This window comes from Brassica napus, chromosome C3 (assembly GCF_020379485.1).
Source record: "Brassica napus cultivar Da-Ae chromosome C3, Da-Ae, whole genome shotgun sequence".
NCBI classification, from domain to species: domain Eukaryota; kingdom Viridiplantae; phylum Streptophyta; class Magnoliopsida; order Brassicales; family Brassicaceae; genus Brassica; species Brassica napus.
Genome location: NC_063446.1, coordinates 18,117,283 through 18,233,446, shown reverse-complemented (window position 1 = coordinate 18,233,446; position 116,164 = coordinate 18,117,283). Strand labels below are relative to the sequence as shown.

Sequence of the window (116,164 nt, the reverse complement as noted above, 5' to 3'; positions counted from 1 at the left end):
TGTTGGCTAATCATAATAGCTTATTTCTTAAACATGACATTGATAAGCATGTCATAACATTGATAAACTATTATGCAGTACGAACACTACAAATAAAAGACGTATACAAACATTCGTTTTTGACTAAAGGCTTATATACAAAACATTATTGGGAAGAAAATGTGTTGCAAAATTTAGTTTATAGAGTAAATGCATATGAACATATTAAAAGTAAGACTGAAATGAAAAATGTGTCGAATACATTGGTTTGATTAATCGACATGTAAATATATTTTTTTTTAATAAAAAAATCGACATGTAACTTTTTTTTTTTATAAGCTTCGGGAGGAACGAATTTAGTGCTACAGAGTGAACTTGGCTATCACACTGCTTAACCTGAGTTTGGAATACCTTCCAACTAATGTCAAATGGTGAACCGATCATCTGTTACAATCCACCATCTAAACCAGTTGTGCCGAAGCCCAAGTCCAGACTGACCAATTGAGACATTAGATTTGTTTTTAAAGTGACTAAATTAGCTGCAAAACGTTTATGATAAAATCGTATACGTATAACACAAATAGTGATGATTTATTTATGTTCGAATGTATAGCAATGTTTTTTGTGGTTTTTTTTTTAACGCTGGATAATTATACTATTACAAATATGAAAAATATTACAGACGATTCTGCAGCCGACAGCTCTACCTGCCGTATGAGGATTCACGTCTGACTGCATCACCTGACTGCCCTATGGGATCCACACTTGACGGTACTCATTGCACCATGCTGCAAATCTCTTGTAAGCCTTTTTCTCCTTTAATTCGCATAATTCCATTTTCTCCGGGAATTAAAACTCAGACCTCCTGGTGTAGAAGCATTAATGAACCTTTGGTCAAACCACTGGACCAAATGGACTTCCATGTAGATCTTCATAAGGCATATAGATCTTCATAAGTGATGTAGTATTGTCGGTTGTTGAATCGTGTATGTTTTTTGTGGTTATAACACGAAAATATGGCTATAGCCGAAATTTCTATAAATGGTAGCTGTGGTAAATCCAATATTATCGAGAGGTGGATGTCGTGGAATTTAAAGATCTAGTGGCTCATAGATTTGCAATGACGGTGGAAAATTGAAAAGATAAACGGGGATTTGAGATCTTTGTCTAACCAACACCAGAATCTAAAAAGAAAGAGAAAAAAAAAAGAACACCAGAACCTTATCATTTTGGTTTTATTTGTTGTCAAAGTTAAATGAAATAGATAGAAGTGCTTACGTTCGTTTTATTCAATTTTGTTGCGGAATTTTTCGAATACAACCGTCTCTTTCTTTCACAAAAAATGAACCACCAAAAACTGTAGTACCTTTGTTCGCTTCTTCTCCACCAAGCACAGAAGTTTAAGGATAACCGTAGGTCGGTGGCTACCTAAGGAAACTCCGATTCGATCCCCCCCCGGCTGTTTTATTGGAGACAACAAACACATTTTAACTGAGTTTTTTAGCTTCGGATAAGAGACGGTTCTTATCTTTTCTTAATTGTCTTTTAACTAAGAGATATATAAGAGTGTCTTTTAACCAAAAATTGTAAAAAAAAAAAAAGTGTCAAAACATGAGTTAAGAATCTCAGACCGGGGTTAATTATGCCTAACACTTCTATGTATTAAACGAACTACATTTTGAAAAGAAGGATGACTCCTAAAGTTACTGATAAACACAATAAGAAAAAGTAAAACATGCTATCTTAACTATTATAGCGGAGGATGTATCAACCAGAGCATCGAAACAATCAAACATACTGTGGATTAGATTCTTAGAATAAGACTGAGGATAGTTATTTATCTCCCCTCTCGTTAATTCCACTAAGAACGATTTCCCCTTCCGCGCTACAACACGTACTGTGAGGTTAACAGTATCAAGATCCTCGTCTGTGATCCCATCAGGAAGTATGACTGTATAATCCTCTTCAGGCGGAGTCATAAGCTGAGCCAAAGGGTCGGGTTGTGCACCTGTAGCAGCATCGTCATTAGCTTCGACTCCATGTTGATTTTCTGAGCTTGATATTCATAAAGTTTGCGTTTGTAAAAGGCATGATAAGGATCTGAGCTGCTTAAAAACTTGAATCTAGCATTCTTGACGTTGGAAGCTATAATCCTGTTCTCAATCTCTAACCCGTGTTTGCAAACAAACTTAGCCGTTTTCTCGATAATACACCTAACATATGGAGGTGGTATCTGCGTAGCTCCCAACATTTTCTGCAACCCGAAGGAAACAAACTATTAAAATCATATTCGTTGGTTGTATTCTACCCTAAAAACTATCTACTCCCACTGCGGTAATAAATTCTGAAAACGAAGAATCTTGCCACTGTAGAAGGCAAAAATCCTGAGACTATTCTTATGATAGTTTCTTTGTAGCCTTTGTAATCGGTTCGGAATCTTATTCTATTAATTGTTAAAAGCAAATAAAGGCATTAGTCCTGACATCAATATTCAAGAGGAAGAGATCGAAAGGAAGAAAATAAAGATGAATAAACAACGCAAGGACTACGTTAGGGTTTTGGCGAGAGAAAAGAAAGAATACCTCACCCGGCCAGGAAAAGCTACCAACTCAAGATTAAAATCTTATGAGATGATTTGATTGAAATCGATAGAACCGTCATTATATTATAAAGGAACGAATTAGACCTCCGGAGCCCTAGAGTTTTATGAACGAACCCTATATTTAACTTTGCAAATGGGCTTTTAATTTGAGCCTAAAAATCACGAATAACTAAAGTGGGCTTATTATCAATGAGCCTGCTGTTAGTCGGAGAGGATGATTTGGTTCACTCATCGTAGGTAATACTGCTGTAATAGCACGTTTACGGATTCCAAAGAATTTATGGTCGATATCATTAACGGATTTGAACATTGAATCTCAAAGATTTGTAGATCCTTTCAAATATCATGCAAGTAATTCCTTCTTATGTTGGTTTTTCGTTATTTCTTTCTTTCGGTTTTAAGTTTGGATTTGGCTTTTTCATGGATCAAGATTCTTCAAAATGGATGTGTATCTTGAATCTTACGCTTATTAAGTCCAAATCATGTTCATGCGTCAATTTCTTTATGTTTTGTTTTCTTAGGTCCTTTTGTTAGTAGTAAGATTTGAGTCACGGGTGTCACCGGTGTATGAGTGAGTGAAAGTGAGGCAGCACCTATTATAGAGGTTGTTGAAACCTCAATGCAGGGGCGTCCCTGAGGAGAGCCATTTGAAACATGGGCTTGGGGCTCCCATTATTAAAAGGCCCCCGTTTTTCAAAATTATTTATATGTTTTTTTTAATGATTAAAAAAATATTTATATGTATAAGTAATAAAAATCGAATAACAGACAGATATTTAGTGGAACCTACATAAAATAAACCTTCTCTCTTCCCACGTTTACGGTTCTTTTAGCTTTTTTTTTTGTTTGATGATTAGTTTTTCTTCTTCTATTTTGTTAAAAAAAAAAGGGAAAACTGTTTTTTTAAAGCAAAAAATAGTAACTATGTTCCTTTAGACTAATCTATATTTTGTGTCATATTTTCCTATAATACCCTTTAATATTTATGAAAATAATTTTAATAAATAGTTTTATAAACAAAAAAATTTTGGAAAAATAGTAACATTTGTTAAAATACCTATATGAACTTAAAGGTATATTTTTCAGTTATAAAAAAGTTAAAATTATAAATTTCAGATTATGTTCTAAAAAAAGTAGAAATGACATTCTACGAAGTTGAAAACGAAATCTACTTTTTTCATTGAATCTACAATGTTTAGAATACGCGATCTACGTAAATAGGAGTATTCTACAAATATGTAGAATACACATTCCGCGCTTAACCTACCATTCTAAAATTCTTAGAAATCGAAATCTACACATTAATCTAATTCTAAAACATGTAGAAGTCGATTCTAAAACATGTAGAAGCCGACTTCTACAGATTTACTATAAATCTAAAACATGTAGAAATCAAATTCTAAACATTACTATAATTCTAAAAAACTGTAGAAACTGATTTCTACATATTAGTTGTATTCTACGGATAAGAAATCAGTTCCTAAAAATATGGAAACAAAATATTTGAGAATTTTCACTTTTATATTTTTTTAAAAAAATCGATTTAAAAAAAAAAAAAAACGAAAAAGGAACAAAAAAAAGCGACAAAAAAAACCTTGGTAACCTTCTTCGCCGTCTTCTATATTCCATTGATTGTTCACAAAATTTTCACAAAATTTTCACATTATTTCTACCATGATTCATGTCTATGCTTCATGTGGTGTTTGGGAATTGGTTGTATCTTCAAGTTGGAGTTTTAATGTTGATAAAAAGAAAGGGAGAAGGTTACTTGCTTTGGGTGAAATAATCGTCCAAATCAGAGTGAAATTGAGTGAGTTAGGGTTAATGAACTTGGGTGAGAATTTGATTTTGTCTCCCTTTATTCGTGAATGGGAAATTATGGGTTTCATCCCAGAGAAATCGAGTTTAAAGAGTTGAATTCATGCTTGGTCGGTTCAAATCAAGTGGGAATCAATCCGGATATAATCATAAAAAACCAAAAAATCGATTTGGGATTCTTTCCTCGGCACGGGATCGATCGATCTATTCTTACAGATCGGTCGATCTGTGTAAATCGACCTTCGCCGATCGAGTGAAATTGACCAGGTCGATCAGTATATATTTCGCGTTTTTTTTGTTCTGAATAATGATCGGGATCGATCGATCCACTATAACTTGTAAAGTGGGATCGATCGATCTCCCTTGTCGAACTCAATATATATCTTTTTAAAAAAATTACAATTTTAAGGGCATTACTGCCATTTTGGAAAAAATCAGTCTGATAAGACATAAAGTAGTATAAATTAGTTTAAAGGGACATAGTTACCATTTTTTTGCTCTAAAAAAACAGATTTCCCAAAAAAAAAAATTCTTGCTCATCAATTTTAAATTTTCAGATATTTTAGAAGGGCCCCCATTTTTTTCATTTGTTTAGAGTCCCACTTTTTTCAGGACCGCCCCTGCCTCAATCACAAGTAAGAAGTACTGTAAGCAAAGAGAAGAAGATGACACATAGCAACTTAACCAGTTTAGAGCCTCGATATGAGTTATACGTCTGGGCCAAAAGATTCTGGCAATCCACTATATGTTCAACTTTTAAATGATGAAGGAAAAGAGAATACATTACAGAGAGTATTCAAGTCAAATCACAATTTCAAGCTTATATAATGCCCAAGGATATCTCCTAATCCTAATAGAATCTTATCTCTGTCTTTTATTCACTAGGAATTAAACATTTTATGTTTATAACTTAATTCCTAATGTGTTTCAGTTTTGGGCCAAACATATCCAACAAAATCCACCTTGAGTCAACAACTGAAAACATCTTCATAGTGATTGCACTTCCACAACAAAAGAAAAACACGTCTGAGGGACATTTAAGAGAGAAAATTTATCGCAAATTTGCAACAGAATTGCAAAAAAAAAATATGATCTTTACAAATCTCTCGCAATTTGCGAGGAAACATTTCTCTCAAAAATTTGCAAGGGATTTACAATAACTTTTTAAGTCTATCTTGTTTCCTCACAACTCCCTCGCAAATTTGCAATAGTTTTGCAAAGAACATGCATGATATGTACACATTCTTCTTTCAAATTCAAAGGACTAATTTCATGTTTACCATTTTCATGGTACCATTATTCATATTTACTATCACTAAATGGACATTTTCAAAAATACCTTATTCATTAAGTGACAAAAGACTTTTATACCTTTGTTCTCTCTATATATATTATAAATAATTATTTAAACAAATAAAAATAAAATAAAACAAAATAAAATAAAGATTTTTTTTTTTATGTTTCGAATTATACTTTTTCAAATTTGATTTTTTTATAATTTTTTTTTGAATTACTACAAGAAAATATGTATGTTGCAAGGAAAGAAACCCTTGCAATTCCCTTGCAAATCGCAATTTGCAAGAGAATTGCGAGGGAAACCTTTTCGTCGCAAATCAATTCTTGCAATTCTCTTGCAAACTTGCAAATAAACAGCGTTTTGTATTTGCGAGAAATGGTTTGCGACGAAAAAGAAATTTTGAAAAAAAAATCAATTTTTTAAAAAAAATTCGAATTTGAAAAAGTATAATTCGAAAACATAAAAAAAACCTGGTCCAATTCACATTCCCTACCTATCCGGAGAAAGTCCTACGTGGAGAAAGTTCTTCCCCAGCCATCGATAGAACACTTCAGAAACGGGAAGCACTAATTGACATGATGAAGTTCCATCTCCTGCGGGCTCAAAACCGTATTAAACAATACGCCGATTCATGTCGTTCTGATCGTGAATTCACAGATGGCGACTACGTATATTTGAAGCTCCAGCCATATCGTCAACACTTTTTGAAAGGACGTCACATGCCTCATAAGCTCTCCCCTTCGTTACTACGGACCTTTTCACATCACAGACCGTACGGTTCGCGTGCTTAAAATCTTGAGTTACCCCCGACGTCTGCAATCCATAATGTGTTTCACGTAAGTCAACTAAAGTTGTGTCCTAATCCGCCTAGTTCTACTTCTACACTTCTGCAGTACCTCAATGATGTCGAAATCGACAGAGAACCCGAGCTTATTTTGGAGAAGAAAATGATCAATCGTTTCTTGTTTTTACGCGTGGTTCTATGTTCAGATTTTTCGAAAGGTATATAAGTTTCATGTATGGAATTAATGGTCGCTTTTACTTTCCTGAAACCTCCCGTAGACAAGTAAATCAAAGATGAGATGATACAAAAAAATTTCAACTACCATTAAGTTTGTACCAAAAAGAAAGGTACCATAACCAAGAACAAATCACAAAACATATTTAGGGCTATGCTAAAAATGTTGATCATCCAAACAAAGTAAACATGAAATCATTAATTGCATCAAAACTATAAAGTTTTGAATATTACAAAATTTTATAAATATTCATCCCGCGGTGTAGCGCGTAATTATCTAGTTCAGGACAAGGCGGAGATTTGAAGTATGTGTTTGTGTACTTTCTAAGTAATATAATCTCTTCCTCTTCTGTTTTTTTTTTAATTGAGCAACTCGGTTAGACAGTCGATGATTTAAACCGGAATACCGTACACACATGATTGGTACAACTGAAACAATTTATTTTATTTTTTATTTTTAGTTATTCCACAGACTGTTATACGATTGACTTTGCAGATTCTGCACTAGTTTTTGGTTTTTGATTTTGTAAAAATTATTTTTTTACCAATCAAGATTTAAAAAAAAATAGATTCCCTAAGAAATAGAAAAACCAGATTTTGTGTTAACTATCTATTTTCAAGCAAAAACCAAAAATCATATTTTGTTGCTTTTCTAAACTATGTACCTTAGTACGTGGGTTTTGTATACCTTTTTATTTCTTACTAAAATATTTCTATATTTATATATTAATACAAGAAAATATTAATAAGAAAGGATTAAAGTGATAAAAAAGTAATTATTCCAAATCACTAAAGTTAAATAAAATATTTTACATTTAGAGTCTAATATGAAAAATATTAAATAATTGTATACAAAGGAATAAATTAACATAATTATTTATTTTTAATTTCAAAATAAACCAATGTAAATATTTTTACTGATAATGTGTGGATATTTATTTTTCATTTATTAAACTAAAAGATTCCCTATATTTATTAAACAACACTTTAAAATCAAACTATTGATATTTATTTATATATTTGAATTTCCTAAATTTATATACTTCTACCAAAAATTTTAAAATGTAATTAATTTTTAGGGGTTTTTGCCAAAACTAACCCACAACTTGATTTTAACCCCAAACCTATACCCAAACTTGAATCAAATGCAAAACTAACCTAAAAGCCTAGTGAAATTACAGCTCAGCCCCTTGTGACCAAACAAAAAAACAGAAGCCATTTTTACGAATATAGCCCTAGTAAATCGTCTGAGTCGTCTGAGATGTTGGAAGTCGTCTGGACGACTGAAGTGTAAGTCGTCTGGTATCGGTTTATTTTAAAAATAATTTATAAATCTTGTAAAAAAATATTTTGATGCGTGAAAAATAAAAATCAAGTAATTATAAACAGTTTTAAGTGATATAAATTAAGATATGATAAAATTGATTTGTTTTGAAGATAGATGAGTGGAAGTAGTGAATCATGAAATACTTTGGTTTAGGAGTTTGGCAAACATATGTTGTAGTATTGTATGTATTGTTAGGGTTAGATTTTGGAAAACTGAAATGTTTTTTTCAAAAATTAGTTTTCACCTATATGTGTTTATTTATGTGTATAGTAAACACTTTTCAAGTTTGATTTGATTTTATGAAGTCTTTAATTAGATAATTAAGTTTAGGGGTTATGTTTAGGGTGTGGACGACTTATATTTCAGTCGTCTGTTGAATAATTTACTCGGACGACGTATATTTCAGTCGTCCACATCGTACCGAACCTTTAATTTTACCAATGTACGTTTTAACCTAACCTGATCATTTTACTCGGACGACTTACATTTCAGTCGTCTGGTGAAGAAATTAAAACATACGACTTACATGTAAGTCGTCCAAATATTCCCGCCTAAATTTTTTTTTAAAAATTATTTTCCCGCTTAAAAATTATTTAATTTCTTCACCAGACGACTGAAATGTAAGTCGTCCAGGAAGTCGTCTGAGTCAAATATTTAACCTAATTGGATTTTTTGTCTCCCTATATAAAGAAAAATTTACACATTCTCTCTCCTCCTCTCAAATGGCTGCAACAAAAATGTAATGTTCATCATTCTAAAACTCTCCAACCTCTCTCTAATCTCTTTGACTTGAAAACACCAAACTTTATATGAATTTTTCAGTTTTGTCTCATGTATTTCTTACTAATCTATCTCTTTTGCAGGTTTTTAATCAAATGGTACTCATCTTCCACTAATTTAAAGGTAAATCTATTAATTTTAGATATGTATTTTTGTGTGTTCTATAAATGTAGATTTATCTAATCTTCCACTCATTTTCTCTATTTTTAAGTCATTTGAACGTTTTTGGATATGCAGGTTTTTCAGATCTGGATTTGATATGCAGGTTTTTCAGATCTGGAAGACTTCTTGGACGACTTACATGTTAGTCGTCTGGAAGTCGTCTGGAAGTCGTCTGGACTTCTTGGAAGTCTTCTGACAAAGTCGTCTGGACTTCCAGGAAGTCGCCTCGACTTCCAGGAAGTCGTCTGGACTTCCAGGAAGTCGTCTGGACTTCCAGGAAGTCGTCTGGACTTCCAGGAAGTCGTCTGGACTTCCAGGAAGTCGTCTGGACTTCCAGGAAGTCGTCTGGACTTCCAGGAAGTCGTCTGGACTTCATGGAAGTCTTCTGACGAAGTCTCCCTTTCATAATAGATCTGAGCGTTTTGGTAAGTTCTTATGTCTGATTTTTCTTCATTTGGTAACTTCTTGTTGTGTAAAGTTCTTACTTTTTTCCCAAACTAAAACTCTCCAAACCCACTATAATCTCTTTGACTTGAAAACACCAAACTTTATATGAATTTTCTAGTTTTGTCTCATGTCTTTCTTACTAATCTATCTTTTTTGCAGGTTTTTAATTAGATGGTACTCATCTTCCACTAATTTAAAGGTAGATCTATTATTTTTAGATATGTATTTTTGTGTGTTCTGTAAAGGTAGATTTATCTAATCTTTCACTCATTTTTTCTGTTTTTAAGCCATTTGAACGTTTTTGGATATGCAGGTTTTTCAGATCTGGATTTAATATGCAGGTTTTTCAGATCTGGAAGACTTCTGGGACGACTTACCTGTTAGTCGTCTGGAAGTCGTCTGGACTTCTTGGAAGTCTTCTGACTAAGTCGTCTGGACTTCCTGTAAAGTCGTCTGGACTTCCTGTAAAGTCGTCTGGAAGTCGTCTGAACTTCCTAAAAGTCTTCTGACAAAGTCGTCTGAACTTCCTGGAAGTCGTCTGGACTTCTTAAAAGTCGTGTGGTCTTGTCTACTCAAGTGGAATCCAAGCTTGTCTTTGTAGAGGAATGATCTATAATAGTTTTGTTTGTGGTCTGTTTTGTGAATTGCATGTCTACTCTTTTAGTTGTGAATTTTTTGTAAAATCAGTAATAATGTTTTCCAAGATGTATTAAATGTGCTAACAATGTGTTTACACATTTACAAATCAATGAAATAATAGACTTCAGTAACCTTTTTCTTATCTTTGGATCTCTCATATGCAATAATAAACTCCAATGGCCTTTTTTTCATCTTAATAAACAAGAATGTTGGTAGCTTTATATTGATACAACATTTTAAGAAGCATTTTAACCCTTCTTCCAACTCATAACAATAGTCATCATTATTGTCTATAACAATAATACTTAAGAGATGGAAACAAACAATAGTAAATAGTCAAAGCATATCATATTTTATTATAAGTTTGTGTTGAAAAACTTAGTCAAATTTAGTAAAACTAAGGGAGAGAACATATTTTGTAAATATGTGTTTTACATATCTTGAAGTTACTTATCACTCTTAAAAATACAAGTTATTCAAAAACTAACGTAGAAGACTTAAAAACTAGCGGAGAAGACGCGGACGACTTCAATCTAAGTTGTCCAGACGACTAAACTATACGTCGTCTGGTCAACGCAGAGGTTATTTTTGCAATTGACTTTGAAATCTGTTATTTCGGACGACTGAAAAATAAGTCGTCTACTATTGTTTGGCTAAAAAAAAACTCCAAAAAAGCTAGACGACTTACATTTCAGTCGTCATAGATTAGTTTTGCATTTGACTGGATTATTTCAGAAGTTTGACTTTTCTGGACGACTTACATTTCAGTCGTCTAGTGAAAATTAAAATAATAATATTTTTTAAAAAGTAGACGACTTACAGTTAAGTCTTCATAGGTTAGTTTTGCAATTGAAAAAAAAAACTTCAAGATTTATTTATATACATACGACTTATAATTCAGTAAGTTGTCCAGAATTTACAAGGTTTGACCAGAATCTCGGAAAAAAATCCTGGACGACTTACAAGTAAGTCGTCTCGTGGACGACTGAATTATAAGTCGTCTGTGTATAATTAAAGTTTGAAGTTTTTTTTTTCAATTTCAAAACTAACCTATGACGACTTAACTGTAAGTCGTCTACTTTTAAAAAAATATTATTATTTTAATTTTCGCCAGACGACTGAAATGTAAGTCGTCTGGGGAAGTCAAACTTCTGAAATTATCCAGTCAAATGCAAAACTAACCTATGACGACTGAAATGTAAGCGTCTAGGTTCTTTGGAAATTTTTTTGAAACCAAACAAAAACAGACGACTTAACTTTCAGTCGTCTCAGGTTACAGATTTCAAAGTCAATTGCAAAAATAACCTCTGCGTTGACCAGACGACTTCCAGGTAAGTTGTCTAGAGCCAGACGACTTCTCAAGTAAGTCTTCTGACAAACAGATCTGGAAAAAAACTCGATGTCATACCTTAAATTGGTGAGATAAGTTCCTTAGCATACATAAGGCTTCTCCAAGCACACAGAATCACAAACGAAAGTAACCCACCCAGAATCGTTAGCTTCTATGACTCTATGAACCATAAAAAATTTAGAATCAGAATCTTGGGTTTTTTTAGCTCATTGTGGAGAGAAAGTGAGAGATATGTTGTGTTTAGTTCACAAGAATGGAAAAAGAAGAAGGGTAAATCGATTTTGGGAGCATTAAGAGCTTCAAATTGGTTGTTCATGGTGGTTGTGGTATTGATGACAATGACAATCTTGTAATTACTTGAAGATGATGAGGGTGAGAGAGTAAAAATGTCATTTTCGAAAAAAAAAAAAAAAAAAAATTGATGGCATTTTCGTAAATTATATGAACTTGTGGGGTGAATAGGGCAAAACCAATTTTCAAAAAAAAAAGGAGGTTAGTTTTGCGTTTGACTTTAAGTTATAGGTCAATTCTGCAAAAATCCCTAATTTTTATGTAGTTTGTTTACAAAAATAATTATTAATTGTGTATTGTCATATAATATATACGAATGTAGGTTCATTTATTTATATCCGGTCAAGACAAGCAATAAAATTATTTTATTATTTTAAAAATTTTCTAAGATAAATAAATTTATCTTAATGTGGTAAAGTATGTAATATTTATTATTTTTATAGTAAGTAGAATTTGATTATTAGTATTTAATAAATTTCAGCTTCAAACAAAAATAATAAATCACTATACTTTAAACAAAAAAATAAAACAAATATTTATTATTTTTAGTTTTAGAAAAATAAAAAATTTACAGAAAAAATAACGATAAAAATCGATGAATAAAAATTATTTTAGCATTTAATAACAGTTTTTGTTTTAAAATAACTTTATTAAACAAATTTATGTGTGCTTTGATAACAGTATTTTATATTTTACTATTTTCAGAATAAATATTTTACTATGAATAATATTTTCATTCTATTAGTTTTAAAAGCAATATTAAAAACTAAAAACCAAAATTTAAAACAACCATTCATGTTTTTCAAAAAACCAAAATCTATTGCAAAATCAAAAAACCAAAAACCAAAAACTAAAATCAAAAAACCAAAAACTAAAATCCAAAAACTAGAAACTAAAATCTAAAAACTAGGAAAACAATCAGCACCTAAATTCAGCCAATTCAGTCAATTTGTAGTTACTATTTCGGCCTACAAACCGGCGTGTGTTCTCATGGTCCCTATATGCTATAGGGAAAGAGCTTCAGTGGCTCCAACGGCAATAACAATAAGCTTATTCATCATCAGTGTCATCTTCATGATAGTATTTGAAGCCACGTCGCTATTTTTCCCGACCAAGTTCTTCACCATCGTGGTTTGGTCCGTACAAACCATGACATCATAGTTTGAAGTTTCCGGTGATTCTTTGAGCTCCCCGGCAGCACTCCTGAGAGACAGTATAATCCTAAGGTAGGCATCTTGACAATCCATGAATTGGTCCTTCGGTTTTGGATTCTCTTTTGCAGTTTTTTCGGTGAATTTTCTACACTTCTCGGCATAGGACTTGGCAATGTGGATAGCGGCCCTCACCGCTTGGAACTACACATTGAAATAATGATAGTAATAATTAATACTTTTCTTCAAAAAAAGATAGTAAGAATTAATATATCCATGACTGAGAATGAGACATGAACAAAATACCATTTACAACTTCAATACACCTTTATTTACAGAGCATATATCTAAATTTAAACACAACTTCAAAACTCCAATCCATAATTAAGAAAATAGGGTCAACTAAAACCGTCTACGAGTAACAAATAATCTACCTAACCGTTCAGAAAATTAAAATAGAATGGTACCGTGTTGGTGGCGGAAGCCGCCGGAGGATAGGCACTCAAAGTTTTGAGGCAGAAGCGTTTGTCGGTGACATGATGGCATATGGCGTCGATAGACTTTGTTGAAGCAGAGACTAAGAGAAACTGTAACAAAATTGCCACAAAAAAAGCAGCAAGACAGGAAAAGGAAGAAGCCATCATCCACTACTCGTCCGAGTTCGGATTTTGGTATTGTGTGTTTGTCAATTGTGGTTGTCGTTTATATAATAACTAGAATGCATATTAGGAGGGCCGTCTGAGCAGGGGATAAGCGGTGCGACCGTCCCGGACCTAAGCATGTGTCCCGTATATTAATAGCTAAAATGCCCAATTTTTTTTATAAATTTATATAAAAATCTATAAATATAATTCATAAATTTGAAAAGGGTCCAAAATTATTTAATATGTATATAGTTTTATTTTCACAAAATATATAAAATATTATTGATTAAATTTTAAAAATATTTTAAACGCTATCTGAATATAAATTTTAGAAGTAAAAAAAAACTGTTTTTGTCCTAAGACCCATAATAGTATTAAACCGGCCCTGCATATTAGATACACCTCCTTACCCATATATTCAAGTTTGGTATATCCATTAGAATTGAAAGAAAAAACTTTCTCTTTGCAGTATAGATTTTAATTCTCTGAATGTAAACTAAATGCAGATGGCCGTGGACTGTTCACAACTTTTTGGGGACATAATTTGGTGATTAACCATACAATAACCTAATATTTGGCCAGTGGCACTAAAAATCTCTCACGGGATTGTGGCATTAAAAATTTAGGGAGTGTTATTCAATCAAAACTTAAAATCAATTGTCAATGTTCTGTAACCAATTTAATTAAAAAAACTTAAAAGATCATTTTAGTTGGTGAATTCTAAAATCTCTATCCTTGGATTTTGATCTCAGTCATTTGTTTGAGACTCCAGATCAAATGATTTGAAATTTGTTTCAATACAAAATTTTTTACAATGCATTGAAATTGAATAATTGTAGAATTTGAAAACTCGATTGAATTTTTTTTAGAAGTATTATGTGTCGTACTTACTTTTGGCATTATTATAGCGGAATTTTTTATTGGTCAATATTATAAGATTTTGAAATACTATATGCTGAAAATAAATTAACCAATGGAAAAAGTGGTCTACACGTAAGAAAGAATCTCTTAATGCCTATTGGACAAAAATAATCTTTTGCATACAAGATAATAGAAATCTTCTATTATATAAGCTACTAGATTTTGAGTTGCGCTTTCAAAACGCGAAAAAAATTGGTTTATATTTTTATGTAATAATCGTATATGTTTATTAAAAGTGAGAGATCAGATTCATACTTAAACATTTGTGTTTTAATGATTATAATTGAGAGTTTATATATTCCAAGTGTCTTATTACAGATTAATAATTTTTTATTTTGTATTAATGTTTCAAAGCCAAATTATGATCCGCAATTTAGATTTAAACATTTGAGCTTTGATGTCAACAATTGAAAGTTTAGATAGTAAAAAATATTTTAATACAAATTGATAAATTTTATAATGCAGTTTGTTTTGTAACGTACTTTGAAATAAGTATAATTTGTAACCCGCAACTTTTACGCCACCAACATTATGTTTATGTTATAATAGTATAGGTTATTAAATATATCCACATATTATAAACCACCAATCTTTTACAGTAGGATCAAATTTTTTTGAATTTTATTTTGTTTAGATATTTTTGTTTATATATGGTATAAATAATTGTTGTAAATTAGATAATATTTTATCAGAGATTTACTATTTTCGTTATAAATAGTTTCCTTAGCTATGGACCAGATAGTCTTATAATGTCTCGTTAATTGGATACCAATTAATTGAGATAAGCATTAATTTAGATACAATTATAGAATTTATTTAAGTTAAAAAAATCTGTTTAAATAGTTTTTAAATATTTATAAAGCAAGAATATCTCGCCTGTGACCAAATTTTTGTTGGTTTTCGAAAAATCCAAACAAAAAATGGGTTAAAAAGAGAAGATATTTTTTACTTCTCCGGTTAAACTATACTATTAACATGATTTTTGAACATATATCCTATTGAAATTTTTAGCATATATTATATAAATGTTATGGGAGCCTTTATATTTTATATGAGAACTATATTATACCTATTACATAATTGTATAACTATAACAATATTAAAGAATGCCAATAGTACAACATTTATAATGTAAAAACTCTTAACATATTAACCATATGTGGTCGAGTGGTAAAGCGGGTTTAGAAAGATCCTAAACACTTTGGTCTTGAACCTATTACATAATTGTATAACTATAACAATATTAAAGAATGCCAATAGTACAACATTTATAATGTAAAAACTCTTAACATATTAACCATATGTGGTCGAGTGGTAAAGCGGGTTTAGAAAGATCCTAAACACTTTGGTCTTGAACCTACCAAACTCAGACTTATCTGTTTGTGTGGCCAGTCGACATGAATATATAATTTTTATTGTGAACAACAGCTATTTTTGGCGCCGGTGAACAGACCTCCTAAAGATTTTGACGGTTAGGCCTTGCCCTGTTGAATACCCCCAGTTATAAACAAAACTCTTCTCAACAAAAAGCCATAAATTTTTGTTCTTGGAAGCAGGACGGGAAGTAAACATGACGGAAAATAAGCAGGATGGGAAGTAAACACGACGAGAAAATCAAAGTTGGGAAAAACCCTTATTTTGATATTATGGAATATTTTTCAGTGAAACCAAAGGATCAGAAATAATTAATTTCAAAGTTAGAATTGAGTCTGGAATTTATTAAAAATATTCAGTGCATCAGAACGGGAGCGGAAAAATATTCGGGAATGATTGCGGGCCGAAAATATCTGGAATGGTCGAAATCAGACGAAAGGACCGAGAAGTACGAGGTGGCTCGATGCATGGGATCAAAACATGGTGTCAACTTTCTAGCAACCTATCTGTCTACACAAGCACAACCTGAAACAGTATATGCGGCTTGACATTTCGGTGCACGAGGTGTTGCCACGCATGCAACCAGCTGACATGTGGGAGCGGTGTGTCATCCACCGTGATCAGCGTTCCAAAGATGATAGATGATTAAAAATGATAAAACAAAGCAACTAAAGATAAACCTAATTGGATCATCTACCGTGATCAGCATTCCACTGACGGCATATATGAAAAAGTATTTACCTTCCCAATCCGGAATCTTCATGGGAGGCATACTAACAATCTGAGGATTTCTAGCGAGGTAATATATGCCTTCTTTAGATCCGAAATCCATCACGAACCAAACCAAGATTCATCTTTCTATTTAAAAATAGATTAAGGTAACACATGTTCGTACTAGGCTAGTGGCAGAAGAGGTAAGTGATAGGTGGTTAATGTATTATTGCAGAGGGAAGTTTTTTGACTCGTCGGCTGTTGGCATCGATGTAGTCTCTGTTGATCAAGGCCGATGGTGGGGCTAGGTGAAATTGTGACAAGGTTACCATAGTTTAGACGATGAAAAAATCAGAGGAAGAAGCCATTTCGTCGCCAGAAAAAAAAATTATTCCTTTCGACAATTTTGTTGGGAATCAGATTTTGGTTTTAGCTTTTGTAACTGTGGCTTATAAATACAACAATGGCAGTATAACTTGAGAACGTTGATCTGGTTTCAAATTTTGTCTATTTATTAATTTAGCTTGTGTTTTTTCCAATTTGGAACAAGTTTCTACAAAATACAAATACTCAAATGGTTTGTCCCAAAAAACATCTATAAAAAAGATAAGCCGAGAGAGTAACCTATTTTACTTAGTATTGAGCTCTACCCAAGCTTACTTAAACTTACTCAACTGATACGCGGCAAGCCCTTGAAAACAATAACTGGCCGATAAACGGAGTACAGACCAAACGGAATCATTCACAGTTGCCCAAACCACCATCAAGTTCACAACTCTCAAACCAAACCACGAGGGCCTAAACCCGTAATATAATGAAAAACTAAAACAATAAAGTTCAGTAAGAAAGAGAAAACCTCTTTTACTCCCATTGTTCACCCATCACCGTCCTTCCTCTGCAGCTGCATAGCTTCTACTCTCCCTGATGACCGAAGAACCACTAACCACATCCTCTTGTGCGCTACTTCTTGCTCCCAAGTTTCCGTGCCTCACTTCAGATCGAATAGTTGGTGCTCTCTCACAACACCCAACTCTCATTTGGTCAACCTCGACCATGTGATGCGCTGGATCGCTGCTTTCTTCTGCATTAGAACGCTGCTGTAGTTTCATAACATCTTCGTCGATGTAAAGATCGTCTTCCACTTTCTGACGCTGTTCCTCCAAGTCCGAACATTCTTCCTCTTCTTCTCCTGGTCTTTCCCATGTGGTAGCCATTGTGATATTCCTCGGAGGTTCTTCTCTCATGAACGCTCTGAAGTCGTTCCTTGAGGGCTTCACTTTCGAGCAAAATGTCTCAAGGAAATTGTTAGAACACCCGCGGTCATAAACGTTGATTCTATTATCTGATCTGTAACGGAAATTCTCATAGGTTGTCTGAACAGAATCACAATGTTAGCTATCAGATGAGACATTTATAAAACCCCCTATTAAAGCAAAAAAAAAAAAAACTAACCTGGTTTGTGCTAATGAGATATAAGTGGAAACCAGTAAGCCCTCCAACAAACCACAGGGATATAAAGGAATATATCATCAGCATAACAGACCAAGGGGATTCTCGCATTGCTCTCCACACAGTACTTTGATTGTTATTCATGAGAAACTTTATGTATAAAGCCGACATGGAGAACACGTAAATGCAGAGAAGAGTTGCAGAGGAAACAAACATAAAGAAAAACCTATAGTTTCTCTGCAATTACAACACACACAAAAACAAAATGTCAAGATGGGTCAACAGTTTGGTCAACACGCATAGAAAATTATGAACTTTATATAGAACCATATCTCCAGAGAGAATCAAAAGTATATCTCCCAAGTTTAATGTGCTTTTAAATCAGCTTACCACTCCAATGCATTGGCCTACCCAAGGACAATGGTGATCAAAACGCTCAACACAGTTGTTGCAAATGGAGCAATGGGAACAACGAGGAGGTCGATAAAGCATGCATGTATCGCAATATTTAACTCTAACAGGAACGCCATAAACCATGACTTCTTTCGTCCTCGGAATTTGAACAGTGGGTGCTTGTCTTCCATCAGCTGACACAGTAGCCTCATAGCATAGTTCTTCCTCTGGCGGATGCAAGTTTCTTGGAACGATTCCAGGATCTCGCGCAGAAGTGAGGAAGAGGAGGATCAATACCTATCAAAACAAGTGATGTGCCAAGGACGAACATTAAACCTACCCACTAGAAAGCCACACAAAGAAGGAAGTGAGAACTTTCAACGTTTAGCTTGTTAAACATAATACCTCTAACTTCACCTCTAAGTTAGAAGAAAGAAGACAACAAATCACAAGATACATGTTGTTGTGGTGTGACTAATTTCATTCTTTTTTTTTTTGGTTAGATTCTTAAGTTAATGTGGTATGAATTTAAGTAAACCAGCAATTATATAAGCAACACTCAAAAGAGATGATTAATATCCCAAGTTAACAGGAAACACATGTGTAAACAAGACAACATATATGGAATATAAAATGGGCGACTTACAAAAAGAGTAAACAGAATGGCTACTACTAGGATGGCATCTCCTGCAGTGTTTGAGAAGAACTCGTGGCGGAGATGTGTTGCAACAAAAACAGAGAACAAAGTAACTGGAGTTATGATGAGCAACAAGGTAAATGGAAGAGACCAAGCATCTGGCCCAAATATCAATCTCCCACCAAATAAAAACTTCTGCAAAAGAGGCATTGAAAGAGGAGCTGATGATGATACAATATGATTTTATTTAAAATTCATGTCCATGCTTTGGATAGTGAAATAGAAAGCAAATGATAACAAGAAGTTAAAAGTATATTTATAAAACTGAAAGTTATTAGGGAATTAAAGGCAATAAAAGGTGGCAAACCCTAAATTCATATTTCTGGAGAAAGGCAGATAATTCGAATAATGCAGATTCCAGAAAAGTGAAGATAGAGACTATATAAATATCAAAACCTTACATTGCTTCCCTTCCAGGCTTCGTAGACCCGTCCCGCCATGAGAATCAGCGATGGGATCAGACACTCTTCGCTACTCTCTGTCGAATTGGACGATCCTCTACATTTCTTGGTCGATTCATTTCATTTCAGGCTAAGTACGATGCAAATCCAGGTGGAGGAGTGAATGGTGATCTCTCTCCCCCTCTCTGTCTCACAAAATGCGTTTCGTTTCTGGAGTGTGTCTCCCTAGAAGAGCATTATAGTTTTGTTTACCTTTTTATTATGTCATCATTATAGGATTACTATAAATGTCTTAATACAACGGTAGATTAATGAAGTGCTAAGAGTATCTTTGATTTATAGAGTAGATTCATATATTACACAAATAGATAGCACTAGAAAAGTTATTATCACAAAACTAACCCACACAAACATAATCTTAAAAATAACATTTACTAACCAAAGAAAAAAAATAAATCATAATCTAGTTATATTAAATAGTAAAATCTAAACTATAATAACTAAAATCTAAACATATATATAATATATTTAGGGAATTTCAATTTTATCACAAGTTCGATACCATTTTTCAAGTTTACCTTCAAAAATAATTATTTTCATAAATACCTTAAATTTGTGATTAAAAAATAAAACTCTTTTAAATAATTTATAAATGTTTTTGAACACTTTATAAAATATTTACAAAATTTTATAAACCTAACCCAGCCCCATAAATACTAAACCCTAAACAATAATCATTAAACCCTAAATTCAAATATTAGAGTATTTTTGATTGAGTGTATTTTTAAAAAAATGGTAGCCAATTTTGAGTATTTTAAGCAATTTATATACATATTTAATATATAGTTTATCAGTTACATTTCTTTCAAAAACTATTTTTATATTAATTAATCATACAGTTATAAATATAGGTATCTTTGTTTTTTACCTTTTAATAAATACTAATTTGGAAAAAAAAATCCTTGTGTTATTCTGTGACAAATAATAGTTTTAAATATTATTTGAAGGTATTTCTTTAATTTATTTATTGTATATTTATAATAAATATGATAAAAGAATCATAGAACTAGAATCACCAGTGTGTTGAATCTAATAGTACAAAATAGTGGGTTAAATATTATGATTACCAAAAGTCAAGATACATAATTTAGTGAAGTTTATCAAAATTTGATTGATTAATATACATCTAATTTTTCCTAATCAGAAAAAATCGAGTCTGTTGATTTATAAATTATAGAGATTAGTGCCATGCCTCAGTATGAGGAAGAGATCAAGGGATTGATGCTGAGTGAATTTCAGATGGAAGATGAGCTAGTTTGGCTAAAGGAAAGGACGGGTACCTATTCTACCAAGACAGCGTATGCACTGAGCAAGCTAAATGGAGGAGTTGAGGACCCTGAGTTCAACTGGAAACTCTGTATATGGCAGGTTAAGACCTCCCCCAAGTTTAAACACTTCCTCTGGAATCTCAATAACTACGCCATGGAGGTGGAAGGAAGATGCAAGAGGTGTGGGATTGTGGAAACAGAACGTCACATTTTGCTCCAATGCCCCTTTACTGCTCGGGTCTGGGAGTTAGTTCCAGCAGTTTACAAACCGGACCCAAACACTATTACTACACTGGCTGCACTGTTGCAGGCTTGTGGGCGTTTGGTTAATCTCCCTCCGACAGATTTAAATGAGACTGCTTTGTTCCCCTGGATTTTTTGGTACTTGTGGACATGCAGGAGTAAGCTTCTTTTTGAGAACAGAGGAATGGCGGAACATGAGGTGGTTTCGCTAGCACTAAAAGAAGCAAGAATTTGGCAGGTAGCACAAAAGGAGAAGGCAAAACCTCTGCCGATCAAAAAGTTACAGGTACCACGGGAGTGTGGTTCAAACTCGGAGATTCAATGTTTTGTAGATGCAGCGTGGAATGCTGGCACAAGATGCGGAGGATTTGGCTGCATCTTTAAATACATCAACAATCGAACTCTTCATCAATGTTCATCAAGCCGCAGCAATGTCGGCTCTACCTTGGTTGCAGAAGCTCTTGCTGTTAAAGCTGGCCTTAAGGCAGCACGGTTGTTGGGTTTGCGCAAACTGACTGTTAGGTCAGATTCCAAGTCCCTTGTCATGGCCATCTCTAACAATGAGAAGATTGTGGAGGCTCAAGGAGTTCTCTTTGATATTTGCTAATCTTCATAGCTCTTTCTTATCTATTTCTTTTGTCTATGTACCGAGACTAAACAATGTGGACGCTGACGCCTTAGCTAAGCAGCTCTCCTAAGACTATCTATCTCTGGATAAGTTTAAAGTTTCTAAATTAATGAAGGTTTGTTCAAAAGAAAAGAGATTAGTGCCATGTTAGTGGAAAGATTGTAAAAATCATATAATGTGTTGTACACCATTAACATATAATATCTTTTTATATGTTTCGTGCGATTATCCTGAAAATCTAACATTTTCTTTTATTTTTTCCAATTTAATTTTTGCAGTTTTTTCTTGATTGAAATTTTTATGTTTTGCAAGGTTGCTGTACAATTTTTCTTTAATTGAAATTTATGTCTGTTATGTGACCGTACAATTTCCAAATGATTGATAACTTTGTCTATACTAATGTTTGTAATACGCTATATCCAGTTGGGTAAAAGCTCACACCACATTAGCACATATGGTAGAAATTCCATTTGCACTTGGTTGGCCCTCATGAGAGAGGTGTTTGCATCATACTTAAAAAGTCTGCCACATATACCACTTATCGTCGTAATTACTTATTTCCTTGTGCTCAATATTGCCCCACAAAATATTAAATTCCTAATGTTGAAAAAGAGAAAAACTTCTTAAACTACAAAATACTAGGGGCATTGCCCCCGCGCAAGCGCGGAGTTATGGACAGAGTTCTTGTTTCATCTCAATACTTGTTAGGGTTATTGTAGTTGTGAATTTTGCGTTTTGAGTTGTTTTTCAAGTTTTTTAATTGTTATACGGTTAGAGTTGTGATGATGAACTGTGTATGCATTGTTCTCTACTTATGAAGGACTAAATTGTGTTAATAATGTAATTGATATAGTTCATAGTGTCGTTTGCTATGTCACTGGGACTTATTGTTTGTTTGTCTTTTTCATTTGTTTCTTGTACTGTTGAGAGTACATAAATTATATTAAAGTTGTTGAGAATACCTTTTGTTTCTAGATATTTTTTTCTCTAGTTTAGTTGTGTAAGTTGTGTGTAAGTAATAATTTTTATTATCCGTATTATCCTTATTATGTTTGTTATATGTTTTTATTTTATTTTTAAACTTGTTGCTCTTACCGGATCTTTAAAACAAATACATGAACACTTGTAGAAATAACTATAAAATGAGTGATAGTTCTGAGTATTTGGGCCTTAATGAGTTTTAAACGAATTTATGCATTTTTCGTAAGAAGACAATAGCATTGGCATGTTGATATTGGGCATGTAAGCTATTTTTATAAGACAAGAGTAGGGAGCAGGTGGAGATGTTGTTGTTGCCTTTGTGTCTGTCAGGATTGTCTCTTGTATCTCCTCGTGTAGATGTGTTTGTTTATCTTTTATTTGACGGGTAATATGTAAACAAAAATAATTGTTAGCAGTACTTATCAGAGTTCATAATTTACTTTGTTTTTTTGTTTAGGTAATTTTACTGATTTTGGTTATCGTCTTCGTCTTCTTCATTGCGAAAGTAAGTTTGTAAATTGTTAAATAGCTGGCCGTGTAGTTTGTATTTGTTTAGTTGACTCGATGTATGTGTCGTTGAGTTTTAGTTGAAGTGATTGGATTGGTATATTTGTTTTGAAGTTTACTTCTAAGATTAGACAAAAAAAAGAGGTAATCATTAATGATTCGTCTTTTTTGGAATTCTAGTTTTTGGTGTTTTGATTGTTTGGGTTATTGTGGTTTCTTTTAAGGTGTAAAATAAAGGTTCGTGTAAAATAATTATGATAAGTAAGGGAGATAAATAGACGACCACAGAATAGAAAATATTTTTGATTATTAATGTTAGCACAATATAAATAATAATATAAAGAGAATTGTGTGTTGATTGTTTCTTACGGATCAATGAGGAGACAGATAAGGACTCGAGTTGTTTCTTTGGTAAGGCCAGAGCCCTGGACAGAACGGATTTGCTCAACCACATCTGCGAGTTTAAATATCAGTTATGATATCGAAACATAATATAAACCCAGATGCAATATGATAATATACATGGGAGTTCTAGGTTTGTGTTCGCAATCACTTGGAAATTATCGAACAGTTTAGTTATGACTGGAAATTGATCTCAGGAGCACCCGTGATGACTTCATCGTTAATAGTTGGTGAGATGAAACGAATGAGGAATGGATGACATGTAATGATTAGCACGTCCGGCGGGAAGAAACCCATGAATCACAGAATCTGCAAATAATATTATTCAACAAAGAATCAGGAAATCAATTAAAAACAATTATATTAAATAAGTGTGATAAATCGAAGATTAACTTACCTTTTCATTAAGGAAGAGAACCGTGATTCCCATAAATTCACTGTCTTTCTTGAAATTCAGGGAATCCCAAAAGCGAGGAGGTTAGAGGCTATGCTCTGACTACTACGACCAAGATGGAGAGACTCGAAGGTTGAGTGACGGATGCCGGAGATGCCGATTTGAGGAACTGGAGTGGCAGAAAGAGACATTTTCTAGAAGCTGGTTAAAGCTAAGAGGAATCAATGAGTTTTGTGGAGATGCAAATTGGGTTCATCAAAGTTGAGAATCATATATATAGGGTTTCGAGAAGGACTACAAATCAGGAACATTTATGATCAAACGATTTAAGATTGGGAGATGAAGAGTTCACCGGTGAAAAAATAGATTACGAACAGACACACACCGCAACTCTGTAACTCAGACTTGTCTAAGACAATGATGAAAAGAACCCTAACTCATGTTAAACAAAGACAGTTTACAATATGGGAAAACTATAATTGTTTTTTTTTCATATAACGTGATGAATCTCATTTAAAAATAAAACTCATAATACACTTGTAGGCCCGGCCCACAGAAAAAACCGAAGAAGCAAGGATTTCCGACCTTCATAAATATATATTAGTTTCAGCCATCAATGTACAAAGTATCATTTAGTTTAGTGGTATAAATGATGGTGTTTATATCTCAATAACCCGGGTTCGAACCATGTGCTTAACACTTTTTTTACTCTTTTTAAAAGTAGGGCCCACAAAACGCTGACGTGGCGCGCTGAGGAGAGAGCAAAAACCGAATCCCCTATATATTATTTGTGAAACATTACAACTTCTTTTTGTAGCCACATGTCATCAATAGGATGATTCTTAGAATTATTAGAAAAATAGGTTGGTCCATCTAATTATATAATAAGTTTTTTATTAAACTAACCATAAATTGTTTATTAATGTCTTTTATTATTTCATTAAATAAAGATTACGGAATTGCCTAATGTGGGTAAAGTATATATGACAATTAATGAATTTGAAAACATTACAACTTCTTTTTGTAACCACATGTCATCAATAAGATAATTCTTAGAATTATTAGAAAAATAGGTTGGTCCATCTAATTATATAATAAGCTTTTTATTAAACTAACCATAAATTCATTATTAATTATTATTTCCTTAAATAAAGATTACGGAATTGCCTAATGTGGGTAAAGTATATATGACAATTAACGATTTTGAATAATAAAGATCTGATAAAAAAATGTATCTTCTATTAATTTAAAACTATTAAAATAATTTTTAAAAAAACACAATAACCATATTATAAAAATTTAGATTTTTCTGTATATTTTATATTTTGAATTAAAAAAAATGACTATAAATTACTAAAACTATTAAAAGTCTCACATTCAAATTTTGCGATTCATGGTTTAAAATTTTTGTTATGACAAAATACAAATGATTACAAAATCATATAAATAAAAGTCTAATTTAATTAATCATTAAGATTTAAAATATATATGTATATTTATCATTCTAAATTAAACTATAAACCATATTGAATAAATAATAGACATTAATATTAAAAATATACTATGTATGTTAATATCATTTAAATTTAATTACATATCCTATCAATTTTTTTTTTTAAAAATGTTTGGATTAATAAAATTGATTTATACGTTCGCACCAATTTAATTATATATGTAATAGTTACTAACTTTTAATTATTCAATATATATTTATTATTTCATAATATGTAAGAACATATAATACATAAAATAATTTATATATATAATGTTTATTCCGCGCAAGGCGCGGGTCTTAATCTAGTCATTATAATATAAAGTATCATTTAGTTTAGTGGTATAAACGATGGTGTTTATATCTCAATAACCCGGGTTCGAACTATGTGCTTAATACTTTTTTTACTCTTTTTAAAATTAGGGCCCACAAAACGCTGACGTGGCGCGCTGAGGGGAGAGAGCAAAAAATGAATCATTATAATATAGATTACCCTTCCTTATCCTGAGGTTCTTCATTGCTTCCTGATGAAGTATACGGTTTTTCAAAAACCAGTTTGATGCATACCAGCTTTATAGAGTATATAAGATTTGGCAAAAGATCTAATTTTTCTGTAAAAAGTCTATAAAACCATATGTATATATCGTTAATGAGAAAGCAAGAAATTTATTAAAATACAATGTTCATCTCTCTTATTGTTTCACAATTTCTTAGGTATCCGGCAAATAGAGTCTTCAATAATTTCAGGTAATTAATTGTTGACAGTCTTAAAAATAGGGGTTTCTTTTTCAACAAATATCCTTATTACAAATCATTTGAACAAATTTGATTGTCTTCTTCAATCATATTTACTTTACGTGATTATACACATGTTGTATATTACGAGTTACCAATTCCTAACTATTCTAATTCTCTTGGCACAACAACAGTTGCTTCACTCACAAGTATCTCATTCACCAAAAACCCTAAAGACTTGAATCTCTAAACCGAGAGTCCTTTATTTTCTTTTTTTTTCTGATGGCTGACTTAATCACATTTCGGTCTTCTCCATCTTATAGTCGGACAATATCCTCTTTCCATAAATTTCTTAGCCACATCATTATTTTATAATCGTAATATTTTGCTTTCATGTGCTCAATATTCTTGAGCTTTTCATCTTAGGCATGGACATTCGGATTTTCAGATGGGGTCGGTTCTTTTCGGGTATGGGTCTTTCATGTGCTCAATATTCTTGAGCTTTTCATCTTAGGCATGGACATTCGGATTTTCAGATGGGGTCGATTCTTTTCGGGTATGGGTCTTTCAAATTCTAGACATTTGGATCCAACTAAATCTTCGAAAATTTTCGATTTGGATTCAGATCAATTCTTTTAGACTTCGGATCGATTTGAGTTTATAATTAAAATATATGTAAAATACATGTAATTTTCGGGTCTATACTTATACTTGATCCTTGTCAGATTCAGATTCTAAGACCGATAAAAACTCAAAATATCTAAACTCTAACCAAAATTTATCATATTTATTTGCAACATAACCAAAAATAAATTACTAATAATTGAAACTAAACATTTTTAAAATTTAAATTTGACATTTATATTGTATATTACTTAAAAATACTTCAGAAATAATAATAAATATTAAAAATAAAAAGATATTATAACTAAATCATAAATTAAATATATAAAATAGAACACATGGTGAGTCATAGACTTGGATATTCATCTTATTGGTTGGATATAAATCGGTTTCGGATAGGGTTTATTCTTCGGTCATTTTCGGATTCAAGTCTATTTGAATCGGTTCTTTTCCCTTCTGGTTATTTTGGATAAAAATTTAATAAATCCAACTAGGTATTTGTAAACTCTTGGTTTGGTTTCAGATCAGTTTAGGTTTTCAGGTCTGGATAAAATGCCTAGGCTTGGTTCATCTCTGTTAAGTTCGTGTCTCCGGAAAATTATCATTTATATCCGCCTATCTTGTATCTTTTTGTTTTTTTGGTCAACCAATATATCTTGTATCCTTCTAAGTTTTTAATAAATATTGTTAGCAAAAAAATAAAAATTTAATAAATATACTATTATTTAATTGAATAAGGATACGTTTTCCGTCGAGGCAAGACCATGTGCTGCTGCTCACTCACATGCGGTCTTCTCTTCTTCCCCTTTATTTAATTTTTATTTTCCTCTCCATTGATTAACTCAGAACTTCACAACCCCAACAGACAAACAAAATCAACAAGTAGAAAAGAGCAGGAGACCGGAAGATTCGTACGGTCACATCTTTTCCTAGTTCAAGGGAAGGAAAGGACACGACAATGAAGGAAGGAAACGACGGGTTTGTCCGAGCAGATCAGATTGATCTAAAGAGCTTAGATGAGCAACTAGAGAGGCATTTAAGCAGAGCTTTGACTTTAGAGAAGAACAAGAAGAGAGATGAAGAAGAACCCGCCGCCGCCGCCGCCATCGGAGCCTCCGCCTCCTCCTCTCCCGTCGCTGCTCTCAACGGCGGTTTCGTTGGGCAGAGGAAACAGAGGCTTGAGTGGGAGATCGATCCTTCTAAGCTTATCATCAAGACTGTTCTTGCACGTGGCACATTCGGTACCGTTCATCGTGGTATCTACGACGGTCAAGATGTCGCCGGTGAGTCACCTAACCGTCGTTTTATCCTCTATCGTTCTAAATATTTCCCCTTTTTGATTATATGATTTAGTAACTGTAAATGTTGTTACGTTTGAAACTTTTAGTCTTAACAGTTAAATCAGATTACTTAAAGTTACAACTTTGAGCCGTACTCTGTGGCTGTTTCTGGGTTTTTGTTACAGGCTTACAGCTTTTTACTTGAACAGAAAGTTCTAAGCTTGTCAGATTCATCTACTTCTGAAAGGAAATTTTTTTTTAATTAAGTTTGCTAAATAAATTTAGTTTATTGCGTTAGTGGGTAGAAGCAACTCTTGTGATCTCCGTGAAGCCGACACGGGTTTTGCTATCATAAGTTTTTCAGCTACTTGGCTAATTATGATTCTTGCTTTGTGGATCTCTTTCATGTGATTCCAGCTGTTGTTGTCCCAATCTCTTTTTCAAGAATTTAATTTAAAGAAAAAAAAAAAAGGAAGGATGAATAGCTAATAGATTCCATGAATGCAATTATTAAAAGAAGCTTTATTACTGTAACTGAAATGGGCTAATCATTGTGGTTAAAAACTGAACAGTGAAGCTGCTTGATTGGGGTGAAGAAGGGCATAGATCAGAAGCTGAGATTGTGTCTTTGAGGGCAGATTTTGCTCAGGAAGTTGCCGTTTGGCATAAACTGGACCATCCAAATGTTACCAAGGTTCGTATATTTTACATATGCAGTTAACTTTTTTTTTACAATCATTGTCAGATATTGATGGTGGGGATATCATTGAAATTTTGCAGTTCATAGGAGCTACAATGGGTGCATCAGGGTTACAGCTACAAACAGAGAGTGGTCCTCTAGCAATGCCGAACAATATATGTTGTGTTGTTGTTGAATATCTTCAAGGTGGTGCTTTGAAATCTTTCTTGATCAAGAACAGAAGAAGAAAATTAGCATTTAAAGTTGTTGTTCAGCTCGCTCTTGACCTCGCTAGGGGGTATTAGCATCCTTCCCTTTTCTCCTCATTTGGTTATTTAGGAGAAGAAGCATTTTGATAATTATGTTGCTTTCTCAGGTTGAGTTACCTTCATTCACAGAAGATTGTTCACCGTGACGTAAAGACAGAGAACATGTTGTTAGACAAAACCCGGACTGTCAAAATCGCTGATTTTGGAGTTGCTAGAGTTGAAGCATCTAACCCTAATGACATGACAGGAGAGACAGGCACACTTGGCTACATGGCCCCTGAGGTACCAATGAGATAATGGCAATATTGTTAACAAATCTAATATTTATACAAAACCAACTTTGGCCTGCAGGTTCTCAATGGGAACCCTTATAATCGAAAATGCGATGTGTATAGTTTTGGTATCTGCTTATGGGAGATATATTGCTGTGACATGCCATACCCTGATCTTACCTTCTCTGAAGTCACTTCAGCCGTCGTCCGCCAGGTAAATAGTTAAGAGTTGTCTTAATCCGTCATTAAACCATAACCACATATCTATATGCAATATATATGGTATTATGATCGATACAGAACCTGAGACCGGATATACCGAGGTGTTGCCCGAGCGCGCTTGCAGCTGTGATGAAGCGATGCTGGGATGCAAATCCAGACAAGAGACCGGAGATGGACGAGGTTGTACCGATGTTGGAGAGTATTGATACGACTAAAGGAGGAGGGATGATCCCTGCTGACCAGCAACAGGGTTGCCTCTGCTTCCGAAGGAAACGTGGTCCTTAAGTGCTATCTAAGATCATTCAAAACTCAAGATCTGTGTCCTGTTTGCTTTCTTCTTTTCTTTAATTATTAATCCAGAAAGAGAAAGGCTTGTTAGGGCTTTTTATGGTGTATGATATGTTTTCCATATTCTTCTTAAACTTTTCTTGTTTTTGCTCTATTTGGTGAGATTTTCTTACTATATATTAATGGTACTCATATGTTTTATTTGGTCGATGATATGACTTATAAAAGTAAAATAGTTTGGTTTTAGCTTTAGCTTCATTGAAGAACAGATGGTGCCAATCTTCCTATTGTTTCACAGCGATACAACAACGTCTTGGCTTTCGAAAGTTAGGTAGAATTGAATGGTGATCCAAGTTTCAAAATGGATGATTCTGGTAGAGTGAGTTTGTTTCTTCTCTTGTGTCTCTTAAACTTAATCCCGAATCTACTGAATATTACTTGTAGTGAATACATACATTTCCACGAATTACAACTTTTGATGTCGAAAGAGACAATTGGCTTAATCCAAATTATACTCCCACAGACTCACGTCTTTATTTCTTTATTCAAAAGCCAACTGAATTCAACACTCCATAGTTATTTATAATAAACGAATCTAAACAATAAACCAATAACGTCTCTGTTGTCATCCAGATCAACATTACCGTTAGATCATTTACTCTTCTTCTGTTTTTTCGTTCTATAGTACATATAAAGCTTATGAATAACACCCGCCATTTTTAAGCTTTCCTTCAAGCGGATAAAAATGAAATGGTAGGAGATGGATTTCATGCCTCCTCAAACCCATCAAATGGGATATTTGGCCCATCGAGCCGGCTCAGGACATCGGCTTAAGCTAATAGCTCCCGACTAAGTGCTGGCGATCGGATTGAGACAGCTTTACTCAGCATCATTGTTCGGGTCAGTACATCAGCTTAGCTCGGAAGCCCGACCATCGGGCCCAGTTGCTCGGCCCGGGATATGAAACTCAGCCCATTAGGCCAGGACGACCTAATTAGGCACACAAAAGAAGGGTTTATCTATATAAAAAAGAGGAAACCAACGGGAAAAGGGATCCAGACTTCTACGTACATACATGGTTGCTACAAATTAAATTAGGGTTTTGTTCATTATATTTTTTGCGGACTTGAACTTTCCCGGTTAACAACCCACAATCGAGTTCAGTCTTTCTGTACCGAGTTACAACCGAAGCCAGATCTAACCGAAACTACAGTGCAATCAGCACAAAATATTGTCATGTTCTAGAAATCCTACCCACTTAACCAGCAAGACATCCTTTCATGTTGTAACAAGAAGTTAACACATCTTCTGGTTGAATTACCAATTCATCAACCAGAACCTTTAATTGTGAAATATGAAATACTGTATGTATTTTGGAATCTATCGCAGATAGCTGACAAACTTTGAATCCAATATGTTCTGTGTATTATTGAAACCATCGGTTAGTTCTTATATCGATACAAACGGGTTTACCTAATTCTAATAAGGAAAGAGTACAATATCAATTACGTATTTACTTATATATATTCATGAGATATTCTATATCCTAATAATAACTCAGAATTTCAAATCCACCGTGAGTGCACAGCTAATCACAGCAGTAATTAAAGGGATCTAACCCAAAGAAACTAAGGTTACACAATAGTCTGAGACTCTGAGTGGGTTATGCAAAATAGGTGGGAAAAAAATTGTTTTCTTAAAGCTAAGCGGGAAAAGAAAATAAACATAGTTACAAAAAAAAATAAAAAAAAAATAAGCAGAAAAAGTAAATACACACTTATAAACAATGAAATAAAAACGTGTATTATAGTTTTTTATGAGTTTTTGACCATGACAAGTCATACATATTTAAAGTATCTAATATATCTTTCGAGTCTTTCATAAATCATTTTAGGTTTATGTACATTTTGGATAAGGATAAAGATTTTGGAGCACTTAAGAGCTAGGCTGTGCATAAAATCTTTAATTCGAAATCCGAACCGAACCCGATCCGAATCCAAACCAAAAATTCGATTTATATCCGGTTCGAAATGTAAAAAATACTTGAATGGTTATGGAGTGTTACAAAAATATCTGAACTCGAAATGTTATTAACTAAACCCAAATAGGTAACACGGAAAATCCAAAAAACCAAATTGTTTTTGAGAAACCGATCTGAATGTCCAAATTAATATGAAAATAATATCTGAAACATAAATGTGTACTTAAAATATTCAATTTCATATTTATTTTGATATGATATCTAACAATAACTATTAAAATTTAAATAAGTATCTTAAATACTCAGTTCAATATATATAAGTATACACTAGGTGTTTTTCCCGCATATGCTGAAATAATCTATTTACGAATATTTATTAGTTTATATCTTATTAATTCAAATGTTCTCCGAAAAGTTTAGACCAAACATCAATTATTATATACAACAAAGTTTATCAAAATATAAATGCTTATTACTGAGTCATTTTTTTCAAAACATTCACATATTAAAAGTATTTTCGAAAATATCTTTTTAAAAATATTTTTGCTTAATTAATATTTAATTATAAAATATTTTATCTTAATTTTTAGCTTTTATAATAGAAAAATATTATTTCCAAATAACAACACAATATATATAAGAATTATTGTATTTTAAAATATAATTTTTACAATAAAGAAATAAATCTACCAATGTTTTAAAAATGTTTAGGAGATCTTTTATGTTTTAAAATATTCATCTTTTTTTCTTTACAAGTTTGTTTTTTGTATGTTTTTCATAGGTACTGCAAAACATAAACATGAGCTTTTGTGATAACACATATTAGCAGAATTTACAATTGTTAGAAACTGTATTTTTTAACACATTGTTACAATTGTGATAACACATATATTTTTTTTTAGCTGTCAAAAAAAAAGAAACTGTATTTTTTTAAACTAAATACTGATAAATTAAAAAATAATTAACTGTATATGATATCGATGAGTTTATATTAACAAAATCCAAAAATTTATAAAAATTTAATACCAAAAATATATATATATTATCTTTTAATGACATATAAGAGAAAGAATCTATTTATATAATATTAATAAGATAATATCGCATATTTTTGTAGATTATAATATTAGATTTTCTAAAATTTTTATTATTATCTAATATAAATATTAAATCATTGACTCACCTAATAAAAATTATTTTTATATAATAAAAAATAACATAATATCAAATATTTGTATAGATGAAATATTGTAACTTTCATGTTTCCATAACTGTTTATTATTAACTTATATAAATAAAATATTTATAAAAATTATTGAATAAGCCTAAAATTATGGAGAAGGTAATAAATAAGCAAACTCACTAATATTATTAAAATTATTTATTTACTAAAATCATTGACTCACCTAAGATTTTTTTTATATAATAATAAATAACATAATATCAAATCTTTTTATAGATGAAATATTTTAATTATCCTGTTTAAATTATTAAAATATATAAATAAAATATTTATGAAAACTATTGACTAACCTAAAATCGTAGAGAAAGTGATAAATAAGCAAACACACTTGTCAAATAATAGTATAGAGCCTAAAATTATGGAGAAGGTGACAAATAAGGAAACTTACTAATATTATTAAAATTATTTATTTATTAAAATCATTGACTCACCTAATTTTTTTTGTTATATAATAATAAATAACATAATATCAAATATTTGTATATATGAAATATTGTAATTATCATGTTTATATATTAAAATATATAAATAAAATATTTATGAAAACTATTGACTAAGCCTAAAATAATAGAGAAAGTGACAAATAAGCAAAATCACTTTTCAAATAATAGTATAGATTTCTTATGTTTTGCTTTAAAATTTTAGATTTTACTTCAGGTATATCCGAACGGATCTGATATAATTTAAATCCAAATGATATATAGTTACTCAATGGGTTTTAGGATGTGATACAAAACCGATCTGGAAACAATGTGTTATATCCGATTTTGATCCATACTTACAAATTTACTCGTATGAAACCCTTGACGAGTTACATAATAGAAGCGAAATCCGAAAACCCGACCCGGACCCAAACAGATACCTGAACTTCCATGCCTACTTTGAAGCATGGAGAGAGTTGCAGCTGAGCAAGCAAGTCGGAGACCATATTCTAGTCTGGTGTCGATAGACACACCCTTGGTGTCGGTCGACACCATCACGACCAAGCACAACTGACGATTTTTATGCAAGTTTCACACATAATATAGGTCTAAACATGTCTGGCCAAGCACAATCAGATATAACACATTGTTTCCAGATCAGTTTTGTATCACATCCTGAAACCCATTAAGTAACTATATATCATTCGGATTATATCAGATCCATTCGGATATACCTGAAGTAAAATCTAAAATTTTAAATCAAAACATAACAAATCTATACTATTATTTGAAAAGTGAAATCTACCAAAGTTTCCAGTATTTACAAGAAATTCTTTGACGTGTTTAGACCTATATTAATTATTTAAATGTCAGTGTTTAGGCTATACTTTATTTTATCTTTGAGAGCTTTTTGGAGAGACATATCGGAACTTATCGGAAATAAGATTATGAACTCCCTTATATATTTATTAGATTTATTAATGAAGTTTATTCAGATTATGATTTGTGTTTCATTGATCATGTATGAGTAAATCATTTGTTAGATGTAGAGTTCTTCAAAGGAATAATGAATTGTTGGATTGATAGAACAGTTAGAGTTAGCTTAGGTTCTTCATCTGGATTGTTCTTAATACTAGTTCTTGACTGACAACCTCGAATCAGATCTTAGGATAATTGAACCTATCTGTAAAAAGATTTGGTTTATAGATTTTGTGAATTTATCAAACCTACACTTATTATATATTTGTCTGAACTGACAGAATTCGTAAAGCGATTTGAAATTCAGGATCTAGATATTATTAGATAGTCTTTGCAATGAAAGTTCGTTGATTTGATTATTGTGATTTGAGTTCAAAAATCATTCTTTTTTTTTAGAGAAATCGAACATCAAACTCGACATTGCGAAAGAAAAGTCAACACTAGACACTAGTGTCGACCGACACCCTCTCAGTGTTGACCGACACTCTCTTATTGTTGATAGACACACTATGGGGAAACATGTCAAGATCTCTTACAATAAAACAAAATTGACTACTCTCCACACAATGGTGTTAACACCCATCTAGAGTCGGTCGATACCCTGCACAGACATATCATGCTATTTCTGAAACTTTAGCTGGGTTTTACAAGAGGATGAAAAGGATTCATGATGATACTACCTCCATTGAGGAAGCTTGGGATGCTTTCCGCTTGAGTCAGTTCTTCAAAAATACCAGAGAATCTATGGGAGAGGTCAAAGCATTGTTTGATGAAGGTATGCATCTATAGGGGTGAAGAAACTGAAAAAGTTGGAAAATCCTGGAAAGTTTGTGGTACCTTGCACTATATCATGAGAACATTGCTGAGAGAATAAGGGTGTGATTGGTTTTCCCGCTACCACCCGCAAACGCAGTTTTTGCGGTTGGTAGCGGTTGTTGGCGTTTAGCAACAATCGCTCAAACCGCTCCAAACCGCTTCAAACCGTTCTAAACCGCTTCAAACCGTTCTAAACCTCATAAATTCAAAAGTTGGTTCCAGCTAGCGTTTGCGGTTGCGGGCGGTTGCGGGAGGATCATTTTTTTCTTTTTTTTTTAAAACAATATAAATACAAAAATAAAAATATTCAATAAAAATTTTAAATTGAAATTATAAAAATACTAAAATATATTTATTATACTTTAGTTAATATTATAAAATTTTAAAATAAAAATATTTTTATAATTTTTGAAAAATTTAAAACTATAACTTTCTAAATATAATTTTTATATTTATTATAACATTATGATTTTTAATATTTTTATAATTATATAAAATGTAAATATTGTTAATTTATTATTTAACTGCTGCTGCATTTGGTAGTTAACCAGTCATAAGTATCCCGCAAACGCACAAATTTCTAACCGCAGAACCAGTCGTACAAATCTCTTAAAACCGCTAGAAACCACAACCACCCGCATCCTTAAACTCCCGCAATCGCTGCGTTTGAACCAGTCAGGCCCTAAGACTTGCTACAAAATCTCCAAAGATTACTCTAACTTTTGTAGGCTTCGCCACAAAATATCCACATGATGTTGTCAACAACCTAGAAGTTGGAGTTGGGAACTGCATTGTTCCTATTCACTTTCAGATCTTGGCAATGGACAGTGGTTAAAACATGCCTCTCATTTTGGGAAGAGCCTTTTTAGCTACAGTGGAAGCGGTAGTTGACAGTGGAAGCGGTAGTTGACATGCCTAAAGGCAAAAATTTCTTTACAAACATTGATGAGAATGTCTTCTATAAAATTCTGCAACAAAAGAGAGGTATGCATCTAGCTTCTTGCATTGGTGTAATTGATGTTCATTTGCCTATAGTTGTTTTTATAAGAATGATGTCAAATAAGTATTGGATGGAGACATTGGTATTAAATCACATAATTCAGGGAAAAAGTTAAGAAGAAGACAAAGTGCAAAAGGGTCAAAGGTGATTCTCACTTGGCATTGGTTCCTCAGAGCTGTTCTGATTGTATGATTGAGTACAAAGTGTGAACCAGAGGTATAGCCTTTGTAAAGTTTGAGCTGTTCTCACTTCAGAATTAAAAGACAAAGGACAAGATGTTGTGAAAGGATTCATAAGCAGTGTGTTGAAGCTCAAGATATTGACATTGAGACTTGTTTTGGACCAAGTTTTCATTCTCATTCGGACTGAATTTATCATTATCATTCGAACTGAATCTGGCCTCAAAGTCGAGCTAATGACTTAACACAAACGCTTGGTGCGAGGCAACCCACTGGTAAGTGTTTTATTCAAAAAGTATGTTTTGTGGAACAAGCAGTGTCCGTCGACACCACCTCAGTGTCGGTCGACACACATCGCAAACACATGTAAGTTTTCATATTTTCTTGGTTTTTATCAGTTTTATTTGTTTCTTTGACTAACTTCAGACTCTATAACACTCGGGATAATGTTGTTGGTCTGGGTTGATTGTTCTTCCGAACCTCACCTACGCCTATCCATAGGATATCCGGCTCGTCCTATGCAGGGCCAAGGGTGTTACAAAACTTGAGCCAATTCACATATAAATCTTTCATAATTCTCAGAAAACTTAACATCATCAATACTCTCATCCATATTATCATCATTTCAGATGCAGATCCCGACACAAATGTTTTTGGATCGGCTCCAAAGTTGTAAACGCCACAGTATTCTTTAGCTCCTCACCATCATCTGAATCACTTCCATAATCATTCTTGACGTTTCTCTTCTACATTTGCTTTTGTAAATTCGCAAATTCACAGCAAATATGTCTAAATCCATTGCACTCAAAGCATTGTATCTTTGATCATGAACTACCCAAGTCACCCCCTCTTCCATTCTCCTTCTTTCTTTCCTTCTGCTTCAGGTACTTAGCAAAATTTCTTGACAACATTACCATATGAACTTCAGAAGATGAATCTTGTGAAGCGATTCCATATGTTTTTTTTCCATCTTATCAGTATCTCCATATGACTTGCTCAACTAAAAAGCTTGAAAAATCCCAACAAATGTCTCAAAAGCTATCTCATATAGATATAATCTTGGTTTTGATGGAAACAATCTCTCCAGTTTTGAATCAAGCTTTGATGGAAACAATCTCTCCAGCTTCTTCACCAACTTAGTTGTCCTTGTACTGCTTTCCAAGCGCGAAACATTCATTAGATATGTCACACAACTTAGCATTAAACTGAGCCATTACGTCTATACTTAGATTATCTAATTTAGATACTATCATATCTAACTTAACTCGTTTGACATTTGTAGTACTTTCAAACATGTTCTCCAATATCTTCAATGTCTTATGAGCTTATGCACATTGAGAAATACACTAAAGTAGCTTGCATCAATAGCATTATAAATTGCAAGTCTTGGCCTTATAATTGCTACTTGATGCTTTATTCTTTGATGTGCTCCATTGATCTCTTAGCTTAAGCACTTCAACTTCTTATCATCAATTATCACCGGATGACGCCAACCAACCTCAACAGAATTTCAACAATTCTCATCAAGACTGATGATAAAATCTTGCAAACATATCTTCCAATATTCATAAATGAATGAGTCAAGACGTGGTGGTTTTGTCATAGACATCTTTCTAGCTATGCCTCCATCAATTCATATTCCAAATTTTGCCATTCCTCATGGACCAGTTTTTGTTCTTACCCTTTTGATCTACTCGAAACAAGAATAAATCTTTATTGAAAACTCGTTTTGATATCAATTGAAAGTGCAGATGAATTTAGAAGAGTGTGAAAAATTAACAAGACACAAGTTTCTCTTTTCAAATTCACTAAAACAAGAAATCAAATTACAACCAGTTTTGTAACGTGTAAATCAAGCACAACACTCCTAACATACCGCTCTTTTCCATTACAAGAAATTCTCTGCGATAACTCAATCCAAAGCTAAAACTAACCATAGAGCCAAGATTTCAGTCTTCCAAATTTCCGCAAGTACTTCACCAAGTATGTCATCAGCTAACACACATCAATGACACTAAGCACAAAGCACAAAGCTTTCTGAGTTTTTTTATTCACTCAAGTTCTTGCGAAAGACAATTTTTTTTGTACATCGAGATAAGATCATAAGAATAAGATAAAACAAATTATAAAAAAGAGCAAACGGGTTCTGGTGTTTTAAGAAAGCCAGCGGAGCGGCACCAAAGACATAAGCGGAAGGTAGAAGACTAGAGAGATGGAGGAGAAAAACAAAAAAAGAGATGTGTATTTTGGCCTAGTTAACGTATATGGTTAAATTAATGAAATTATTACGTCAAAAAGGAACCAACAAGTAGCGGTGTCTAATTGAAACGGATAATGTTGATGTTCTTACTATTTTGTGTGTTTATTTATATAACGTTTCGAAAATACAGATCTGGATAAAATAAAAGGACGAGTATGTAAAAGTTGATGGAGTAAGAAAAAGGAGTTACATTTTGCTATATATTAAAAGTATTATTTAATTTTTGTAGAATATATAAAAAGACAAAAAAAAAAAAAACAAGGCACAAATAATGGAGACGAAGTGGAGAGAGAAAAGCTCCACTCTCTCTCACACAACACACACAAAGTTGCTGCTTGTTCCTCTTCTAATCTGAATCGAAAGAGATCAAAATCAAACAAGAGAAATGTCTGAGGATGAGGAAGACCAATCTCCAGCGTCGGATCTACGCTCGCAGGCACCTTGCTCGCCCAACAAATCTCGGAACTGCATCTCCTCCTCCCAGACGTTCCCTGACCACGTCCTGGAGAACGTCCTGGAGAACGTGCTACAGTTCCTGGATTCGAGATGCGACCGTAACGCAGCTTCTCTGGTGTGCAAATTGTGGTGGAAAGTGGAGGGTTTGACTCGATCGGAGGTTTTCATCGGGAACTGCTACGCGCTGTCTCCAGCTAGGTTAACTCAGAGATTCAAGCGTGTGAGGTCTCTGCTGCTCAAAGGGAAACCAAGATTCGCCGATTTCAACCTCATGCCCCCTGATTGGGGAGCTAATTTCGCTCCTTGGGTCTCCACCATGGCCAAAGCTTACCCTTGGCTCGAGAAGGTGGATTTGAAGCGGATGTTTGTTACTGATGACGATCTAGCGCTTCTCGCTGAGTCCTTCCCTGGGTTCAAAGAGCTCATCTTGGTTTGCTGTGAAGGCTTTGGAACCAGTGGAATCGCAGTCGTTGCCAACAAGTGCAGGTAAAATCTTTAACCCATCTCCTAGTTGGTGCTTTTAGTGATGGACTGCCGATTTGTTGTTTCAGAAAGCTGAAAGTGCTTGATCTGATCGAGTCAGAGGTCACAGACGATGAAGTGGATTGGGTTTCTTGTTTCCCCGAGGATGTAACTTGTTTGGAGTCTTTAGCATTTGACTGTGTGGAAGCTCCCATCAACTTCAAGGCCCTTGAGGGTCTTGTTGGTAGGTCCCCCTTGTTGAGGAAACTTAGGCTGAACAGGTTTGTGTCTCTGGAGGAGGTACATCGCCTCCTGCTGCTTGGAGCCCCGCAGCTCACGAGTCTCGGCACTGGCTCCTTTAGCCGTGGTGATCAGAGCCAGCAGGAACCACCCGATTACGCAGCTGCTTTCCGTGCTTGTAAATCTTTAGTCTGCCTCTCAGGATTCAGGGAGTTAATGCCTGAGTACCTTCCTGCCATCTTACCCGTCTGCGCCAATCTTACCTCACTCAATTTCAGTTATGCTAACATTTCTCCTGACATGTTTAAGCCCATCATCCACAATTGCCACAAACTCCAAATTTTCTGGGTATGTATCCTTGTCCTTCTTTCTTGACATCACTTCTTCAGTAAATGCGTTATCTTGAACTTACTTGTGCAATGCAGGCTCTGGATTCGATATGTGATGAAGGACTGCAGGCAGTTGCTGCGACTTGCAAGGAACTCCGTGAGCTCCGGATCTTCCCTTTTGATCCCCGGGAAGACACTGAAGGTCCTGTCTCTGAATTAGGCCTCCAAGCAATCTCCGAGGGTTGTAGAAAACTCGAATCTCTTCTCTACTTCTGCCAGCACATGACCAATGCCGCTCTCATAGCCATGTCGCATAACTGTCCTGAGCTCACTGTGTTTAGGCTCTGCATAATGGGTCGACATAGGCCTGACCATGTGACAGGAAAGGCAATGGACGAGGGCTTTGGTGCCATTGTTAAAAACTGCAAGAAACTAACTCGGCTCGCCGTCTCCGGGTTGCTTACGGATCAAGCTTTTAGGTATATGGGTGAGTATGGGAAACTGATCCGTACTCTCTCAGTGGCTTTTGCAGGGGACAGTGACATGGCTCTGAGACATGTCCTCGAAGGTTGCCCTAGACTACAGAAACTCGAGATAAGAGACAGTCCGTTTGGGGATGTTGCGTTACGCTCTGGCATGCATCGGTATTACAACATGAGGTTTGTTTGGATGTCGGCATGTAGCTTGACTATGGGATGCTGCAAGGATGTTGCACGTGCAATGCCGAATCTAGTTGTGGAAGTAATTGGTTCCGATGATGATGATGAGAACAGGGAGTTTGTTGAGCCTTTATACATGTATCGGTCTCTTGATGGTCCAAGGAAAGATGCACCACAGTTTGTCAAAATTTTATAGGAAGGAGGAGCATTTTCGTGTGTTGCTGAGAGCTTAAAGAGGGGAGAATGAATATGGGTAGGTTGTAGGAACGCTGAAGATGATGATCGTGGTGTCAGAGACACAATGCATGATGGTTGATAATGATGATGATGATAGTTGCGAAGGGCATAATGCATTATTGTTGTACCATTATTTATTTTCTTTTCTTGCTGTTTTTTTTTTTTTTTTGGTTTAAAAGTTCTTGGTTGGTTAGGTGGAACAATGGATGTATGTTTTGGGGAGCATCGATGTTAGTTAGACAGATGAGTTGGTTCTTATGTTTCTAATAAGCTGCACTTTTGGATCTTTCTAGTTGTTGTTTAGAACTAAAGAGACGTCTTGCCATTTTCAATTTATTTGAGATATTTCATCTAAATCCGTTAAATCATTTCGATTCTACTTGATTTTGGCTTTGTTCGGTTGTGGTGGAGAGAGATGAGGTGAGGTTCTTATCCAAAGGAAGACCTCTCCTTTTGCCTTCCGAGAAGCTATCTTTGTCCCCAAAAGACTGCGCTTTTTTCAAACTGACAGGACACATCATTTATTTTCTTAAAGGTCATAAACCAAACTGAAATAATGCAGAGGATGGTGACAAAAAGGATATGATGGTGGTGGATTAAGAGAGAGTAATTAGGATTGGTGGCACATTTGATGTGATCATCATACCTACTCATTAAACCACTTAACACCAATGTTTTATATTCCCATCATTTATATCACTTTGCTTCCTCATCCTACGGTCACGATTCTTCTAATTTGCTATCTCCAGCCCTCTCTTCTGTTCAACTTCAGTTGTACGCTCAAAATTAACCACTGAGGGGCCTGTAACCCTAGAATATAGTTTCTACCTTAATTTTTTTTTGTTAATTATACTAGGCGTAGATGATATGACCAAATACGATGATTTATCAAGAAAATTAATTTGTCTCTTTTTTTTTGTTAACCATTTGTCTTTATATATGTCTCTTTTTTGTGGATAAATATGATAATTTATCAAGAAAATTGGTGAAAATGTTAATTTATAATTGTCACATTGTAATAACTAAAATAGTTACAATTATTTCGATATTGAATGCATTATAAATAAAATAGTGAAATGTGTTCATGGGCGCTAAATTGATTTGAAAGATTAACTGAAATTCATGTTCGGAATTTAGCTTAGCCAGAGTGGAACAGTTGGTTCAAACCTAACAAAAAAATTTGGAGATCAACGGTATCGGAGAGTTCTAAAAAGTTTTTAGCGATTATTAGATTTGTATACGCATATACTTCTAATAATTAAACATTCAAACTTGGTCTTGTGGTTAGACAGTGGTTTTAGAAACCGTTTTGTGTTGGTTCGAAGCCAAATTTGAAAAAGGTTTTGTTTATTTTACCTTTTTTATAAAAAGCATTTTTGTAATTGCACACATTCATCTTTTTTTGTTGTATCTGCAAAAATCTAAACTTTAAACGGTAGCTACTTTGATATTTTTATCTTTTTTATTAGAGATAAGTCCTAGTTAGTTTAAGATAGTGATAACTTTATTATACGTACTTATCAACTTAGTAACATTACATTGTATAAATACCGAGCTATTGCTATCATAATAAACAAGTCATTCTATTCCAAATTATTACATGGTATCAGAACGGGAAAATGACTTATTCCTCTATGAACTAGTTCCTGGCTTTTTCACACATGAACTTTTAAGTCATGCCAAAAACCACATGAACAATGGAAAAATGACTTATTCCCCTATGAACTAGTTGTTCCCAACTATTTCACACACAAACTTTTAAGCCATGCCAAAAACCACATGAACAAACTATCGATTTTAAAGTAATTCCCCTAAAACCGTAACGGTGTTATTTAAACGTTAACTTGGTTTATGATAGGTAGAGAGACGGTTTAAAGAAAGAAGAGCAGCAAATACTAACTTACCGATCTCCATGTATTGTCACAAAGAACTATAAAATTGGCGTAGTCTAGTACGCTTGATTGGTTCCGTAAGCGGATGTTACTCTCAGGTTCCGGTCCTGCAGGGATTTGTATATTCTCTTCAATCCAGAAATTAATGTCATATGATCTCTTTATATGCTTTATGTCATATAACTCGAAAATATCTACCCAACCAGTTACTATGTCATACAATTCGAAAATGCAGAATAAAATTTTTTATCCTCAATTGATGATGAAGAGTAAAACGATTTCTGAAGAAGAAGAGCAGTTGACAAAAAGAAGAAGAACAAAACGACATAGTATTCTATTTTTATCAACCTAAATGAAACCGACTATCTATTTGTCATAAACCAAGTTAACGTTTAAACAACACCATTTACGGTTTTAGGAGAATTAGTTTAAAATCGATAGTTTGTGTATGTAATCAAAAAATATAATTGTTCATGTGGTTTTTCGCATGACTTAAAAGTTTGTGTGTGAAATAGCCGGAAACAACTAGTTCATAAAGGAATAAATTATTTTTCCGTTGTTCATGTGGTTTTTTGGCAAAGCTTAAAAGTTCGTGTGTGAAAAAGCCGGGAACAACTAGTTCATAGGGGAATGAACCATTTTCCCGTATCAGAACCCCGATCCTAAATACGCTACACCCATAATTAATATAACCATACCCGACCTTCAGTGGATCATCAAGCCAGTTGTTGTGTTGATCAGAAAACTTTTGCCACCTTCAATGGGACTGCTGATCTTGACGAGGCTAAGATTCAGCTAGTTCAGTTCTCAGAAGAATTGGAACAAGGGGATGCCAAGAATCATGAGAACATTGATTACCTAGATGTGGAGGAAAATGATGTCGTCAAGGATGAAGTCGGCGGCGAGGATGTTAATATCTTCTCTCAGTAAGCAAAGGAGGTGGCATTTATTCTTCAAAAGGCAATCACACAAGCCGGCTGGCAAGTCTCAAGTATTAAAGGTCAAGATTTCATAAACCACAAGCAAAATTGGAGCCGTTCACCATCGGTGACAAATTCACTATTCTTATCCCAAAACCATATCATCAGCCTTTACATTCCTCCAGTGGGATACCTTTGGGTCTACGAGTCGTGGTTCAAGGAAGCTAGACTATGGTTGCCGATTCCTCACATGATGATCTTGCACTGCACAAGATGGAAAATTATACTTTCTTAATAGCAACAGCATCCATCAGAATGTTGGTAGCATTGATGGTCTTGGCAGCTAAGTGTGCCCTTGGATGAGTGCGCATATGTTAGAAGAGATTACGTTTTTTGGGTTCAGCTCTGACTCTCGTTTCTACTTCGCTCGCATGAAGACGGAGCAAAATATTATCACTGACCGTCCGGGAAAATAGGCATTTAAATCTTAAACTATTTGAAATCAGCATGTTTAATATCGAAGTATTGCTAGCACGGTTTTATTCCCCCAACTAATAGTTGACTTGGCAAATTGGTGACTAAAAAAGTCAACGTTAAGTCATAAAAGATTCTCTTTAGTTTTATATCAATTATCTTTGTCATTGAACTTGAAAAAATCGAAATTCCCAAATTCAAACCCTAACTTTGAATGATGACGATTTTCGGTGACAACAAAGGCGATTTTCGGTGGTAAGAAAGCAAATCCGGCCCAATCACAGAAACAAATATCACTGGAAATCGCCTTTTTTCTTCGTCGAAAATCGTCTTCACTCAAAATTAGGATTTGAAATTGGGAATTTCGAGTTTTCCAGGTTCAATGCTGAGGATAATTGATAAAAACCTAGCGAAAATTGTCTATGACTTAATGGTTGATTTTTTTAGTCACCAATTTGCCAAATCAACCACTAATTGGGGAATAAAATTGTGCAAGGAATACTTTAGTATTAAACTTGCTGATTTCGAATAGTTAAAGATTTAAATGTCCATTTTCCCTCGACCGTCCTATGAATATTCACCACTAGCAGCATTTTTATGCGTTCGTCAAGATTAATGAAACCTTCATTGCTGATCCGCGAGAGATTATAGAATTGTTTGGAACACAACAGTTGGTAGACAACTAATTTCTTACTATACACTTTTGTGCAGTGTGTTACACACTGTGTGTACACTCCCAAGATATCATGGCTCGGACATTAGCCGGAACGATTTTGAAGAAGCCTTGATTGAACTAAAAAAGTAGTAGTATAGATATGTCAAAACAGAAAATGTATCATGAATAGCGTATATGGAAAAGATAATTTCGATACTGGGCAGAATTCGATAACAAACTAAAGTAGTACATAGAGCAACAAATTCGATCAGTTTCTAAATTTGATAAACAAAAACAAACAATAATAATCTGATGTCTTTTTTGGAAGACATAATCTTAAGTCTAGATTGAACAATTAAAACATCAGTATAGAAACTATGACAGAGATGCCAAACCACAAATTTAAGGGCCTTTGATGACATGAGAGCAGAGATTGAGAAGAAATAAACGACATTATTGAGTGCTAAACTGGAAAGCACTTTATTTTTGTGACAAACATGGAAATAAAGTCATTACAATGCTATATACTGTATATAAAGATCTTATTCTCACGGTGTAGTGGTTGATATAAAACCAAAACAGCCATCATCTTCTTCACAGGGAAGAAGTGACTAGAAGTCATGGGGCCAATCTACGAATTATCCACGCAGGATTCCCTTCTTGTAGAGAATACTGCAGCCTGCGAATCCCGACAATCATATGTCAGCAAACATTTCTACGTTTTTAAGCCTAATTAAGAGACCCATTTCAAGCTAGAAACATGTCCTTAGACCCAGACAGAGACCTGATTGGTCTCCACGAAACTGCAATATAAGTAAAGAGGTACCTGTCATGCAAACGAGATGGCTGTCCCTGCCAAAACTCGAAAAGGTTTGGTTTAAGTCTGAATCCTCCCCAGTTTTTAGGCTTTGGTATCACACTTCTGCAAGAAAGAAGACAAAAGTAATCAATCAATCAAGAACATCAAATCAAACTTAATTTTTTTTCTTTTTTGAAGGATTGAAAGATTTTATAACTCACCCATCTGAATACTTTTTTGTTAGTTCTTCATATTCGTCGTATAGAACATGCCTGCCAGGTACTACAGAACTCTGATAGAAACCAAAATTTTAAGCATGAGAGTCCAACCAACATCATATTAATGATAAATATAACAACAGTTAATAAGGCACCTGCTTGCTAACAATAGCTCCAATCTGACTTCCTCTAGGACGACTATGATAGTAATTCTCAGATTCTTCCTCAGACATTCTCTCCACTGGTCCTTCAATTCTTACCTGGTTTTGTTACAGGGAGAACGGATATTAGATATTCAGTAACCAAGTTATTAACTCTTAGCAGAACAAAAGGTTAAGGCAAGATGAAAACACATACCTGCCTATTCATGTCCTCCCAGTAAAACAGAAGTGCTGCAAAAGGGTTTTCTGATAAATCAGAACCCTTTTTACTTTCGTAGTTTGTGAACCTTCATTTTTACAATTTCAAGCAATTAACATCAAAGGGATCTTCATATCCCAAACTCTCAAAAGAAAAGGGAGAGGATATGTACTAACCACACAAATCCATTCTCATCAAATCCTTTTAGTAAAACCATTCTTGATGATCTGCAGCAGAATTAGGCTCATTAGAAAACATATTGACAATTGACAAATAAGAATTATGCAGATAAAAAAAGGGCTTTTGGAACATGGTTCAACCGCATATTGTTCCATGGAGTGAAGTCTCTTAGAACAACAAAGTATACTTACGGTTTTCTGTCCTTGTTTGTGGTAGACAAAGCCATGGCATTTGTTTCTCTCAATCCAGCAGCAACTGCTTCATCAAACCATTTACGGAACTGCAAAACAAAAAAAACAAAAAAACAAAAAAAGAGGAGGGTCTCTCATATCTCATAAGAAAGCACGATAACTAAGCAGCCAGCGAGTGAGTAATCTAGCAGAACGAGTAACTTAAAAGGCATAAAAATTGAGCAAAAGTGAAAGAGTGGTATAACAAGATGAGTTGGGAGCAATATAAGTTTCTGCTCATTGAATACCTGTAAAACAGGATCACTTTCAACCTGGTCCTCAAGCAATTCAGGAGAGACATAGTTCACTCTCATAGCAGATATGTCAACTTTTGGAGGTTTACCAATTCTAACACACATGGATGTACCAGGGTAACTAGGAAGCTCGAGCTTGTATTTTTCTGCAACAGAAGGTGGTACAAATCTCCCACCTAAAAAGTGATGAGGGCCAGAAAAGCTCTTGGCACATAGCTTTGGGGCAGTCAAAGATACCTAATAAGAGTTGAAAGATTCAATTGATAAAGTAGTATGATGGTAACAGATATGATTAAAAGAGGCATACCAACATATCAGGCTTAATGCCTCCACCTTCATGGTCTCCATCTTCAACGTGCCAACCAGAGGGAATGTCCACAGAGACGATGACAGGGCGTTTTTGGAGGGTCTGCAATCGCCGGATGATGGCATCAAAAGGAGGCCTTGGAGCACCTATATGTACAAAATGGTGACTTCCATAAAAAACAATTAGCAACACGAACCAACCAACGTTGTGTTTCAATCATAGGAGAATAGTTACCATGAAATGAAAACCCGAAGATTGCGTCTATAATAACATCAAAGTCCACTGACAAGTCTTCAGGCAGATCTTCAACGGAGACGAAAGGAACAGATAGTGACTCCAACTACAAAAGAGACAGTCATGTCAGCAAGCACTATAATAAAAAAAAAATAAACAGTAGTGTGGTGGCGAACCTGAGTGACGAGTCCGGTATAAAGTGATTTGGAAGTACGTTTGGGATAACAGATAGAGGGTTTATAACCAAAATGGTGAAGATGCCTGGCTGCAACTAGACCATCACCACCATTGTTTCCAGGACCACAGATTGCTAGAACCCGACTATATTCACATGGTTTATAAACCTGTAAAAACATATTACAGACTTCAAAACCAATCTACAGGCTAGCGAGGATATATTGAAGATTTTGAACTTTTGTTATTCGATTTTATTACAGGTTTGTGTATCCATCCTGTTTTGGGTTGCTGTAATAAAGAAAGCCTCTTTTGGGTATTCACTTAAGCTTTGAGGTTTTTCTTATAAGGTCTTGATTACAACAACACTCACGAAAACAAAACAAAGATTGGGATTCAATTTACCTCAGCAACTGAAGTAGCGACGCTAAGACCAGCCAGTTCCTGCAAGAAGGATAAGAAAACCGATCATGATCAGGCGGGTAAAACCAAAGCGGAAGAGGGAAGGGAGAGACCATGAGCTGATCAACGGAGAAGCCAAGAGGACCCATCAAGGTCTCATCAATCTCCGCGGCTTCTCTTTGCGAGAGGTAAGATACTGATGCTGAATCCTGCATGTTTGGAATTGATTTGGTAGACAAAGTTCGAAAACCGTGGCTTGCAGTGAGGAATCGCTGGGTGGTGGTTAAAGGAAGAAGAGAGTATTGGTGTTTGGGAGAGATTGGGAGTGGTTGCTGGAAGAGGAAGGCAGATATCATTCTTGTGACTCTGCGCCTAATCACAGTCCTCATTTAGCCCCAACATTCTGACCCAAACTCCAATAATAAGCCGCTTATTAGATCGGTTATCCATATCTGTACTTTATGGGTCCAACGGCGTGAAGGGCTGGACGTTGGTTTAAATGGTTCGGTTCGATTTTGGGTTCTCTGCAATTTCAGGTTACATATTTGATTTTCAGAAATATTGCCAACCAAAAATATTTAGATACTTACCATTTTGTTCGGTTCTAAGTTTACATTTAATGTCGAATTGGACCAAGTTTTTTTTTTTTTTAAATCTAAAATTATCTGCTACCATATTGTTATTTGCCAAGATGTTTAAGTGGTTTTATTTGCTGATTTGATTTAATTTTATTGGCAAAAAATGAGCCAGATAAACTGTTAATAATTATTTGGCTGATGATATAGCATTTTCGATCAAAATCATTTGTTTTCAAACTATTTTTTGTTACTATTTGTGATACTATTTGGTTTTTTTTGTTAAAGATCTCTCACCATCTAACACTCATGAAGCTTTGGTTTACTCTGCTTGTGCTTCATTTTTGAAACATCAACTTTACTCTTTCATAAACTCTTGTCATCCTTTTCTCATCCTCTAATGTTCAGTATTTCTAAATTTCAACAGAATACATGGCTGCCATAAGCCATTTGCCATTAATATACTCCACAAAGCTCTCACATGGTCAACATCAAAAAACTCCAACATCATTCAAAAATGGTATGACAATGCATATAAGAGAATGAAAAGCAAAAGAAGAAGCTACCGAGTAAAACACGTGATAATGTTTGATATGCTTTTTTAAGTATAAAGAGTGGTCTTAACGAAACAAAAATTGAACTTTTAGCTTAGTGACCACGACTCATCTTAACTTTGGGCATTGCCTTTTTCACCTGCCTTGCTCTTTCTTTAACCTCTTTCTTCCTAATCACTTCTGCGCTCAGCTTTGCTTCCGCTTCCTCCATCAGTTTCTTCCTCTCTGCCTTCTTCTTCTGCAATGCCTCTTGCCTCGCGTTCTGAAGTTCCTTGTAGGCTTCCTCTGCTGCCTTTTGCCTACCGGTCTCAGTTTTATTCCTTGCCTTCATTAAATCAAGAAACATATACTATATTCAGCCTTGCAATGCAATTTAACTCTGGACTAGGAGGCTATAAATAATAAGTTTTCCCCTTACCTGGGTACTGAGTCTGTACCGTCCTACCAAGTCGATGTAGTATGGAATTAGTGCCACTAGCCGGACGATATCATCCATGTGTTTAGCATCTGGTAAGGAAAACTTGAAAAGCATCATCTTCCTGTGTTTGCCAGGGTGTTGGTCAGAGATATGCATCGACATGAAGTTCTTCCCATACTTCTCCATAGCCTTGTCACCAAAAACCTACAGAGTTACATCGCATGCCCGTAAGTGGTTAGTGCAGCAAAGATATGTTAGAGATGCATAATGTGTAACATTAATCAAAACAAAATTTTATGTTGAATCGAATTAAGGTTCATATTGAAGGCGATTGCTTTCCCTTATTTTCCCGCTTATACAGATAGAAACAGAGATAGAGCCATGGACCAAACTCCATCACTGAATTATTAAGCTCATTATGCTTAGTTCTTTACTAAACCTTTCTTCCAAGCAACAAGGCCTATTCAAGTAATATGAGCCAAACTGTGACTACTAGTTGGTAAGCTCCTAACTACGGCTTAAGAAGTTATTTTTGCAAACTAAAACACACAGACACGGTTCAACTGTAAAATCTGAGAACATTTCTCACCTGATCAAGCACAGTGTCAGTGATCATATCCCCAGCAACTTCCTTGGATTCAGAGATGACACTCAGCTCCTCCGAAACCCACTTCCTCCCGGCGGGAGGAGACACAATCCCGGCGAATCTCTGCAGATCCTTCACCTCCTTTTGCATAGTTTTAGCCGCCTTCTTCTTAGCCATCGCAAACACGACATGATCCATCGCCTCTTCGTTCATGTAAACCTCAAAGGTGATCTCATCTTTACAAGGCACCACCAAGTTAAAAACCCTGGAGATCAGATCGTGCCTGCTCTTAAGCTCCATGGTGGCAAGCAATCCATGGCAGTACCTGCGTCCGCTCGCGTAGAATTTGAACACATTCAACGCCTCTTTAAGCAGCAACGGCGACTCCACTCCGTCACCAACTCCTAGCAAGCTGAAATTCTTGTGGAATATAGTGTCCTTGGAAGCGAATTTGGCGGCCCAAGCCAAAGCGAGGCGCTCGTTCTCACGTTTACCGACGAAGTAGTTGATTCCGAGAGCCATTAAGAAACAGACGCACGCGATCTCGATTGCGTACGACTTCTTCTCCTTCTTCTTCTTACTCGGAGGAGTGGCGTCTTGAGCTGTGGAGGCAGTCTCCGGATCTGCCGTCTCTGTGGCGTTTTCTGCGGTCGGTGGAGAGTCAATCGTCTCTGGCAGACCTTCGAACTCGTCTTCATCCCAGAAATCGAAGGGCGTGGAGGAGGGATCCGACTGAGGCTCGGGGTCTGATTCGGGGATGAAATCGGAGGTAAGGTCGTCGGGAGATGGTTGTGGATCGGGAAGTGATGAGTGCGACTGGGTGATGGTAGGCGGAGGGAGAGAGTGGTGGAGATCAGAGGAATCGTCGGAAGCATCGTCGTCTTCAGCATCAAATCCTTCGAATTGAGAAGCGGAGAGAAGATGGAGGTGAAAGGAAAGGCATAAAATGAGAGTTAAGCAGAAGAAAGATCGGGGGGTCATTTTGAGGTTAAGATCTAACACTCGTAATGTAATCTTCTGATACTTTGTTTTCGGGACGATGTATATGGCAGTGTTTTGAACACTGGAGCAACCCAATGGTTGGACACGGTCGAACCGTGAATCGGTTATATAGCTTAATTGAGTCTAATAACTGGTTTGAGTCTATAAAAAGATTAGCAGTGATGAAAAATGCTCATGCAACTGTTAGTTGAATGTAAAAGGTTTTTGGATGAAAAAAATAACAAGTATATAGCAGGTTTGAAAAAACGCTGGTGGGGGGTTTTGGTAAGAATGTGTCTTTTTGGTAAAGTGTTCAGATTTTTATCGATTCTTTTTGTTTTTTTTAAGTCATTACAGATCTTGAGTAAACTTTACATAGAAGGAAGATCATTTGGAGCAAAACAAGCTGAATTGAGTACATTTGGAGATTTTTCCATGGAGTAATTGCTTCAGAATGGAACATCCGGATTACGAAAAAGCATGCACTAGAGACCCAGATTTTTATAGAAGTTTCCAATATTTCAAAATTTTACCTAGGATCTTCATTTTTAACATGGAGCTATCACATACCTGCAATATATTGTTCTTTTTACAGACATGTTAGTTATTATACACAAACTTTAGAGAGAACTAGTGATTTATAAGATTGAAGGGAAAAAAACTTTATACTCTTGAAAGATTATGAACTTTTTTATTATTTTTTGCAATTGATTATCATGTTTTCTATCATCTATGTGTTCTCTGTGACTATGCTTGAGTACTCAATTTGTTAGGTCTAGAGCACTAAGAGTCATAGATCCATGAGCTAAACACAAATAAGGATTTGATGTTTTGATTGTCTCCATTCATTGTTAAACATAAAATATGCAATAACCTGATCAATTAGTGCATGATTCTATGTTTAATCTACTCATAAAAATGCTTTAGATTGCTAAAAATAACATGAATGGATGATTTATGTTTGACCATCCAAAGTAGGGGTAAAGGCAAACTGTGAACTTATCGAATCTAATCATTAATGTTTATTACATTTCCTTGATTCAAACAAAAGCTTAGATATCATGAACGCATTATAAAAGGATAAATGCTTAGAAAATGGATCAATGTTGCTATTTTGTTCGAGTTCAAGACATGTTTTGATTTGTTCCTTGAACATATATATGTGTGTGGCTTGATCGTTTGCTTTTCGACTCAACGCTCTTGACCTAGTTCCATTTTTAATATGAATATAAATCATCTTGATTTCTTGCTTGTTACTATTTTTACCATCGAACTACTCAGTTGTCAGAGGCGGAGGGAGAGCATGAAGAAGGGGCAGCTGCCCCCTATGAAATATTGAAGTTTTTTGACTTTCTATTGATTATTTAAAATTTCTATGGTTTAAGCGATCAAATTTCTATCAAATTTCAAATTTCTATGTTTTGGATCTATATTAATCTCAAGAAACAAAGTGTGAAAACGGTTTTCTAGAATTGAATTTAAAGATTTACAATAACCATTATTAATTTGCAGTAGAAAAGATCCAATTTGAGTATATCAGATATCTTCCTAAATTTGAGTTATATGTATATTTAGAAAAATATTACTAACTATATGTAATATCTTCTTAAAATTTAGAAAGATATGGATAAATATGTATAACATCTTCATAAATTTAGGAAAGTTTTGATAAATGTGTATTTAGGAAAATTTTCATGAATATAAATTTATGAATATCTTAATGAATTTGAATTATATATATTACTATGATATACTTGAATATTTATTATATTTTCCTAAAGTTATAGTAATACCTTCCTGAATTTGGTATGTAAATTCTATAAAGTTATTATACATATTTAGAAATATATTCATAAATTTTAGAAAGATCAATAATGTTTTCCTAAATATGTTTATAAGTCAAATTCATGGAGATGTTATATACATTAAGAAGAATTTTTTAAAATATATATGCATGTTACATTCAAGAAGTTTTTTTAAAATACACATACAAGTTACATCAGAAATCTAATTACACATTTATGAAAGTATTCTTAAATTTTTGAGAATTTTATTTTACAAACTCGTCTCATAAACGTTTTTAAGGAAAATCATTTCCTAATTTATTTATTTTTTGAATTTTTTTTTCCAAAAGAAAAAATTGAAAAATTATTTCTGTTTCTTATTTTCAATTTTTTTAAATATTTTTTGTATCTAATAAATAATTAAAAACAATTGTAAATAAAGATAAAATTGTCTTTTTAGTTTTTACCCATAATGAAAATTAGTTTTGAAACTTTTATTCTTGATAGCTATTTAAGGAACAAAAACTAAAAAAAAAAAAAGTTATTTAGGAGATTTGTTTTAGATTAAATTGGATAGTACAATTTTTGTTGAATTATAAGAGGCATTCAAACAATTGGCCTAAGACTAAAAGTGATTGTTATGAACATGTGGAGAGCAGGATTTTCGAACCGGAGCCATATCCTTGGTTTAAAAAAGCGCTCGCTTTTGGCACCATGGCGCTAGGCGAGGTCTGGCGATGTCTTCATCGCCTCAGCATCTCAAGGCGTGGCGACTTACACAAAACGAGCACGTTCTACGCTTTCTTACTAAACCTAAGGCTCCTAAAGCGACACGTTATTTGATCTAAAGTCAAACCGAATTGGTTTGCTAAATTTAAACTGCTAAACAGAGTTAGATTTGTAACACATCATAGGCGTAGCACTTTGCAAACCCTAAGTTAGTCTTATATACCGTAACTAAGTTTAAAGTTAGGGTTCCAGGTGCTATTGTTCTTCTCTCTATCTCACATGTTTGACGTTGCTCCTGATCTTTTTATTCACTAGTAAGTACTCTGTTTTGCACTTTGGTTCTAAAGTTCTATTCTATCTATACCTTAATTATTGCACTATAGTTTTTGCTTCACACACAAAGCGCTCGCAATACACTCATCGCCTCACCTCGCCATGCAACCAAGGCCATATCCACCCTCAAAGTTAAAATAAAACATGTGGGCAGAAAAATCAAATGTCAAACACAGTATCTGTACATCATATAATAACTATACAAAGAAAGAGACAAGTTCATATTAGTTGAACAGCTGCAATTGAAGGAATTTTCTCTCTGAGTTTCTGAGTTACTGCTACTCGTACGGTCATGACTCCAGCAGCAGGTCCTGTGATTCTTATCTTCACGATCGGTTCTTCAATCTCCACCAATTCGAGGGAGCCATCTGCTGTTCCGATCAAGTAAGGCCTGATTTCTTCTAGCACCTAAACAAAACACAAAATGCTTTAACATCAAACGTGGGCTCAAGATTAAGACGTAAAGATCTCTACTTGTTCATGATTCGAAAAAACACAAGAGAATCCCGTTTGCTTTGCTTCTAGTTCCGGTTTCACCTTCACCAGACAAGTACATATCCATAGAACTTAATGCAACCAAGAAGAGCATATACGTTTTCAATGTTTTCGTCATTGAGTTCAAGGCCAGTCTCTTCATCTGGAACAGATTCAACAGCCACTATCTCAGGGATCTTTTCCATAAGGCGACGCTCAATACCCATCTTCATTGTCGTAACAGAACTTGGGCATGAACCGCAAGCTCCCTGCAGTTTCACTCGAACAATATTGCCATCGATCTCATGCAGTGCGACATTCCCACCATCAGACATAAGGTATGGTCTGATTTCGTCCAAGACGCTTTCAACATTTTCCTCTGTCAAGGGTACTTCCAAGACTGGGTCTGGGGTTGCCACTGCCTTTACAACTGTAAAATCCAGAGTTGATTTATATAAGTGATAGATTTTTCTGAGTGCTCTCGGCTTGGTCCAAGAGTTGTTATACAAGTTTTGGTTAAACTAGTTGCTTATAAGGACACAATAACAATGACAGAGTCATCTTTTCTAAGAGGAGATAGAGAGAGAAATAGAAGTATTCTGACCTTGGGATCGTCGAGTCGATAGATTTTGAGAGAATCGTGGGAATCGATTACGAGACCTAGCTACGAGACGTGAAGAGCGTTGGGAGCTCAAACTCTGCCAAAAATTTAGGTCAGAGATTGGATACGAACAAACGTAGAGAAGAACAAAAAGTATATCGAAAATTCAAAAAATTACCTGAGCAGAAGAAAGAAGACGAGAGGAGGAAGGCTCTAGGGCTAGGGTGTGTGTCGCCGACCTGGGAATGGATGCCGGATTTAGCGCCACCAATTGCATCTCTCAGCGTTTTCTGGTCGGAAAAAAACCTAATCGATTCTGGAATTTTAGGACGGAGATTCCTTTTTATCGCTAAACACTTCGGTAGGGGCCCACCCATGTTTTGTTGAGGTTATCTCCATGGGCCTACGTAGGACTTCGCAAAATAGCAATAAAATTTTAATACATCCGTTCGATTTGCAAAAATACTCATATCTGTACAAAAACAGATATTAATATGTAATATATATGAACGAAAAAAATTAAAAAAATAATATTTCTAAGAATGGATTCATTATATGAGTATATATACATATATATAAAAAGTTATATAGAATTATATTATATGTAAATTTAATAATATTCTAATTTAGTAAATTATATTATTTTAGTTACTAAAATTTTAAAAGTAATTTTTTTAAGAAAATAATATTATTTTATATTTTTTGTGAACTGATTAATGAAAATATTCACGAAGCCATATATGTTGGCGGAGAAAAAAATAAATTAATATAACAAATAGAATTATCATGAGAATTTTAGAAATTATTCGATGTCTCGTTTTTTTCTTTATTAAAAAAAATCCAATGAGCATTCTGATAGTCTTACATCTAAGGTTTGATATCAAAAAGTAAAGTTCCTAAATCTTGATTGTGTTCACTACAATTAATAAGAACATCTGAGATTCACTTTTGAACCGTATCCATCCTTGAGAACAAACAAATCCCCTATATATTAATTGAGGAACATTTGAAAAGATGTAACCTCAATTTTGTATTAATTAAAATAGACCCCAATGCATAGGACAACATCGTATCTTTCTTTTTTTTTCGGGTCAAAAGGACAACATTGCCCAAAATACTCCCAACGATTCGACCCGGCAAACTCTTAACTAAAAAACTGTATGAACGCTACGAATACAGAGCAAAGAGAATTGTAGATTCATTAGCAAAAGTTTAATAAAACATACGAATATGAATCCAGCTTCTTACGCATCACGAAATCACCATAAACACATGTCTTAATAATCAGAAAACATCACGAGAGAAGGTTAAAAAAAAAAGAGGACAATGCAGAGGATGATATTAATATAGAGATAGCCAGAGAAGGACTTGTGCATAGTATCGTGAAACATTTGAATGGGGCCCCCACTTGGCGGGGCTCCCTTTTCCAATGTTTTTTTTTTCTATATGTACATATATGTTTGTTATGTATATGTCTAATGTTTAAGTGTAAAATAAATTAAGCTGACAAAAGAAACACAATAAGAAAGTTATGGTTCATATCCCCTATATATTAATTGAGGAACATTTGAAAAGATGTAACCTCAATTTTGTATTAATTAAAATAGGCCCCAATGCATAGGTGGCACTCAATTAGGTAGTCAATTACATTCAATTGAAAAATAAGTAGGTCCACATTCGATTTTTATATGTTGTTAGATACATAAGTTGGTCAAACTATATGATATAATGATATGATATGTTATTTTCTTTCCTTAAATCAAACCTACGGAATTACCATAAATGACTAATATATATATGACAATTAATGATTTTAATAATAAAGATTTGATAACAATTTATATCTCATCCATCATTTTTTGTTTAATTTTATATTATTAAAATAAATTAAACAATCAAATTAGCTATAAAAGTAAAATTTAGATTTTTTCGTATATGTTATATTTTGAATTTTTAAAAACGACAACAAATGACTAAAACTATTAAAATTATTAGGTTAAAAATTAATGATCAATGGTTTAACATTTTTATTATAAGAAGATACACATGATTTTAAAACCATATGAGTAAAAAATATCATTTAATAATAAAATAAATATATATATATATATATATATAGATTAAACACTATATACCATAGGATTACATAAATATTTTAATATTAAAAGTTTCAATGAATTTTCAAGAACATTTATAAATTATAAACTTATTAAAGATTTCAGATTGAAAATTTTGTTATCGATGATTTAAATATTTTGTTATAAAATGATATGAATGATCATAGAACCGTATGATTATAAATTCTTATTTAATAAATAACTATATAAAATATACTATTCTTAGAAAAATAGGTTGGTCCATCTTAACTTATATTACACTTTTTATTAAACTAACTATCGAATTGATAAATAACGTACCAAAAAATGTTTTACACTTTCCTTAAATAAAAGCTACGAAATTACCTAATATGATTAACATATATGTGAAAATTAATTATTATGAATAATAAATATTTGATAACAATTTTTGTATCTTAGTTCTTTTTAAAAATTTTATATTATTAAAAGATATTAAAAATCACATTAAATATATAATAAAAAACATTTATATTTTTTTATATGTTATATTTTGAATTTTTCAAAACGTCTATAAATTATTAAAAATTTGAAGATCGCCACTCTTAAAATTTTGTGATCAATAGATTATTTTTTTTTCATAATAAGTTACAAATGATCATAAAATTGTATTAATATGAACTTTTATTTAATATTATAAGAAGATACACATGATTTTAAAACCATATGAGTAAAAAATATCATTTAATAATAAAACATATATATATATATATAGATTAAACTATATACCATAAGATTACATAAATATTTTAATATTAAAACTTTCAATGAATTTTCAAAAACATTTATAAATTATAAACTTTATTAAATATTTCACATTGAAAATTTTGTTATCGATGATTTAAATATTCAGTTATAAAACGATATGAATGATCATAGAAGTGTATGATTATAAATTCTCATTTAATAAATGACTATATAAAATATACTATTCTTAAAAAAATAGGTTGGTCCATCTTAACTTACATTATATTTTTTATTAAACTAACTATCGAATATTCGAATTGATAAATAATCTACCAAATATTGTTTTTGCACTTTCCTTAATTAGAAGCTACGAAATTACCTAATATGATTAACGTATATATGAAAATTAATTATTATGAATAATAAATATTTGATAACAATTTTGGTATCTTAGTTCTTTTTTTAATTTTATATTATTAAAAGATATTTAAAAAATCACATTAAATATATAATAAAAACATTTATATTTTTTCTTATATGTTATATTTTGAATTTTTCAAAACGTCTATATATTATTAGAAATTTGAAGATTCTCACTCTGAAAATTTTGTGATCAATAGATTATTTTTTTGTTATAATAAGTTACAAATGATCATAAAATATAACGCATATGAATTTTTATTTAATAAATATTCAAACTAAATAATATATATATATATACTAATGATTTAAAGCAACAAGATTGGCTGATCAATTTAGTTGTCCAATTGAAATCTTTCAAAAGTATGTGAAAGACTAAAGTTAAAGTAAATATGGATTTAGAATAGTAGTTATATTTTACTAACCAAAATACCGAAAAAAACCGAACCGAATCGAAACCAACACGATATCTGGATTGAACACCCCTAATCCAAATGAAGCCAAACTATTGTTTCATTCTCTAAAATATAATAAAAATAATAACTTAATTCCGCGCAAGGCGCGGGTCTTATCCTAGTTGTAATGAATGGAGGAAACCAAATGCTTCTGGTTGAAGTGGAGTCCTTAATCAAGACAATTTATTGCCCCTGAGTGGATTTGATTTCCCAAATGATCTTGAACAATCCATTTTGCTTCTGCCACTCAAATCGATTTGAAAAGGCTTCCATCAAAATTGCATTTCAGCCAACCCACTAAAGGTTATTCACATTTAGAAGATTGTAGTTGTTGGAGTAAGTTTGTTGGATGACCTTCACTTTGTATACTTGTTTCAGATTTGTTGGTATCTTGTGTTTTTATTCATTCCTACATAGCTTGTATTGCACGTCTCGCATCTTTTCGATTGATGTAAATTTTTTTGTTCAAATTAAAATTTATTTCTAGACTTTACATACACCACATGATCTAGAGAAGCCGACGTCTGAGCTCAAGATCGTCTGAGCTCAAGATGAAAGTTATTATTGAAAGCTATATGGAGGCACTTATATATGTTACAATCAAGATCCGATAGAAATTGTCATGTCCCCGATTCTAGATAGAACCGTCAGACCGGACCAAGGGAAGAGAAAACGTTCAGCCAGTCAAGAAAAATTAAGACACGCATTTCATGATCTGAGTAAAAGGGTTAAGTCTAGAAAAGATCGAGACTTAACCAAGAAAACGAAAGGAAGTGAAGAAAATAAGCAGGACCGAGCTAAAAAAGAGTGAAACTAGCTGGATGAGCTGGAATAAACTTAAGTCCAAGCTCATTCTAGTTAGGTCAGCTGGATCAGCTGGCACTGGCAGTTCGAGCTCAGCTAGGTTGATCAGCTGTCAAGATGCTCAATTCAGCTGGGAAGTGTGTTTGGCAGTTAGGCCGGTTAGTCGGGTTCAGGGTAGTTATGGACCGATGGTCGAGCATGGTTCGATCATGAAGGGGTTCGATCATGAAGGGGTTCAGACTTAGGAGACAAAGCCTTAGCACGTGTGGCAAGAATGCAAAGCGGTTAGAAGCAATTTCTGGCCGAAAAGGCACATATGGACAAGTATCCATTCAGTTACCAAAAGACACATTTTCATTTGGGAAAGCAGTTGATTTAGTTTCTATATAAATATTAGCCTTGGTTGTTGTTTTGTACACATAATTTCCTTAGAGAAGTCACCAAAACGTTGAAAACACAAAGATCTCGAACAATCCATCATGATTTTGCCACTGAAATTAATTTGAAAAACTTCCATCAAAGTTGCATTTCAGTCAACCCATCGAAGGATGTTCCGTTCCCATTTAGAAGATTTTAGTCGCCGGCGTAAGTGGTTGGATGACCTTCACTTTGTTTACTTGTTTCAGATTTGTTGGTATCTTGTGCTTTTATCCATTCTCACACAGCTTGTATTGCACGTCTAGGGCCTTCCGACTGATATAAACTCTTTCGTTCTAATCAACATTTATTTCTGGATTTCCACAAATACCACATGATCCAGAGAGCCCGATGTCTGATATCAAGATGAAGGTTATTATTGAAAACTATCTGGAAGCACTTACATATGTTATAATCAAAATCCGATAGAAATGGTGTAAATTGTTGAATATCACTAGCCCTCGATCCAAACCGCATGTGAATGTATACACTCAAAGAGAATGTGATTGATAGTTTTCTCTGCGCTAAACAACACCTTTGGAAAGTTATATTTACTTCTATACATCGATTTTGGAATCTCTAAATAGTAAGATTAGTTTTTGAAATGGCTCGCCAAATGAATTGCTGAATATTTTGGTACATATATATGGTCCACCGAAGTTTTTTTAGTGTTAGATTGCCAGAAGGTGTCTTAAATTAAATAAATCATTTATACAATGTTTGTCTACTTAATTATTTTAAATTAAAAATTTAAATACAAAAATATATATTAATATTTATTAATAGAACTTAACAATGTAAATTATGTATACAAACATATATTATTATACACTATTATGTCAAACAAAAGAACAATATTGTTACAAATTTACCAATATAAAAATGGGCAATTCACTTAAATAACTTTTTTAAAAATTGTTGTCACAAAAATAGTTTTCAAATAGGAAAATAACCAAAATAGTTCTTTTTATTTTGAAAATTTTAAATTTTTTTTTTAATTTTTTTAAAATTTGAAACCCTTTCCTCAAAATCTCACTTCATAACTCTAAACCCTAAGTTTAGATTAGTTAAACCAAATGTATAAATGTAGTTTTACCCTTTAATAAAAGTTTTTTTTAGTCATTTTCTTCATTAGAAGCTATTTTTGTGAAAATAAACTAAAAATGATTATCATAGAGAATTTATCTATAAAATATCAAATTGTAAATAATATGTTTAATCATTTTACCTTATAACAAAAAAACTCAGAAGTTTCTCTTTTTCTTCTATGCCTTAAGTAGGGACTTTGCAGGCCCATAACTCGGCCTAACCCACATAAAAAGCTCACAAGTTTCTTTTGTCTTCTTCTTCTTCTACGCTCAGCCCTCTTCTTGTCGTTCTAGAAATTCGATCATCTCATTTTAGGTTCTGAGATCATCAACACAGTGAATCGAGGTTAAGAGATATGGTGAAGGTGCGAATGAACACGGCCGACGTGGCCGCAGAGGTCAAGTGCTTGAAGCGGTTGATCGGCATGAGATGCTCCAACGTCTATGATATATCTCCCAAGGTACAAATCTCTACGCTACGCACTCCTTGTAATCCGATTTGATTTGATTTCCGTTAGGGTTTATCCACGATACACTCTTTGTTTGTTTGATTGATTGCAGACGTATATGTTCAAGCTCTTGAATAGTAGCGGCATCACTGAATCTGGTGAGAGCGAGAAGGTCTTACTCTTGATGGAAAGTGGTGTTCGTTTGCATACCACTGCTTATGTCAGGTATACAACAGTACTCATCTATTCAATCTGATGATACTTTTCCGATTCTTTTTAGCACTAGTGAAGGTTTGATTTTCTTGTAGGGATAAGAGCAATACTCCTTCTGGGTTTACTTTGAAGTTAAGAAAGCATATTCGGACTAGGAGGCTTGAGGATGTGCGGCAGCTTGGTTATGACAGGGTAATGGAAGTTGAACTTTATGTGTATTTTTTTAGTTTGATTGATTCCATTCTGTTTTCGTTAAAAGATGCTTTTTGCTATTGGTTCCAGATCATTGTCTTCCAGTTTGGGCTGGGAGCTAATGCACACTATGTTATATTAGAGCTGTATGCTCAAGGAAACATAATCCTCACGGATTCCGAGTATATGATTATGACTCTCCTCCGCTCACATAGGTTACTTTTTCAATTCCTTCCATTAAAACCTTCTGCTTTGAATGTGGCCTTTGTAGTGAATTGTTTAATTGCAATTCTTGTAGAGATGACAATAAGGGTTTTGCTATCATGTCTCGCCACCGTTATCCTATAGAGATATGTAGACTCTTTGAGAGGACCACAGCTTCGAAGCTGCAGGAATCGCTTACTGCTTTCTCGCTAAAGGATCATGAAGCAAAAGATAATGAGCCAAAGGAGCAGAATGGTGGCAAGAAGGGTGGCAAGTCGAATGAAGCTAAACAATTTACCTTGAAGAATATTCTTGGTGATGCTTTGGGGTACGGGCCACAGCTCTCTGAGCACATAATTCTGGATGCTGGTCTAGTTCCAAGTACCAAACTTTCAGAAGAGAAGAAGTTAGATGATAATGAGATTCAGCTATTGGTTCAAGCTGTCATCGTATTTGAAGATTGGCTTGAAGACATTATATATGGTCAAAAAGTTCCGGAAGGTTATATTCTAATGCAGAAACAGTTGTTGGTGAATGACACGTCTTCTCAGGGCGGTGTTACGAAGGTCAATATTTAACTCTGTCTTCTATTTTTTTCTTTTCTAAAAGGGCAATAAAATATATATTTGATTTTCTTTTGCCTGGTTGTCTGCAGATGTATGATGAGTTCTGTCCAATCTTATTAAACCAATTCAAATCAAGAGTGTATGAAAAGTTTGAAACTTTTGATGCGGCTTTAGACGAGTTCTACAGCAAAATTGAGAGCCAAAGATCTGAATTCCAACAAAAGGCAAAAGAAGATTCTGCCAGTCAGAAACTCAATAAGATTCGCCAGGATCAGGTTTGTGGTATTCCCATCTCCGTATACCCCCTGTACAACTTCTCTCCATTGTAAATGTAAGTGCAATGTTTCTGTAATCATGTTGTAGGAAAACCGTGTTCAAATTCTGAAGAAAGAAGTCGACCGTTGTGTTAATATGGCTGAATTGATTGAGTACAACTTAGAAGATGTAGATGCTGCCATATTAGCTGTTCGTGTAGCGCTTGCAAAGGGTATGGGCTGGGACGATCTAGCTCGTATGGTCAAGGAGGAAAAAAAACTAGGAAATCCGGTTGCTGGAGTAATTGACAAACTTAACCTGGAGAAGAATTGCATGACATTGTTGTTGTGTAACAATCTCGATGAAATGGATGATGATGAGAAGACGCTCCCTGTGGAAAAGGTGTTGATATCGCCCTACATTGAATAAGATAAGCTCATCTTCTTTCTTGTTCTGACATATGGGGCATGATTTGTGGTTTCCGTAGGTGGAGGTTGACCTATCACTTTCTGCGCACGGTAATGCCAGGCGCTGGTATGAAATGAAGAAGAAGCAAGAAACCAAGCAGGAGAAGACTGTTTCTGCTCATGAAAAGGCTTTTAAAGCAGCCGAGAAAAAGACACGCCACCAGCTTTCTCAGGTAATCTTTCATCTTCATCGCCGTTGTTCTTGCTCGCAGTCAACTAATCATTTGCATTCTTCTATCTAATAGGAGAAAGTGGTTGCAACTATTTCACACATGAGAAAGATTCACTGGTTTGAGAAATTCAATTGGTTCATTAGCAGTGAGAACTACTTGGTCATCAGTGGTCGTGATGCTCAGCAAAATGAGATGATAGTTAAACGTTACATGTCAAAAGGAGACCTGTAAGTTTTCATGTATAGAGTTCTTTTCTTAGTCTTTGTGTTGGTATTATATTTTCAACTGTTATCATAAGTTTCTTTTCACCATGCTTTTTTAGGTATGTGCATGCAGAGCTTCATGGAGCATCTAGTACTGTGATAAAGAATCATAAACCTGAACAAAGTGTACCGCCTCTCACTTTAAACCAAGCTGGATGTTTTACGGTAAGCGGTTTTATCCACAACTTAAGTTGGGTTGAATTGTGTGACTATGATGTGGAATGTGTTAAGGACAGACCTTTAAATGTAATTCGTTGATGCAGGTTTGTCATAGTCAGGCCTGGGATTCCAAGATTGTCACTAGTGCATGGTGGGTTTATCCTCATCAGGTCAGTAAAACAGCTCCTACTGGAGAATACCTCACAGTTGGAAGTTTCATGATACGAGGTAAGAAAAACTTCCTTCCCCCACACCCACTTATAATGGGTTTTGGACTGTTGTTTCGTTTGGACGAGAGTTCCTTGGGAGCTCATTTGAATGAAAGAAGGGTAAGAGGTGAAGAGGAAGGAATGAATGATGTTGGCATGGAAACGCATGCTCCTGATGAGCATTCAGATGCTGAGTCAGAGAACGAAGCAGAGAATGAAGAGGTTTCTGCAGCAGGAGAAAAGAATTTACAGGAATCAAATACAGCATTGAGCCAAGATGCTTCTTCTTTGGACATGAATTCATCTGGAATTGATGGAGAAAACGTTGCAGCAGCTACGTCACAGCTTGAAGATCTTCTTGATAGAACCCTTGGTCTTGGTACTGCAACGGTGGCAGGCAAGAACCATACAATAGAGACATCAAAGGATGAATCGCAAGAGCAGGAGAAGAAATCAGTAGTGAGAGATAAGCCTTACATATCAAAAGCTCAAAGAAGAAAGCTTAAGATGGGCGAAAGCGGTAACACAGCCGCAGATGATAACACTGGCCAAGAAAAGCCGGAGCGGAAGGAAAAAAGTGTTTCTAGCGGTAACAAAGCCGCAGATGGTAACACTGAGAAAGAAAAGCAGCAAAGCAAGGCAAAAAATGCTTCTTCAAGGCAAGCCAACAAGACCATACCTGAGAACAAGCCAGCTGGGGAAAAAGTTAGCCGTGGGCAAAGGGGTAAACTTAAGAAAATGAAGGAGAAATATGCTGATCAAGACGAAGAAGAAAGAAAAATTCGAATGGCGTTGTTGGCAGTAAGTACTTTCTGAATAACTCAGTTGCATTCTCCGTTTTCTTTCTTTCAAATGACCATGAAATTTGGGGAAAAATTTAATACTCTTCCATGTGCAGTCTTCTGGAAAGCCACAGAAGAATGATGCTGAAGCACAGAGTACGAAGCCCACAGTCACTGAAGAGAAGAAACCTTCAGAAGGTAAATTTATACGACCTGCTGAAATTGTTTCTTCACATACATATTTTCATTAGAGTCGCCATGCATATGATACTGATGGTTGTTGTGTGCAGAGACAGAAGATGCTGTGAAAATATGTTATAGGTGTAAGAAGGTTGGACATCTTGCTAGGGACTGCCATGGGAAAGAAATGGACAAAGTGGTAATGGAAGAAGATGATATTCATGAGCTTGGGGAGGAAGAGAAAGAAAAACTGATTGATGTCGATTACCTAACTGGTAACCCATTACCAACTGACGTTCTCTTATATGCGGTCCCTGTGTGCGGCCCCTACAACGCTCTCCAGTCATATAAATACAGAGTCAAAGCGATCCCAGGGAGCATGAAGAAAGGAAAGGGTAATAAACACTTTTTCCCTATTATCTTAACCTTAACGTAGAGGTTTTGGATTATTTTATCTGATGATTGTTTATGTGTTTGGGCAGCTGCAAAAACCGCAATGAATCTGTTCACACATATGTCGGAAGCGAGTGTCAGGGAGAAAGAGCTGATGAAGGCTTGTACGGATCCGGAGCTGATGGCTGCTCTTGTAGGGAATGTGAAGATCACAGCAGCGGGGTTGACGCAATTGAAGCAGAAACAGAAGAAGGGCAAGAAAAGCGGGAAACACCATGGCTAGGTTTTATTTTTTCTTTTGTTATCTTTCAAGGAATGATTAGTTGCGTTTTGTGTTCACTGGAGAACTTTTGTTGTTGAAGTTTATTATAAAATGTTATTCCGAAAATAAGAATATTCGTCCTATCCAAGATTTGCTGGTGGAATTTTTTGCATTGGTTCACACTTCATCACACACTTAAAAGGGCGTTCAATCCGATAAACTCGAATTAACTAAAACCAACCTAAACTAAAAACCGAACTGAAAAAAAATGGTCTTGATTTAGTAATACCAAATAAATTGAATAAGTGTTGCTTTAAAAAAATTGCATTTAGGAATGGACATATCTGTTTAAATTTAGGTTTGGTTTTAGATTAATTTGTTTTGGTTTATTTAGTTATAAGGAAATTTTAATCGGATTAAACCGAAATTAATGTGATATGTGTTCGGTTCAGTTGGTTCAATTTAATCGAGTTGGATTTTAATTTTGTTCTATTTCGGTTAAATATATAGTTATAAATCATAAACAAATCATCATCTAATAAAAACTAATTAATTTATGTATACTTAAACGTAAAAATAAATATCACAACAAAAAATGTAAAACAAGTAATTCAATAATTCTAAATAATTTATCTTCAAACCTACTAGTTAGTAACTAGCAAGTTAGCTTTTCGATTTTGATGATAGTGTACATGAATCATGTTCATTTATTTTGTTATTAGTTGTGTGTTTTTATAAGTAAAATGTATAAAATCATATTAGATTGTGTAAGTTAGATGGTAAACTATCTTAATATTATATAATTAGTTAATTTAACTAAATAAACACTTTGGTTTTTGGTTTAAACAGAACCAAATCAAACTGTTTGGTTTGATAGAAACTTCAACATAATGGTTGGGACAATACTTTGGTTTCGATCGGTTCAGTTGGTTATGTTTGGTTTGTTTCGATTTGGTTCAGTTGGTTCTGTTTGGCTTAGTTCGGTTTGGCTTGGGCTTTTTTGCCAATCCTAACGGTAGTATATAGACATGTATTGGTATCTAAAACGATCAAACCAAAAATATCTATATTAAAATATATTATTATATATAATTGATAATATATATATATACATATTCATTTATTGATATGATCTTAATATTTAAAATTTTGATTTTACTAATTTGTTATTTTGTTTTAAGTTAAAATTTCTTTCTATATTTATTTTCATAAAATAAAATAAAATAAAATATATCATTTGTGCTGAAATTTAGTTAATTGATCGGTTCAGTTGGTTTTGTTTGGCTTGTTTCGGTTTGCTTCAGTTGAATCTGTTTGGCTTAGTTCGGTTTGGCTCAGGCTTTTTTGCCAATCCTAACGGTAGTATATAGACATGTATTGGTATCTAAACCGATCAAACCGAAAATATCTATATTAAAATATATTATTATATATAATTGATAATATATATACATATTCATTTATTGATATGATCTTAATATTTAAAAACTTGATTTTACTAATTTGTTATTTTTTTTTAAGTTAAAATTTGTTTCTATATTTATTTTCATAAAGTTAAATAAAATATAACATTTGTGCTGAAATTTAGTTAATTAATTACATTATAGTATTACTAACGTTTTCTTGTTTCTATTTTATGAAATTGTATTAATGTTTATAAGATACAATACTGGAAATATATTAATGTTTTAATAAATCTGATTTCTATTCATATAAACTCAAATTCAAAAAAAATACAATAAAAGATAAATATAGTTATGTTTTTTATCGAATACACCAAAAAATTGAAAGTACATAAACCGATCCAAACTAAAGTATATATGACTTTAGTATGGTAGTTACTTTTTATAAACCAAAATACTAACAAAATTGAATAAAATGAAGCTAAGCCGAACCAAATATCTCAACATTAAAAAGGTAAAAAGTAGAATAATAAAATAATTTTAAATGAGAATTTATAAAAAAAACTATGAAATACTTTAAAGGGGTGTTATTCAGTTATGGATTTTAAAAGAGTTTAAATTCAATCATAATCTCTTGTTATTTAATTAATGATTTTAAATTATGTTATTAGTTCTTGTATTTATAAATCATGCATCATAAATTTTAAAACCAATTTGATTTTGAAATTCTTTGCATATGGACTCATATGAAATGAAGTCCCGCATATTTTTATGAGTAAATTATTTAAGACTAAATCCAAAATAAATCGTGAAAATTTTAGAATTCACGCTCATAAATTCATTTTAGATGACATCAATTGTTAAATCTTAGATTATAAAATCTTAATAATAAAAATTAAAATCAGTAATTGACCACCCCTAATACATTTGTAAATATTAAAATTTTATTTCAGTAATTATATTATATTTTTAGAAAAAAATATATTATCTAAAATCTAGTTTTAAAAATATTCAGAAAAATGAAAGTTGAAAAATTCTCAAGGCATTTAGGAAAGATTCTCCGAAGATTCTCCGAAGAAATCACAATTTTTGCATATTGTTTGGGTATTTCCGATACAAATCCATAAATAGGCGTCAATCTCAAAATAAAGAGAATTCAACGGCAACGATTCCTATTTTGCTGCTTTGTTAAAAAACCTTTTGTCCTCATTTTTTGTTTTCCTTTGTAGAAACAAGTCAGGAAAATTCAATTTGATCAAACCTTTTCTCTTCCTCTTTCTTCTTCATAAGAAAACTAATTGCATTAGTCTCTCTAACAATCGCCCGAAGAAGGAAGAGGCTAGGGCATCCATTTTTTTTCTTTCTATATATTAATATTTAATTTTACAAGAAACCTTAAAAAAAGATCGTGGGCGGCAAAAATGTCAATCGGAGGGAGGAGTAAAGTGAAGTTCATGTGCAGTTTCGGCGGCAAAATCCTCCCTCGACCTTCCGACGGCCTTCTCAAATACGTCGGCGGCGAAACTCGCGTCATCGCCGTCTCTCCAGACATCACCTTCGTCGGTAAAATTTAATGAACTCTTGCATTATCACCAAATCGAATATTTAATCTTCTTGTTCCGTCTTACCAGAACTCACCAAGAAGCTCACGGAGATGACAGAGAGCGACATGGTGCTCAAATACCAAATCATCCCAGAAGATCTCGACGCGTTGGTCTCGGTAAAGTCGGACGAAGATCTGAAACACATGATGGACGAATACAACCGTCACCAGGAGACTCCGAAGCTCAGAACCTTCTTGTTTCCAGCGGTTCAATTAGGTTCTCCTATCGAGCCACAGACGATAGAGCAGCGCTACATCGAAGCCATCAACGGCATTCTTCGCAAAACACGGCCTTCTTTCACCCTCTCTGCTTCCTCCTCTCCCAAATCTGAATCGTCACCAGATGGGTACGGTAACGGTAACGAGCAGCCTGAGATGGGTAGCTACCAGTTGAGCCGGCTTTACCCGATGCATAGAGTACGGAGCAGTCCTAACATCTCACAGCAGTCGCAGCAGCCGCATAACTATCACCACCACAGTGCTTACTTTCAGCCACCTAATTACTTGACTTGTAGGCTGCGCCCACCACCACCTCCGCCGTTAGATTTCCCTAGAGGCGCAGGCTGGGGGGATCCACAGGGTGGGGGTAACGGAAAGTACGGGTGCAATGAGGAACGTAGGTTCTGGGGGAGAGCAAGCAGTGTTCCTCATAGTCCTAGGAACCATGGATTTCGTCTCTGATATTCCTGCTTAACATTTGCAACCATCTGTGTATATATATGGTCTTTTGTTTTGTTGTTTTACAGTTTCGACATCTGTACGCAGTGTTCTCTGCGCCTGCAATATGGCTGCAGACGAAGTTTACCAAAGGCTCCAAGAGATTCGGTTTTTATTGTACATGTTTTGTAAAGCTGAAAAGAATTACTTATTTGTTCAAGGACAATGTTTGACTCTTACCATTTGTTTGCTGCCCAAAATCACATTATGCTTCATTTAGCTAAGCTTGGTTCTTACAATTGCGCCCCAATATCGTTACCCATGTCAGTGTGATCCCTCACTGGACTCCACACTCTTCTGGGTTTGGCTCTGATACCACTTGTAACGCCACGACCGCCCACGCCTAATAAGTCTCCCATGACCGCTCACTCGGCCCATCGGTCCCATTTTGTGCAACAGCCGGCCCTTTAACTTCGGAAAAATCTTGTTTACTAACCTTGCAATCACCACATAACTTTTCTCCGTGCTTTGACCTCACTCGCACGATATCGCGAATCACTTCTTGATAGGTCACTTATCATTCTACTATTCCAGCTCAAGCACGCAACTCTGGACTTCTAAACAGATGTGTGACCGAATATGTAAATACATTTTGGTGACATAGGTATTCAAATCAATTTTATTAAGCCTTTCACATATACCACAAATCGGGATATTACACTTTTTTTTTTCTTGGCTATACTTGAGCTCATCGTCAACAAGATGGTTCCCATTGTAACTCTGGAAATCATCTGGTTTAGGCGTATTCATCTAGTTCTCCAAAAACTAAAACATCGATCCTCAGAAAACATTAATTATGAAAAACATGTTTCAAGATGACTATTGGAAAATTAAAATATAAAAACTAATTGTACATAACATTAAGGTTGTGTTAAAATTATCTAACATATATATATTAATGGTAGTATTTTGTTTTTTTTCTCTGGTAATACAAAATGTCTTCTGTTATATATTCTCATATCGATTTCCAAACAAGTTCTGGTCGTGTAAGATACTCACTTAGTGACATAATAACAAAAAAACAGTAGACCATACACTCGCTTCCTCAACACTAAAATGTATTCTTTATCATTATCAAACACCCCTAATACTTCACATGCCTCTTTGAATGTTGCATACGCTATGCCATCTAACAGTCCAAATATATTTAAAGCATTCATGACCTTTTACACAATTAGTAGAACCTGTAAAAATTACAGATCTTTGATTTTATTACTGAAATGTGCAATTTTAGTAGAGAGTTTCTTCGGTTTCCATAGTCTCTCTTTTTTTATTCAACGTAAAGATAGTAGAAATTTAAGCATACGTTATGTCCCTCGCTTTTGGATAATTCTTACACGCTTCAAATCAACCTAAAAACTGAGACACACTCACACTTGTACACTGAAGAATACTTTCCAAGGGTTCGAATTCGTCATGAATATGAATGTCTTGATTCAGTAGATGGAAGCATAGTTTTTCTACAGCTAATATACGATAATGAGTGGGAAAAGCGAGTATTCTCCAGGTAGTTTCATGTGCAGAAACACACCTAAACCAATAATTCATATTATGGAAGAAATCAATATTCTTATTTGACATATAATAAGACCAACTAGAATAATAATAATATAAAATGCAGATTATACATGCAGTCCAAATACCTCAGTGGTGTCGTTCGACACTAGATTCTTTGTCTTACGGATTGAGAGTTTCAACTTAGCTTCTGGTTCGAAAGGTCCAAAAGCTCATTTTCCTTGTTGCTTCTTGTACTTTAAGGAATGCACCTGAAAACCAAGAAAAGAAAGTGAGAAAACTTAAATTATATAAAAAAAAATCTAGTCATAATATTACACCTAGTCTAATGGTGATCAGAGTCCCCCGCAACGGGGCTAGATATTTGATATGCTCAAATTTACTCTTGAGAAACTCTGAAATTTCAGAGGTGCAGTGCAGTACTTAAGGATCAAATCCACAGAAACTCAATATTTCACACAATAGATTATCAGTTTAAGATTAAGCAAGATCAAAAATAGAAAACAATAAAGAAAACAGTAAATCGGTTTGTAAGACATATGAAAAAATCGCTAGATTCAAGTAAGTGATAATTGCAGTAATAGAATGCCATGGGTTAATGAAGAACTGTTCTCGAACTCAGATAACAATTATCAATCACCCAGCTTTAGCTGCAGATACTAATCTATGTCTAGATCCTAGAATCCCAATTTTCTTTGCGAATTCATACAACTAAGACAAGCATTAAGAACAGTCTGATAAGTTCACTAAATTCCTAAACCAAATCTCTTTGTGAATGGTAATTTAGTTCATCAAAGATAATCAATCATGTTGTCGCATCTAACCAATTATCCTATGAAAAAGATTCTAGTTAATTAGTCTAGAACTTAGCATTAAGAGCAATCAGTGATAGAAAAAAATGGATAACCCTAGGGATTCTATCAACTTAATAATTCATCTTAAACCTTAAAAATCTCTAAATCTAACGAGGAAACATGATCAAAGAAAACATAATAATAGTCTTGAATAAATTGCACTAAGATAAAGATGAATACTGAAGTTCCAAAGCAATCTCTGAATGAGTGCTGATATTTCTCCCCAAAAATCTATAAAAGTAAATTAAGCATAGTCTAAAAATGCTTGTGAAAATATAATATAAGGTAAAACACGTCTATGGGCTTCTTTGCAAATAAGGAAAACTTTTGAGGCAAAGTTTGATTTATTGAAACATCAACAAAGTGCGTTGGTTTGTTAACTTGAGAGGGGTGTCAACTGACACCAGGATGAGTGTCGATTGACACCATGGTGAAAGACCGACTCCGACTTCAACGTTTCAGCATCACTTCTCTCAAAACTCTAAAATGCTCCAAAGTGTACACGGACCTGCAAAAACTCTAAAACAGACTCGAAACATCTAATATAGACTATAAAACCAGGCCTATAACATTTGTCAAAACCCATAAAAACCATGATATATCAAAAACCGGCTGAGAGAAATGGCGTAAAGCTAGGGTTTGTTTTACCAAATATCACAATAAAAATAATATTTATATGTCAGGTAACTGATTTGGTTAGGTTAAAATACTTTGTTTGAATTTGGTCAGGTTAAATTAGTTTGGTTGAATCCGGTCGAGTTAAATTGGTTATGGTTTAGTAGATTTCTTTGGATGTTTACTATGATTTTTTTTTTTGTTAAAATTTGGTTAGATTAAAATTAATTTGATTAAATCCGTTTAGGTTAAACTGTTACCAGTGTGGTTACAATATTTTTTATTGTTTTGGTAATTTTAATATATGATTTAACCATTTCTTTTCTTTTTTAATAGTTTTAATATATTATTTTTTTAAAAAAAATATTTATTCCTAAAAATACATATAATTTAAAATTAATTTAATTTTGTAATCTTAAAATTTAGTAGACTACGTAATAAGTCTACTACACCCTAAAATCAAGTAGACTTTATTTGATGTCTACCAAACCCTAAACCACAAACCCCAAACTCTAAACCCTAAACTCTAATATCACCAAAAACTCTTAATTAATCATTATAGCAAATATGAAAACATTGTTAAATATAAACTACTCAAAATTTATATATAAATGTAATTCAATTAAACAAAAAAATCTGAATCTAATATCTAATGTTAACAGTACATACATATTTCAACATATTGTTACTAAACCATAAGCATTGTACAAACATAGTTAGCAAACCAATATATATTCTTGCAAATGGTTCTATATAAATTAAATTTTAATTTGTATAGCTCTGATTGATCCATATATTGATGATTTACAACAATTTTACACAAATGTAATAAAATAAAATTGTAAATCAAATTACGAAGAAGAGTTCCTAAGTAGATTTCTTCGGAAGTCTCTATCTAGTAGACTTCTTCGGAAGTCTCTATCTAGTAGACTTATTTCTGTTAAATATAAACTTGGAAAGAATATAATTTGAAAATAATTTTTTTTGTTTGGTCTTAAGGAGTAAATGGTAATTTTGCTAACCATTTGGGTAGATTTTGCATTTGATTGAATATATGGTTTACTTTTACATTTTAAACAATTTTTTATTATATTTGGCAAATCTCCCAAAAAAATTAGATAATAATAATGCTATAAATTTATATTTTATTTGGGGTGCTTTTGCTGTATAACCATATTGAGAAAAGAATGAAGAATATAGTCATGTCTTGAAAAATGTGTCAATTTGCCACATTATTAGACATTATAGTCTTTTACAAGCGCGTGAATGTGTGTATATCACACACTACAACCAAATACTATTCTATTTATATCGTCAGTATAGAATAGATTATTTCAAACATAAATGTAATAAGGGAAAATAATATAATTTCTTTAGTAGTATTTATTTATAGGGTTCAATGCAATTTAAGCAGTGGACAATATGAACAAGCATATTTATTTGTATGACAAGTGTTTAGTGTAAAATAAATTATGTGAAAGAACATATTTAGCTAATATATTACAAAATAAACATATAACATTCTATATTTGATGACCATGTAGTATAGCATGTGAACATATATATAAAAAAAAATGGAGAGTACGTGGAGAGGAAGAAAAGCAAAGACGAGGATGATGAAAAAAAATGAAAAGATAGTTTATAGAGGAAGCTGGAAATAGGTAAAATGTCTAATAAATAGAAGATTATAAAGAACAAGACGTGGATGATGAAAAAAAAAAAAGGAAAGGAGTACAAAGAAGAAAATGGAGAGAGAGAGGGAAGTAAGAGGAGAGAAGAGGCGGGGTAGGGGAAGAAGTGAAGAGAGAGAAAGAATCTGGCGAGGGGAAAAATGACAGAGAGAAAAAAAATGTAATTTCAATTCTATTTTATACTTTATAAATAGAATAGAATACAACAATATAATATTTGAACATTATATATCAGAGAGAGAGAGTAGGGAAAAAGAAGTGAAAGAGAGAGGGAGAAGGAAAATGTGGATGGAGATTGGAGAGAGAGATTGAAGGAGAGATTGAGGAAATATGAATTTTATCGCTGCTATTCTATTTAACTTTATTCTAACAAAATTTTATTATTACTGTGTATATATTCAATTTTATAAATATATGTTAGTTTTACAAAATTCAAAACATGTCATATACGAAAAAAAATCTATGTTTTTTATAAGTATATAAGAAATTCGAATTATAATTTTTCAAACTTATAAAGTTAATTAAAAAGAGAGGTGAAAATGAGAAAGGGTAATATGGCAAATGATATTCAAATATCATAACCTATTTTTTGTTATGGTTATACACTTAGTTTTTATTCTACTATGGAATGATCCCAAATTTCCCGTTTTATTTGCTCTAAATAAAATTTTAACTAAAGCTAAGAATATATACTATGATATTATGTGTTTATAAGAATATTGTGATATTATGTGTTAAATAAGATTGTTGTGTCTTGATGAGATTTTTTTTGTCTTGATGCTTATTTTCAAGTCGTGTCGGTACGTTACTTTGTTCACATTACTTAATTTGGGTTTTAAATGTAAAAATGATGCAATCGTGGAGGTCCTGAGTTTTCATAGGTCCAGCTGCATATTAAACATGATGATAGAAAATGTGCAAGTAACGTGTAGACATTGTCTTTGCTGCTTTGTTACTTCTTGTTCTAAAACAACACCATTCCACACGGTTTGTGTTAAATACTACTTTGCCAGTCAAAAGGACATACATTATTTATTACTCCTATTATTTTTGTCTACGGATCCTATTCCTAGTCCTAGCATTAGTTGCAAAACGTGTTACATTGCTTGAGAAAGAAGGTAATATCGGATTACAAAAAAAGATCGGATGAATTACAAAATCTCTCTGTTTTCTTTAATTAAATATTTTTACTTTGATTTGTTGAAAAATTAGTCTAGTTTGCAACAAAATTAGCCGACAAACTTTTGACTGTCTAAAACTTCTATTTAATAAACTTCCATTAATTTACTTATCATTTAAGTCAATTATTATTATTATTGTTATTATTATTATTTGTTTCTAACAATAACTACCTAGGTTAAAATATGATTAAAATATATTACAATTAACATATATATTGCAATTAATGATTTAAAATAATAATGATTTGGTAACAACTTTTATATCCTTCATTATTTTTGTTTAATTTACATATTAATAAAATAAATTAAAAAATTATATTCACAATATAATAAAATTTTAGTTTTTTCGTATATTTATATTTGATTTTTTTTAAAACGACTTTAAATTACTAAAATTGTTAAGAGTCTCACATTAAATTTTTTTTATCAATGGTTTAAATTTTTGTTATAACAAGATACAAATGATTATAAAACTATTAAAATATAAATTCTCATTTAATAGATATTCATATTAAATGTACATATATTTAATACTGTTTAAACTAGATTACATACCATATAAAATAAATATTTTAGTTCTTAAATTTGTATTGAACAAACATTGAAAACTTAATATTTTAATTTTCCATTGAATTCTAAATACAATTACAAATTACTTAAAATTTAAAAATCCACATTAAAATTTTGTTTTCACCAGTTTAAAATGTTTGTTATAAAAAATACAAATGATCATAAAATCGTTTTTGTACGAAGTCTTATTTATTAGATAATTAAAAATTATATATGTATGTTGATATTATTTAAATTTAACAATATGCCATATAAAATAGGTAAATATGATTGTTTTGTTTTATTTCTCATAAACATATTGTAAATAAAAAAAATGATTATTTTGATTTGTGTTTGTGCCAATTTAATTATATATGTAAAAATTACTTTTTTCAATTATTCAATATTTATTTATTATTTTATAATATGTAGAAAATTCAAAATAAGTAATATATAAATAGTATATTATTTACGACTTACTTTATTTATTAATTTTTTTTGTCTACGGATTCTATTCACAGTCCTAGCATTAGTTGCAAAAAAGTGTTACATTAAGAAAGAAGGTAATATCGGATGATTTACAAAATCTCTCTTTTTTCTTTAATTAAATATTTTTACTAAAATTTGTTGAAAAGTTAGTGTAGGTTGCAACAAAATTAGCTGACAAACTTTTAACTGTCTAAAACTTCTATTTAATAAACTTCCATTAATCTATTTATCATTTAAGTCAACTATTATTATTATTATTATTATTATTATTTGTTTCTAACTATAATTACGCTGTTGTGTGTCGTGTATAAGATTTTTTTAAATATGATTAATTGCAAATAAAATACTCTTTGACAATTTCTTTCCTTTTTTGACTGAACAATTTATCTCATTTAGTTTGCGAATCCTAGCATTTAGTAACAATAAATCTCTACGTTGCTTCTATTACGTTTTTGTCAATTGAATTGTTACCGCTAAAGAGATGAAGTTTAATATAAGAATTCATAGAATTATGATTAATTTTAATACTCCATCCGTTTTAATATAAATGATGTTTTAGAAGGACTATTTTATTTCAATTTATATGAAATTTTGAGATTTTAAAGTTAATTTTAATTTTATCGGAAATTGTTCAACCAATTAGATTTTACTGTCTATTTTATAATTTGTTAACTGATTTTAAAATTATATATTTAAAATGCTTTTTTAGAGAAATGTAATTTTTTTAATCTTTGTGCACTAATACAAAACATCAAGTATTATGAGACAGAGGGAGTACCATATAAGAAAATATATTAAAAAATAGTCCAAGTTTGAAAACTGTACATGGGGCCATTATCCAATTATGCAGGAGATATTTTATCAAAACCTATTGTCCACAAGTCACAACTACACACATCAAACAAGCCTCCTACACATTCTGTTGAAAAAGTCCTTCAATTTATAAAAAGTTTTTATTTTGATCAATCAATATTCTTCGTCTCGATCGTCACTGACAAAACAATTCTCCGGATTTTATTTTTTGTTTGCCACATTAATTTGCTTCTATTGATCCAGTCGCTTGTTCGATTCAACCCTCTCATCCTTCTCCTGCATCAAAATTCAGAGTAATCGTTTTGTTAACTTTTATCTTAATGAAATAATCGTAATGCAGAATTATATTGTTGTGTATTGCTTAACCTCCCCATGTTGGATTTAACAAGCAAACAAGAACTCTTCATATTGGGTTTTTAAGATGTGAAAAAATATTCTTTAATCAGTTAGCCGATTAATGAGAGAAAAAGAGTAGATGAAGAAGAGTTAGGATTGTTCAGTTGTACAAGTAACCACAACGATGTGTTTGTGTTTCAGGAATAAATGTCTGAGGAAAACTTCATGGATAATGGTGGTGAAGATGTCAAGTCTTCTGCTACAAAAGTAAGCTTTTGAGTTAATTTGGATTCTTCTTAAACTGCTGGATTCTGTTATAGTTAGTTCTTAGACTCCTCAAGTATGTGATCTGCATCAGACAAAGTTTTTAGTTACATTCATCTCTGAGTTTTTGATTGTTTGGAGATGTTTTCTTGTTGATAATCATTGTAAATGATGCTTATGACCTAAGACAGGACAACCAGTGGGATATTATTGTAAACTTATCAATATTGCTTTTCTTACAAGAATTTTGTGTTGGTAACTTTATTGTTTCTCGTACTTATGCAATAAGCAGGTTGATCCGGCAATACCTGCATCTTTGACATGGCAAAGAAAGATAGACAGTAACGCAAAGGCTCCCCGGGAATTCGCTCTGACTGCTAAAGAGATTCTCCAGATGGTACCTTATGATTGTAAAACGTTTCAAAATATTACTGTTGGCATTTCATTGTGATGCAAATTAGAATTATGTGAAAATTGTGAAACCTGCAACCGCATAATGTGCCTTTTATGAATGTTACATTTCTGTAGGCTCCTGTTGGCATTCGGTTATGGTTTCTTGTCAGAGAAGAAGCTGCCAAGGGAAGGGTAAAAGAATTTAGACATCTCCACAGATGCGTTTTCGTTTTCTTTTTTTTTCTGTACATATTGTAACAATCTTATTTAATTGCAGTTGGCCTTCATAGACCCATTTTCTAAGCACTCTGTAACGTCTTCCCATGGTGTTCCACTTGGAGGTATTGGGTATGTTTTCCTTTTTTTATCACTCATTTTGAACGTATTTTGGTAATCATAAGTTCCATCTTCCTGATCACAATTGCATATGTATTACTTTATTTAGGTATTTTATTTAATCTATGATTACATTGCAGTTCTGGTAGCATAGGAAGGAGTTTTAAAGGTGAATTCCAGCGATGGCAGCTATTCCCTCCAAAATGTGAAGATGAACCAGTTCTCGCAAATCAGTTCTCAGTAAGTTACAAAATATATTAGACTTTGCAGGAGAAAACTGGTTGAAGATAGTTGCAGGATGCATATGATGATGATAACAACATCTGGGATATTCAATCATGGTTTACTAAATGGGTGAATTTGTCTGATGCAGGCATTTGTTTCTAGGGCCAATGGTAAAAAGTACTCAAGCGTGTTATGTCCAAGGAACCCAAAGCTGGCAAAGTAATCTATTCAAGTACTCTCTGCTGATTGTTGGCTTGCATGCAGATAATATTCTTTTCCTCAGATGACTCAAATATTTATATATTGGAAACAGACAAGAGTCGGAATCTGGAATTGGTTCATGGGACTGGAATATGAAAGGAGACAAGGCTACATATCATGCTTTATATCCTAGGTCTTGGACAATATATGAGGGTAATATGCTTAACAATAATAGTTTCACCCTCGTAGATATTGCTGTATGAGGCTAAAAACTTGGATGTACAGGTGAACCTGATCCAGAGCTTAGAATTGTTTGTCGTCAAGTTTCACCTTTTATACCTCACAACTACAAAGAAAGCAGTTTTCCTGTTTCTGTTTTCACTTTCACCGTATGTCCAGTTTCTTCTCTTTTTTTTTTTTGTTTATGATGTAGAGCTACCATATATGTTACTGATGAGTTTGGACTCATTATTCATCAGATTCATAATCTCGGAGACACTACTGCGGATGCGACATTGCTCTTTACTTGGGCGGTGAGATAAGCTTTTGAATGCATTCGTTTTGTTTGGCTTTCCCTAAACAAAAGTCAATGATAAATTTTCCTTGGTTTAGAATTCTGTTGGAGGAGACTCAGAGTTCTCAGGTGGCCACTACAACTCCAAGATAATGTACAAATAAAATATACTTTTACTCCTGCTCACCCATCTTTCTTCTGGCTTTACTCTTCAACTTTGTGTATGTGTTTATACTTACTCAATGTTGATGAATGTGATAGGATGAATGATGGAGTCAAGGGTGTGCTCTTACACCATAAGTAAGTTCTTCCATATTCTTTGCGTAAAGCATCATATATTATTTTTTTTTGTGGTTAATTATCAGGCTCTGAATGTTTCAAGCATTTTTTCTCTGACACAGAACAGCAAACGGATTACCATCTCTGTCATATGCGGTTTCAGCTCAGGAGACCGAAGGTGTAAGTGTCTCAGTCTGCCCTTTCTTCACAGTATCTGGAAAGCAAAATGGAATCACAGCAAAAGATATGTGGGAGATTATCAAAGAGGTTGGGATAATTCTTACATTTTATTCTTGCATATGATTTGTATGATTCAACAAGATGATATTTTGTTACAGCATGGCTCTTTTGATCACCTTGATGCTTCTGAGGCGTCGATGCAATCTGAACACGGATCATCGATCGGGGCAGCAGTAGCTGCTTCCGCGACAGTCTTACCGGGAGAGTCACGCATTATCACATTTTCTTTGGCTTGGGACTGCCCTGAAGTGCAATTTCCTAGTGGTAAAATATATTCAAGGTAAAGATTTTCTAAGTAACTTTACCTAATGGTGATCATGGCCTTCTAAAACATAATTATTTTTTCAGGCGTTACACAAAGTTTTATGGCACTCATGGCGATGCCGCACCACAAATTGCTTATGATGCTATTCTTGGTAAAAGTCCTATAATATAATATTATTCTTTTGAGAATGAAGCTTAGAGCACCTCCAATGGAGATTCTACCCACTGGAGTTCTACCTCATATGCACTGTAATTGTGGGATCCATATTAGTTCATGGGAAACCCAGTCCAAAGTTTCTTAAAACATGAAAGTTTAGAAACTTTGGGTTGGTTTTCCCGTAAAATAATGGACTCCACAATTATATAGACATATATAATATATATATACACATACTGTATATGAAAGTTTAGAATTCCAATAGGTAGAAAAAGGTGCTCTTACACTGACACTCTTATTATGGCACAGGACATAGTCAATGGGAGTCTTGGATAGAAGACTGGCAGAGACCAATACTTGAAGATAAAAGGCTGCCTGCATGGTACCCTATCACTCTCTTCAATGAGCTTTATTATCTTAATTCTGGAGGAACTCTTTGGACAGGTAGATACTATTTTACTTTCAGCATGGCATTATCACGCAAGCTTCTCATGTTCTGTTGTCATGGCAGATGGATCATCTCCACTACACAGCTTGGCAGGAGTCAGAGAAAAGAAGTTCTCACTTGATAAATCTCAGTCGGGTCTGAAGAGCATCATAGATGTACCACAGCAGCAGAATGATACAGCTGTCTCGGTTCTTGAAAAAATGGCTTCAACGCTTGAGCAACTTCATGCATCAACAGCATCAAACTCTGCATTTGGCACAAAGCTACTAGAAGAAGGAGAAGAGAACATTGGGCACTTTCTCTACCTAGAAGGAATCGAGTACCGTATGTGGAACACCTACGATGTTCATTTCTATGCGTCTTTCGCGCTGGTGATGCTTTTTCCAAAACTAGAACTTAGTATCCAGAGAGACTTTGCCGCTGCGGTCATGCTACACGATCCCACTAAAGTGAAAACTCTTAGTGAAGGACAATGGGTACAGAGGAAAGTTCTTGGTGCAGTTCCTCATGACTTGGGGATCAACGATCCTTGGTTTGAGGTTAATGGGTACAATCTTCACAATACTGATCGGTGGAAAGATTTAAACCCCAAATTCGTCCTCCAGGTCTACAGGGACGTAGTTGCTACAGGAGACAAAAAGTTTGCATTAGCGGTATGGCCATCAGTGTATGTTGCAATGGCGTATATGGCTCAGTTTGACAAAGATGGCGATGGAATGATTGAGAACGAAGGGTTTCCTGATCAGACGTACGATACATGGTCCGCATCTGGTGTTAGCGCTTACTGTGGTGGACTTTGGGTGGCTGCACTGCAAGCTGCATCCGCATTGGCTCGTGAAGTTGGTGACAAGAACTCTCAGGACTATTTTTGGTCAAAGTTTGAGAAGGCGAAGGTTGTGTACGAGAAGAAGTTGTGGAATGGATCATATTTTAATTATGATACCAGTGGAAGTCGATATAGCTCGTCTATACAAGCTGATCAACTAGCTGGTCAATGGTTTGTTTGTTCCCCTCCTCTTTTCTATAAGAAGTTATTTTATTAGTTAGAAATATAATATGGTAAGAGTGTAGGTACGCCAGAGCATCAGGTCTTATGCCTATTGTAGATGAAGACAAGGCCAGAATGGCTTTGGAGAAAGTTTACAACTTCAATGTGATGAAGATTAAAGATGGAAAACGAGGGGCAGTAAACGGGATGCACCCTGATGGGAAAGTTGATACAGCATCGATGCAATCACGAGAGATATGGTCTGGTGTTACTTACGCGCTGTCTGCAACAATGATCCAAGAAGGTTTAGTTGACAAGGCGTTTCAGACTGCAAGTGGTATATATGAAGCTGCCTGGTCGGAAACTGGACTGGGGTAAGCTTTATGTTGATATCACTCTCAGGCGTTTCCATATGTTCCTTCAAGTGTTTGATACAAACGTTTGTATGTGTTTGAACAGTTACTCGTTTCAAACGCCTGAAGCTTGGAACACAAATGATCAGTATAGAGCACTGACTTACATGCGTCCCCTTGCCATATGGTCTATGCAATGGGCACTGACAAGAACCAGTAACAACAAACAGAAACAATTTGGTCTGGAACCTGAACTAGAACCAGAGCCTAGTTCCATAATGAAACATGATATCGGTTTCTCCAGGGTTTCTAGGCTTCTTAACCTACCAAATGAAGCATCAGCAAAAGGCACAGTTCAGACGTTGTTCGAGTATGCTTGCCGGAGAATGATGTCATAGATTCATTTTGCAGTTATCATGCAACCAATGACTACACACATTGTTTCCAAAACTTATTTGTTTTTTTTATTAAGTCCTTGTTGTATTGTAAAAAAAGCTAACCCTATAATGCTTACAACGCAACAGATTTATCCCGTGATGTGAAAAACGACTAAATTTGATTGTATACCTGCCCAAAGTTCAAATGAAGCATCAGCAACAACCATATACTGTTGCGAACAGCTTTCTGATAGTCCAAATAGTAACACGTGGAAAAACTACAGTGCGGTGCAGTTTCGTCGATTACCATTTGAAGCCAGAAATAATAGAAATCTTCCAACAATGGCTTCTGTTCATCATGTAACACCCTATTCCATCGTCCTTTTTAATCTATTGTTTTAAAGGGAAAGTCTGCCAGCTCCACGACCTATTAGGATTAAACCTATGGTTTTCTCTCTTCTATATTTTTTTCATCAAAGAACCATTGCATTTTTCTTAGGCGTTCTCTTATCCTCTTTGGCGGCACTACCTCCGCCACAGTCGATGGTTTCATCATCTCAGCTTCTGTGGCACATGCCCAATTTTCTGTATTTAGCATGTGCCACATAAGTCGAGATGATGCAACCATCAACTGTGGCGGAGGCAGTGCCACCAAAGAGGATACAATAACGCCCAAGAAAAGTGCAACCGGCACCGATTGTGGCAGGGATGCAGCCGGCGCCCACCCTGATGATCGCTTCAGCTCAGGCGAGATCCGTATTGATCTTTTATGGGTTGTGCTTCCAAACACTCATGTGCTGTTGCTGTAGAGTGACTGAATCGGCCCAGATAGATCTCGAGATACCTGTTATTGCTGGTGGTGGAGAAGAACTTGTACTGTATATGGCGGGAGGGCTAGAGACAACTCAAACGCAGCGTTTTAGGCTAGTTTTTTTCATGATTTTTGTTGGTCTGGTTAAAACCGATTTTATATAATATATCTACTCTATTAAAATAAAGTTTTTTTACCAATTTTTTACCATCAAAAATTTTCAATGGTCCAATCAAAATTGATACTAATAATATTAGTTAAAATATATATAAATAATAGTCAATCAATTTCTTAAAAAGTTTTAGACTAATATTTGATTGGTTAGATTCTTATTAATTAGCCTGATTTTCTCGAATCAAATTAGATAATAATATTTATATACCAAAGCAAACAAATTTTAAAAGTATACATTTTTAAATTTGAATATATGTTTCTCTTATATTAATATCTTATATGTTAGCAATTTTTATAACAAAGGAATCAGATTCCCTAAATCATATCAAATATGTGTGTAATAATATATATTTAAATACTCTAAATTTTCCCATTTCTTTATACCATGAAAACAGATTTTAAAATATATGTTCAATTCAAATATGTATTTATTTATTAGATATATTTATAGTTTATGTAAGAAAGAAAGCAGATTTCTTAAACTATATCAATTATGCATGTATGAGCGTATATCTTATAATCTAAAATGATTATTTTTTGTTACTATTGCTATACAAAAATATGGATACAAAAAAAAATATTATATTATATTTTTATCACAAATTTTCTAAGATATCAAATTAAGTCTTATAAATATTATGTACAAATTTATATTAACAAGATTTTAACTAAATTTTATCATTTAAATTATGTAAAAATTTAAATTTGAATGTCTTTACACAATAAATATATATTTTTAATTTTCAGTTGTGAACCATTAATGATTTTTAAATGTTCTTAAAATACTAGATATATTACAATTTCAAAGAAAATCGTGATAAGTTTTCAATGAATTTCAAAAAATAATATATCTCACACGTCTAAAAATGGGTCTGTGGAAATATATGAACCAATGGTCTGTTCTAACATATATAAAAAAAATTATAGAAAAAACTAGTTGGTATATCAAGTATTAGTACAATTATTAAGTAGAATAGTATACTCAAAAATGAATTGTGTTCACCTCCTCGACATCAATGACTGATTTCAATGATCATATGTATCTTATTGAATATTAAACAACAAGAAAACTAAATTATAAACGTTTATGCGAAAATTACTTTTCATCCTATGAAAACATACAAATGAAAGTATATATAGAATATACCAAATTAAATGGTATAATACATATTACTAAAATTATAAAATGATTTAGAATACTATACCATGTATGTTTCAATTTTACAAAATAGTATAGAAATAAATTTGACGGTCATAACACTAGGATATGATGGTAGTTGAGGAGAACACGAGGGTAAATAAAATGAAATTACAGATTTAATGGTGCTCATGGTAGTGGTAACTACAGTGATGGTGGTCGAGTGACGGAATAGCATATTTGATAGTGATTACAAAGGAGGCGGTGGTGATTATGGAAGAAGAAATGGTACTAATGGTGGTAGTTACCGAGTTCAATTTCTCTATTATAAAGTAATTTTTGTTTAATGACTCGTAAATATAATTGAATACAACAAAATAGAAATAGTATACTATATTTGGACAATAAATTAGAATAGTAACTACATTATCTTTAATAATTACTATAAAAGAGAAAAATTATTTCAAGATGAAGATCATGAAGATGAAGAGGAAAAGGAAGAGTAGGAGTACAAGGAGGAGGGAAGAAGAAGAAGATATAAAGGAAGGACATATGGAGATAGAGAGATATCTTTTAAAGTTACATTTATATTCTATGTATAAAACTAATATATAACAGTACAATTCTCTTAAAATACTTTAAAATAGTTTATTTACCAAAATAGCACATAAAGAGGAAAATGACTAAATTTTTATTTATTAAAGTGATAAAATACCATTTTACCCTTACTTTACATATATAAAAATATAAATGATTATTTCAATAAAATATAAATTAGTTATTATTATTATTTTATTGATTATTTTATAATTTTTTGAATCTTTATATTTTAAATTTTTATCTGAAATTTTAAGTATGTATTTATTAATTTATAAAATCCTAAACCCCATCCCCCAAAACCTCATCCCTCAAATCTTAATTCTAAGTCTTCGATTAGTTAAATAAATGTCTATTTACCTTTAACATAAAATTAGATCTTCATCCGCGCGATTGCGCATGTATTTATTTTCAATTTTATAAATGTAAAAATCTTGTTTTTATATCATTAGTAACAAATATTTTTAACATTGACCATATTACAATTGTTTATATAATTTTTTGAATAATTTTATAGTTTACATGTTTGTCATCTTATTAATAGTTTCCAACCGTCACGTATATTTGTAGATTCTTATTATATTTATTTCATTGGATTTGCGTTTAATTATTAAACGATTTAATATATGTAAAGTTCAACTGAATTGGTATATATATTGTATTTAAATCATATTTAAAAGCATAAGTTCTCTATTTAGATCTTTTGAAAGTTGGTAAAATTAGGTTCGAGGATAGTGTATTTTTAAACATAGGTATATACATTGATTCCACATATTTAATTCAACAAGGAAGCAAATATACGTTTGTTAACCAAACCGTATTATTAGGCATGGATAGGAATCTATATTATAATATATCAGTTTTTACTCACTCCTAAAGCTATCCACGTCATCTACTTTTTTTTTTTCTTTGAATGGACTTAAAAAAGTACAAACGAGTTTACATAACAAAATTAAGCCTATAAAATTTGTCAATGCTAACTCTCAATAGTCTCTTCCTCTTCCCGCCTTCTGGTTTCTCTGGCAGCCACACAAATAAACCCTACGTTATAGAAGGCAGCCATCCGCCTTTAGATCTACGTTTTAGTTAGCGAAAATATTCAATCCTCATATCCAGTTTCAATCTAATTACTACACCTAACGGTTCATCAATCGCCCTCTCCAGCTGTTTCAGAAACTTCTCAGTCTAATCCTTTAAATATATGCCCACAGATGACACAAATCATCACTCCATCTGCACAATTCTCATTCTTAGATTTTGCAACTTTTATTTTCATTCATGATCGAATTAAGAAAGAGGGCAACGGAAAGCCTTCAGCAGCAGAGGAAAGAGGGCAACCGAGTCTTTACCATACCGGTGGACCACGCAGGGCATAGCTAGGGGCAAAGGAGCCGACTCGGTGTTAGCAGCATCGTGCACAAGGGAGTAAAGCGATCGTCGATGATATCCCGATAAGTTAGGAGATTTGTTTGGTTTGTATATAGTATTTGGGTATTATATTTTTTGGCATGAAATCTTTTGGTGAGTGATGATAATATTTAGTAGCAGAGTTTTTACATTTTGACTCCAATGTTTTGTTACTTCTGTATAGTATAATGGTCATCTTTGGAAATTTTTTTTTTATGTTATGCTAAGGTGAAAAGCAACGAATTCACACTGCTTATTAGTGAAGATTCAATTTTCATTAGTCCTTTTGCTTTGCCGTGTGAAGTCTTTGTTGTTCAGCAACTTGCTCTCTCCTTCTTCATAGAGGAAATATATTATTGGCATCCTCAGAAAAATTAAGCCGGGGATGTCTTAGTTACAAATGCCACATCGTATTAGTGTCTCTAAAACATACCACTACTCTACCGCTGTGTTTTATCAGGAACTGTGAGTGTACTGGCGTTTGGCTTTTAGCCAGAGAAGATAAAAATTAATGGAATATGTAAGAAGTGGAAGTTGAATTTGTCATCATTACAGAGATCTACACATTGCCACCTAAGGTTTCATAAACCATTGGGATTTTTCAGGTAGAGGAAGGTGGATTTGGAGATCAGTGAGCTTTTTAGTTGGATGGTGTGTTTGGAGTAGGCTACAGGGGTATATTACCGTATCTAAATCATTTACAATGTCCGTGTTACACACATGGACCTTTTTTTTGTTCGACACACACATGGACTTAGTTGATGATGTTTGCTCTAAATCTTAAATTTCATAATGTAACTGTTGGATCTGCAAAACATCACGTTATATTGTTCATTTTCGAAAGCTGGTTATTCTTACGTTTGATGATCAACCGGAATTGAGAACATTTGTTGGAGTACTCCACCTGTTTTTAATTAGAATTTTTTTTGTGAATTTTGTATATAAACTGCAAATCACTGATAACAAAGAAAAAAGAAGACAGTGTCTACGTATGCACCTAAAACCATCTCACTGCTTTTCTGAAAAACGTGTTTTAGTAAATACTAAGAAAAACTAAGCCGGAAAATCAGCGATAACTTTAGTGTTAATTATTTTTGTGTGTGTTGAAGACTTCATAATCGTATCAAAGTGTCCTTTAGTAATACGACAACAAACGATTCCCTTGGCTCCCAACGCCAACTCCTACATCTCCACCATCATTGCCCATGAAACTATGAGAAGCCAAGAAGATCGTGCAAGAAAAGAAATTATCACACTATGATCTACTTCAGCAGAAATACAACAATTTAGAACAAAAGAATCATTTTTTTATTTTGAAGAATACATTTAAAATCAACTTACCAACGTCCTACTAAAATACGGAATCACACTAACTCAAGAATCCTTTACTTGTGACCCAATACATAGATCGATATACACTCGAACTAAAGATTTAGTGACTTTTGATGTTCCAGTAGCTCGACAATCCACGTAGGAATCCTTAACCTGTTATGGCATTTGGGGATCTATGCGACAAGAATCCTATGCTCAATATGTCATTGCTTGATTCCTCCTATCTTGGTTTTCAATTCCACCGATCTTCTTCCATATACATAGGTTTACATAGATTAAGTAATCGTATGATTATTCTTTATATAAATTATATATCCATAACCTTTTTTTGTTATCATCAGAGTGAATATATAATGTTTTCGAGTACATTCATCTCATCAATCCGTACATAGAAATATAACAAGCATTACTAAATATACTAATAAATATTTTAGTAAGTGAAAATAAATACATCCTTTAGAAATGAAGCCATAACTGAAAAGGAAAAGTAAAGTTGCAATAACATAGACTACTCCATGCCTTTGATGTCAGAAACTAAGCCCTCTTTCACCCCAAACGTGGAGTTCAGTTTTCTAAATTTTTAATGCACGTGTTCATACTGACCTATATCAACTAATCAAGTTTTTTTCCGAAGAGGTATGTTTTTCTGAACAGTAATCGAAAGTGATGAAGCTATTGATAACTTTTCTGGAGCCAATGTTTGGTGTTCCTTCTAAAAACAATTTTCATAGGAGTTAATCGACTACATATTTTTCTCCAGTGATGTGATCTTCACCGGTATATGTACAAGTTATGAGAGCATTTCTATTGAGAATCTTAGAAATCAATATTATTGGGATATACAACACCCACGTACCCCGCGCAAGTACTCCGCGCTTGCGCGAGGTTGACGAACCCTAGTATATGGAGTGATATACTAAGGCATATTAGTGTTAATGATAACTGACTTTCTAAAATAGGTCCAACTTAGAAAATCACATATTAAGTTGTAACTTCTACTGTAATCTAATATATTTTGGTTGTTTTGACCCTTATGTACTATATTTATAATAAAACTCTTTAGTGCCTTCCTAGAGAATTTGTCTAGAACATACTACATAATATCACTGTTAATTTTCTACAATTTTGATCCCCATCTTCATTATCACTTGTTGAACTAACATATAAATGCTCACATGATTCACCTGGATCTTTATCTTTTTCAGTTGTCAACATCGAGGAAGGCAACTTTAGATTTTCGACAATTAGCGACCAGCTTTCTTTTTTAACAAAATTTAGCAAAAAAAAAAAAAGCTTTCTTTTTCAAGATCAATTAATTGTCTTTTCGTGATGGTGGTGGCAATGGTGGCCGAGTGATAAATGTGATTATGGATGAGGTGATGGTGATTACGAAAAGAAGATGGTGGTTGCAGAGGAAGAGTGGTGGTTGATGTGAAGAATATGGTGGTGGTGTGGTGATTGATAATGAAAGAAATTTTGTTTGTTCTTTTCTCTACGGGTAAGTAAGAATTTAGAAATATTAAAATTTTTGTTTTCAGTTGGATTTTTAATCACACTTTATTTTTTTAGTTATAGGATGCACAAAAAAAAAGGATGCAATCTCCCACAACAAAAATCATGTAAAAAAAAAAGAGAAGGAAAACAACAAAAATCATGTCAAAAAGATAACGACAAAACTTCCTCATGACCTTTCATCCCTAAAGCAAAAAACCAAAAAAAAAAAAAAAGCAATAAACAAATAGACTTTAACATTTGCCTGAGCGCGAGAGGTTCTTGATTCCCGGAGACTCAGAGATCTTACACCAATAGTAAAATACGACCCTCTCGAAATTCATCTGATCCGGATCGAAATTGTGTGTGTTGGTGGAAATAAGAGATGGATGATCGGAGCGAAAACCATGATATAGAGGTCGAAGGAGGGAACTACGCGTACGAGAGGAAGATATCTGGGATTCTAGATGATGGATCTGTCGGATTCCAACAGCCTCTGCTCGCTAGGAACCGAAAGAACACCACTTCGCAGATCGCAATCGTCGGAGCCAACACTTGTCCCATCGAAAGCCTTGATTACGAGTATTCTCTTTTTCTTTATTCTCTTTTTTTCTTTATTCCTTTCTAGTAGTGCATAAATGTTTTCGACTACTTTCTGGAACACTAACATTTCTTCATCTATGGAGTTTTTCATTTCCTGACTTGTTATTTTTGGGTAACATAGATGGGGAGATAAGATTGTTGGATTGTGTTGTAACGTGGTTGGGTCCCATCTACTTTTAACCATACTGCATTTTTTTATTCTAGCTTTTGGGACATCATACCAGTTGAGCCTAAAGTGTCACACAGTCTATTTATATTGAGAAAAAGTGCAATGTTTTTCTTATTATGAAACTGAATTGACTCTTTTTATGTGTGTCTCCTACTATTTGCCTAATTCGATAGGATAGTTTTGGTGTGTGTTGTTATCATATGTAACATGTTGAGGATACTTATTTTTTTGGCAGGATCTTTGAGAATGATCTATTCAAGCAGGACTGGAGGTCTAGGAAGAAGATTGAGATACTTCAGTATACCATCCTCAAATGGGCGCTTGCTTTCCTTATCGGTTTATCCACTGGCCTCGTTGGCTTTTTGAATAACCTTGCTGTTGAGAATATAGCTGGATTCAAACTCTTGCTCACCGGCAATCTCATGCTCAAGGAAAAGTAAGTCTAGTGTTTTTGAATCTAGAAAACGATAACAGACAGCTGAATCTTTCTTTGAAAAACTTGCAGATACTTTCAGGCATTCTTTGCATTTGCTGGTTGTAACTTGATCTTGGCAACTGCTGCTGCTTCGCTCTGTGCTTTCATTGCTCCGGCAGCAGCAGGTTCCGGCATACCTGAGGTTAAAGCATATCTCAATGGTATAGATGCTTATTCAATATTAGCTCCGAGCACACTCTTTGTTAAGGTAAAGAGAGTCTCAAAGCACATGTAATATCTTTGATTTATCTTGAATCGATCAAAGCATATTTGGTTTCTAATGTACTTTGGCAGATCTTTGGATCTATATTTGGAGTTGCTGCCGGATTCGTAGTTGGAAAAGAAGGACCTATGGTGCATACTGGTGCTTGCATTGCTAATTTACTTGGACAAGGCGGTTCTCGAAAGTACAAATTGACTTGGAAGTGGCTCAGGTTCTTCAAAAACGATAGAGACAGAAGAGACCTCATCACTTGCGGCGCTGCTGCTGGTGTCGCTGCTGCTTTCCGTGCTCCAGTTGGCGGAGTCCTTTTCGCCCTTGAGGAAGCTGCTTCTTGGTAAGTTAGTGGTATATTTGTTTTTATCCAACCTGGCAGGACGATGGCTGACTTTGTTGGACATTGTTTGTTAGGTGGAGGAGTGCTCTTCTTTGGAGGACCTTCTTCACTACCGCAGTTGTAGCCGTGGTGTTGCGAAGTTTGATTGAGCTCTGTCGATCTGGGAGATGTGGACTATTCGGCAAAGGAGGTCTCATAATGTTCGACGTAAACTCGGGACCAGTGCTTTACAGCACACCAGATTTGCTAGCTGTAGTCTTCCTTGGAGTTGTTGGTGGTGTTCTCGGAAGCCTTTACAACTACCTTGTCGACAAAGTCCTCCGCACATATGCCTTAATAAACGAGTACGTCAGAGTAAAATCATATCCTTTGTCTCTAATTGTTAGTTGAAGTTTGATTTTTGTTGTATCCAAAAACTTGCAGGAGAGGACCGGGATTTAAAGTAATGCTTGTTATGGCAGTCTCCATCTTGAGCTCGTGTTGCGCATTTGGTCTCCCATGGCTTTCACCTTGTACCCCATGTCCTGTTGGAACAGAGGGCAAGTGCCCAAGCGTAGGTCGAGCCGGAATCTATAAGAGTTTCCAGTGTCCTCCAAACCATTACAATGACCTTTCCTCACTCCTTCTCAACACCAATGATGATGCAATCCGCAGTCTCTTCACATCAAGGTCCGAGAATGAGTTTCAAATCGCCACCCTTGCCATATTCTTTTTCTTTGTCTACTTCCTTGGCATCATAACATATGGCATAGCTATACCCTCTGGGCTTTTCATTCCCGTGATTCTCGCTGGAGCTTCTTATGGACGGCTTGTTGGTAGACTCCTTGGTCCAGTATCTCAGCTTGACGTAGGTCTGTTTTCTCTGCTCGGAGCTGCTTCTTTCCTTGGAGGCACAATGAGAATGACGGTTTCTCTATGCGTCATACTTCTTGAACTTACAAATAATCTCCTGATGCTGCCGCTGGTGATGCTTGTGCTCTTAATCTCGAAAACCGTTGCCGATTGTTTCAACAAAGGGGTGTATGACCAGATTGTGACAATGAAAGGACTGCCGTACATGGAGGACCATGCAGAGCCGTACATGCGCAATTTGGTGGCAAAGGATGTTGTTGCTGGACCTTTGTTATCCTTTTCGAGAGTTGAAAAGGTTGGGGTAATATGGCAGGCTTTAAAGATGACTAGTCATAATGGTTTCCCTGTGATTGATGAGCCACCTTTTACTGAAGCTTCTGAGCTTTGTGGGATTGCCTTGAGATCCCATCTGCTTGTGCTTCTCCAAGGGAAGAGATTCTCAAAGCAGAAAACGACGTTCGGTTCTCAAATTCTTAGAAGCTGCAAAGCTCGCGACTTTGCGAAAGCAGGGTTAGGGAAAGGGCTCAAGATTGAAGATTTGGTTATAAGTGGTGAGGAGATGGAGATGTATGTTGATCTTCATCCCATCACTAACACATCTCCATACACTGTGCTTGAGACTTTGTCTCTGGCTAAAGCGGCCATTCTTTTCCGCCAACTTGGCCTTCGCCACTTGTGTGTGGTGCCCAAAACACCAGGGGTCAGTCTCTCTCTCTCTCTTCCTTTGTCTTTCTCTGTAGAGATTTGTTTACGTTTATAAGCCGTGTCTTCGTATCGCAGAGACCGCCTATTGTTGGGATACTTACAAGGCATGATTTCATGCCGGAACATGTCCTAGGACTCTACCCTCACATTGATCCTCTCAAGTGAAACCTGGTTAGCCGTTTAGTCTTTCCTTGTTGCTTGCATCTGGTATTACTTCTTTTTTTTTTGTTTCATGTAATAAAACATTTCCTTTTCAGGTGATGAGGAATTGAGAAAAAGTCTAATAGATTGTTTTCATTTTATTCTCATTGTGATGAACATGTGCATATCAAAATCGAAAACAGATTTGCAATTCTATTTGCTCTCATTGTCCAGAATTATATATTTACTAAAATTATTTGGTATGAAGAATAATGGGATTGTGCAATGAAGTGAGTTACTTAAAAGTTCGGTTTGGTCTGGTCTCAAAACCAAATATTTAATCTTGCAGGTATGGTTTTAATACACTGGTAAACATTAATAAAGCAGGTATGCAAGTATGTGAAGCATAATAAGCTGTTGAAGCAGGACATCTACCAACCAGCTCAACTATGTCCAGTTAACCAATAAACTAAAACATCTAACTAAACGTTTTGATTAGCCCAACAAGAATTTCCACATTGAATCCTTAACTTCCTTGTCTCAATGGCTCCTCTGAAGATCATCATGATGCTCACATTCAATTTGAACCAAGTAGAATGGTCTTTTTACTTAAACAATTCTCACATATACTCATAAGACTTATCTAGGATTCTACAAAAACCAACTCTCTTCCTTTTTATCCAAACTCACTTCTCATGGTTACATAACCTTCTTAAACCCTTCTAAATCCTTTCCCAAATCACAACTCTTAGTTGACCTTTATAGGTCATTTTGGTCCTTGAAATATGTTGAACGTACCGATAGACTATCCGAACGGGCTACACATAATTCCTTTCCATTAGTTTTCATTCCTTCTTATACTACCTTATATTTAGGCTTCCTTGTGGTTTTCCAAACCACATAGATTCAGGCCAATCGATTTGGATGCACTTTGGCCAATTTCAGGCGATTGGTTGCTTTAATAGACGAATCGAGCAACTCGCATTCACTTTAACCCCTTATTAACCTTCCCGTACTCATTAAACGCTTGCACTTTTTTCAGGATGGTATGAATATTACTGGCCAAACCTGTCTTCTCATGGACATGTGTCAGTTCTTCGTACATGTCATTATACACAAGCTCTTGTTTTTATGGCTAATCTTTTAAAAATTTGTTTGTTTCCTTTTGTATATAATGATGCGTTCTTCCTCTTTCTGTTTTTCTCTTCAATGTTTGAATATCTGCACAATTAGATTTTAGAGTTTCTAAAGGGATTTCATGGTTTATTGATTTAAGGTTGGTAATTTAGGGATTTATCTTGAAGTTCTTAATATATGGTTGTTCTTATTGCTAAAACTTGATTAGCTATCTAGCTTATGAACTTAGATTTAGGTTGTTTCAAGTCCGAAAGGTGTTTAATAAACTTCCTGAGAGAAAATTTAGATGAACAAAATGGTTTTAGCCGACAAGAACTAACGTTAGGGAGCTTTTTGAATCCAATCAAATTTGATCATAATGCATGTCTGAAAATAGTTGACCAACAGGACTTGATGTATTAATGCATGACTAGCATAAGCATTAATACTTTAAGAGAAGATTGATCGTGAACGTTTCTCGATGACCGTTCCTTTCGTTCCATCCTTCTGCTTGCTTGGATCCATGTGATTTCCCTGATACCCAAAGCTTCTCTTACCTTACACGTTTCTGCACATTTACATTTCTGAATAGGTTTAGAAAAACAAAACTTAACTCTTCTCTTGTATACTCGTTGTATAACATTGGCCTCTTTGAATTTGATCTTACAATACTACATTGACATACAATTCAATTGTTGTATTATGCACATTAGATTAGTTGGTGAGTGGTAAAACATATAAATCACTGATTTTACGTAGGTATACCATCGTTTAGACCCATTTTTAGAATGCTTATTTTTTTTATAAGTCCTATCGGCTGATCCGGTCGGCTCGGGAGGAACGCACTTAGTGCTACAGAGTGGACTAGTCCGGAAGTGTACCAGACTGTCTGATCCGAGTTTGAAATATTTCCCGACTAATGCCATTGGGTGGACCGATCATCTGTTACGGTCCACCATGTAAACCACTTGGACCGAAACCCAAGCGCAGACTAGCTAAGTAGTAATAATTTAATTTTCAGAGGGAATCGAACTTACATACACCAAACCCCAAGAGATTGCCCCACCACTTGGTTAAACTTATTTATAGTTGATATTGATATTGATTAAAGACGAAGACAAAATACAATTATCAAAAACACAAAAATATATAGTTATAATTTTGAATAAAGCATATGAACAACAACATTATAATGATAGATAATGTATAATAACGAATATAATAATTTTTTATATAAAAAAAATTGATATGTAAAGTTATAACGTTAAAATGATATTATAAACAAATGATTAGAGGACAAAAATTAAATGATGTTATAAAAAATATACTTAGAGGACAAAATTGATTAGGATATCCTAAATGAAAAATGCTAGATTTTTTTTTACTTTAGCAAAAATCCCTAAATAAAAATTTGATTTATTGTGGTCATAGAACAGAGGAAAAAAGCAACCGAATCTATATGAGATGAAGAACCAAGAAAAATGTACCACAAATAAACCAAAGTCTTATACGATATATGTAAATAAGAATAAGATATACAATAACATTTGGTAAAGTCTATTCTATTGTCTCTTTGAAGGGTCCAGATTCATGCAACAGCTTGATGACATAATCCACCTGCGATGTCCAAAGTTACATTGCTTAAAGCAAAGAATCATTTATTTACTTGTACTTTACCAAATCATCATAACTCCAAACGTACCTGATTCGATTCACGCACTAAAAACTCGTCTATGGCTTGCCTGAAGCCTTCATCAATTATGTAATGGCAACTATATGTTTTAACTGGAAGGTAGCCCCGCTGAATCTTATGCTCCCCCTGAGCTCCTGCTTCTACCGTTTTCAGATTAAGCTCTATTGCTGCTTCGATTGCCTGTGACCGTCACAGTAAAACATGACTTCACAATCATATATCTAATGAAACATACCAATGTTTGGGAATTAAAAGTTAATTGCTATGGCCATTTTTGTATCACATAAACATCATGCTAACTAAGGAGACTCCTAAATATACACTTGAAGAAATTGGTAGATTGAGGAACAGACTAGGATAAGAGACTTTATAACATTGAGACAAACCTGGTAATAGCACGCTTCAAAATGGAGACTAGGATAATAGGAGGCAGGACGACATCCCCATAGTCGCCCAAATAGAGTATCTCCACCAATTAGATTCAATGCTCCTGCAACAGGTTCTTCGTTTTCTTCAGCAAGAACAAGCAATACTCCATCTCCCAGTTTTGATGCCATGTAGTGGAAGAACTCTCTTGTTAGATAAGGTGTTCCCCATCTACAGAAAAAATAAAATCTACGCTTAGCATGTGAAAGTAGGGGTGTATTATCAGCATTTTGAGATGAAGACGAAAGATGATTGCATGGCATTACTTAACTTGTTATCAGTCGTGTTCCTGTAGAAATCATAGAATGAATCCCAGTGCCTAGCCTGCAATAAACATTATAGTGCGTCTCATCATTGAGATCCCAGGGTTGATCATAGCCCATTAAAATGAAAAGACACTAATCAATTGAGTACCTTTATTTCGTCTCCTCGCAAACGTCTCATTTTCAAGTTTTGGGTACCAATCTACTAGAGGAAAAGAGAGCATTAGAAGTCAGCATCGAGCTTCACAAGGAAAGGATAAATAAACAAGATTCTGCTTGAAAAGTTTTATGGCAAGTCATTTGCTGACCCTCTTTGTGCGCATCTGTTTCTTGCTATTTACGAACTAGATTCATTTCATTGATCACTAAGATGACATGGAAAGTGGAAAAGCAACAAACCTTTTTGCGTTCCTGCCGGATGTTTTTCCTTTTGCTTTGCTTCATATCCATCAAGAACTCATCGAAACTGAAAAGCATCATAAAGTTGAACAAAGTTAAAATCAGTCATATATCAATAGCATCACCAAACCCTCTAACACATATCCACAACATTAAACAATGATCATTGTTAAAGAAAAAATTAAATTACTTTTTATAGTCACGATTCTTCCAGTGGTACTGCATTCCAATCCTCTGAGAGAAGCCTTTCTCCTTCAACTTGTTCCACTCAGCTCCAGAGGGAAAGGTAATGTGCAAAGATGAAACTTGTAGCTACCAAAAGTGCAGACAGTAGAAATAAATCTGACAGGAGAGAGTAAAAACTTGTAGCTAACATCAACATACCTTAGCAGCCAATTGAGTCATGGCAGAAACAAGAGCATCGAAAACTTGGTCTCTGAAAGGAGTGTCACGGGTGAGAATCCTAGGTCCAGTGACAGGGGTGAAAGGAACACAAGACTGGAGCTTAGGATAATATCTTCCACCAAAACTTCGGTATGCATCAGCCCAAGAGTGATCAAAAACAAATTCACCGTACGAGTGGCTGTGACACAACACATGAGAAGACAGTGATTGATGGGAATAATATCCCAACCAGAAGGAAGTTCTTAAAAAAAGAAAACCTTTTGAGATAAAGGGGAGAAACTCCCAAAACATGACCAGATTCATCTTTTGCAACAATGTGTAATGGCATCCAACCTGTTTCCTGGGAAGAAAGAAAAGATAGATAATATATGTTTATAATAAATATCAGAAGAAGAAGAGAGAAAATGTTTTTTTTTTTTTTTAATATGTGAACGACGGACCCGAGTGGCACAGCCAGTGTCTTCTAAACTGGAGAGAAAGCCATGCATAAGAAAAGGATTATAGCTTTGAGGTTGCGAAGAATCCAAGGCACAAGCATCCCATTCAGATGGTGTTATCTCTGAGATTGAAGAAACTACTGAAAGTGAAATCACATTTTGCCCTTCCTAAAACTCAGAAATGAAATCACTGTTACCATGTTTTACAAATATCATCATTTCGTATCAAGGAAGGAGAGATGCTTTTAAATTTAAAAAAAAAAAAAAAAACAAACAAACAAACCTGGGTGGTGTCTGATCCGGTTAAAGGGTAATTGGCAAGTGAAATATCGAACTCTCGTACTTGCGGAGATTTGTCGGACCTCCAGAACATAGCAGTAACTGTGGATGCTCCTCTTGACCTCCTCCGGACATTTTCTCTCTTCCACAAATTCCCCTGCAGAGAGAGAGAGAGGGAAAATGGAATTAATCTGAAACCGGAATCAGAATCAGAAGATCCTACGAAGGAAACTCACGCAGTGAGGATGAAATCGAAGAGGATGAAGCGAAGGTTTGCAGTAAGAAAGTGCAACAACGGCCATGGAAGAGCAAAGCAGAGCCAAGCGTCTGAAGAATATGTGGCTCCTTCTCCCTCACTCAGTTATGTGCCTTTTCTTATGTCACAAAATTACATTTACTACCCTCCTTCGCAAATTAACACAAGTCAACATTTACTTACGAACTTCTTTTTTCTTTTCACTTAGAAATTCCAGTCCATTCTGTTGCTTTTATATTTACTTACATAATTTGAAGTCCATTCCATTGGTATTACTGAACAATTATCGGTAACTAACTTACAAGAGTCGGCCTGCCCTACGGATGAAAAATTATAATAAAAATTATTTTATATTTATTTATGAAGTGTCTAAAAATTATTACAAACAAACAAATAATGAAAACATTATGAGATCATAATAATAAATAATTTGTTTTGAATTATAACGATGGTAACCTTCACTGTTTTTTGATAAATAGCATTATATTTTTAATATTTATTTTAGTTTCAAATGTTTAGTTTTATAATATATAGTAATCATTTTTTTATTATTAAATAAATGTGCACATATATATATATATATATATATATATATATATATATATATATGTTGAAGAAAATGACATGGAAGAATTATTGTCAAAGAAGAGTTATTTTTATGAACATAAATCCGCTACTATGTTTTATCCTATAAATTATTCGGATTGTGTAATAAATTTTCTACTATAAAAATAACATTAAAACTCATGTAACACAACTAATGTACACAATTATTTTTTACATATGTGAATAATTTGAAATCATATACCTCAAACCAATCAGCTTCTCTCTAAAAGTATTACCTTAAAAATGACAACATGTAAAGTTGCTTCACGTGTTACTCCCTACTTATATATAAACACAATAAACATCACGTGTATATGATAAATTAAACTGAATGTCATTAGAAAATAAGATAATTTACTTTCTCGTCTCATAAAAGCATGAAATAATTGTAACATTTCGGTATGCTCTTAGGGTTATAAATTCTTTGAGTTCTTCTACTTGATTTAGTAAATAATGTTTAAAAGACTTTAAATTTTAGGAAATCAACAACAATTTTGCACTTTCTCTTTTCAAATCATTGGCAAAATATATTATGTAATTGTTAGGGAAAAAATATCAAACCACTACAAGAAAAATGGGTTTTAATAGCAGACCGAAATAGCGTTTTTTACGATTGTGCTATGTTTGACATACCCATTAGTCTTAGATAGCGTTTGTATATTTAGAAACGCTATGATAAAGTGGTATATTTGGAAACGCTATGATAACATATGGTTTTTTATATGTAACACTCGTGTTTAATAGCAAAACATGATTAAAAATGCTATGTTTGGTTTTTGAATCCCTAAACCCTAAAACAAGTTTTTAAGCCCTAAACTCTAAATACAAACTTTAAACTCTATTTTAACATCAAATCATAAATTTAACTTCAAATGTTAGATATAAATTCAAAAATTAATCTTTTTCCAAAAATTTATCTCAAATCTTAAAATCAATATCCCAAACCATTAAGTTTTAAACCATATACTCATACATTTATTCTAAACTCTACAAGTAATAAAAAAAATCTCAACACTAAACCTTAAATCATAAACATAAATCTTAACTTTCAAACAGTAAAAATTTTAAATCACCAACTTCTAAATCATAAACATATAAACTCTAAAGCATATAACAAAATAATAAATTCAAAATCAAAAATATAACTCTTAAGTTTGTATATAAAAAATACTTAACATAACTCTAATTATTCAAACCCTATCATGAAAATTTTAAAAATCATAAATCCACAAAATTCAAATCTAATTTACATAATCTTTAAATTTAGGAAAATTTTAAAAGAATTAAAAGGAAATGTAAAACAATTTTTTTTGCCCTTTTTTTATGGCCATTGATTGAGTATAGTCTAAAGGTTAAAATTATTTTTTTATCAATTTTCAACCTTCTCTTTTATTGGTTGACTTTTTTTTTCGAGGATCGCAATTTTTAGCCATTGATGAAATATAATCAAATGGCCACAATTCAATCTCTCTCTTTCTCATTTATCTTCTCCTTTACGAAACAGATCAAGTCTTTCCAGATCCTCTCTACGACGTTTTCTCCTTCTTCACCACTCACAACGATTCCGACTTCTCCTCCGCCACGGCTACTCCCTCCACGCTTATCAAGCCTTGCTCTTACTCCTCCTCTTCTACCTGCGGCGATGAATCTCACCCTTCCGGCGACGACATCAACAAGCGAATCGATTAAATGATCCAATCGAGGTCAGACCTCATCCTCTTTAAGGGAAAGTCAAATCAGACGGTTCTTGAGGAGGATAACGATATATGACAATTGTGGGCTGAGCCGAGGACGGTGGATTGAAGGTATGGTACTTCGACGGACTCTAGCTATAAATAACATATGGTTTCTACAAAATGGCCTTTGTCAATTTGCTTGTATGGTAAACAGATCCAGTAGCCGTAGCAGAGCAGCGCCTGAGGTAAAGGACAATCCCGAGCTTCTCTCCGCTGACACGGAGAAGACAGAGGAAGAGGAAGACATTGTTGGCAGATCCGAGCTCTCTCCACTGCGACTCCAGTCACGCCTCCGACGCTTCCGCTGCTCACCTCGCCAGCTTTGACGGAGAAGACAAACAGGCGGCTGAGAAAATTAGATCTAGGTTTTTTTTTTTTAATTTGGGTTTAGGCTTTTTAATTTTTTTTTGGTGTAGTCTTCTGTAATACAATTTTATAATTTATAAATAAATTTTGATTTATAAATAAAATTTAATTATAAGTTGCAATTTCGATTTATATTTTAATTTTTTAATTTTTTATTTTAACTGCTATAGTAGAATTAACTAAAACAAACAGAAAATGCTATTTATAAAATTAGTATTAGCAGTAAAAAGACGCTATTAAATAATATTTAATTGCAGAAATAAAAGCGCTATCGTAGCGGAAGAAAAGATGGCACAACGAAATACCGCTATTTAATGTCCTCGACCTATTATGACGGGCGATGATACAGCGCTTAACAAACCGCTATCCTATCGTTAGATAGCATTATTCGTCCGCTATAAAAACGCGTTTTTCTTGTAGTGAACTATTTTGCGGAGATTATGTAATTTCACTATATTATCATCTGCTGACTCAAAACGATATTAAAAATTTGTTTGAATTGAAAATTAAATACTATTGAGAGAAAATGATGGCTAAATGTCTTAGTAGATTTGATCTTAGTAGTAAACAAAATTAAAAATTAATGTCAAATTTAGTTTTAAAAGGTTTTGTAAACTTTGTTTTAAAAGGTTTTGTCTAAGTTTGTTTTTTTTGCCAAAAATAAAGGGTTTTCTCTAAGTTTATGGGGTTAGCTTTGTTTTTGGAAACTGTTTCCTGTATGAGTAAGTTGTAGTTGTTATTTCAAAAGGTAAAATCATTTGCTTCACAGTGGAATGTTGGTCGGAAGCTTGTCTTGTGGGATAGTTTGTTAAAGGGTGAGGTCTTGGGTTCGAAGAACGTCAAGCGCACCAATAACCTACATGGGGAAGTCAGTGAGGGCTCACATGTGAGGAGTAAGGGGTGGTGCCCTGCAGAGCCAGATTGAGGTTTAGGGTTTAAATTTACATATTTGATAGATATTTACAAATGCTGAGACTAATTTCTGTTTATACATTAATTTTGCAGTTAAAATTGTTTTCTTCGTGTTACAAAAAAAAAAAATTGTGAATTTTAGCGAAAACATATTTTCATTGATGCATATCAAAACCAATTGAAGTGATGAGAGTAAGATATTTACTTGTAAACATAATTTCTTCAAGCAAGTTCCTGGTATTCATAATCATAAGAGATTTCTAAATCCATTTAAGTTAATAAAAGGTAAAAATAGTGGAGAACATACTACACATATATATTCCATAACTTATTTCCTTTGAGTGTGTTCTCATCTATATTTTGACCATAATATTTTAAAAAATTTCTGGACTTGCTATACCATATTGAACTCTAACATTTACTCGTTAATGACAAAAAAACTGAAATGTCAGCATTTAATCTTATTTATTAGTACGAAACTGAAGAAAGGACATTGACTTTCATTAAATACTTTCTCTACAGAAATCATATCACTTGTTCAGTTTTATTCTTTAATCAGCTTCTCCTTATATCAATGGGTGGATCATATCAATTGATCAGTTTTATTCTTTAATCAGCTTCTCCTTATATCAGTGGGTGCTTCCAAGCTAGCCAGAGTCAACGGCTGCATGGAATAATAGCCATCACATTCACCAAGGTAGGTTATGTACAGAGAATTTTTACTAATCGGAGTAGGCGTAGATGAATTTATAAGATTGCAGTGTATCTACTTTGATACCTTACCCTCTGCTCTTCAAGGCAATCTCAAACAAAATTGCTCAGAAAGACATGGACTTGATCACTGCTTATTACCAACAACTTAGGGTATCTAGTGAGTCCTTGCTTTTATTTTTACCCATATGTCATTATTTTTTTACCCAATCTGTGTGATCTTGGCAGGAGAAGAAGATATCTCGAGAGGGATTCTGGAAGAAGCTGAGGATGATTGTTGGAAATGATCATCTTCTGAAAACCACACACTGCTATGAAAATGGAACCAGTCACAGGTGGCTGTTAAAGATGGGGATAGACTAAAACTATTTCTAGGGTTGGTCCGGGCGGTAAATTTACACTAAAACTATTTTATATTAAAATATATTAAAACATTTGAAAATTTATTTTAAACTGAGATAATAAGTGTAATCTTTTCCATTTTAAGTTTATATTGTAAATCAAATTTTGTTGGTCTGAGTTGATAAAGACCACTAACATTTTTTTTTGTTAGAGAACACAAAATTATTAAATCAGAAAATTAAGGAAAATGTAATGATTTATTTTTTCTATTTGATTTCAATTTCAGCTTGATATAGTTAAGAAAATCTAAAGTAATAATGATTAATATCTTTTTATTCTATGAGTATCAGATTTTTATATTATTACAATAACTAATGTCTCACCATAGTAAATTTATACACCCACCTCCAAGCTAGATACATTGAAAATCAAATGTAATGTGATAAAACTATAAAAAGATATATTTAAATTAATATATAAATAGTTTCAATAATGTCTTAGTATATATTATATAACAATAAATGATGTTTTTATAGCATATGCTTGTTTCAGTTTATATTAACTTTTCAATTTATAATGGAATTCTCTTTAATTTTTAGTGTTTTACTATTTTATGTTTTGTAAATTATTTTAGCATTTGTTTAACTGTTTTATAAAAATATATTTGTTGTAAATTTTGCTCATGCTATTTGAAAATATTTTTATAGATAAATAGTGTTATAAATTATTACATTTTTAGCAGAACTTTACTTGAGTTTCATACCCTATCATATTAAATAAATTACTTCGACTAAGTTAGAATGAACCAAACAAAATTTAACCAAAAGAAGAGAAATATGAGAGACTTTATAATATTAGAATATATGTCCTCATGTGTGGATTTTGGTGTAGATCAAACAATATTTCCAGCCAATTGAACTAACTATATTTAAGCACAAATGAATCTACTTTCTCGCAAATCTATATATATATATATATTATTTTTCCAAATAATTATATAAAGAAGTCACTCTCGACTTTGCATTTCTAAACTTCGTGCACATAATTAAGTTCATGCACGGAATTTCTGCATCGGTATCCTATAAATATTAATCTATTTTGAAAAAACTGAAACTTTTTATAGAAAAAGGAAGTGAAATTTAATTAATAGTGTAGAACAACGATATCTATTTCGGTTTTCTATTAAATATTTGTTCTGTGTCAACTATAATGTTTGCCTATCTTTCTTTTAGAAATGTATGTGTCCCACATGATATATTTCTTGGAATCTAAAATCAAAGCCTAAACTCACCCTTTCTGACTAAAACATCAAGTTATTTATGACATTGCAGCATTACAGATTAAAGAGTAGATAAACTATAGCTTGGAACTAGTGTTTTTAAAACCAGACCGATCCGATGGTTGGACCGGGTTCAACCATGAACCGGTTATATAGCCAGGTTGGGTCTAGTAATTGGTTTGACCATGAACCGGCCACGTAGATGGATTAAATTTCAAAGTTATTAAACCGATAAAAGCCACTAAAACTATCAAAATCTATAAACCATCCATTAAACATAAAACTAGGCTATATTTATAATGTATTATGTTTAAAATTTATTTATATTTTAAATATGTATCATATTTAATAACATTGCTTTAAAATTTATATACTAAAAATATATTAAACCAAAGTATTGAACCAAGTTTGACCCGGTCGAACCATATTGAACCGTGACCCAAAAAAATTCCCGTTCAACTTCCGGTTCGGTTTTAAAAACACTGCTTGGAACCGAGAGAAATGGCTTGGAAACCAATAGCTTGAGCATCACAATCTCTTTCCTAGGTGATGATGTTATGCAGCTGAATTCCCAAAGCACATCAAACTAACCGATGGGCGGACATGGAACTCCAACTGTTTCAACCAAAAAGATCGGCTCGTGCTAAAAGTTTGTAAACTATGGTTCATAAGTGATATAAAGATTGATATATTGTTTGTTTCTGAAGTAATACCTGACAGCCATGACTTCTATCATTATATTTGTGTATATTTTCAAGCCCTTGATTTTGTAATGTTTACAGAGATAAAATATTACTTATAATCTTTAATTGCACTAAGATACGAAGAAAACAATTTAATATTTCATTTATTTTTATTTTTAGTTCTAATTAATCGAACCAGAATATGGTTTGGTTTTACTAATATTATTATTTTACGATGATAATAGGGTGATGAATATAAATTTCGCGTCACCAAAGATGCATATTATCCAGTAGGATAAGCAGTATATATTTTTTTTTGATAAGCAGTATATATTGTGTTATTGATCAAAAAAAAAAGTATATATTGTGTTCAAAAAAAAAAAAGATAAGCAGTATATATATATTAGATATATTTTAATCGATTTATACTGCAATGCAAGTACATTCTCCATGAAGACAAGAGTAATAGAAGTCTTTAGGGCATTCACTAGAACTGGGACAGTCACGGTCCTTCTTGCACAGTATGGTCTTGGTCAGCTCCGTCTTGGGTTTTGGGGACAGACAAGCGCACATTCCACCCTCACATACACCATCTCTTCCCCCTGTTCTTCTAAAACACACCAACTCACATTCTATCGATGTCGTGCATGATGGATTGGCCTGTATTCCAGAGACGCTCACCAACAATGTGCCTATCAAGTGCAAACATATATCAAAGCAAAGTAGTTCTATTAAATCTGTTCAATCAGTGGATAAAAAAATATCATTAAGAGAGTAACTAACATAAGAGACAAATAATAAAAACGATGAAGATTTTTTTTGATTCCGCCATGTTTTTCTTTTTTGCCTGAAAGTTTTGTGATATGAGGAATGGTTTACGGCTTGTAAATATGTTTTGATAAAATTTGAATAATATATACATCGTTGCTCAAATGCTTATATAATGTATTTCTGGAGTACGCTTGGAATTGACAATTTAGTTCATGGATAATATCATTTTAAAATACTTTTTTTTACTAAAAAGTAATATATCTTAAGTTGATTAAACCGAGATATGTAAAGTTGATAAAAAATATATGTTGATAAAAGTGACATATGTTAAAGTGATAAAAGTACATTTTACACACAACAAAATTCATGATTTGATTTCTTTCTTTTCATAATTAGAACTTAGCATTTATAATTATTCATTTGCGATTACATTCATTAAAATTAAGATATTCTTCCGTTTTGCTCACAAAACGTAAATGATATTAAATTTTCTTATTATAGTTTGGCGTGTACAGTGAATATATAATTAGGTCAATTCTAAAATTAAAATATTAAATTTTATCCTGATTTAAGTATTTTGTATATATAAATTATAAGTATCAATTGGTGTTTTCCACTACAACAAAACATGTATTTTCCGACTGATTTTGGCAACTACTAACGCAGTCGCTAAAAGTGGCGACTGTTTACCGACGGATTAGCGACTGATTTACGACACAAAATAAGTCGCTATTTAGTAGCTAATTTGCGACTACGAAAAAACGTTGCAAATTGGTCTCGAATTTACGACTATTTGGTACTTATTTGAGGTCAGTAAACGGGTCAATTATCAGTCGCAAATTTAGCGACCGTTTAACGACCGTATGATTTGGTGGTAAAACAGGTTATTTGTAGTCGCAACAAACGGATATAAAACCCTTGTTCTAAAACTCGGCCGCATCACCGATTACACGGCCGAGAAAACGGTAATCAGAGATGGAGCGTGGCGAGTTCATGCATATCGGTGATGTTACGCAGTGGTCCGATTTGTGTCCGTCTGGACCGTGGAAGTGGAGAACCCGGCGTGTAAACGATGGTGATTTCAGACCTTTTCGATGGCTGGGTTGGATGATTAGCAAACGAAAAAGAAAACCACGTGCTCCAACATTTTTATTTTATTTATTTCTTTATTTCTCACAAGCCCAATCAACCATAAGCCCCAATTATACAATTAATTCTAATTATATTTTTTCATACACTTAATTATTATGTTTTGCATGTATTATTTTATATTAAAAATTATATTATATAAATTATTGTAAAATTATTTTAATTTTGATAATTTAGAGATAAATATAGTTAAAATATATTAAACTATTTGTAATGGATGTGAACTAAAAGAAGTACAATTATATTCTGTGATCTAATTGGTATTATTTATAAATCTATAACTTTTAGTACTAATGTATTCTTCATAAACACGTATTATACATTTTTTTTGTATTTTACGTATAAATTGTGTATTATATGTATAAAATGTATGACTTTAATAAATATTTATTATATAAATTTTTGTATTATATGTTTAAAATGTGATATTTTACATATAAAAGTACAAAAATTTTCGCCCCGCGTACTCTCCGATTTTTTCCTGCTTTTCCAATAAATTGCTAGGCCCGTGTGTGCCGCACGCGTAGCGCCTAGCGAGTTTCCGAACAAGGTATAAAACACGTGGAAATCACTCTAATGTTGGTGTACCTGTTTTTTTACTAATAATTATATTAGTCGCAAAATCAATAGTGAAATCGTTGCTTCGAAGTCGCAGAATACGGGTACAAAACACGTACAAGTCGTTCTTAAGTTGGTATACCGGTTTTTACGACTGATTATATTAGTCTTAAAATCAGTCGTAAATAAGTAGAAAAACCATCGGTAAATATTTTATATATAGAAGAAATTGTCACCTTTCTTATATCGTCATCAGTCGTGGAAGAACAAAAAAGAAAAAAAAAATTGTGACCTGATATAATGGCGGGAAATTACAAACTATACTAATTTCCGAGATTGGATGTACAAGAGGATCGTGAAGAAACGAGAAACTTCTCGGGAGAGTTAAAAGCAGGGGTAGAGCAATTTATGACGTTTGCAAATAGTCAGCCTTTAGCGCAGAGAAAATAGTCAGTTCTTTTTTCCTTGCAGTGTTTGCAAAAACGATAAATTTTTCTCGGGGTAATGAATTTTGAAACATATATATATTAAAAGATTTATGCAAGACTATTATGTTTGGTGCAAACATGGATAGAGGTCGACATGGCATTAGGAACGAGTTATGTTGATCTGACACATTTAAGTGATATTGTAGAGTAGATATGTAGAAATGATGAATGATGCATTTGGTGATAATGTGAGTTATCATAACTATCAGTAAGATGGTAGTTATGAAAATGTAGTAGATCCGATATGCAACCATTCAAAGATATTCTACGAATTGTTAGAAGGAGCGAAAAATCATTTGTATGATGGCTGTCATGAAGGTCACTCACAGTTATCCTTAGCTCTCTGAGTCCTGCAAACTAAGGAAGATTAAAAAATCAGTGAAAAGTGTGTAGGTTCGTTATGTCAAATGTTGACATACTATTTACCAGCTGGAAACCAATCAACCAGCTCACATTACGAGACAGAAAGGTTGATGTGCAATTTAGGCTTTCCATACTAAGCCTGGGCATCCGGATCCTCGGGCCGGGTGTCGTTGGATCCGGGTTAAATATGTTATCGTCAAGTGCGGCTCGTGGAAACAGTTTCAAGATTTACATCCCGTTTTGCTGAAGAACCTCGTAATGTTTATCTTGGTTTATGTATAGATGGATTTAAATCCATTTGGGATGTCTAATAATCATTCGTTATGGCCAGTGATGTTGACTTCATATAATATACCCCGTAGTATGTGCATGAATACAAAGTACTTGTTTCTCACAATTTTGAATTCTAGGCCAAATCACCCGCTAGCTAGTCTAGATATCTTCCTTAAACCTCTGATTGCGGAGTTGAAAGAGTTGTGATAATGGAATTGAAGCATATGATGTCTCCTTGAATCAAAAATTTAATCCTAAAATCGTGCTCATGTGGACGATAAGCAACTTTGCGATAGCTTGATCAATGTTGTGATACATCACCTGCTGAGGTGAAACATCACGTGTAACAGAAGCTTCCCGAATTCTCCACAAATACATTGGTCTACCAATTAACTCCTCATCTCTTACAAGTGGTCATATCGCACATTGTTGAGAAAGGACCAGATGAATCAGGTTAGGAAATCCAATTGGTTGCCGTCCATTTGATTGTCTTGACATATCCATTATTTGATTGTATACTAAACGACCAAAATCTATTGGCTTATTCTGAACAAGTGCATATTAAAACCGGAGATGTTTTTTCACAAGGTACATAACATTTGTACCTGGAATCCAATTTGTCATGCATATATATTACAAAACATGATATATTGGACTAAGATCACCAAGACGAAAACTTTCCCATCTATGCTTATGACATACGGTCAAATACGCAACAGTCTGATCTAAATTTTATAATTTCCACACATGATCATGATCAATATTCGGAGTCCCAAACACACTTTTTATTAAAATGGAAGAAAGCTCAAACGTGTCACCTCTAATCATGACTCCATTACCATATCCAAACAAATTTGCAATACATCTCTAACTATTCTAGGAGAGAATGCTCTAAGATTCGTCACCGTGTTCATCCAATCAACACTAGCTATGATTTCACGAATTTCGTGAAGATTAGCCTCTGTTGTTGACATGATACCTTGAGCTAGAAATCATCTCATGCAAAGATCATTGTACTTGATACGAGCTTCGTCAGAGATGAATCGAGTCAATGAGAGTTGAAGAGAATCACATTCTAGACGACTTCTGTATGCTTGGACCGGAATATGTTGAATCCACCGTTAATTGAATTAGGTATTCACAAAAGAGAAATAGAAGATTTTTCTTTGGTTTTCGTTTGTAGGAGCTGTGCTGAGAATTGTGAACGCCATTTAACTAATTGTTTAGCATGCGGAAGCTTGATAAACACACATGTTGTATTCAGAAGTCCATCTTAATTAGCCCAGAACAGTTGATATTAAATGAGTATTGGGCTAATTATATATCTCAACTCAAAATATCTAAAACTTACAAAAGTTTATAACCATATATCATATTTAGTAGATACTTGAAGATATATGCGTATTTTGATCAACTAACACATTTACCGAATTTTTCTAATTGTTTAGGTATTAATTTTTTTTTCTTATTAATATTTCTTAACCAATAAGCTTTTTATTATAATCCAAATTATAATTCATTTATTCCGTACAATTAAATCAGATAGATTTTGGATTATAACCCCTATTCTTCAATAATCATTTATGTTGACCTTCTACATCTAGTTTGAGTAATATTACATACAGTTTTAATAGATTACTAGATTTGGACCCGCACAACCGTGCGGGTATTAATTTTCATGTTTATATATATTTTACATAATTAGAATATATTTTTAAAGTTACTTATATATTTAAATTTTTATATATAATTATTTTAAATATAACAATTTGATAGTTTTCATGCTGTAAGTTAATTGATTATTTCAAATCATCACATATATTTGGTATTTTTTATTATCTATATTTTAAAATTATTATTATTCAATTATTATGATCCTGATCCGTAATTCAAAGCGCTAGATTTTCTTTATCAATATTTTTTTATGTTTATTCATTTAAGATAATAACTATATATATATATATATATAAAAGTTTAAGATAAGTTAATTTTATACATGAATTATCTAATTTACTAATGTTAACCCGTTCTACCAACATATTATATTTCTAGCATAAATTTTTAATGTTTGTGAAAATAAAATATATTAATTTATCAGTTTAAAATAATTTTATCATATTTAGTTAAATACAATGTTTTATTTTAAAATGATAGATATAACTATAAAATAGTCAAATTTGATATAATTTTTTCATTTTATAAAAATAACTGAGTATATATATATATTAATGTATAATAACATTAATTTCGTTACTAATTAAAAAATTAGTGAAAATATTTATATACAATTTTTGATAATTAAGATATTGTTATAATGTTTTTCAACACATTTGTTAAGAAAATTAAATATATATTTATATTTTAAATTAAAAGATATCAAATTATATTATTATTTAAGTAGTTAAAAGATTACATATTATCATTAAGGAAATATATTTAATAAAAAATTTAAATGATGATCCAAATAAAAATATCACACATGAATCAATGTGAATTTGTTAACCAATCCGGACTTTTAGGAGTCGATGTTATATTAGGAATGATATGTTATTAATCCATATTATTAGTAATAAATGAATGATAACTGATTTTTAGTGAGAATCATTTTTTAAAAAAATCACACATGAATCAAGATTGTGACTTCTGTTTTAATATATAAGAATTTATCTATTAATTTTTTTTTTTTTTAAAGTTCTAACAGGGAACATCGGTAAATAATAAAAGAAATGAAATTTGAGGTAAGATTTCATTTTTAAGTATATGTGTGTTTTACGTAATTCCCCTCGACAATGTTTATTAATTCAATGAATATAGAGCCCACCATAACGTCGAAATAGAATCAAATATAAAATATGCCTCCCACCGACAGTGTATTTGTCGAGTTAGGAGACGTGTCTTTGTCATCCACCCAACCTCAGCCAATTGCTTCACTGGTAAAAAAAGTATGAATTTAAAGTGTGCTTTTTATTTTCTTGTCGGCAAACATTCTATTACCAAGCCCAAAGGGAAATTACATGGTATCAGGCTTACGAAACAAAGCTCAACAAAACAAGACTTAAATACTCCGTCTGTTTTAAAATAGATGATATTTTAGAGAGTTTTTGATATATCAAAATAGATAATGTTTTTTTATATCAATGCGTTTTTTTCAATTTATCAAAAACTGTGTACCAATGATATTTTGTAGTCTGTTTTGTGATTGGTAGAATAACTTTTAATTTATATTTTAATGATATTTTTAAGATAAAAAACAAGTTTCTTAATAGTTGTGAACAATCTTAAAACTTCATGTATTTTGAAACAGATAGAGTATTAAATAAAATCGTTTGGGAAACGATTTGTATTCACCTCATGTCACGAAACAAGTGTGTTACACATGTTCTTCATGCATGAGGCGGCAGATTTGGTTGTCAAGAAGCTTCACCACCGCAGTCCTTACGAAATCGCTTCCATGTTATCTCTTATCTCTGTCATACAAAGGTTGGTGTCCCGTCGATAAGGGCAACCGTGCTTCAATCTCTGATACCAAATCGAGTAGCTTCCCTTTGATCACCTTCTTCTATTTTTTCAATCTTCATCAAGTATCTGAATGTAATGCCTTGACGTCTCTGGTATATTCAAGCTGGAGATCTTTCCGTCCATTAAAGATTGAAAGTTTGGCAATCATAACATTACCCACTCAAGAATAATTGTTTCCAACTAAGAGGAAATTGGCTGGAATTGATATGAAGTTAAAGAGAGCTACTCTGCAATCTCCATCGAAACCTTTATTAGCGTCAATCCTAAATTAGACATAACAAGAAGAAACTTGAAGAACAGATCCGATTTAAGATTGAAAGAAAAAAAAAGATCGTTAAGACGACGGAAGGAAAAATCCGAAGGGCATAAATGATAAATTGATCGATTTATCAAATTATGTTACAACAAAAAGATTTAATAATCTCATATCCTCTAAAAAATTAAAGTTCGGAACACGATAGAGATGAGTGAGAACTTCTCTCTCTAAAAAAGAGAAAGATATTGGTTAAATGACTTGTTAAGGAAATCAAAATCTGTTTTATAAAAAAGATATTCATTTTTTTAACTGCATAGGAAATAACATAACTATGTGTTGACAGAAAAACTAGTATAACTAAATAAGCTATGTCAAATATGTTCAAAAGATATTTTGTAAAATTCAAAAAGAATAGAATATACTTTGTAACAATGGACATCAAAAATTTAAGCGTGGGTAATATTTGCATGATAGATGCATCATGGACATCCACCACTCAGTTCAGCGGGTGTAGATGGATTTGGATGAACAGCTTAGAAAAGGTTCAACTTATGGAGACACAAAATTTTCCACGACAAGAGTCTGCCTTACATTTAGAAGTGGAAGCACTGCGATAGGCGATCGAGAGTATGCTTCAGCATTCGACATGTCAGAGCTTCGGGATGGATTGCAATGATTTAATCACCATGATTAAGGAGCCTCATGCTTGGCCAAGTTTTGGTACAAAATTGGAGAGGATAGAGACTCTGCAAATATGCTTCCCGGACTTCAAGATCATTTATATTCCACGAGCGCAAAATCATATTTCAAATTCTTTAGCTAGGACTGCGAGGTCTTTCTATAGAGAACTTTGTTTTGTTGGTTGTTCTATTCCGGTCTGGTTACCCAGACCACCTCAAGTTTGAGTAATATAATAGTTGTTCGTTGCCAAAAAAAAAACAATGGATCTTCACATCTGGTGACTCGGTATGTATGCTCCACACCATGTGACGGTTATTGCGTTAAGTTTTAGAAATCTCAAAAGATTTCTTTACTGATCCTACAAGTACAGTGTAATCTTTCCACATGTTTTGACCTCAATCATGTGGTATATCGAATCATTTACCAATAAGCACTCATCATTTCACTACTTTACTTCAAGCATACTTAACCCTTTCGTTTTTCTTAGATAAGTTCACTTGGGAAATATATGTCGCAAAATCAATTATAAGCCTCTCCACATGTAACACCCGTCTTAAATGGTAACGGTTTGTTGGGAAATAGTTTGGATACAATAGGAAACATGGGAGACCGAGTCTCAAATGAGGATAAACTATCCATGAATTTTAGAGGATCATACCAAACAGAGGGTCAAGATTTGAATCAGAGGAAGAATTCCTATTAGCGAAACGTTTTATAGTGACTAAAACCATGGTCCATTAAAAGCCCATTCTTTTTGTGTGTGTATATGTGTATAAGCGTCCACCTCCCCCCTTTCTTCAAAACCTAGTTGCTTTGTCTAAAAGAGAATTAGAGGTGCCATTTTGGCCATCTCGGCCTTCCTCAATGATGCATTATCACCGCCATCACTGTGGGATCTGAAACTCGCACAATTAAAATTTGTAATAAAAAATGTATTTTTCGGGGAACCAGAGTTTCTGCGATAATCACGACAAAACATACAGATCAAAAAGGTGAAAAACACGTAAAAGAGTTTCATATATTTTGAATTGAGCCTTATAAAAGGCTGCCTACATACCCTTTTCTAGGAACAAGCCGAACAGAGTTCGTTTAAAAAGAGTTGTGTACAAGAGATCAAACTTCTTTTGCGAAGTTTTCCTAGTAAATTGGATACAAGCATTATAGCGACAAAACAATGGAAAAACCTCTAACTTAGGTTTGATATAATAAAAACACCTAGAACTAGGTTCTCTAAATATAAATACAGATGCGGAGGGTCTAAGAACTTTTTGATCAATGTCCCATCTTCTCTGTCTCGATCCTTGTTTATATATGTATCCCAAGGTTGGCCATCTTCCCATTTTTCTGAAGATTCATATCTATTATCTATCCAATTTTTCTTGATATTTCTCCAAACAAAGTAGACCGTGACTGGTTTGAGCTTCTTTATGAGTTAAGTTGTCCAGGCCATTTTCCTGTCTTAGGCTGTTTCGGATTGCTTTACGAATTAGGAGTTTTTTTTACTTTTCCTGAAAATATTATCGTTCTGGTCCAAGTTGCGTTTTTATGCTGTTAGTTTACAGTAATGAGAAAAATCATTTTGTCAAAACATATACGGAATTTACGTTTAACTATTTTTCACTCAATTGGTTACTTTTGTGGAAACAGAGGATTTCTCACTTTTTCTACAAAATATCTTAACCATATCTTAAATTGTGAAGAAACAAAGAAAGTTTTAGACGAGATATAGACGAGAAAACAGTGCATGGAGAAGCAAGTAAAGTCTATGAGTGGAAGGAAGAAGTGTTTGGCATCCTTTAAGGAGAGAAAAAAGTGGGTTACGTTCTTTCGGGATAGGAAGTGTGCGACGTGGAAGAGGACAGAGAGTGGGCGATGTGGAGGAGGACAGAGAGTGGGCGATGTGCAGGAGGAGAGGGGATTGGGTGATGTGGAGGAGGATAGAGAGTGTAGGCGATTAGTCACACTCAGCTCTTCTCCTGTCTTTTTCGTTCTAGTGTCATGTGCCTTCCCCAAGATTTTTTTCGTAAATCGTTGAGTTACATTGATTTTACAAAAGTTTTTTCGTAAAAAACTGTTTGTTTTGATTTACGAAATATGTTTCACAAAAAAAAATTCCGAAGTTAATTTTACAGAATTAATTTTGTTTCGTAAAATTTGTTCTGTTTTGTTTTGAAAGATGCTGATAAAAAGCTTTCTGAAGTTATTTTTATGGACGTTTATTTTGTGAAACTGTTTTTTTAAAAATTTTTATGAAAGATGTTCCCCAAAAACATTCCAAGCTAGTTCTAAGGAATTTTTTTTTTGTAAAAAAAAATGTTTTGTTTTTTAGAAAATAGGTTCCATTAAAATTTTCAAAGTTAGTTTTACGAAAAAAAAATAATCGTAAACTGTTCAGTTTTAGTGTTTTTTTCGTAAAAACCTTCCAAAATAGTGTTTTTCGTACTTTGTATTTCATCAAAAACTTAAAAGGCGTTTAATAATAGTTGTTTTCGAGTCAATATAGCGGAACTTTGTAAAGCTCAATCCAAATTCTTGTGTGATTCAGTTGTCAACGAAACTTTGACGAAAACATCGAAGAGAGGAAGAGATTGCAATCCTTCGATCCAAGTTTTAGTTTTAGTTTTCTTTGTACCATTCGTTTTACGAAAATTATCAAGTACGCTTCATATATTATCAAAAACTTTTTCGAATATTTATGGGTAGTTGTTTCGACTCTTCATGGCAGATTATTGTAAAACTTGATTACATTTTTCGTATCAATGGAATGTAAGAATCAAAACCAAGCGAAGAGAGTGAAGTGGGCAATGTCTTTAGGAGCCTGAGAAATAGGCGACAAATCCTAGCTAATGGGAAGTGGACAACGATGGCTAGAGGAAGGAGAAGTGGGAGATGTCCTTGAGAGCTCGGGAAGTGGGCGATGTCCTTAGGAGCTCGGGAAGTGGGTGACTACTTCACCTTCACAGGTGGGCGAGGTC

General features: G+C 33.6%; 12 protein-coding genes and 3 long non-coding RNA genes across 18 annotated transcripts; 7 read left to right on the top strand and 8 right to left on the bottom strand.

Annotated features, from left to right (window-relative positions):
• Positions 1-12,521: 12,521 nt before the first annotated feature.
• On the bottom strand, positions 12,522-13,622 carry LOC106384057. Its single transcript, XM_022699239.2, has 2 exons — positions 13,330-13,622; positions 12,522-13,066 (listed from the first exon to the last, which is right to left on the bottom strand). Exons 1-2 carry the CDS (start codon positions 13,504-13,506, stop codon positions 12,716-12,718), a joined length of 528 nt encoding a protein of 175 aa, XP_022554960.2. The 5' UTR covers positions 13,507-13,622; the 3' UTR covers positions 12,522-12,715.
• Positions 13,623-17,168: 3,546 nt separating this feature from the next.
• Positions 17,169-19,715, bottom strand: LOC106388486 (probable protein S-acyltransferase 9). The gene is made up of 5 exons (XM_013828562.3): positions 19,453-19,715; positions 19,001-19,186; positions 18,352-18,651; positions 17,965-18,198; positions 17,169-17,885 (listed from the first exon to the last, which is right to left on the bottom strand). The coding sequence occupies exons 1-5, from the start codon at positions 19,489-19,491 to the stop codon at positions 17,394-17,396; spliced, it is 1,251 nt and encodes a 416-aa protein (XP_013684016.1). The 5' UTR covers positions 19,492-19,715; the 3' UTR covers positions 17,169-17,393.
• Positions 19,716-27,431: 7,716 nt separating this feature from the next.
• Positions 27,432-30,042, top strand: LOC106388487 (serine/threonine-protein kinase STY13). The gene is made up of 6 exons (XM_013828563.3): positions 27,432-28,069; positions 28,639-28,760; positions 28,847-29,043; positions 29,122-29,296; positions 29,366-29,500; positions 29,587-30,042. Exons 1-6 carry the CDS (start codon positions 27,745-27,747, stop codon positions 29,791-29,793), a joined length of 1,161 nt encoding a protein of 386 aa, XP_013684017.1. The 5' UTR covers positions 27,432-27,744; the 3' UTR covers positions 29,794-30,042.
• Positions 30,043-38,907: 8,865 nt separating this feature from the next.
• On the top strand, positions 38,908-41,414 carry LOC106388488 (transport inhibitor response 1-like protein). The gene is made up of 3 exons (XM_013828564.3): positions 38,908-39,617; positions 39,683-40,181; positions 40,259-41,414. Exons 1-3 carry the CDS (start codon positions 39,061-39,063, stop codon positions 41,015-41,017), a joined length of 1,815 nt encoding a protein of 604 aa, XP_013684018.2. The 5' UTR covers positions 38,908-39,060; the 3' UTR covers positions 41,018-41,414.
• Positions 41,415-45,432: 4,018 nt separating this feature from the next.
• LOC106388489 (pyridoxine/pyridoxamine 5'-phosphate oxidase 1, chloroplastic-like) lies at positions 45,433-48,592 on the bottom strand. The gene is made up of 13 exons (XM_013828566.3): positions 48,271-48,592; positions 48,161-48,199; positions 47,758-47,925; positions 47,582-47,687; positions 47,348-47,493; positions 47,035-47,277; positions 46,748-46,836; positions 46,553-46,603; positions 46,374-46,464; positions 46,172-46,276; positions 46,020-46,090; positions 45,826-45,921; positions 45,433-45,678 (listed from the first exon to the last, which is right to left on the bottom strand). Exons 1-13 carry the CDS (start codon positions 48,544-48,546, stop codon positions 45,618-45,620), a joined length of 1,542 nt encoding a protein of 513 aa, XP_013684020.1. The 5' UTR covers positions 48,547-48,592; the 3' UTR covers positions 45,433-45,617.
• Positions 48,593-49,150: 558 nt separating this feature from the next.
• Positions 49,151-51,370, bottom strand: LOC111204459 (uncharacterized protein At5g49945). The gene is made up of 3 exons (XM_022699238.2): positions 50,294-51,370; positions 49,705-49,908; positions 49,151-49,611 (listed from the first exon to the last, which is right to left on the bottom strand). Exons 1-3 carry the CDS (start codon positions 51,269-51,271, stop codon positions 49,381-49,383), a joined length of 1,413 nt encoding a protein of 470 aa, XP_022554959.1. The 5' UTR covers positions 51,272-51,370; the 3' UTR covers positions 49,151-49,380.
• A 2,879-nt stretch (positions 51,371-54,249) lies between these two features.
• Positions 54,250-55,624, bottom strand: LOC106388493 (nifU-like protein 2, chloroplastic). 2 transcript variants are annotated; one of them, XR_007321351.1, is made up of 4 exons: positions 55,371-55,624; positions 55,196-55,289; positions 54,592-55,021; positions 54,250-54,525 (listed from the first exon to the last, which is right to left on the bottom strand). XR_007321351.1 is itself a non-coding variant. In XM_013828571.3 (4 exons), the coding sequence occupies exons 1-4, from the start codon at positions 55,467-55,469 to the stop codon at positions 54,337-54,339; spliced, it is 693 nt and encodes a 230-aa protein (XP_013684025.1). In that variant the 5' UTR covers positions 55,470-55,624; the 3' UTR covers positions 54,250-54,336. The 2 variants fall into 2 exon arrangements, 1 of the variants encoding a protein (XP_013684025.1); XM_013828571.3 differs by having other exon boundaries at positions 54,711-55,021.
• Positions 55,625-61,409: 5,785 nt separating this feature from the next.
• Positions 61,410-66,113, top strand: LOC106388494 (ribosome quality control complex subunit NEMF). The gene is made up of 14 exons (XM_013828572.3): positions 61,410-61,659; positions 61,760-61,872; positions 61,956-62,052; positions 62,143-62,267; positions 62,351-62,822; positions 62,912-63,097; positions 63,186-63,479; positions 63,565-63,717; positions 63,790-63,944; positions 64,040-64,145; positions 64,244-65,149; positions 65,247-65,328; positions 65,421-65,705; positions 65,793-66,113. Exons 1-14 carry the CDS (start codon positions 61,555-61,557, stop codon positions 65,984-65,986), a joined length of 3,273 nt encoding a protein of 1,090 aa, XP_013684026.2. The 5' UTR covers positions 61,410-61,554; the 3' UTR covers positions 65,987-66,113.
• A 2,396-nt stretch (positions 66,114-68,509) lies between these two features.
• BNAC03G27530D lies at positions 68,510-69,867 on the top strand. Its single transcript, XM_013828574.3, has 2 exons — positions 68,510-68,931; positions 69,000-69,867. The coding sequence occupies exons 1-2, from the start codon at positions 68,790-68,792 to the stop codon at positions 69,650-69,652; spliced, it is 795 nt and encodes a 264-aa protein (XP_013684028.1). The 5' UTR covers positions 68,510-68,789; the 3' UTR covers positions 69,653-69,867.
• A 7,585-nt stretch (positions 69,868-77,452) lies between these two features.
• On the top strand, positions 77,453-82,957 carry LOC106384058 (non-lysosomal glucosylceramidase). Its single transcript, XM_022714457.2, has 19 exons — positions 77,453-77,688; positions 77,933-77,998; positions 78,288-78,392; positions 78,524-78,580; positions 78,666-78,736; positions 78,865-78,964; positions 79,098-79,168; positions 79,263-79,363; positions 79,436-79,539; positions 79,630-79,683; positions 79,763-79,818; positions 79,926-79,964; positions 80,066-80,210; positions 80,282-80,463; positions 80,532-80,599; positions 80,914-81,048; positions 81,116-82,049; positions 82,124-82,414; positions 82,500-82,957. The coding sequence occupies exons 2-19, from the start codon at positions 77,939-77,941 to the stop codon at positions 82,789-82,791; spliced, it is 2,865 nt and encodes a 954-aa protein (XP_022570178.1). The 5' UTR covers positions 77,453-77,688; positions 77,933-77,938; the 3' UTR covers positions 82,792-82,957.
• A 6,789-nt stretch (positions 82,958-89,746) lies between these two features.
• LOC125584408 lies at positions 89,747-90,730 on the bottom strand. The gene is made up of 2 exons (XR_007321350.1): positions 90,373-90,730; positions 89,747-90,322 (listed from the first exon to the last, which is right to left on the bottom strand). It is a non-coding gene; the product is annotated as an uncharacterized LOC125584408 (long non-coding RNA).
• Positions 89,920-94,492, top strand: LOC106388496 (chloride channel protein CLC-c). Of its 3 annotated transcripts, none has more exons than XM_022699237.2 (8): positions 89,920-90,302; positions 90,728-90,928; positions 90,998-91,175; positions 91,262-91,524; positions 91,599-91,868; positions 91,948-93,076; positions 93,157-93,252; positions 93,572-94,492. In XM_022699237.2, the coding sequence occupies exons 1-7, from the start codon at positions 90,106-90,108 to the stop codon at positions 93,244-93,246; spliced, it is 2,328 nt and encodes a 775-aa protein (XP_022554958.2). In that variant the 5' UTR covers positions 89,920-90,105; the 3' UTR covers positions 93,247-93,252; positions 93,572-94,492. The 3 variants fall into 3 exon arrangements, with proteins under 3 accessions (XP_022554958.2, XP_013684030.2, XP_013684029.2); XM_013828576.3 differs by lacking the exon at positions 93,572-94,492 and adding an exon at positions 93,339-93,508; XM_013828575.3 differs by lacking the exon at positions 93,572-94,492 and having other exon boundaries at positions 93,157-93,508.
• A 1,288-nt stretch (positions 94,493-95,780) lies between these two features.
• On the bottom strand, positions 95,781-98,634 carry LOC111204458. Its single transcript, XM_022699236.2, has 12 exons — positions 98,477-98,634; positions 98,245-98,397; positions 97,965-98,129; positions 97,782-97,864; positions 97,504-97,702; positions 97,310-97,431; positions 97,120-97,186; positions 96,872-96,922; positions 96,729-96,781; positions 96,418-96,628; positions 96,041-96,211; positions 95,781-95,955 (listed from the first exon to the last, which is right to left on the bottom strand). Exons 1-12 carry the CDS (start codon positions 98,540-98,542, stop codon positions 95,896-95,898), a joined length of 1,401 nt encoding a protein of 466 aa, XP_022554957.2. The 5' UTR covers positions 98,543-98,634; the 3' UTR covers positions 95,781-95,895.
• Positions 98,635-98,782: 148 nt separating this feature from the next.
• LOC125584406 lies at positions 98,783-103,504 on the top strand. Its single transcript, XR_007321348.1, has 3 exons — positions 98,783-100,907; positions 100,993-102,980; positions 103,056-103,504. It is a non-coding gene; the product is annotated as an uncharacterized LOC125584406 (long non-coding RNA).
• A 2,004-nt stretch (positions 103,505-105,508) lies between these two features.
• On the bottom strand, positions 105,509-108,513 carry LOC125584407. The gene is made up of 2 exons (XR_007321349.1): positions 105,915-108,513; positions 105,509-105,823 (listed from the first exon to the last, which is right to left on the bottom strand). It is a non-coding gene; the product is annotated as an uncharacterized LOC125584407 (long non-coding RNA).
• Between the last annotated feature and the right edge of the window lie 7,651 nt (positions 108,514-116,164).

Excerpts from the sequence above, each read along its gene's own strand:
- LOC106384057 (XM_022699239.2), bottom strand. The coding sequence starts at position 13,506 with ATGATGGCTTCTTCCTTTTCCTGTCTTGCTGCTTTTTTTGTGGCAATT. Across the intron at positions 13,067-13,329 it reads CGGCTTCCGCCACCAACACG|TTCCAAGCGGTGAGGGCCGC; the intron begins GTACCATTCTAT and ends TTCAATGTGTAG.
- LOC106388486 (XM_013828562.3), bottom strand. The coding sequence starts at position 19,491 with ATGGCGGGACGGGTCTACGAAGCCTGGAAGGGAAGCAAT. Across the intron at positions 19,187-19,452 it reads AAGCCTGGAAGGGAAGCAAT|AAGTTTTTATTTGGTGGGAG; the intron begins GTAAGGTTTTGA and ends CCTCTTTTGCAG. Across the intron at positions 18,652-19,000 it reads CCATTCTGTTTACTCTTTTT|GTATTGATCCTCCTCTTCCT; the intron begins GTAAGTCGCCCA and ends TTGTTTTGATAG.
- LOC106388487 (XM_013828563.3), top strand. The coding sequence starts at position 27,745 with ATGAAGGAAGGAAACGACGGGTTTGTCCGAGCAGATCAGATTGATCTA. Across the intron at positions 28,761-28,846 it reads ACCATCCAAATGTTACCAAG|TTCATAGGAGCTACAATGGG; the intron begins GTTCGTATATTT and ends GAAATTTTGCAG. Across the intron at positions 29,297-29,365 it reads TTGGCTACATGGCCCCTGAG|GTTCTCAATGGGAACCCTTA; the intron begins GTACCAATGAGA and ends TTTGGCCTGCAG.
- LOC106388488 (XM_013828564.3), top strand. The coding sequence starts at position 39,061 with ATGTCTGAGGATGAGGAAGACCAATCTCCAGCGTCGGATCTACGCTCG. Across the intron at positions 39,618-39,682 it reads GTCGTTGCCAACAAGTGCAG|AAAGCTGAAAGTGCTTGATC; the intron begins GTAAAATCTTTA and ends TTGTTGTTTCAG. Across the intron at positions 40,182-40,258 it reads ACAAACTCCAAATTTTCTGG|GCTCTGGATTCGATATGTGA; the intron begins GTATGTATCCTT and ends TGTGCAATGCAG.
- LOC106388489 (XM_013828566.3), bottom strand. The coding sequence starts at position 48,546 with ATGAGGACTGTGATTAGGCGCAGAGTCACAAGAATGATATCTGCCTTC. Across the intron at positions 46,465-46,552 it reads GATGAGAATGGATTTGTGTG|GTTCACAAACTACGAAAGTA; the intron begins GTTAGTACATAT and ends GTAAAAATGAAG. Across the intron at positions 46,277-46,373 it reads GGGAGGACATGAATAGGCAG|GTAAGAATTGAAGGACCAGT; the intron begins GTATGTGTTTTC and ends TAACAAAACCAG.
- LOC111204459 (XM_022699238.2), bottom strand. The coding sequence starts at position 51,271 with ATGACCCCCCGATCTTTCTTCTGCTTAACTCTCATTTTATGCCTTTCC. Across the intron at positions 49,909-50,293 it reads CTGACACTGTGCTTGATCAG|GTTTTTGGTGACAAGGCTAT; the intron begins GTGAGAAATGTT and ends GTAACTCTGTAG. Across the intron at positions 49,612-49,704 it reads GGTACAGACTCAGTACCCAG|GCAAGGAATAAAACTGAGAC; the intron begins GTAAGGGGAAAA and ends GATTTAATGAAG.
- LOC106388493 (XM_013828571.3), bottom strand. The coding sequence starts at position 55,469 with ATGCAATTGGTGGCGCTAAATCCGGCATCCATTCCCAGGTCGGCGACA. Across the intron at positions 55,022-55,195 it reads ATCGACTCGACGATCCCAAG|TTGTAAAGGCAGTGGCAACC; the intron begins GTCAGAATACTT and ends TGGATTTTACAG. Across the intron at positions 54,526-54,710 it reads ATGACGAAAACATTGAAAAC|GTGCTAGAAGAAATCAGGCC; the intron begins GTATATGCTCTT and ends TGTTTTGTTTAG.
- LOC106388494 (XM_013828572.3), top strand. The coding sequence starts at position 61,555 with ATGGTGAAGGTGCGAATGAACACGGCCGACGTGGCCGCAGAGGTCAAG. Across the intron at positions 61,873-61,955 it reads CATACCACTGCTTATGTCAG|GGATAAGAGCAATACTCCTT; the intron begins GTATACAACAGT and ends ATTTTCTTGTAG. Across the intron at positions 62,823-62,911 it reads CTCAGGGCGGTGTTACGAAG|ATGTATGATGAGTTCTGTCC; the intron begins GTCAATATTTAA and ends GGTTGTCTGCAG.
- BNAC03G27530D (XM_013828574.3), top strand. The coding sequence starts at position 68,790 with ATGTCAATCGGAGGGAGGAGTAAAGTGAAGTTCATGTGCAGTTTCGGC. Across the intron at positions 68,932-68,999 it reads TCCAGACATCACCTTCGTCG|AACTCACCAAGAAGCTCACG; the intron begins GTAAAATTTAAT and ends CCGTCTTACCAG.
- LOC106384058 (XM_022714457.2), top strand. The coding sequence starts at position 77,939 with ATGTCTGAGGAAAACTTCATGGATAATGGTGGTGAAGATGTCAAGTCT. Across the intron at positions 78,737-78,864 it reads GTTCCACTTGGAGGTATTGG|TTCTGGTAGCATAGGAAGGA; the intron begins GTATGTTTTCCT and ends ATTACATTGCAG. Across the intron at positions 79,169-79,262 it reads AGGAACCCAAAGCTGGCAAA|ACAAGAGTCGGAATCTGGAA; the intron begins GTAATCTATTCA and ends TATTGGAAACAG.
- LOC106388496 (XM_022699237.2), top strand. The coding sequence starts at position 90,106 with ATGGATGATCGGAGCGAAAACCATGATATAGAGGTCGAAGGAGGGAAC. Across the intron at positions 90,929-90,997 it reads AATCTCATGCTCAAGGAAAA|ATACTTTCAGGCATTCTTTG; the intron begins GTAAGTCTAGTG and ends AAAAACTTGCAG. Across the intron at positions 93,077-93,156 it reads TGGTGCCCAAAACACCAGGG|AGACCGCCTATTGTTGGGAT; the intron begins GTCAGTCTCTCT and ends TTCGTATCGCAG.
- LOC111204458 (XM_022699236.2), bottom strand. The coding sequence starts at position 98,542 with ATGGCCGTTGTTGCACTTTCTTACTGCAAACCTTCGCTTCATCCTCTT. Across the intron at positions 98,398-98,476 it reads TTCGATTTCATCCTCACTGC|GGGAATTTGTGGAAGAGAGA; the intron begins GTGAGTTTCCTT and ends CTCTCTCTGCAG. Across the intron at positions 96,782-96,871 it reads TGCGAGGAGACGAAATAAAG|GCTAGGCACTGGGATTCATT; the intron begins GTACTCAATTGA and ends TGTTTATTGCAG.